Source organism: Salvelinus fontinalis, chromosome 33 (assembly GCF_029448725.1).
Source record: "Salvelinus fontinalis isolate EN_2023a chromosome 33, ASM2944872v1, whole genome shotgun sequence".
Classification (NCBI taxonomy): Eukaryota; Metazoa; Chordata; class Actinopteri; order Salmoniformes; family Salmonidae; genus Salvelinus; species Salvelinus fontinalis.
The window spans coordinates 31,573,868-31,718,046 of NC_074697.1; the positions used below are offsets into that span (position 1 = coordinate 31,573,868).

A 144,179-nucleotide genomic window follows, 5' to 3' on the forward strand; every position below is an offset into this window, starting at 1 on the left:
TGCTTATAGACAACTGCCATAACTACGCTTGTCCTATGGATAATATCATGCTTTCGAATGCTGTTGAAGATGACGAATTCCCCTCTTTACCGGTTACACCGTGCAAACCTCCACCCTCCAAAAAACCCAACATGAACTCTGACATAGTGGCTACTCTCTCCTTACTCATCAACTCCAGGTCTGACGCCATTGAGAAAATGGTTGGCGCGAACACCATGGTTATCGAAGGCTTGAAAAAGACTGTGGAGTTTGCATATGGTGAAATCAAGGATGTGAAAACGAGAGTGGCAAAAGTTGAAAAAAGTGTGGAAAATAATAACAATGTCTACCATAGACGTCTCACTGATCTGGAACAATACACAAGAAGATGGAACCTGAGACTCTACGGCTTGCTAGAGGTGGAGAATGAAGATGTGCGAGGAGAGGCCAAACGCATCTGCCAAGAAGTTATGCCTGCAGAGAAGAACAAAGTTGGTGATACCATCGACGTTGTGCATCGCCTCGGCAAGAAGCAACAGCAAAACGATTCAAGACCAAGGGGTATCATCATCCTCTTTACTGCCAGATTCTACAGGGATGCTGTCTGGAAAGCTGCTAGGAAGAACGCCTTCCTTCAGAGCCATGGTATGCGTTTCGCCGAGCATCTCTCATAGAAAGAAGGATCAAGTTGTGTCCAACGATCAAGAAAGCACGAAATGAGGGAAAGGCTGCTTACTTCGTCGGAGGACAAGGCTTCATCAACAGTTCAGAAATCCATATTCCTCCCTAAAATCTCACCAGAAGGAACAGGTTGATGATTTCAGCCATGGTATTCTCATTTTCCTTATGTTGTTTACCTAACAAGCATCAGGTGACTGTTTTTCAGGAATACTCAGTTACCTCAATTTATTAGTTTGTTCTTGTATGACCAGAAGGCCTATTTTGTTTACAGACTTACGAAGAAGATTGAAAGCTGTATTTATTTTTTATGTATACAGTAATTAAGATACTGTTTTAAAGGGAATACAGGTCTGCTCTGACTTTACACGGTTATTGTTCCATTTAGTTATTAATACTTATTTCCAAAAAAAGATCTTAGGAACGTGTATATGTAAAACATTTTTTATTCATGTCACGATCATGTGGAGGATTGACGGACCAAAACGCAGCAGTTGGAAAATAAGCCATCTTCTTTTATTTTAAAAGATGACGAAAAATAAACACGAAACACTTAATACAAACTATACAAAACAACAAACGACCGTGAAGCTAAATAACGTTGTGCACATACACACACAGGCTACAAACGTTCTACATAGACAATTACCCACAACCAATGAGAGCCTATGGCTACCCTAAATAAGGCTCCCAATCAGAGACAACCGAAATCAGCTGTCTCTAATTGGGAACTCATTCAGGCAACCATAGACTCTCCTAGACAACTAAACATACATAGACAACGCTAGACACCTGAACTCCACACAAACCCATATACTACACAACAACCCCTTTACCATAAAAAACACCCAAAACCAACAAAACAAAAACATTCCCCATGTCACACCCTGACCTAACTAAAATAATAAAGAAAACAAAGAATACTAAGGCCAGGGCGTGACATAACCCCCCCCTTAAGGTGCGAACTCCGGGCGCACCATTACACAGTCTAGGGGAGGGTCTGGGTGGGCTTCCATCCATGGTGGCGGCTCCGGCTCTGGTCGTGGTCCCCACGTCACCACAGTCCCTAACCGCCTCCTTCGCTTCCTCCAGATGACCCCCCTCCACATTAACCACACTGCATTAAGGGGCAGTTCCGGACTAAGGGGCAGTACCAGGGTAAGGGGCAGTACCAGGGTAAGGGGCAGTACCAGGGTAAGGGGCAGCACCAGGGTAAGGGGCAGCACCAGGATAAGGGGCAGCACCAGGATAAGGGGCAGCACCAGGATAAGGGGCAGCACCAGGATAAGGGGCAGCTCCGGACTGAGGAATGGCAGCTCCGGACTGAGGAATGGCAGCTCCGGACTGAGGGACTGCAGCTCCGGACTGAGGGACTGCAGCTCCGGACTGAGGGACGGCCCATGGCTGGCTGACAGATCTGGCTGCTCATGGCTGGCTAACGGATCTGGCTGCTCATGGCTGGCTGACGGATCTGGCTGCTCATGGCTGGCTGACGGATCTGGCTGCTCATGGCTAGCTGACGGATCTGGCTGCTCATGGCTGGCTGACGGATCTGGCTGCTCATGGCTAGCTGACGGATCTGGCTGCTCATGGCTAGCTGACGGATCTGGCTGCTCATGGCTAGCTGACGGATCTGGCTGCTCATGGCTAGCTGACGGATCTGGCTGCTCATGGCTGGCTGACGGATCTGGCTGCTCATGGCTAGCTGACGGATCTGGCTGCTCATGGCTGGCTGACTGATCTGGCTGCTCATGGCTGGCTGACGGATCTGGCTGCTCATGGCTGGCTGACGGATCTGGCTGCTCATGGCTGGCTGACGGATCTGGCTGCTCATGGCTAGCTGACGGATCTGGCTGCTCATGGCTAGCTGACGGATCTGGCTGCTCATGGCTAGCTGACGGATCTGGCTGCTCATGGCTAGCTGACGGATCTGGCTGCTCATGGCTAGCTGACGGATCTCGCTGCTCATGGCTGGCTGACGGATCTGGCTGCTCATGGCTGGCTGACGGATCTGGCTGCTCATGGCTGGCTGACTGATCTGGCTGCTCCTGTCTGATTGGCGGCTCTGGCAGATCCTGTCTGGTTGGCGGCTCTGGCAGATCCTGTCTGGTTGGCGGCTCTGGCAGATCCTGTCTGGTTGGCGGCTCTGGCAGATCCTGTCTGGTTGGCGGCTCTGGCAGATCCTGTCTGGTTGGCGGCTCTGGCAGATCCTGTCTGGTTGGCGGCTCTGGCAGATCCTGTCTGGTTGGCGGCTCTGGCAGATCCTGTCTGACGGACGGCTCTAGCGGCTCCTGTCTGGCTGGCGGCTCTAGCGGCTCCTGTCTGGCGGACGGCTCAGTGGGCTCATGGCAGACGGGCGGCTTTGCAGGCTCATGGCAGACGGGCAGCTTTGCAGGCTCATTGCAGACGGATGGCTCAGATGGCGCTGGGGAGACGGATGGCTCAGATGGCGCTGGGGAGACGGATGGCTCAGATGGCGCTGGGGAGACGGACGGCTCAGTCATCGCTGTGCAGACGGCAGACTCCTGCCGGCTGAGGCGCACTGTAGGCCTGGTGCGTGGTGCCGGGACTGGTAGCACCGGGCTGGGGACACGCATCTCAGGGCTAGTGCGGGGAGCAGCAACAGGATGCACAGGACTCTGGGGACACACAGGAGGCTTGGTGCGTGGTTTAGACACTGGTGGTAAAGGGCTGGAGACACGCACCATATAGCTAGTGCGTGGAGGAGGCACTGGTGGTACTGGGTTGGGGCGGGAAGGTGGCGCCGGAAATACCGGACCGTGCAGGCGTACTGGCTCCCTTGAACGCCGAGCCTGCCCAACCTTACCTGGTTGTATGCTCCCCGTCGCCTGACCAGTGCGGGGAGGTGGAATAACCCGCACCGGCCTATGTAGGCGAACCGGGGACACCATGCGTAAGGCTGGTGCCATGTACGCCGGCCCGAGGAGACGCACTGGTGACCAGATGCGTTGGGCCGGCTTCATGACATACGGCTCAACGCTCAGTCTAGCCCGGCCGATACGTGGAGCTGAAATGTACCGAACCGGGCTATGCACGCGTACAGGAGACACCGTGCGCTCTACTGCGTAACACGGTGTCTGCCCGTACTCCCGCTCTCCACGGTAAGTACAGGGAGTAGGCGCAGGTTTCCTACCTGACTTCGCCACACTCCCTTTAAGGCCCCCCCCAAGAAATTTTTGGGTTGTACTCACGGGTCTCCAGCCTTGTCTCCGTGCTGCCTCCTCATATCGCCTCCTCTCGGCTTTAGCTGCCTCCAGCTCTTCACGAGGGAGGCGATATTCTCCCGGTTGAGCCCACGGCCCCTTACCATCCAGTATCTCCTCCCATGTCCATGAATCCTGTGTAGGTAGGTCCTGTTGCCGCTTTCCATGCCGCTTGGTCCTATGGTGGGTAATTCTGTCCCGATCGTGTGGAGGATTGACGGACCAAAACGCAGCATTTGGAAAATAAGCCATCTTCTTTTATTTTAAAAGATGACGAAAAATAAACACGAAACACTTAATACAAACTATACAAAACAACAAACGACCGTGAAGCTAAATAACGTTGTGCACACACACACACACACACACACACACACACACACACACACACACACACACACACACACACACACACACACACACACACACACACACACACACACACACACACACACACACACACACACACACACACACACACACACAGGCTACAAACGTTCTACATAGACAATTACCCACAACCAATGAGAGCCTATGGCTACCCTAAATAAGGCTCCCAATCAGAGACAACCGAAATCAGCTGTCTCTAATTGGGAACTCATTCAGGCAACCATAGACTCTCCTAGACAACTAAACATACATAGACAACGCTAGACACCTGAACTCCACACAAACCCATATACTACACAACAACCCCTTTACCATAAAAAACACCCAAAACCAACAAAACAAAAACATTCCCCATGTCACACCCTGACCTAACTAAAATAATAAAGAAAACAAAGAATACTAAGGCCAGGGCGTGACAATTCAATTATTTTAGGATCAGTTTTCATATGCACTTAAAATAATAGGTACCCTTTTATTTAAATTATTATTTTGTATTTTATTTCTCAGAATAGTTCCTGATTACACTAAAGAGGGTTTTTAGTCTCTCTTACTACAAGAACCCTTGGTTTGGTCTTGAACATAATTTTCAGTTGAGCCGGATAACGTCTAGCTCAAAGTTTATGGAATAAGATATTTTCACTTTAAATTGACTTAAATGGTGCAGATCTCGGTTCCTTATCGTTTACGTTCACTGCTCCTACGTCTTTGACTCATCCTACTACAGTTTATACTTGTATATCATCTTTGCTGTTTTGTCTTTGTCTTTAGTTTCTCTTAATGCTAGGGGGTTACGAAACAATGTGAAGCGCAACGTCTTATTTTTATTTGCTAAACAATTTCGAACAGATTTTTGCTTTCTTCAAGAGTCTCACTCAATTTCGACTGATGCCAACTTTTGGAGGTCACAGTGGGGCAACGATATTTGGCTTTCCCATGGATCTGAACGGTCCGCTGGTGTCACTACAATGAAAAATACCTTTGGTGGTATTATTCTACACTCGGAATGTGACCCCTTTGGTCACTTTATTTGTCTTGTGATCAGTTACAATGACATTACACTCATTACTGTAAACTTCTACGGGTACAACACCAAACATGAGAATGATGAGTTGCTTGAATCTATAGAGAAACATATACTTCATTGGTTATCTACATTTCCCAATTCGTTATTATTGATAGGTGGGGACTTTAACATTACAATAGATAATTCAACTGATAGATGGCCCCCAGGTAGACCAACCAATCAGAATTTGGGTTTAATACTTTTTATGGAAAAGTTTGATCTTACTGATATATGGAGAGAGAGGATTCCGGCCGACAGATCATTCACTTGGAGTAACAAAACAGGTTCCAGACAATCCAGAATAGATTTTTGGCTTATATCCAAATGTATTGATAGTGAGCGTGTTACTACAAATATCTGTACTACTCCTCTCACAGACCATAGGGCCATTTACATTGATTTTAAAATATTTACCCCCGATACTAACCTTGGCAGAGCATCTTACTGGAAGCTAAATAGTTCATTATTAAATAATGATATAGTTAAATTTGAGGTTAAAGATCTGCTCTCACACTTTTGAGAAAGGGCTTGTGAATAAAAATCTTATTGCAAGAACTGGGAGCTCTTTAAATTTGAGGTGTCCAAATACCAAATAATAGAAAATATGGTAGTAATCTTGCTAAGACCAGAAGAGCTGAGGAGGAAAAGGTGATCATTAAGATAACTTCCCTTTCTTAGAGGTCCCCAGCCGGCCTCTCGGGGGAGGACAAGATGGAACTAATTGAGTTACAAAATAAACTGGATAATATATATAGATTAAAAGCAGAAGGAGCCTTTATTAGATCTAGGAAAAAATGGATTGAGGAGGGAGAACAGAATTCATCCTATTTCTTTAGACTTGAGAAATGTCCCTCTAAAAATAACACTATCCATAAATTAAACATTGATGATGTTATTACAGATGACCAAAAAATAATCGCTAAATATTGTAGCAATTTTTACAGAAAATTGTATAGCTCTACGTAATGTCAGGAATCCACAGATATGTTTTTTAACTCACTGAATAATGTTCACTCTATCATTTAAGTCATTTACATTTACATTTAAGTCATTTAGCAGACGCTCTTATCCAGAGCGACTTACAAATTGGTGCATTCACCTTATGACATCCAGTGGAACAGCCACTTTACAACAGTGCATCTAAATCTTTTAAGGGGGGGGGGGGGGGGGGTCAGAAGGATTACTTTATCCTATCCTAGGTATTCCTTAACGAGGTGGGGTTTCAGGTGTCTCCGGAAGGTGGTGATTGACTCCGCTGTCCTGGCGTCGTGAGGGAGTTTGTTCCACCAGTGGGGGGCCAGAGCAGCGAACAGTTTTGACTGGGCTGAGCGGGAACTGTACTTCCTCAGTGGTAGGGAGGCGAGCAGGCCAGAGGTGGATGAACGCAGTGCCCTTGTTTGGGTGTAGGGCCTGATCAGAGCCTGGAGGTACTGAGGTGCCGTTCCCCTCACAGCTCCGTAGACAAGCACCATGGTCTTGTAGCGGATGCGAGCTTCAACTGGAAGCCAGTGGAGAGAGCGGAGGAGCGGGGTGACGTGAGAGAACTTGGGAAGGTTGAACACCAGACGGGCTGCGGCGTTCTGGATGAGTTGTAGGGGTTTAATGGCACAGGCAGGGAGCCCAGCCAACAGCGAGTTGCAGTTATCCAGACGGGAGATGACAAGTGCCTGGATTAGGACCTGCGCCGCTTCCTGTGTGAGGCAGGGTCGTACTCTGCGGATGTTGTAGAGCATGAACCTACAGGAACGGGCCACCGCCTTGATGTTAGTTGAGAACGACAGGGTGTTGTCCAGGATCACGCCAAGGTTCTTAGCGCTCTGGGAGGAGGACACAATGGAGTTGTCAACCGTGATGGCGAGATCATGGAACGGGCAGTCCTTCCCCGGGAGGAAGAGCAGCTCCGTCTTGCCGAGGTTCAGTGATCAGTGATATAGAATCTAAACAGTGTGATGAACCCATCAAAGTTGAAGAGATTATAGAGTCTATCAAACATCTAAAGAACAATAAATCACCAGGTGTTGAAGGAATTACATCAGAATTTTACAAATTATTTTCTGAACAAATAGCTCCCTTCCTATTTGAAGTCTTTTTAGAGAGTATTAAAAACAATGTTCTCCCTTCTACAATGAGTCAGGGGTTAATAATACTGATACCTAAGCCTAAAAAAAGAAGTGCTGCTCATCGATAACTGGCGTCCAATTTGTCTTCTTAATAATGACTATAAGATATTAGCCTTACTACTTGCAAAAAGAATTAAAGAAGTCCTGGATGCAATCATTGATGAAACACAGTCTGGCTTCATGAGGAACAGACATATTTCTAACAATGTCAGACTAGTATTAGACATACTTGACTACTCAGACCTAATTACTGAGGATAGCTTCATATTATTTTTAGATTTTTATAAAGCATTTGACACAGTAGAGCATCAGTTTCTCTTCCACTCCCTTGAGAGACTTGGCTTTAGGGATTTTTTCTGTAAGGCTATTAAGACTCTCTATGCAAATAGTAACAGCTCTATCAAATTGAAATATGGCACCTCACTTAGATTTGAGTTAAAGAGAGGAATTAGGCAAGGTTGTCCTATCTCCCCGTATCTGTTTTTATTAATCACCCAACTTCTTGCAAATTCTTTAAAAAATTGTCCTGTACAAGGTATTTCCATAGCTGGTAAAGAAATTATTATAAGCCAGCTGGCTGATGATACTACACTTTTTTTGAAAGACGCTAACCAAATTCCCATATCGATCAATGTGATACAATCCTTTTCCAAAGCGTCTGGTCTATACCTTAACATTAATAAATGTGAACTCATAGTTGTCAAAGATTGTGTGACACCTTCATATTCTGGTATTCCAGTAAAATAAGAACTTACATATTTAGGCATAACCATTACAAAGGATCAGAAGTCTAGAGGCTTACTAAATTTTAACCCTCTTATTAAAAATACCCAGAAGTGTAACAGCAGCCTTCCTCCTCTTCAAGAGAAGAGAAGGTGTAGCAGGGATCGGACCAACACGCAGCGTAGCCAGTGCTCAACATGTTTAATGATGACGAATAAACGTGAACACTTAACAAATAACAAAATGTGGCAAACCGATACAGCCCTATCTGGTGCAGAGAAAACACAGAGACAGGAAACAACCACCCACAAAATCCCAACACAAAACAAGCCACCTATATATGATTCCCAATCAGAGACAACACAAAACATCTGCCTCTGATTGAGAACCATATTAGGCCAAACATAGAAACAGACAAACTAGACACACAACATAGAATGCCCACCCAGCTCACGTCCTGACCAACACTAAAACAAGCACAAACACAACAAGAACTATGGTCAGAACGTGACAAGAAGAAGCTAAATCAATGGCTACAGAGGGACTTATCTTTAAAAGGTAGTCATAATAACCAAGGCTGAAGGTATCTCTAGACTAACATATGGCGCTCTATCTTTATATTTTGACAGTAAAATAAGCAAGGAGATAGACCAGATGCTTTTCAACTTTCTTTGGAGAAACCGTACCCATTACATTAGGAAAACTGTTGTAATGAACACTTATGAGAATGGTGGACTGAATTTTCTGGACTTTACTACTTTAAATAATACTTTTAAGATCAATTGGATAAAACAATTCCTAAAAAGACCCACTTCTATCTGGAATTTTATTCCTCATCATGTTTTCTCTACTTTTGGTGGCCTTAACTTCATGTTGTTGTGCAATTATAATATTGACAAAATTCCAGTGAAACTTTCAGCTTTTCATCGGCAGGTTTTCTTGTCATGGTCCTTAATTTAGAAACACAATTTTTCTCCACACAGAGATTATATATGGAATAATCGGGATATATTGTATAAAAATACTTCTTTGTTTTTAGAATATTGGTTCCGAAATAATATCCTATTGGTGAGCCAACTGGTAAATGCAGAGGGTCTTTTACGCAGTTATAAGGAATTCTTATCTCTTTACAAGGTCCCTGTAACACCTAAAGATTTTGCAATTGTTTTAGACGCCATTCCCTCAGGTGTTGCTCTGTTATTCAGGAACGTGTCAAGACCTGACCCTCAGGGCCTACCTTCTATTGACCCTTCTATTGACCCCTTGACTCATCAGTAGGAAAGATTTGTTTCTCTTTTGGCCCATTCAACAACAGAGCGATACGAACCTTGTTTCAGCAGGATGTTGTATCTATACCTTATGTCATGCCTTATTGGAATGGATTTATTGATAAATATCTGTTGGAAAAAAGTTTGGATGTTGCCACACACATAAATACCTACTTGTTAACAAAATTAAGGAGGTTTCCTTTAAAATTATTCATAAATATTATCCTGCCAACCACTATATGAAGAAGTTTAAGGAAAACATTAACTCAAATTGCTCCTTTTTTTTGTAATGACCGCCCAGAAACAGTGTTGCATCTTTTTGGGCATTGTATACAGTGGGGGGGAAAAGTATTTAGTCGGCCACCAATTGTGCAAGTTCTCCCACTTAAAAAGATGAGAGAGGCCTGTAATTTTCATCATAGGTACACTTCAAATATGACAGACAAAATGAGAACTTTTTTTTCTCCAGAAAATCACATTGTAGGATTTTTAATGAATTTATTTGCAAATTATGGTGGAAAATAAGTACATGTAAGAAAACTGTGGCAAGACATCAGTAGATTTATAATTTAACACATTTATGAAGATTTTACACTATTGTGGAGAGATGTACTGCTTGGATTCTTTACATATGATAAAAATAAGCTGAAACATTTACAGCTAGTGTCACGAATCCCGCCGAGGATGGTGCCTCTTCCTGTTCGGGCGGCGCTCGGCGGTCGTCGTCACCGGCCTACTAGCTGCCATCGATTCCTTTCTGTTTTGTTTGTGTTAGTTTGGGCTGATTGGGTGCACCTGTTTTGAGTTTAGTTTGGTGGGTAGGCTATTTAAGGGCAGGTAGCCCGCTGGCTGTTGTGCGGGCTTGTTTTCTGTTATGTTGGTGTTGGATTGTGAAGTGGATTGTGGTATTTTCTCGGAACAGTGTAGTCCGGTGTTTTGGACTTATCTTTTTCATGCGCCCGTGTGTTTAGGGCATGATCGTTTTCCTATGTGTTGGAAAATAAATCCACGTTCGTTAAACCTGCTCTCTGCGCTTGACTCCATCCACCCATTCCTCCTAGTAGCTCTGACAGAAGCCCGCACCACATATGGAGTCAGCAGGAGCAGCGACCACCCCTCTCCCAACTATGGAGGAGCGTGTCCATCATCATACAGCTGTACTTCATCGTATCGGGTCAGCGATGGACCAGATGATGGAGAGGATGGAGCGATGGGAGAGGAGTGGTCTCCCGACGCCTCCTTCAGCTCCCCTGCAGACGACACAACCCACTCCTACAGGGTCATCGGCTGGGACCAGCACATTGCGTCTCACCCCCCCCCCCCCCCGAGGGTGTACGATGGAGCAGCGGCTGGTTGCCAGGGATTTCTGCTCCAGCTTGAGCTTTACCTGGCTACCGTGCGTCCGACTCCCTCGGGTGAAGAGAGTGTAAGCCTCCTTGTCTCCTGTTTGTCAGGGAGGGCCCTGGACTGGGCCAACGCAGTATGGAACAGCCCAGATTCGGCTCGGGACCATTACGCGGAGTTCACCCGCCGGTTTCGGGCTGTGTTCGATCACCCACCAGAGGGCCGAGCGGCGGGTGAGCGTCTGTTCCACCTCAGACAGGAGACGAGGAGCGCCCAGGAGTTCGCTTTAGAGTTCCGGACCTTGGCTGCTGGTGCGGGGTGGAATGACAGGGCCTTAATAGACCATTACCGTTGCAGCCTCCGGGAGGACGTCCGTCGGGAGCTAGCTTGTCGGGACACCACACTCTCCCTCGATGAACTGATAGACATGTCGATACGACTAGATAATTTGCTAGCTGCCCGCAGGCGTTCAGAGGGGGTCCTGTCCATTCCACCTCCCAGCCCTCCCGCTCCAACTCCGATGGAGTTGGGAGGAGCTGCATCTAGGGGGACTGGAGGAGGTGGCTCCTCTTGCACCTACTGTGGCCGGAGAGAACACACTTCGGACCGGTGCTGGAGGAGTCCATCTGGGAGTCGGGATGGCAGGCGGAATATTCCTCGGCCACCCCAGGTGAGTCGGCACAAGACTCACCCAGAGCTCCCTGTTGGTCACATGTTTTTGGTTATTTTTTTCCCTGCGTTTTCCCCCTCTCTTCAGCATAAGGCGCTAGTCGATTCAGGCGCAGCTGGGAGTTTTATGGATCGCGGACTCGCCCGTAAATTGGGTATTCCGCTGGTGCAGATAGACCCACCTTTTCCCGTGCACTCCCTAGATAGCCGACCGTTAGGGTCAGGGCTGGTCAGGGAGGCCACGATTCCACTGGACATGGTAACCCAGGGGGATCATAGGGAGCAGATCAGTTTTTACCTTATTGATTCACCTGGGTTTCCAGTGGTGTTGGGGTTCCCTGGCTAGCCATTCACAATCCCCTCATTTCCTGGCGACAGGGAGCTCTTCAGGGGTGGTCAGATAAGTGTTCAGGTAGGTGTGTGGGAGTTTCCATCGGTGCCACATCGGTGGAGAGTCCAGACCAGGTTTCCACTGTGCGCATTCCCCCAGAATATGCCGATTTGGCTATCGCTTTTAATAAGAAAGAAGCGACTAAATTACCACCTCATCGATGGTGGGATTGCGTGATAAACCTCCAGGAGAACGCTGCACTTCCCAGGAGTCACGTGTACCCATTGTCACAGGAGGAGATGTTGGCTATGGAGACATATGTCACGGAAGCTCTGGGACAAGGGTTCATTCGGCCCTCCATGTCTCCCGCCTCCTCGAGTTTCATTTTTGTGAGAAAAAAGGAGGGAGGACTGCGTCCGTGTATTGATTATCGAGGTCTAAATTCAATCACAGTGGGATTTAGTTATCCACTACCTCTCATCGCTACGGCGATGGAATCATTCCACGGAGCGCGTTTTTTTCACAAAACTGGACCTCAGGAGCGCGTATAATCTGGTGCGTATTCGAGGAGGAGACGAGTGGAAAACAGCGTTTAGTACCACATCAGGCCACTATGAGTACCTCGTCATGCCGTATGAGTTAAAGAATGCTCCAGCCGTCTTCCAATCCTTTGTAGATGAGATTCTCAGGGAATTGCAGGGGCAGGGTGTGGTAGTATATATTGATGACATCTTGATCTATTCTGCCACACGCGCCGCGCATGTCTCCCTGGTGCGCAGGGTGCTTGGGCGACTGCTGGAGCATGACCTGTACGTCAAGGCTGAGAAATGTGTGTTCTCCAAACCAGCCGTTTCCTTCCTGGGTTATCGCATTTCCACCTCGGGGGTGATGATGGAGTGTGACCGCGAAAAGCCGTGCGTAATTGGCCGACTCCAACCACGGTAAAGGAGGTGCAGCGGTTTTTAGGGTTTGCCAATTACTACCGGAGGTTTATCCGGGGTTTTGGCCAAGTGGCTGCACCCATTACCTCACTGCTGAAGGGGGGGCCGGTGCGTCTACGGTGGTCGGCCGAGGCAGATGGAGCCTTCAACCAGTTGAAGGCAAGGTTTACTGAGGCTCCCGTGTTGGCGCATCCGGACTCTTCGTTAGCGTTCATAGTGGAGGTGGATGCGTCCGAGGCTGGTGTTGGAGCCGTGCTATCATAGCGCTCGGGCACACCACTGAAGCTCCGTCCCTGTGCTTTCTTTTCTAAGAAGCTGGAGCCGGCGGAGCGGAACTATGATGTGGGGGACCGGGAGTTACTAGCTATGGTAAAAGCCCTGAAGGTGTGGAGACACTGGCTAGAGGGGGCTAAATACCCTTTTCTCATCTGGACTGACCACCGCAATCTGGAGTATATCCGAGAGGCGAAGAGACTGAATCCGCGTCAAGCTAGGTGGGCCATGTTCTTTACTCGTTTTAGATTTACGATCTCTTACCGACCAGGTTCCCTCAACACTAGGGCCGACGCGCTGTCTCGTCTCTATGACACGGATGACCGGCCCATCGATCCGACTCCCATCCTTCCAGCCTCGTGTCTGGTGGCCCCGGTGGTATGGGAGGTGGACGCGGACATCGAGCGGGCGTTGAGGGTAGAACCTGTGCCGTCCCAGTGTCCGACTGGCCTTAGGTACGTACCGCTTGGTGTTCGTGATCGATTGATTCGGTGGGCTCATACACTACCTTCTTCGGGTCATCCGGGGATTGAGAGGACAGTGCGGGGTCTTAGGGGGAAATACTGGTGGCCCACCTTGGCTAAGGACGTGAGACTCTATGTCTCTTCCTGCTCGGTATGCGCACAGAGTAAGGCTCCTAGGCACCTGCCGAGAGGGAAGTTACAACCCCTTCCGATTCCACAACGGCCATGGTCTCATTTATCGGTAGATTTCCTGACTGATCTTCCCCCTTCCCAGGGGAACACTACCGTTTTGGTCGTTGTGGATCGGTTTTCTAAGTCCTGTCGTCTCCTTCCATTGCCTGGTCTCCCTACGGCCCTACAGACTGCGGAGGCTCTATTTACCCACGTCTTCCGGCACTACGGGGTGCCGGAGGACATCGTATCTGATCGAGGTCCCCAGTTCACGTCCCGGGTATGGAGGGTGTTTATGGAGCGTCTGGGGGTCTCGGTCAGCCTTACCTCTGGGTATCACCCCGAAAGTAATGGGCAGGTGGAAAGAGTGAACCAGGAGGTGGGTAGGTTTCTGAGGTCGTATTGCCAGGACCGGCCAGGAGAGTGGGCAAGGTACGTCCCGTGGGCAGAGTTGGCCCAGAACTCACTCCGCCACTCCTCAACTAACATGTCGCCATTTGAATGCGTATTGGGGTACCAGCCGGTCCTGGCTCCGTGGCATCAGAGCCAGACCGAAGCTCCTGCGGTGGAGGAGTGGGTACAGCGCTCTAGGGAGACCTGGCGGGCAGTCCAGGCCTCTCTCAGGCAGGCCAGTGAGCGGCAGAAGAGGAGCGCTGACCGCCACCGCAGTGAGGCCCCTGTGTTCGCACCAGGGGACAGGGTCTGGCTCTCGACCCGAAACCTGCCCCTCCGCCTGCCCTGCCGGAAGCTGGGGCCGCAGTGTGTGGGGCCATTTAAAGTCCTGAGGAGAATAAACGAGGTGTGTTATAGATTGCAACTCCCTTCTTACTATCGCATTAACCCCTCGTTTCATGTGTCTCTCCTCAGGCCGGTGGTAGCTGGTCCCCTTCAGGAAGGTGAGGTACCGGAGGTCCCTCCGCCCCCTCTGGATATCGAGGGGTCCCCGGCGTACGCTGTACGAGCTATTCTGGACTCAAGACGCCGGGTGAGGGGCCTGCAGTACCTCGTTGACTGGGAGGGGTACGGTCCGGAGGAGAGGTGCTGGGTACCGGGGAGAGACATTTTAGATCCTTCCCTCTTGGCTGATTTCCACCGTCGCCACCCGGATTGTCCTGCGCCTCGCCCTCCGGGTCGTCCTCGAGGCCGGGGTCGGCGCGCTGCGGGAGCCGCGCGTCAGAGGGGCGGTACTGTCACGAATCCCGCCGAGGATGGTGCCTCTTCCTGTTCGGGCGGCGCTCGGCGGTCATCGTCACCGGCCTACTAGCTGCCATCGATTCCTTTCTGTTTTGTTTGTGTTAGTTTGGGCTGATTGGGTGCACCTGTTTTGAGTTTAGTTTGGTGGGTAGGCTATTTAAGGGCAGGTAGCCCGCTGGCTGTTGTGCGGGCTTGTTTTCTGTTATGTTGGTGTTGGATTGTGAAGTGGATTGTGGTATTTTCTCGGAACAGTTTAGTCCGGTGTTTTGGACTTATCTTTTTCATGCGCCCGTGTGTTTAGGGCATGATCGTTTTCCTATGTGTTGGAAAATAAATCCACGTTCCTAAAATCTGCTCTCTGCGCTTGACTCCATCCACCCATTACTCCTAGTAGCTCTGACAGCTAGCTAGTTCATTCTCACAAAAGTGAGAAACCTGCTCTAGATTGGAAACTTACTTTAATGAGTGTAAAGCAACGTTGGCTTTATGTAAACTATATACAATATATGGGGCAGAATATTGTTCAGTAAACAATAAAAACCTAGTTCTGCCTAGTTAGCTAAGTAGCTTGTTCATACAACGGTCAAAGCCAGATTTCTAACGTTTACTTTCATTCTTCTGAACAACAATTATCTAGCTAACGTGACAGCTAACATTATAGAAGCTATTCATGGAAGACCACATGCACAGAAGCTTTGGGACCTTTAGCTGTCGGGAAGAGGGGTCCAGAAAAGTCAGATCCACAGCCTCTGCTCGCTTTTTAAGGTTGCAATAATTACATTTAAATAGCAGAATAAAAACGATTTTAGTATTCTGATAAGATTTGTAATTGTAAAATTGGTAGGCCTATGTGTTTTTTGAAAGTTTGGGGAAGATAGAATTGGGGGAAATGTTGTTCATTATATCACAGTTTTATGTTATTTCAAATGATTTATTTCACTTGGGACATAGGCTTACAGTAGCTTACAATAATTATGGGAGGAAAGTTTCAGACAAAATATGATTTGAATGCACCATAATTGCAGATAATTGGTGCGAGTCAACTCAGCCCACCCATCCGTCTGCTTCACTGTGTCACTGGCTGGCACACTAACCAGGCACGCTCAAAACAAATCTCTTCCTAGGAACTCCATTCCCTGTTTTCCTGCGTGCCATTATTAAGCGCTATCTAGCTAACACATTGGAATAATTCGGCAAAATTTGATAACACGACAAAATAAGAAAAGGGCGAGAATACGGGTATAGGGGAAAAACGTTTTACATTACTTTGAATAGTCCGAATGTGAGACGACACCTCGCTTGGAATTATTTCATCCGCATTTATGTTTTGCATTTGAGGTGTCTTTCATCGGCGCTGCTGCATTCTGCGGACGGTTATATTTTAGGCTGGCTGGCTGGCTGTGTAGCAGTCTATTCGTGCAATGCACCGCTCAAAACGTCTCACAATTATTTATCCTACACGTGGAGGATCAAAGCTGCAAAGAGAATGCTTAAACATAGGATAGGTGTTTTATGTGGTCAGTATATATCTGCTATGATTTTGAAGATCCGAGGTCAGAGACAGACAGTGGCTGTCCTCAATCGCGTCATAGCCCACTTCTGCTGGATGCAAAGAAAGACAGACTTGAGATAGCCTTCTGACTCTTTAAATATTTAAGAAAACGGACTCAGTCTCTGTCTAACATCTTCTACGCTTGATCTTCTAAAAATACATTTTAAACAGAGAAGTCACGTTTGAGAGCCCATAACCAGGCTCCAAAATTACCCCGAACGAGGACGCAGCCTAAAAATTGATCCAATGCGAAATGGTAGGTGGTTAAAGCTTATTATTGAAATGTTGTAATTAGCCTAAATTATTTTAGAATATGAGCAATCGAAATCTGAAATAGAGCCTATGTTTCAGCTTTGTTTCTCTGTTAAACGTCCGGCAGATAGTAGCCTAGCCTATCAATGCGCACACAGTTCAATTTGATCATACTGTAGCAATTATCTACTGTTGATTTGCAGCACCAGCTTCTCCAGTTGGAATGTCGCCTACGGTATATACATACAAAAAAATGCCTTCATCAACACAAATTTACATTGAACCTTATTGCACATCGCAACAAGGAGGACTCCTGAATTTGTCCTGAATCGTTCCAAAAATACTGCAATTTGGATCCCGGACATCAACAACTTTAATGGCTTTTGTGTTAAGAAGATGGAGAGTGTTATTGGTGCTGAACGTGGTTGCGGTTGCGGGGTTCATGACACTTTGGACCAAGTGCACCCACACCCGAGTAGCAAAAACAATCGGTCAGGACGATGTGAAAAGACAATCACGATCTAACGGCACTGCTCAAGGTTTGAGCATCAGTCATGAAGTATTGCTAAAGAGACTCGGGTCGTTGGAGGACGTGGTTTACAGACAGCTTAATGGTAGGCTATGACTCTTTAGCACTCTAGCCTACCCATTTAAAAACAATGACTATGCTTCATTGGTTACTTTGTATGTCACTCAAAACCTACCACGATTGCTGTTATTTACATTGGCTGATGCTTAGGATCCTCCCAAATGGCACTCTATAATTAGTGTACTACTACTTTTGACCAGGGCCCACAGGTTAGTGCACTATATAGGGAATAGGGTGCCATTTGGGACATATATAGGATACAGCTACTGTACCTCCTTTGTTAAAAGTAAATGTTTCTCAAAACAAAGAAGCAAATGTGTTATAGCATAGTGACCTTTTCTTGACTGTGTGAATTCCAGGTCTGTCCAAGTCCCTGGGGCTGATTGAGGGTTTTGGGGGGCGAGGTAAAGGGGGTTTCCCCGCCACCCTAGCCTCAAAAGAAGAGGCTGATGCCAAAGTACTGAGGGAGAAATATGGATACAATGCTTACCTCAGCCAAAAGATATCACTGGACCGGTCCATACCAGACTTCCGGCCTAGCAAGTAAGTTTTCGGCACTCTATATTGCACTCTTTTTGGCCCATAACGGCACTCTATTCCTTATATTGTGCAGCATTACTTTTGACCAGGACCACTCTTACTATAGCTCAGCTGACAACCGTGTTTCATTAGGATAGACCCGCTACAATTTTCATGTGCTTTTATGTTTTTCCAAAGAGCAATCCAGGCTTTGACATAGGATTCAAAACATTACATTTGGGTTTGTAAGCTGCAAGTTGCAAGCATTAGTCTGTGTGTGTGTGTGCACTTTGTTTTATTTTATACCCATCTCTGGATCTCAGCCATATCTTGGGCTCATGATCTAATCAGAAGTGATAAGCATGGTAGTGTATACTTTGGTCTTTTAGTTGTTTCGCTGCTACTGGATTGTTGCCATGGTCAGAGAGTCATGATTAAAGCTATGACAGCAGATGTTAATGTTTTGGCAACACTTAGCTTTGTGTTAAAAAAATACAATATTCTTAAAACCATCTAGTATTATCTCTGTAGCCTAATCCCTCTTTCTTTGTTGTTTTTTTGCGGTCTTATTTGTGATGAAGTTGCAGTGTAATGCGACAATTGACACTTGGACGCATGTCGGAAGTGCGCGCACACACATACACATTATGTTTGTGTGTGTACACAACCCATCAGCACACAGAAACAAATATATGTTTGAACATTAGCAGTGCACCTCTTTTAGACACTTTTCTAAAGAGGCATTTCTATCTGTCCCCAATGCTGTGCTGGTTAGCAGGCAGACCCCATTTGAAAGCCCCTGATGAGAACTCCTTCGCCCCAGCTCTGCTCTACTACCAGCTGTGATACACACCCGCCGTCAGCCGCAGGGAATGGGAACACACCCACACTCACATCTACTAACACACAGACACACGCATTTGTAATTTAGTTTCTCTATTTCGAGCTCTAAGAGGACCATGATGCATGTAGAGTGTGATTTATCTTTGCATGGTAACACATTAGAATGGGAGCCTTCTTTTTTTGGTATATCTTTCCTTGTTAACAGAACAGTATCGTCTAGCTACCTCCTACAATGGAAGCCTTCTCTCTATTGGGTATCTCTCTCTATGCCCTGCAGCAGAAAGAGCTAGGATTTAGAGCCATGAAATTGACAAGCATCATCCAATCCTTTCCTTACTTACTTGGATGTACTGTATCACAATTCTTCGGATGTATCTCAGCAGTCGAAAGTGACTGCTGACTTGCTCTCAACTGTCCAATTCTTTAAGACCAGCACAGTTGAGGGAAAGGCGATAAGAGGAAGGATAGATACCGACACATTGTCGAAGAGTAAAAACTTCAAAACAAAAGCCACTTTGAACTATTAGGACATAGCCAGCCACAGATTCCTCACTTCCTCTCATTGGGGCTGGCTCTCGTTATAACAAATGCTACAGTAAAAATATACTTCCTATCGCTCTCTCCCACAGTGTACTTGCTGTGAGGCTAGGGAGAGGGGGTGTGCTGAGACTTGTGAAAAACGTGATTGTGGGGAACAGGAAGAGGCACGTGGTTCTCATTTTCAATTGCAAACCAAAATGTGTCAGCTCATCATCAACATGTACAGAAGAGACTTGGAGAAGAAGCAGCTTGCATGGTGGTGATAAACTTGGAAACCTACACTGGAATATTGGGTAGTACTTTACATGAGCCCTCTGCCATAAGGGCGGGTTACATTATATTTTAAACTGGGTGGTTAGAGCCCTGAATGCTGATTGGCTAACAGCCATGGTATATCAGACCGTATACCACGGGTATGACAAAACATTTATTTTTACTGCTCTAATTACGGTGATAACAAGTTTATAATAGCAATAAGGCACTTTGGGGGTTTGTGGTATATGGCCTATATACCACAACTAAGGGCTGTGTCCAGGCACTCCGCGATACGTCGTGCATAAGAACAATATACCCGTGGTATATTGGCCATATACCACACCCCCCCATGCCTTATTGCTTAACTATACACATATTATTATTATATAGGGATACTTAAGACAGTAGCTTTACATAGGAGTGTTAAAGTACCATGTTCCTGAATATTGAATATTGAATGATGGACTCACTGTTTGCCTTTATCTATAATGTTTAAGGATGTATTAATGTTTGATGTCATTAGTGACAATAGCTAATGATGTGTGCGTGTATGTCTCTCTCTGTGTGTGTGCATGTGTGTCTGCATATGTCTTTGTGCGTGTGTGTGTGTGGTCTCCAGGTGTAAAAAGGCCAGCTTCCCCAGGGATCTTCCAAACATCTCCCTTATCTTCATCTTTGTCAATGAGGCGTTGTCAGTAATCCTCCGCTCCGTCCACTCAGCTGTCAATCACACACCGGCTCACCTCCTCAAAGAGATCATCTTGGTGGACGACTACAGCGATGACGGTGAGGAGAAATACATATGCACATACACACACACACACACACACTGCCATACGCAGACACAGACCCACACCCACACCCACACACACACACACATACCTGAAAGTGCATGTTGGTGAAGAAATGGTATGAGAACACATACACACACATCCAATATACATTGATGCATATTCATACAATATACATTTTGTTTATGCATTTAATTTAATTATATTCTATGCTTTATAAAGACATCCTTGTCCAACATGCTGTTTTGCTGCACGGACAGGACAGTTAGATCAAGGCAAGAGAAGATGTCTGTTTGACAAAATCTATCCAAGGAGAGGGACAGTTGTGAAGCGAGTAAGCAGTGAGCAGAGAGAGAGGTGGTTAGAGAGAGGAAGAGAGACAATTATAGGCGCAGAAAGGTGGATTTAGAAAGGAAGAGGGAGAGATGTGGGTAGAGGGAGAGAGTGAAAGGGTGGAAGAGTTTAGTAGAAAGTGAGGGGCAGCGGGAAAGAGAAAAAGGAGAGAAAATCAGTTCAATTTCCCCCAATTTCCCCCACGGATGGAAGAGGGCCAGCAATCCATCATGGGGAGGGGGGGGGGGGGGGGGGGGGACATAAGATATTGCAGTGGTTGAGATGGAGAGGCATGCAAACAAATAACACACACCCTCTTACTGTCTGCATAAGTCTTCTCTCAGCCACACATGCACTGCACATCCGCTAGCATATCGAGAAGGGCGTTCCTGCATGTGGACATACCTGCATCTGCAGGAACGTCTTTTTATACTATTTGTAAATGTTTAAGCTAGGACAGGCTGGAGGCAGGGGCGCTCCAGCCTGCCGAACACATGCCCTCACCGTCGTTCGCAGAACTGTGAGGAAATAGTGCCCGACAGGTGAGGGCGATGGACACTGTCTACCAATTGACTGCCTCAGGCGGGAGGCTGGGGGAACACCATGTGCTAGCTAACTAGATCGCTTGTTAGCGACACTGTGTGCTAGCTAACTGGCAAGCTAGCACACGGTGTCGCTAACAAGCGAGCTAGTTAGCTAGCACATGGTGTCGCCCTAGCCTCCCGCCTGCTGGGGAGGCAGGGTCAATCGGTAGACAGTGTCCACTATTTCCTCGCAATTATGCTAACGACGGTGAGGGCATGTGTTCGGCAGGCGGGAGTGAATGACACTGTCTAAACTCAGATAATACTTTTATTTCCCTTTTGACCCACATTTAAAAATATCACAAGCATGAAGATGTCGTGCTCGTTCATGTAGGAGCCAATGGACTCCATTTGCATACTATTGAGCAGATCTGCCAGTGTGTGTTTGAGTGAGGGCTGTGGGGGTTCTGAGAGCGTGTCCAGGGGGAAAAAGTTCATAGCGCAGAAGCCATAGCTCAGGAAGCACCCAACTCCCCCTGGTGTTGTTGTGAGACTGTTAGAAAGCACTGCAACGCTGGGGCCCATGAAAACACACACACACACAGAGAGAGAGAAGAGATGTGTGTGTGTGTGTGTGTGTGTGTGTGTGTGTGTGTGTGTGCACATGCGCTTAAGTGTTTTTCTGAAAGTGTTTGTGGGTGTGCTTCTGTGTGTGTCTGCTTGCTTATGTTTGTCTGTGTGTGTTGCTTAGTTATATTTGGTTGTGTCCCAGAACAACTGAAAGGGCCATTGGAGGATTATGTAAACAAGCGTTACCCAGGTATGGTGAAAATCGTGAGGAACCAGAAGCGAGAGGGACTGATCCGTGCCCGCATCGAGGGCTGGAAGGCAGCCAGTAGTGAGGTGACGGGTTTCTTCGATGCCCACGTTGAGTTCACACCCTCCTGGTGAGTGTATGTGTGGGTTTCAACTTGAACTTTCAGTTGTTGGGATCGATGGTTTAATAAACTTTGACTTAAAGGGGGGGGATCAGAAGGAATACTTCAGCAGTTGGTCAAGCAGCAATGTGAGATTTTCCAGCTGAAAGAATTGCATACTACTTCTAGCCATCTAGAATATCTGCATGACCATATTTGTAATAATATTCTAAAGAACTGAATTGCCGTAAGCAATAGCCATTATTAGCCAGTATTTACCTGGCTAAAAGAGAAGGATTATAATATCTACTGTTTACAGGAAACCCATTCGACAGTTTTAGGGGCCCCGTGTGGCTCAGTTGGTAGAGCATGGCGCTTGCAACGCCAGGGTTGTGGGTTCGATTCCCACGGGGGGCTGGTACAAAAAAAAATGAATGTATGTACTTGTAAGTCGCTCTGGATAAGAGCGTCTGCTAAATGACTTAAATGTAAATGTAGATGAAGTTTTGTGGAAAAAGAACTGGGGGGGCAAAATATATTTCTCCCATGGGCAAAGAAATTCAAAAGGGGTGATGGTTTTAATTAATAATAACTTTGATCCAAATGTGCAACTTGTCCAAACAGATCCTCAAGGTAGATGGATTATTTTAAATATGTTATTGGACAATAAACATATATGGCTTATTAACCTATACGGTCCGAATAATGATGATCAAAGCTTCTTTGACAATATATATAAGAATGTATCAACTCTACAAGCAACACTAGACTCTATTATTATAGTGGGAGATTTTAATACGGTCTTAAATACCTCTATGGACCGGAAAGGAAATCACACTACAAACTATCACCCTCAGGCACTTAAGGAAATCAGGAATGTCATGGATGTATTGGAATTAGTGGATATATGGAGACTTAAATACCCTGACCTAGTGAGATATACATGGCGGAGGCTTAATCAAGCTAGTCGCCTTGACTACTTTCTTATATCATTCTCTCTGGCACCAAAAGTTAAAAAGTGTTTGATAGGGGACAGAATGCGGTCGGACCATCACATAATTGGCATATATATTACTCTTACAGAATTTCCACGTGGGCGAGGATATTGGAAATTTAATCAAAGCCTACTAGATGATAAATTGTTTAGAACTAGGACAGAAGAATTTATAACTGACTTTTTTAGACATAACATAGGTACAGCAGATCCCCATATTGTATGGGACACTTTTAAGTGTGCCTTTAGAGGCCATGCAATTCAGTACTCATCTATAAAACAAAAGCAATTTCGATCAAAAGAGTCCATATTAACAAAGGAAATTGAAGGACTAACAGTACAGTTAGATAAAAATAAAAACGGTACCATAGAGGCACAGAATAAGTTAGAGGAAAAACAAAAAGAAATGGAGGAACTTATTCAAGAATGATCCAGTGTAATATATTACAAAAATAAAGCGAACTGGATGGAATATGGGGAAAAATGCACCAAATTCTTTTTCAATCGTCAATATAGAAATGCTACCAAAAAAAACGTATTAAAACTTGTTACAAATGATGGAGTCACGCATGATTCACCAAATGATATTTTGAAAGAGGAAGTAAAGTACTTTAAGAATATATTTTCGTTTCAGGCTCCTCCATCTGAACTAACTGAAACTAATTGTATGGATCTTTTCCCTAATAATAATGTAAAATTAACATCTGTACAGAAAGACTCATGTGAAGGCCTAATTACAGAGGAGGAACTACTTGATGCAATTGGGGCCTTTAAGGATGGGAAAACTCCAGGACTGGATGGCATACCAGTGGAAGTATACAAACATTTTTTTGATATACTCAAAGGACCATTATTAGCTTGTTTTAACCACTCCTATATAAATTATAGATTATCAGACACGCAACAAGAAGGTGTGATATCATTGTTACTGAAACAGGACCCAAGTGGTATATATAAAGATCCAGTCCATTTAAAAAATTGGAGACCTCTTACACTTCAGTGTTGTGATGCAAAAATCCTAGCAAAATGCTTGGCGCATAGAATAAAAAATGTTTTGTCAGATATTATTCATCCTAATCAGACAGGTTTTTTACATGGACGATACATTGGAGATAATATAAGGCAAGTACTGGAAACAATGGAACACTATGAAATATCGGGGACACCAGGCCTGGTTTTCATAGCTGATTTTGAAAAGGCTTTTGATAAAGTACGACTGGAGTTTATATATAAATGCCTAGAATATTTCAATTTTGGGGAATCTCTTATAAAATGGGTAAAAATTATGTATAGTAACCCTAGGTGTAAAATAGTAAATAATGGCTACATCTCAGAAAGTTTTAAACTATCTAGAGGAGTAAAACAAGGTTGTCCACTATCGGCATATCTATTTATTATTGCCATCGAAATGTTAGCTGTTAAAATTAGATCAAACATTAATATTAAGGGATTAGAAATCCAGGGCCTAAAAACTAAGGTGTCATTGTACGCTGATGATTCATGTTTTCTTTTAAAACCACAACTAGAAACTCTCCACGGCCTCTTAGAGGATCTAGATACATTTGCTATCCTCTCTGGATTAAAACCAAATTATGATAAATGTACCATATTACGTATTGGATCACTAAAAAATACACATTTTACATTGCCATGTAGTTTACCAATTAAATGGTCTGACGGTGATGTGGACATACTCGGTATACAAATCCCAAAAGAAAGAAATGATCTCACTCCAATAAATTTTTATAGAAAGTTAGCAAAAATAGATAAGATCTTGCTACCATGGAAAGGAAAATACCTGTCTATTTGTGGGAAGATCACCCTGATTAACTCTTTAATCATATCACAGTTTACCTATTTGCTTATGGTTTTGCCTACACCTAGTGACCTGCTTTTTAAATTATATGAACAAAAAATATTCAATTTTATTTGGAACGGCAAGCCAGATAAAATTAAAAGGGCCTATTTATATAACGAATATGAATTCGGAGGGCAGAAATTATTAAATATTAAAGCATTAGACCTCTCACTAAAGGCATCAGTCATACAAAAGTTATACTTAAATCCAAACTGGTTCTCTTGTAGATTGGTACGAATGTCTCATCCTATGTTCAAGAAGGGCCTTTTTCCCTTTATTCAGATTACACCTGCTCACTTTCGGTTGCTTGAAAAGGAAATAATTTCCAAAATATCTTTATTTTTTAAACAAGCCTTAGAAAGTTGGTTGCAATTTCAGTTTAATCCACCTGAAAGGACGGAACAAATAGTACAACAAATCTTGTGGTTAAATTCAAATATAGTAATTGATAAAAAAAACTGTATTTATCGAAGAAATGTTTAAAAAAGGTATAATTTTTGTGAACGATATCATAAATAGGACTGGTGGAGTAATGTCACACATGCAGCTAACACAGACATATGGAAATGTCTGCTCTACCCAAAATTACAACCAATTAATTGCGGCATTACCACAAAAATGGAAGAGGCAGGTGGAAGGGGATAAAAGTAAGAAACTTGTATGTCGGCCTTATATTAAAGAACATAAATGGTTAAAGAAAAGTGTGATAAATAAAAACATATACCAATTTCATTTAAGGACCAAAAAACTTACAGCTGTGCCATATAAATTGCAAAATAGTTGGGAAGAGATTTTCGATGTACCCATTCCATGGCACATGGTTTATGAATTGATACGCAAAACAACGCCGGATTCAAAACTTCTAATTTTTCAATTTAAATTATTGTACAAAATTCTTGCAACTAATAGAATGTTATATATATGGGGGGTACAATCTTCCCAGCTCTGTAGATTCTGCTGTGAGGAGGCAGAGTCATTAGACCATTTATTTTGGTATTGTCCGCATGTAGCTCGTTTTTGGTCACAGGTCCAGGAATGGTTGAAGAATTGCAATCTTTGCGTAGAACTAACGCTACAGATAGCAATACTGGGGGATTTGAAAAGCCATAGTCAATCATTCAATAATATAATAATTATTTTAGCAAAAATGTTTATTTTTAATTTACAATCCGTGGAAGCTATGAGAATAGGAAGATTCAAATCGTTTGTGAAGCATCACAGCACAGTTGAAAAATATATGGCAAATAAAAATCCGAAATGGATGATGTTGGAAGATAGATGGGAAAGGTTGAGTGGAGCTGAAGGGTGGGACTAATAACAAGATAAACAATGTAGGGCATACGGGATCTGTGAAATGTGTATAGGTGCGGAGCTATTGTGAAATAGCACAGTTACAAGTGGAAATCAAACTGGATGGACAACAGAAATAGAGGAAGGACTAAGAACAAACAAGAGAGAACTATTATAAAGTAGACTGTGTCTGTAAAATGTGTATAAGATGTATAAATTGAAGGTAAAAACAGAAATGTTTATCAGTTTACTCCAATTGGGGGATTGGTGGTAGGGTTTGCGGGGAATAATAATAAAGGTATACTCTTTAAAAAAAGTATGTATGTCTATGTAGGTATGTGTATGTATATATGTGTATATGTATGCATACATGAATGGATATATATATTTACCCCAAAAAATATGGGGGATTGGAAATGATGCAGACAATTACATTGGAAGCAACATTCTTTCCGCAATATTAAGCTGATCCACCACCCCAAAAAAAAAGAAGAGAAAAAAAAAAAAAAAAGAATTGCCGTAAGCTTTTATCAACTGACAGTATTAAAAGTAGGCCTAGTATTCAAGTACAGTCACGATGTTGGTATGTTCCTTATGTATACACTAGAGTTGACCAGGGCCCACAAATACACAGAAAAACTACCCACTACCCAGGGAGCTGCTTCTAACTCAACTCAACTCAACTTGACTCAACTCAGAAGAACTAGGGGGACTGACTTGGAGGCTTAGGGAGGCAGAGGGGGAGAGAAGGAGACAGTAGATCTTAAGAAACCTCCGGCCCCATCTTTCTGTCTCTCTATGTCAGGGCTGAGCCGGTTCTGACCAGAATCAAAGAGGACCACAAGAGGATCATCCTGCCCTCCATCGATAACATCAAGCACGAGACTTTTGAGCTGGAGCGCTACGAGAACTCTGGCCATGGCTACAATTGGGAGCTGTGGTGCATGTACATCAACCCCCCCAAACAGTGGTGGGATGACGGGGACACCTCCGCACCCATTAGGTAGGCTACACACACACACCGGCACACATACACGGGACACAGGGGCACGCAAACGCATCCACACAACTAAATAAACACTTGAATTTAGAGAACCCAATTGCCAAAATAAGGGAAACAGAATCCCCTCTTCCCCCCTCAGAACTCCTGCAATGATTGGTTGCTCCTTTGTGGTGAACCGGGAGTACTTTGGGCACCTGGGGCTGCTGGACTCTGGCATGGACGTCTACGGAGGAGAGAACATCGAACTGGGGATCAAGGTTCGTGTGGCACCCATTTCTCTGTGAAGGCTGAGCATAAATGGGCTCTGGTCAAAAGTAGTGCACTATAAAGGGAATAGAGTGCCATTTTGGATGTAGTTATTGTATGTTAGGGTGGCGAGAGGCAGGGTGACTAGCGTGTGAATAGTGCATTCTCTATCCTGTATTTGTTGTATTTTGTCCTATTTCAGCAAGTATGTAATTGTGGTTCTTTGAGTAGAGCTAAGCATTGGGCTGTTTGTTCGTGTGTTTGTCTACTTGCTTTCTTAATTATTTGTGTTAGTCCTGCAGAACATTTGTTGTGTGTGAAGGTATGTGCTCTGTTCTCATACTATTTCTCCACCAACATGCACTACCAGGTGTGGCTGTGTGGGGGCAGTATGGAGGTGCTGCCTTGCTCCAGAGTGGCTCACATCGCCAGGATGAAGAAGCCCTACCACAGCAACATAGCCTCCAGCACGCGGCGTAATGCCCTGCGCGTGGCCGAGGTCTGGATGGACCAGTTTAAGTCCCAAGTCTACCTGGCCTGGAACATTCCAATGGAGGTTAGTTGCTCCTACATACTGATTTCAAGTCATTTTTTTTGGGGGGGGGGGCATATGAACATGTATGTTCAGATAGAACTTCAGGTCAGGGAGTTAGGTGAAGTTGAACCCTATACACTGATCTATGATCAGTTTTGCTTACATACATTACCATTCAAAAGTTTGGGGTCACTTAGAAATGTCCTTGTTTTTAAAGAAAAGCAAAAAGAAATGTCCATTAAAATAACATCAAATTGGTCAGAAATATAGTGTAGACATTGTTAAACATTAACGATGTCTACACTGTATTTCTGACCAATTTTGTTATCTTAATGGACAAAAAATTTACTTTTCTTTCAAAAACAAGGACATTTTTAAGTGACACCAAACTTTTGAACGGTAGTGTGTGTTCAGATAAAACGCCTATTCCCCTACCTAGATTTTCACTAGTCTATTTCAATTAATCTCTTCATTATCCTAACTACATAATGCAGTATATGTACACCATCCATTTCATTGCTAATGATACATATTTGTAATTGTGTGTGCATCTCAAATGGCACCCCATTCCCCATATAGTGCACTACTTTTGACCAGAGCCCTATGGTGTTAGCCTTGCGAGCCACCTGGAATTCCGTACAGCGAACCATTATTGTAAGCTTGCGAGATCAGGATGGCTCACGAGGCTACTTTGGGGTGCCATTTGGGAAACAATCTGTAATCAACCACTCCCTGTTCCAGAACCATGGGATAGACTATGGGGACATTTCTCAGAGGGTAGCCTTGAGGAAGTCTCTGCATTGTAAGAACTTTGAGTGGTACCTGGACAACGTCTATCCAGAGATGAGGAGGTACAACAACACTCTCTTTTATGGGGAGGTGAGTTTTACTGGTGACAGGGCCTATACACAACATTTTACTAAACACTCATCAAACACTCATAAGATGCTTTTAGCAGCCAAGTAGTTTTTTCCCCTCATAAAAAGTTTCCCACCCTTTCTCTCTTTGTCTTTTTCTCTTTCTCTCTCTACCCCCTCCATCCCCATCTCTCTCTCTCTCTTTCTCTCTCCCTCCCTCCCTGTAGATTCGTAGTAGCAAAGCGACCCATCTGTGTATGGACCAGGGAGAGAAGGTAAACCACACGGCCACCCTGCACCCCTGTCACGGAATGGGACCTCAGGTAACCGATTAAACTAGGTATACAGTATGTCCCAAATGGCACCTTATTCCCTACTTAGTGCACTACGTTTGACCAAAGGTATTGCACTATATAGGAAATAGGGTGCTATTTGGGATACATTCTAGGTTCACTAGAGAGGCACTGTGCCTGCAAGCTGTGAGAGCAAAATCTGCAGGGGAACTTTTTTTAAAACCAGAATGTAGTCCTTTGCCCCTGTGACATACAAATGTAGCGGATATCATGACAGGTTCTACAGTCAAAATAAAATATGCAGACAAAACGTCTCAATCATATCATGTTAATGCATTTTTTTAAGACCCACTTTGAATGAGATCGGATATAATATCATATCACAAATAATTTCAATTGATTTAAAATAAAATAGAAACAACTTGCTCTGCAGGAAACGCAATACAACAACTGCAGTCGAAACAATCTACCAGACTTCAGTGTCAGAAAATAATTTGTTAGCGTTTGTGAAATAAAAATATTTGATTACTTTTTAGCCATGTACTACTGTCTCTCTGTGTGTTCTTCCCAGTTGAGTTGAGGAGGACACACCTAGTTGTTGTTGATAGCCCTTTACCATTCACCACTTAATTTGGTCTCCCTGTGTCTCTCTCCTACCAGTTGTGTCAGTACATCAAAGAGGGACAGTTCTTCCTGGGTGCTCTGGCCAATACAGGGGAGAACACATGTAGTGTTGTTGATAACCCTTGACCAGCCATTCACAGTAGTGTATCCCTGTTCCTCCCAGTTGGGTCGGTACACCAAGGAGGGCCATTTTTTCCTCGGCGCTCTGGGCAGTACAGGGGACGAAACACGCTGTCTGATGGACGACCAGGTCTCCAATTTCCCTCAGCTCCTCAACTGTGACAAAGTCTCCAACACCAGGCTGACCACATGGCACTTCTCTCAGGTCAGACTCACTTTTACATCGTTTTTTATTTTTTACATGTTGTAATTTTTAAAACTCCTTTAATTTAAGTTTCTTATACCGTGTTACTTACTTACTTACTTACTTATTTACTCCTCTTCATTCCCTGTAGAGCATAGGGCCGCAGCGAGCCCCTGCCATGCCAGACCTCTGCAGGTTAACCCTGTGTAGTAACACTGTAATAACACCACATTGTAAGGACCTGTGAAGTCGGAAATAACAAATGATAGAAGCTGCCTGGAGGTGACTGTTGATCATAAAGCATCTAAGAGTAGGAGTGCTAATCTAGAATAATGTAAAAGGCTAAACTGATTTTAGATCAGCACTTTTAGTCTGAGAAGCTTTATGAATACTCTGAGGTCCCATGAATGTAGTAGCCTACTCAATTGAGAACATTCTATTTCCTCTGTTCTTCAGAACGAGTCAATCATCAACAGAGCTACGGGCCGCTGTCTGGAGGTGATACAGGCGAACGCTTACTTCGGACACTCACTGGTGCTTCAGACCTGCTCCGGACAGAAGTGGAACATCAAAAACACAATGAAGCAGTAGCCACAGCATGATGCAGAATTCTTCTTTGGCCAAGATAGTGTTATTGTACTGAATTGTATCAGATCTCATACTGTATTATTACAATTATTCACTTGGTGTTATCAGTTGGACTTTTCCAAGATTGTCTTCCAATAAACTGCTGGTTTGATGGTATTTAATTATTATTATTTTTTTTTTAAGTTGTGTATTCAAATACCACATGGGGTGATTAAGTTGACACAATATTAACCCATCACAGCCTACAACAGATTTATTCAACTTCAATGTTTTGATTTCTTGAAAGGGTTTAGCCCTTCCTTTTCAGCAACCTATTAAGATATTTCCAAATGGAAAAGAAACAAATATGAAAAGTGCATTAAGACCAAACTGTTTTGTGACTGATTCAGGATTCAGCACAACTATCTCTGACACACCATGCTTTGTGTTCTTCATTTTTTTATTTCACCTTTATTTAACCAGGTAGGCCAGTTGAGAACAAGTTTTTATTTACAACTGCGACCTTTGTTAGTCCTCTATTTATTTACTGTTGTTAAAATATATATATTTTCACTGTCAACGAGAGCAACCAAAATCATTTTTAATTGATTTCAAAAGAGACATACCCTTTTTTACATTCAGCTTTATCCCAGCTGGCTAGCATCAGGGAGGAAACTGCCAGCAGAGCCATGAGAATGCGGCTGAGGTATGAATGGAACAATCACATTCACTATGTACTGTGTCTGTGGTAGTAAAGGAGGAGGCAGCCATTAAAAACGAGGCAGTCGAGGCCCGTATTCATAAAACGTCTCAGAACAGGAGTGCTGACCTAGGATCATTTTAGTCTTATTTAGATCATAACGAAGATTGCATGGACAAGAGGGACTTGATCCCAGATCAGCACTTCTATTTTGAAACGCGTTATGAATACAGACCCAGGGCCTGTATTCATAAGGCCTCAGATTAGAAATGCTGATCTAGGATCAGTTCTAACTTTTAGATCATAAATAAAAATGAGGGAGCTAGCGAGCTGAAGGAGAGTGCTCTCAACTACCTATTTTATTTTGTATATTTCAAACATTTACATTTTTTTGTTTTTGTGTTATTTATTTGACACCAATTTAAACATCAACCACCCGCTTGTGCTGGCCCGACCACGGAATCATGCCAAAGCTATACCCGTTGATCCCCGGTAAGCAAGCCCGCTGTCCTCCGGCACACACACACACCCAACAAGGTTCGCACACTCATACTTCCATGTTAATGCACATACCTATTGAGGTTACAGAACAATTAGGCTTGCGCCTAGGGCCCCTCGACTCAGCGAGTGTAGTGCAACAGTAAGCTGTGTAATCAGTTCCATAACAGTTGTCTGACCTAGTAACTAGGATCAGTTTTGCCTTTTAGATTACATGGACAGGGATCGGCACTCCTACTCTGAGATGCTTTGTAAATATGGGCGCTGATGTATAATTTACAACCAGGTTTACAAGGGTCCTTATTCCTCTGACTCAGTTCATACATTTCTCAATTGTAGGTCAGCAGAAAAATCCCTGCAGAGTTTGTTTTATTATAAGTAGGATATTTAAGTGGGATATATAAGTAGGATATACTGATGTACTGGCTTATACCTCCATTTTGTGGTCTTCTAAACAACACTAGTCGTATCTGATGGAAGACAATGAGATACAGCAAATTTTACAAAAAAGAGATGTTTTATTGCATAAATGCTTTCCATTTACTTGTGTACCGATTTCAGTATTTACAGATACAATATTCAGGCTATTATTAATAATACAACTTAAATCTGGACTAAAAAGCACTTTCAATGGAGATTTTCCATTGATCTTGCTATTTAGTCCAGCACGAGGCTAAATGTGTGTCCGGGAAACTGCCCCTACATGTTTTAATGGTGTGCATGCACAGTTTACACGTGTATATCTATGTACTGTATTCCAGTGCTTAATTTGTAAATCGGGAGGTGCCGGAACAAAAAGTGAGCGTGGGGGGGGGGATGGGGGGGTGACCTGGGGAGTTCTGAGGTACCGGAACGCATGAGAAAAGAAATCACCTTTATAATGAAGCATTGCATGCATATAATCGCATTTGCGTAGTAGCATAGAGCAGTAGAGTAGAGGCACTTACAGAAGTTGCACACATGGGGAGCATTTTTAAGTTCCATGACTGGAGACTTTGGCAGAATATTTTTTAATACCGCACAAATTATCGAAATGGCAGGCTACTGACAAACTGAGAATCTGAGATCAATCAAAACGACATTGTCTTGAGTCCATCAATAGCCTAGGTCTAGGTGTGTAAGAAATTATAGTCCTAAAAATGCTTTCCAGTTTCACTGACTCACCCAATGATGCGCAGCGCGTGCCAAAAGCCTCTCTGCCTCTCGCTCTCTTTTGTAGAACAATATTTGGAAATGTATCAAATATTTTTGTAACCTACAGCATAGAGTCTTATCTTTTCTGCAGGAGCCATTTGCTTCCCAACCTGTGTTTTACCTCGATTGTATTTGACATATTACGAAAGGCCTGTTTGGTCTGCGTACTGTTTTTTCACTGACGTATTGGCGCGCGTTCCCGAATGTAGGCTGCTGCAGTTCATTCGGAACCCTTCGCGCGGCTATGCTTCTATAAGGAAATACATGATGAAGTGCAACGGAGAGATAGACGAGAGTTGCAGGCTCATGTCTATCAGAGCAGAGGGGGAGAGAGATCATACAAAGTGAATCCCATTCCAGTATGTGAGAGATAATGGCGCGCTTCTCACACAGCCACCGCCAGGCGTTGGCCTCAAACATAGGTTAGTTACAATGTTGCTCAAACCATAAACCCGGCCGGCCCAACCCAAATCAACACTTAGAATGTTAGGCAAGGGGTGAAAACCTACATTTTTAACATTACGTTTTTTTGTGAGGGTAGGAGAATTAACGAAGAAGCAACTCGAATGAACTTTCATTAGAATTTTTACATTGTACTTATTGTACATTCTCATGCCACAAGAGGTACCGGATCCGGCCAAATAGTTTCCGGAACAAAACAGTCCAAAATGTAGAGGTGTTCCGATAGGATCCGGCTCAAATTAAGCACTGTGTATATCTATGTATTTTATGTACAGTGTCCATACAGCACATACATGTGCAATTCAAACACCATGCTACTGAAGTGAGACTGTTAGTTTTCCAGTCACATTCACCATCAGTTTTAATGATCAAGACATGCACTGATTCTGTGAGAGCAGGTACAGCTCCATCCCCTGTAACAGTATACCCAGGCCAGAGCCTTTTATGTGGACTAACATGTATTTATTTATTCATCAACACAAGGTTCAGACTATACCCTGGTATTACAGTGTATTGTGGAGTTAGGGCAGGGTAGTGTCCCAAATGACACACTATTCCCTCTATAGTGCACTACTTTGACTAGAGCCCCATGGACCCTGGTCAATATTAGTGCACAACATATGTTTTAGGGTGCCATTAATGAAGCAGACAATGGTGACAGCTCAAAACAGCTAAATAAGGAACAAACTCCAGTTTGACAGAATACATTATATAATGAATGAGGTGAGAATTTGCACCTAGTACACTTAAATTGGTGGTCTTAACAATATTAAATTGCAAGATGATATTGCACACAAATCAGTGCTTTTACTTTGATGTCATAAAACAAACTTGGAAACTTCACAGAGGAGCCATATGTCCAAACATGATGTTAAAATTAATGGGGACGTTCATTGATCATACTTTAATGCAAACCTCTTCAAGGTGATAAAAAAGGAGATTTTCTGCCATGGGCAAGACATACAGAATTCCAATAAAAGACTACTATCTATGTCCCACAAACAGTGCAGTTAATCGAACCAACAATTATTTAGGTAGAACATTCATAATTTCATAAAACCTTCTATACAGATAGAATAGAGAAGAATCATAATATTATTTTCAACATTTCATGTTCTGATGATTAGACATCTCAACACAAGGCATCAATTATTCACCTGACATTTCCACATACCTTTCATGTACTATAGCTTAATTCAACCATATCCCATTTACTGTAATATTGTTTGGGCCAGTACATACAGTGCATTTGGAAAGTATTCAGACCCCTTGACTTTTTCCACATTTTGGTACTTTACAGCCTTTTCCTCATCAGTCTACACACTATACCCCATAATGACAAAGCGACAACAGGCTGAATTTTTTTTGTGCAAAAAGAAAAAAAAAAACGAATTACCTTACTTACATAAGTATTCAGACTCTTTGCTATGAGACTCGAAACAGAGCTCAGGTGCATCCTGTCTCCATTGATCATCCTTGAGATGTTTCTACAACTTGATTGGATTCCACCTGTGGTAAATTCAATTGATTGGACATGATTTGGTACACAAGGTCCCACAGTTGACAGTGCATGTCAGAGGAAAAACCAAGCAATGAGCTAAAAGCAATTATCTGTTGAGCGCCAAGACAGGATTGTGTCGAAGCACAGATCTGGGGAAGGGTACCAAAACATTTCTGTAGCATTGATGGTCCCAAGAACACAGTGGCCTCCATCATTGTTGAATGGAAGAAGTTTGGAACCACCAAGGCTCTTCCTAGAGCTGGCCGCTCGGCCAAAAGGAGCAATCAAGGGAGAAGGGCCTTGGTCAGGAAGGTGACCAAGAACCCGATGGTCACTCTGACAGAGCTCCAGAGTTCCAGCTTAGAGTTTGCCAAAAGGCACCTAAAGGACTCTCAGACAATGAGAAACAAGATTTCTCTGGTCTGATGAAACCAAGATTGAACTATTTGGCCTGAATGCCAAGTGTCATGTCTGGGGGTAACCTGGTACCATCCCTACAGTGAAGCATGGTGGTGGCAGCATCATGCTGTGGGGATGTTTTTCAGCAGCATGGACTGGGAGACTAGTCAGGATCAAGGGAAAGATGAATCGAGCAATGTGCAGAGAGATCCTTGATGAAAACCTGCTCCAGAGCGCTCAGGACCTCAGACTGGGGTGAAGGTTCACCTTCCAACAGGACAACGACCCTAAGAACATGGCCAAGACAACGCAGGAGTGGCTTGGGGACGAGTCATTGAATGTCCTTGAGTGGCCCAGCCAGAGCCCGGACTTGAACCCAATCGAACATCTCTGGAGAGACCTGAAAATAGCTGTGCATACTTATGTAAATGTTTCTAATACATTTGCAAAAATAAAAAACACATGTTTTTGCTTTGTCATTATGGGGTCGTGTGTATATTGATGAGGAAAAAACAAAACAATTTAATCCATTTTAGAATAAGGCTGTAACTTAACAAAATGTGAAAAAAGTCAAAGGGTCTGAATACTTTCCGAATGCACTGTATGCCTCCTACCTACATAAATTACTCATCATACAAATAGATTTTGCAAGACTAGCCACATCCTCTAATTATCTGACTCCATCTACACCTTTGTTTAAGAAACTCAATATCTCTTCTATTTACGACATTAATGTACGCCAATTATGCACTTTCATCTACAAATACTCATACCTCCCAGAAAGTTTACCTAAACCCTTCAATGGATTCTTCCAGGTAATTCTGAAATCCATCTATTTAACACAAGCCACTGCAGTAATAATAATTCACCCTCCTCACTGCCGCACCTCACATAGTCAATTCTCTATCAGATACAGAGGTACCATACTCTGGAATTTGTATCTTGACATTGCCAAAACCTCATCAACTTCAAGCAAAAACTGGGGGTCAGCCTGATGAACCAAACTACCCAATAATCCCCTCTAAGTAGCCTAACTCTCTCACACACACACACACACACACACACACACACACACACACACACACACACACACACACACACACACACACACACACACACACACACACACACACACACACACACACACACACACACACACACACACACACAATCAAACATGGCTTTTCTTGTATACTGAGTTGTATGCTTTGTTTAACTGATATATTTTTGTACTTATATTTGTGGTGTTGTTTTCAAATAAGCCCTTTTGGGCTTCCAACCTCACTTGCACACTGTTTTTACCAAGGTTTGCAGGCTGCATTTGGACCAGAGCTAGGAGAGCACACTGTGTTACAAAAAATATCAGAATTTTTGAGCCAAACTCTAGATGGGGCTCTTACACCAGTCTGTGATTCTACTCTCTGTTCTGCTTATGGAGATAGATGGAAATGATTGTACAGCGCAAAAGGGTGGGTGAAGGAACCCAACAACATGCACAAAGGATGGACTGTTCCTACTGAAAATACACATTTGTAACGGAAAACAACAACAACCATTTAGTGTTCTTCAGTCATTACATCTCCATTGAGTTCTATGGCTTTGGCCAGAGGGTGAGGGGAACATAGAGAGCTTTGTGTCTGTCTGTCTGTCTGCCTGCCTGCCTGTGTATTGTGATTTGGAAGGCAGCAGCCTCTGGTTTCACAGTGCTCTCTCCTTCCCTCCACCTCTAAATCTGCAGGAGTAGAGAGTACCAACAATCATGCACATACAGAGTAGAACACCTTCACCCTATACACGTAGACAACAACAACATGGGTTACATACATATTTACATATCGACGTAGACTTGATCACATGCAGTACTGTAGCTATTACAAGCAGTCTTCAGCAAAACTGTAGGTGGTTTAAATATTACCATGAGAGTCAATACAATACAGGAGTTCAGGCCTACCTACCTCAAGAGGAATTAGATCATAGGTACATTACAGCCCAGACTTTTCACAGCTATGGTCTTTCAAACACTGTTCTGTTTAGCACTGGGAATGTACACAGATACAGTAACAGTGTGGAATTTGGGCACAGGAATACCCACCGATTTCATTCCGGAACTCTGGATGAAAGCTTCTAGAAGAGCTTAAACAACAGCCTTACAGCAGACGGCACCATCATGCCTGTCGCATCCAGAGACTTACTGTATGCTCCAGTGGTGAGCTAGCTTCCACCCGCCCTCAGGAAACTAGAATAACAGGCCAATTATTGTGTGTGTGTGTGTGTGTGTGTGTGTGTGTGTGTGTGTGTGTGTGTGTGTGTGTGTGTGTGTGTGTGTGTGTGTTTGTGGAAGTACATGCGTAGATGCGTAAGAGTGTATGTGCGTAGCCAGACTGCAGCGGTGCGCCCTGTAGCTAATCAGGCTCTCTGCACTGCAGGAGGCACAGTTCCATTCTCTCTCACACAGATCCAATTGAGGGTATGTCTCAATCTACAAGGATGCTGCCTTGTACAAATACACTTAGGGCATGTCTCAATCCACCATGATTCTGCCTTCTGAGGCAAGAAGTTAAAATTGAATTCCAAGGTACCTTCATATGAAGACTCTGGGTAGGGAAGAGAGGAAGAGTACTGAACTCCTGTACTTGTGTCTTTATTGCATTAGGGAACAGAGACAGCAGAGTAAGCGAAAGTCAGCCCTTGAATGTCCCTGCCAGAGTAATGGGGTTATGAGGGGTCTCGCTGGACTCCTCATGCTGGCTTCTCAGTTTCGGTGGACGTCAGACTGTCATCCACTCAGAAAAATCTGATGGTTTATCAGTCAGTGTTTTCTGTTTTTTTGTCACCATCAGTGAGACATTTTTGAAGTCGTTTTTTTTTCTTTCTAAAGAAACAGGAAATGACCTCACCCACTTTCATCATGCACATGCAGGTTAGTTTTTCCCGCTCACAGTGGGCGTGGCTACTCCAGGCCGTTCCGCAGCATCTGATTGGCCGCGATGAGCATGACGCTGATGATGAAGGCCATGGCGAAGGCGCAGATCAGACTCTTCCTCACGCACGTCTGCCGGTTCTTATTTTTAGAATGAACTAATAGAAGAGAGAAAAGGGGGAAGAGAGAAAGAAAGATAAAGGTGCATAGAGGTTTATTACCAAAATCCATTTCAAGCTGGCACCTCACATTCTTGCCATTTGCCGTTCTCTGTTGTAAGAAAAGAAAAAAGAGAAAGCCTAATACCAAGTCATTTTCAGCAGTGTTGATGGGGTGAAATTACTATTAAACAAATTGCATCAGGCTCTCTTCTGAATCACCTGATTTAGGTGGGACCTGATTTAGGTTGGAGAAATTAGTTATTTGTGTTGGAAAGTCAATGAGTAAGTGAATGAGGGAGGGATGGAAGAAAGGAAAGGAGGGAGTGAGTGGTAGGGAGAGTGTGACTCTGGCAGAGAGAATGCAGAGGTGAGATTAATCCTATGCAGCAGCTGAGGCTCTGCTCTCTGTCACATGATGTGTTTGTGTTTGTATCCGCAGCGCAGTGGGACCCGAGATGAAAATAGAACTGACACAAATATATAGTACATATGGACAGATATGCACGCACACACACTTGAAAGCCAAGCCAACTTTAGGCCGTGATATCATTATCCGGTTCAGTCTCCCATCGGCATAGAATGGTAAGTCAGCAAGTCTCCCTCCCCCTGGCCAATCAGTGACCTGGAAACAGCGGAGCTGGGTTATGGGGCCGTGGTAACCGTGGTAATTAGGTGGCCTGGGCCAATGACCTGCAGGTACAGAGTCCTGTGTAGCCCGCCCCCGACTCCCTTTACATCTCACTCTCTCACTCTCACAAGCTATTTATAATTCTGATGTTATAAAGCACTGAAATCATCACTACTGACACAAAAGTTAACTTGTGTAATCTAAATTAGCTAAAATGTATAGATTTGCACCTAATAGAGCTCCTTACAAACCATATCCAGCCCTGCTATCTGTTGCCACTCCTACAGCATGAGAGGCCATTTTGTTTCTGCAGCATCACACAGCCTTTCCAGTTTCACAAGGAGCAGTGTGTCTCAGACTGTCACAGAAGGAGATTAAGAAGAGAATGACCTCTGAGTGGCTCTAACCTGAAAGGCTACAGAACCAACATCTTACTGGGGAAGGTGTGAGTAGTTATACTCAAAGGATATCAGGGGAAATGCTTTAATGTTTGTTTTGTTACTATTCATCTGAACTCTGGTCTCCTGCTCCTGACATTCAACAGTTGTATTATCTTCACTACAGACATAATAGGGTCGTTCCAGGGTTGTTCCACGGTGCCTTTTGAAAAGTGTAACTTAGTCCAAAAATAGTTTTGATTTCACCTAATTTTAACATTCTGTCAAAAAGAGCACATGTTCGACTTCATAAAAAACATGTTTTCCCCTCAAGAGATTACATTTAAAACTAGACTTTACAAGCATTTCGCTACACCACAAGCATTTTGCTACACCCGCAATAACATCTGCTAAATATGTGTATGTGACCAATAAAATGTTATTTGATTATAGTAAGTAAATGCCAAATGAAGTCACAAGGTTGACCGTAAAAGGTTGACGATTGCATCCTAAATCAGCCATAAATCCCATTGTGAATGGGGGAATGGAAGCTTGTGTGCAACAGGGAGTGGTAATTGAATGCAAGCTGAACCAAAACAATTAAATTGCTAAAACATTTCCAGCTTGTCTATCTATGGGTAACAGGGTTGACGTGTTATGCTCTTCCTAGAAGATTTTGGCACTTTAGCAAGCCTTTATTCATATAGAAAATCTGATTTATGGAATTCTCCATGTTGTCTATATTAAATGGCACCTCAATTAATATAGCAGGCTTTTAAAATTCAATATTGGTGCAAAATGTCTACTTAAAATATCAAAGGGACACAAAAGGCACTCTTTTTGTGGAACAACCCAATAACAAACAAAAAATAAAGATTCATATCAACCTAAACACCCTTCTCTGCTACTGCGGTATTCATAACTTCCTGAAGACACCATTTTGCAGAGCCAGGCTATGCATATTTAATCACTGCTAGCCATAGCCCAGGGGACCACATGACTTCCTACACCATAAACACCTTCAATCAATAAATCAGCAGGTGGAGTCTATGAAAGGAATGGATCCTGATAGCTGGAGTCAGATCCGTTCTGACAGGAGGATGGGCGTGCAGCACGTTCTGCTCCGCCAATGACAGCTAGCATCTCTCTCTCTCTCTCTCTCTCTCTCTCTCTCTCTCTCTCTCTCTCTCTCTCTCTCTCTCTCTCTCTCTCTCTCTCTCTCTAACATACACACCACCCTCCCTCCTTCTTTCTTTCTCCATAGACTACAGAATCTACTCTACTCACTTCCTTCAAAGTCTGCCTGACAGTGTCCCGAGTTCTCGTTGAGGCTCTCCTCCTCGTTGATGATGATGTTCTCGATGTCCTTCATGGTCAGATGGTCTCTGAAGGCGTGGAACAGGATGTGTTTCAGCTCCTCAAGGGTGATACGCTGCATGTCAAACTGTAGGGGGGAGGAAAGGGGAGGAAAGGAGTAGTGAGGTAAACGTTTTGAAGAGAGGGAAAGCGAACAACAACCTTTCCTTTGCTACATAGACACTGTGGGACTGAAATGTAGGTTCCCAAATCAATTGTACATTTGTTATTATTATTTTCAGTTTTTACAAAAGGTATAAAATAGTATTGATTACTCTACAGAGATACCATTTGTCTGATGGATGCAAATCATGCAACTATTTCTGTAACTATTTTCATACTTCAATACAGTGCCGTTTAAGATGAAAGATGATTCTTTTTTTTATGAGCATGGCCTTATTTCTATTACAGCATATTGGATGACTGTCATTCTATTCACACAGTTCAATGTAACATCGATAGGTTTAGGCTACTACATGATACTATAATTTCCCCTATACCCATCATGAGGTTGCTACAACCTAGACTATGAATACAAGTTTACAACGTAAGTGCACACAGGTCGACAGAAAAATTTGAGGCGAAAGACAGTGACATATGGACAGACAGTGACACATTCAAAACCGCCTTGCACACTCTTTCCTGCATCTAGCTGATCTAGGGTAAAATCATTAGTCCAACAATTGCAAACAAGAGTTTCTATTGGACAAATTCAGGTATGTTTATCCCCGTTTCGTTCTGTTTGCTTCCGTTTAAGAAAAGTTTTTCAACAGAATTGGTGGAATGAACACACCCCTGATCACACGTAAACACAGTTCACTTTCATAGCAACCACGTTGTATTCTTTCTCACATCTACACGCATTCCTCCTTTCACCCTTTCTCTTCGCTTGTGGACTTCAATGCACAATACATCTTCTGTCTGTGAACAGGCAAAAAAATATATCCAAGCCAAACCATTTCATAATCTCTGACCGCTACACGCGGCCTATATCGTTGTCACTCTATTAGCTAAAGTAACGTCATAGTTAACATAGCTAATAGAACTAAAGCGTTAGTAAACCCTTGTCATGACTGGCCTGTCAGGGTCAGATTACTGTGGCCCACACCCCTACAAGAGACATCTCTCACACCCGCCAGAGGGAGAGAGATCCAGAGGTATGGAGGTGGGGGATTTTATGACACCTCACGCCCATTGTAAATCTTAAGGCAGCAGACAAAATCCCTTTGTCCTCTCACTGTGGAGGAATGGAATGTATGAATGGCCTATGGAGATCCTACTTCAGAACAGTAAAATGCAATAAATGGACTTTGGAACAATATGTTTTGCCAGCCAAAATGGTAGTAATGACGATAGATGGAATATGAAAATGAATTTCATTTTTGTTATGTTATTAAAAGTTAAATGACGACGTTATAACGAAAACATTGTAACTTGAAGAGTTTTCATAATATGTACCTGTTGTTTGCATACTGTACTGTACGTTGTGTGGAAAACATCCAGATCAAAGCTAAGGTTTTTGTAAAGATGAAATGTGAAGTTAGTTGTCTAAATCTGAGTAAAATCCAGACCTTACCTTGTAACTAGTTACGCCCAGAAAACCTGCCCTAAAGTCAGAAACGCCCATTTCTGACCCGAGAATTAACATCAAGGTCTGAGTCGTCAGCAACCCCAAAACGCAACACGAAGTTGAAGAAGACAAAGGAACCTTTTAGCAATCTATGCTACTGATGAGTAGCTGTGTCTAAGAGGGTGAATTCAAGCAGGACCACCCGGTTATTCTCTCCAAGGAATCGTGTGTCTACACTGCTTTCATTCCCACGCTGGAACCACCTACAGTTGAAGTCGGAAGTTTACATACACTTAGGTGGGATCATTAAAACTTGTTTTTCAACCACTCCACAAATTTCTTGTTAACAAACTATAGTTTTGGCAAGTCGGTTAGGACATCTACTTTGTGCATGATACAAGTAATTTTTCTAACAATTGTTTACAGACAGATTATTTCACTTATAATTCACTGTATAACAATTCCAGTGGGTCAGAAGTTTACATACACTAAGTTGACTGTGGCTTTAAACAGATTGGAAAATTCCAGAAAAGGATGTCATGGCTTTAGAAGCTTCTGATAGGCTAATTGACATCATTGAGTCAATTGGAGGTGTACCTGTGGATGTATTTCAAGGCCTACCTTCAAACTCAGTGCCTGTTTGCTTGACATCATGTGAAAATCAAAAGAAATCAGCCAAGACCTCAGAAAAAAAATTGTAGACCTCCACAAGTGTAGTTCATTCTTGGGAGCAATTTCCAAATGCCTGAAGGTACCACGTTCATCTGTACAAACAATAGTACACAAGTATAAACACCATAGGACCACACAACCGCCATAGTGCTCAGGAAGGAGACGCGTTCTGTATCCTAGAGATGAACGTACGTTGGTGCGAAAAGTGCAAATCAATCCCAGAACAACAGCAAAGGACCTTGTGAAGATGCCGGAGGAAATAGGTCCAAAAGTATCTATATCCACAGTAAAACGAGTCCTATATCGACATAACCTGAAAGGCTGCTCAGCAAGGAAGAAGCCACTGCTCCAAAACCTCCATAGAAAAGCCAGACTACGGTTTGCAACTGCACATGGGGACAAAGATCGTACTTTTTGGAGAAATGTCCTCTGCTCTGATGAAACAAAAATATAACTGTTTGGCCATAATGACTATCGTTATGTTTGGAGGAAAACGGGGGATGCTTGCAAGCCGAAGAACACCACCCCAACCATGAAGCACGGGGGTGGCAGCATCATGTTGTGGGGGTGCTTTGCTGCAGGAGGGACTTTACAAAATAGATGGTATCATGAGACAGGAAAATTATGTAGATATATTGAGGCAACATCTCAAGACATCAGTCAGGAAGTTAAAGCTTGGTCGCAAATGGGTCTTCCAAATGGACAATGACCCCAAGCATACTCCCAAATATGTGGCAAAATAGCTTAAGGACAACAGAGTCAAGGTATTTGTAGTGGCCATCACAAAGCCCTGACCTCAATCCCATAGAAAATGTGTGGGCAGAACTGAAAAAGCGTGTGTGAGCAAGTAGGCCTACAAACCTGACTCAGTTACATCAGCTCTGCCAGGAGGAATGGGCCAAAATTCACCCAACTTATTGTGGGAAGCTTGTGGAAGGCTACCTGAAACGTTTGACCCAAGTTAAACAATTTAAAGGCAATGCTACCAAATACTAATTGAGTGTATGTAAACTTCTGACCCACTGGGAATGTGATGAAAGAAATAAAAGCTGAAATAAATCATGCTCTATTATTCTGACATTTCACATTCTTAAAATAAAGTGGTGATCCTAACTGACCTAAGACAGGGCATTTTTACTAGGATTAAATGTCAGGAATTGTGAAAAACTGAGTTTAAATGTATTTGGCTAAGGTGTATGTAAACGTCCGACTTCAACTGTGTTACATTTTGAGTTTGCATACCAATATTACACTTTATATACACTGAGTGTATAAAACACCTGCTCTTCCCATGACAAAGACTGACCAGGTGAATCCAGGTGAAAGCTATGATCCCTTATTGATGTCACTTGTAAAATCCTATTCAATTAGTGTAGATGAAGGGGAGACAGGCTAAAGAAGGATTTTCAAGCCTTGAGACAATTGAGACATGGATTGTGTATGTGTGACATTCAGAGGGTGAATAGGCAAGACAAATGATTTATGTGCCTTTGAACGGGGTATGGTAGTAGGTGCCAGGCGCACTGGTTTGTGTCAAGAACTGCAATGCTGCTCTTTTTTAATGTTCTGTGTGTATCAATATTTTTTTTCTTCATAATATTGATTAATTATGAAATTATAAAACATATTAATGACATTCCACCCATGAGGCTTTTAGTGGGTGATTTTGTCAAATGACTGCAGGAAAGGGCTACCACTTTAACAACAATGAACAATTCTCCAAGATGATAATGTGTCTATGAATGTTCTGCCTAATCTCTCTCTCTCTCTGTCACCTAATTACATTTTTCAATAGTGTTCTTCTGTAATGAATGAAATGGGGTGCCACACGCCAGCCAGGGCAGGTGAGAATGAACGTATAGACTCGAGATTACACTTTAGTGCTTTCTACAATTTTTATGAGACTCATATACAGTAGCATGACAAAAACATTATATTTTATGAAAGTTGAACACTGTAAAAAAAAAAAAAAAATCCATCTTAACCAATTGCTTAATCAGCGTTATTCTGTGAGTTGAGTGGACTTCAAAGGACAGGAATTTGAGCTAATGTGTTAGTTAGCTTGATTTTTCAGAATTGTTTGTTTCAATACCTGTGTTTTTGCATGTACTTTGATCAGTTGATTAACCTTATGCTACACAAACATAAATAACATACATTTTTCTAAACTAATCCAATCTGTTAGTTGTTGGACTTACTGCACCCATTGCTGAGATGGCTGTTCCAGTTGATATGATTTAGGTAGTCTCAATAATCAGTCTTCCCTTCCCTGGCAATTCTGAATGCAGGATGCCGTCCAAGAATTTTGGGAAACCAATCGTAGTGTTCCAATGGATAGCAACTGTCGACAAGTCCGACACCTCAGACAAGCTCATGTTTGAAACGTATGAAAGCCAGTGAGGACAGTAGGAAAAATTGTTACTTAATATAACTTGTTTTCTTTAAATGTGTTGGATATATTAGGAATATAACAAAATCAGCAAACAATTCGAGAGCACTTGGTACTTAGTAACTTTGGTTAGTAGCTTTGACTGCATGCACAGTGCATTCATAGCCATTCATTGACTAACCACACTACAAACATCATTTTACCAGGTTCCTGTGAAGCAATTGTAATGACAGTCCACCACAACATACTGTACCTGAGCGTTTCCTGATTAGCAAAGGGTCGTCTGTGTTTAATCTAATTTCATATTAAAAACACAGTTTGAGATCATTGAGGGGATTTCACCAGTGGTTAGAAAGGGGAATTAGGCTTGCTGGGAAAATGTTGTCCAACAGTAACCAAGAGGGGCAGGGCTTAGCGAAGGGTCAATTGTTGAATATCCTCACTCTGTCTGGATTTCAATTGGAATGACACATCACTTTTCAAGCCAGCATAATGTGACTTGCAGGCTTGATGTGGCCTGTAAACCAGGAGTTTCAGATCACTGTGTTAGGGTGTAACTATGCCCTCAAAGAATGATATAGGTAATGATATATGTTATGATATATGTAAAGTATTGTCATAAAGAGTTTCATTTTAAAGATAACATATTCACTTAGACACTCACTTGGTGAAGGCTACAGTACTGAAAACCATTGAATACAACAACCATGGCTTTGTCGCTAACAAATAGTAATGGATGGTAACTATGGTAACTATAATTCCCACGAAAGGCAATCTGGGAAATATGCAAATAAGGTAGAATCAAATTTCAAGTTGACAATGATGCAGTATACTGTAGTCTCTGTCCCAATATCCACACTTGAATCATACTACTTATAATTGAATAATTCAATCTTAGACTGATTCAATGTATTGGGCTTGCATTTCTAAGTGTGTGCTAGTACTGTATATAAAGTGAACCGATGACATTGCTGAAGTATTGGTAATATATTAGTATGAGGAGCATGCAACAGAATGAGGAGCAGGACAACGACACCTTTATAACGAAAGTGGAGCTCCCCAACCTTTAAACCACTTGACAGAAAGAGCTTGACAATTTCAAATACCTTGTTTCACATTACCGATCAGGTATGTCACACAACACGGGCAGTGTTCCAATCCACCTGGTCCAAGATACTGCATTTGGACAACATGAGTTGTATTGTAAGTCCATATTACCATTCATGAGCAGCACCAGTATCTCTCTCTCTCTCTCTCTCTGTATTTATATGCTGCCTGGCAGAGTGAGTGACCTTTAAGAGTGAGTGGTTACGGAAGGAAGGAAGGAAGAAGCAGAGGGGAGGGAAGGAGACCGGACCCTGAGTAAATTCCCAAAAGACAGGCTCTGTAGGATGTATATGACATGCTAAATACTGAACCCAGTCACAGAAGTCAGACAGTCAACCATGGTGTGCTAATGACAATCAATGTCTGCTGTAGCATCCATAGCAAATCAAATGGCATTTAATTGAGATGGTGGGAGATGGAGGGAGAGAAAGACAAAGAAAAAATATATATAGAGAGAGAGGCAGAGACAAAGAGAGACAGAGCGAGAGAGGGATGGGGATGGGGTTCTATGCACTGTGACCAGTGAAAAGATATTGGCACTCTCCGACTGAATCCACTGTCTGGAGCAGACTAACTATGTCGATGTATTCTGACCACTTTGCACATCAATCCACTTAAAGGCAATTTGTGACACATTAACCTGATTCCTCCTGCTGGTCTGAACACCACGGGTCCAATACAGCCAGACTAGACAGAGTGAAGTTCCCCCCACACCCCCATGTGTACTGCTTCTACCTTATGCAAGGCACAGGAAGAAGCATCAATGAGGCACCAGGATATAATAGGGAATATTCTCCCATTTTCTCTACCTGTCTCCTCTTTTCCCTCCATTGCAATGTTATCTCTAACCTTCAAACTGCAAGTGTTTGAGTGAGAGCAAATATGGAAGCTGTGCATTTGAATTCCTCAGCCCCTGAGTTTTTCTGTTTCTTTATTCTGCACTATCCCCAATGACGTGACCTACTGAATGTCTGAGATAATGTCATTGTAAGTGAGTCTCCACAGCTAGTGGTGCTGGCGAGGCTACGTGTTTAATTGTCTTCTTGCCGGTCCCTGTGTTCTCATGTAGCAGCAATAGCTGTATCACAGTGACTGTTCTGGTACTACCTGCATTACCCTGGTGATGGTCTCTCTCTGCTGTATATTTCTGCTGGGACACAGACACTGACAGGAATGCAAAGCAGTTACAGCTTAAATATGAGCACCTGAGAAGAGTTGGCGGCCACAACAAAGTGCATTCTCATCATCACAGGCAGCAGGATAGTGCTGCTTGGGACCCTAAGTAGGCCAACAGGAGTTTGGCAGTAGTTTAGTTAATAAAACGAACAAACATTGAATCTGTCGGCTGCGTAAATGTGTATCGTCAAATCAAATCAAATCAAACTGTATTTGTCACATGCGCCGAATACAACAAGCGTAGACCTTACCGTAAAATGCTTACTTACAAGCCCTTAACCAACAATGCAGTTCAAGAAGAGTTAAGAAAATATTTACAGAATAAACTAAAGTAAAAAATTACATTTATAAAAAGTAACACAATAAAATAACAATAGCGAGGCTATATACAGGAGGTACTGGTACCGAGTCAGAGTGCGGGGGTACAGGTTAGTTGAGGTAATTTGTACATGTAGGTAGGGATGAAGTGACTATGCATAGATAATAAACAGCGAGTAGCACAAATGGGGGGGGGGGGGGGGGGGGGGGGTCAACATAACAGTCCGGTTGCCATTTGATTAATTGTTCAGCAGTCTTATAGCTTGGGGGTAGAAGCTGTTATGAGACTTTTGGTCCTAGACTTGGATTGCAGGAATCTTGGCCCCTGTGATGTACTGGGCCATACACACTACCCTCTGTAACGCCTTACGGTCAGATGCTGAGCAGTTGCCATACCAGGCGGTGATGCAACCGGTCAGGATGCTCTCGATGGTGAGCAAAGGAAGGGATGTAAACAAAGGTTGGTGGAAACTACATATAGTCTTAAATAAGTTTGTCTTACATGTTAAAACAAAGTATAGGCAAGACTCAGCATCATAATGGGTTACACCTGAAGGCTTTAAGTAAAGTATTACCATTTAACAAGCCACTGGAAAGGCTCCCAATCCTCAGGGATCAGACTGTTTCTTATCTAATTTCCAGAACCCAATAAGCAGGGGGACACTGCATCACTGTTCCATTATCACCATGGTTACCCAACCATCTCTGTGCCATTATTACCACGGTTACCCAACCATCAGTTTGCTATTATCACCACGGTTACCCAAATATAGGAACCCTGTAAGCTGCTAATTTTCCAAAGGGTTATGATAACACCTATTTCAAAAATAACATTGTTTTACAGCTCAGTAATACATTATGTTAACATGGCCGTCGGAAGTAGTAGTTTTATTTTAGTAGTATTTTTGTATTTTATTATGATTCCCAATTAGCCGCTGCCAAAGCAACGCCTTCTCGTCCTGGGCTCCAAACAGAAAATAAAACAACAAATAAAATACACACAATACACTACCGTTCAATAGTTTGGGGTCACTTAGTAATGTCCTTTTTTTCGAAAGAAAAGCACATTTTTCTGTCCACATTTCTGTCCACATTTTTAGTTACGTGTTTTTCTTTCAAAAACAAGGCCATTTCTAAGTGACCCCAAACTTTTGAATGTACATAATATACATAAGACTACATAATACTACATAATCTCCTGCCTCTGCCTCACGCTTCAGAAACAGAAGATGTCTCCTGCCCTATGATCCGTTCCCGGCTCGCACAGGCCAAGGCTCGAACAAGGCCACCCACCTACATAATACAATAGATAATACAGTGCAAATTCCAATAAAAATATATAAAAATGTCTGTCTCTTCACAGTCCCTTTGCGCTAACAGTCCAAGTCTGTTTTTATTTATAGCTTAATTTACTTGGGGTGGCAGAGAGTTCCATGTAGTCATGGCACTATTTAATACTGTGCGTTTCCCAGCCTCTGTTCTGGACCTGGGGACTGTGAAGAGACCTTTGGTTGCATGTATTGTGTCGTACTGATGAGTGTCCGAACTGTGTACCAACTGCTTCAACAGACAGTTCGGTACCTTCAACACATCAAAACCTTGCAGTCGATCTCTCCTCAACTTTAAGCCAGGAGAGATTGACATGCATGTTGCTGACATTAGCCATCCGTGTACATCTAAGTGCAATACGTGCTGCTCTGTTCTAGCCCAACTGCAATTGACCTATGTCCCTCTTTGCTGCAGATGACCACACAACTGGGCAGTAGTCCAGCTGCGACAAAACTAGGGCCTGTAGAACCTGTCTGGTCTACTGAGATGTCAATAAAGTAGAGCAGCGCCTTATAATGGACAGACCTCTACCCATTTTAGCAACCATTGAGTCTATGTTTTAACCATGGCAGCTTGCTGTCTAGGGTTAAACCCAACAGTTTAGTCTCCTCAACTTGCTAAATTGCCACATTATTCAATAATAGATCTCGATTAAGTTTTGGGTTTATCAAGTGATTTGTCCCAAAAACAATGCCTTTAGTTTTTGAGATATTTAGCACGAGCCCCTTGCCAGTCCCCCATTCTAAAACTGACTGGAGCTCTATGTTAAGGGTGTCAGTTATTTGTTTTACTGTCATAGCCGGTGTGTATACTGTTGAGTCGTCAGCGTACATAGACACACAGGCTTTATTCAAGGTCAGTGGAAGATCATTAGTAAAAACAGAAAACAATAATTGCCAATAATTTCATTTAAGGTACTCCAGAGCTTTTAACTATCATTCTTTATATAATTTATCTTTGTTCCATAGTATAGTTTATTATTCTTTTTTTTAGTTTAGTTACGTGATTTCTCAATTTACTGTATGTTCTCCAGTCTGCTGTGTCAAACTTATTTGCTCTTGTCTAACAGCTTGCGATGGACTGAGGATGCTGATAGGAAAAGGCCTTGACAGCTTTTAGTCTGTTCATGTTAAAGAAGAGGCCTAATGAGCACTGTGTCACGTTCTGACCATAGTTCTTGTGTGTTGTGCTTGTTTTAGTGTTGGTCAGGACGTGAGCTGGGTGGGCATTCTATGTTGTGTGTCTGGTTTGTCTGTTTCTGTGTTCGGCCTAATATGGTTCTCAATCAGAGGCAGCTGTCAATCGTTGTCCCTGATTGGGAATCATACATAGGTGGCTTGTTTTGTGTTGGGGATTTGTGGGTGGTTGTTTCCTGTCTTTGTGTTTTGTCTGCACCAGAAAGGACTCAAACCAATCTTTTCATTCATTATGCAAGATTATAATCTCAACTGAATTTCTACGCTCCAACCTGAAGAAGACTCATGTTAATTAATTCTGTTCTGACAGCTTGCTATTTCTAGTCATGGGTTTATGTCCTAATTGTTGACGTGGTTGTTGCAGCTCAGCAATGGCAGCTCAGCAACAGTATCGATCTCAGCCTCTAAACAGCATATCCCCCGTAAGACCTGCGCCATCAGACGATATTTATGTCTTTATTATCACAGCTCACCGACCTGTCAATGGACAACATTTTTTAACATTAGCTTATGCTAACAACGACAACATCGCACAAGAAAATGAATTGTGACAGCTATGTCTCAACCAATCATTAGACTACAGCAGAGGGGGTTGACAGGGTGTGTGTGCGTGTCTGGTGTGTGTCCCTAAAAGTGTTGACAGCACCTAATTGGGCCATTGGCCAGATTCCATACAGGGTGTGAAACAGACATTGGGTCCATGATCCACCAGGGGCACAGAGTGTACGATGACAAGCCAATACAACATTGGACACTATTGACGGTCCAGAACGATCCATAATAGGGCTATTAGGGTAACAACTCAAATGTCAGGAAGCCTTGGTGGTCCTAGGGGTGAGTTGTAAAGAAAAGCTCATCGGTGTGCATAAGTCCCAAGTTTGAACCCAGTCGGTTACATCAGGAGGTTTGGAAATGGACAGGAATGACAGATTGCTTTAGGTGATGAGGACAGCAGGCTGTCACATTACAAAGTGCCCAGATGTATTAATAACCAGGTTGAGCCATCGCAGGCCTCCCCTCTGTGCAGATGTCCCTTTCTCTCTCTCTCTGAATATGTCAAGAAAGTTCACGCCAGTCATGTGATTTCTCTCTAAAATATTAGAGATGTTGACAAGACAGCTGACAGACAAGACCTTTATACTGTCCTATTCTCTCTGATAAACAAGCGTTTTTGTCATTCTACAACTCTCATAAAATATTCAGTTTTTGTCATCCTTACGTCTCTCATAAAATATTCAGTTTTTGTCATCCTACGACTCTTTTCTAATATTCTGTTTTTGCCATCCTATATGGGCCTCTCGAGTGGCGCAGTGGTTCGATCCCAGGCTGTATCACAACCGGCCATGATCGGGAGTCCCATAGGGCGGCGCACAATTGGCCCAGCGTAGTCCGGGTTAGGGAGGGTTTGGCCGGTGGGGCTTTACTTGGCTCATCGTGCTCTAGCGACTCCTTGTGGCGGGCTGGGTGCCTGCAGGCTGACCACAGTTGTCAATAGAACAGTGTTTCCTCTGACACATTGGTGCAGCTGGCTTCCGGGTTAAGCGAGCGGGTGTTAAGAAGCACGGTTTGGTGGCTCATGTTTTGGAGGATGCATGACTCGACCTTTGCCTCCTGAGCCCGTTGGGGAGCTGCAGCAATAAGACAAGATCAAAAAAGGGGGTAAAATACAAAAAAATAAACAATTGCCACAGTAGTTACAGTAGAATGTATTTCCTAGCTAAAAGTGTAATCTAGAGTCTAGAGTTCATTCTTAGCTGCCTTGGATAGCGTGTGCAGTGTGGTACCCCATTTCATTCATTACAGAAGAACACTAGTGAACATTTTATTAGTACCATCATACCTCACTACTTGAGCCTTTAATTTACAGTACACATAAAAAGCATCTGTAATTTATCACTCTGTTGTCATGTAGCGTCTCATCTCTTTCTATGACCACTTCAACCTGTCAACTCCCATCAATTAGCAGCTTTGTTAACAAAACAACACTGAGATCCAGGAATTTCAATTAGCCGGGCCAATAAATCTTTATGACGCATGATTAAAATTTTAAGCATGATTGGATGATTATTAGATTACCCTGAGTCTTGTTTTGGGCTCCCGAGTGGCACAGTGGTCTAAGGCACTGCATATCAGTGCTAGAGGCGTCACTGCAGACCCTAGTTCAATCCTGGGAAGTATCACAACCGGCCGTGATCGGGAGTCCCATAGGGCAGCACACAATTGGCCCAGCGTTGTCCGGGTTAGGGAGGGTTTGTCCGGGGTAGGCCGTCATTGTAAAATAAGAATTTGTTCTTAACTGACTTGCCTAGTTAAATAAAGGTTAAATAAAATAAAATAAAAGTCTGAGATAACAAAATGTTATTGATTTTAAGCTGTAATGAGAGCGAGAAAGAGAGAGAGAGAGACAGAACGCACTGTGGTTTCCTTCTCTCCCCTTGTCATAAAAAGTTTAAGAAAAATAAATATTATATCTCAAGCTGAGTGCTTTTGAGTATGTGATAGTACTGCTTCTCAGCAGGAGGCGGAAGTTCTATCAAACATTGGAACCTCTGATCTGAGCAATGAGAGAAGGAACATACAAAATACAGTACAAAATACAGTACAATACTACACACCATGTTTCCACTTCTTCAGACTGTACTCTTTCTTCACAGAAAACTGTTTTCATGTTAACTTTATAAAATATTTTTTCTGGGTGTGCGCCAGCTCATGTTTTTTATTGAACTTTATATAATAACAACAGAACTAAGTCACATCTGAAGTCAAAAAGTAAACTTTAATGAGGCAATCAGAAGGTAAATGTTGAAAGACAATGGCATCTTTTATGGCACATGTTGAGGAGTTTCTTGTGTCTGTCACAAAGGATCATTAGTTAAATGATACTCACTCAGAGTATCAGACTCACCGTTTCACACACAGTTACACATATCAACCTCTTGCAGAGCTCACACAAAGTGATTATCATTATTCAGCATCTGACTGTGTGAAATTGACTCTTCCATCAGCAGTAGCTAAAGACTTCCCACACATTCTCTACCTCATGCTAATATCTTCTTTCATGAATGAATATTACAGTCCGTTCCCTATGGCTGTCGGTGTTTCAGAAAGTTAACTGTTTAAGATCATACAGAGGTTATTGTCTGTTTTTTATTTTTTATTTTATTTTACCGTTATTTTACCAGGTAAGTTGACTGAGAACACGTTCTCATTTGCAGCAACGACCTGGGGAATAGTTACAGGGGAGAGGAGGGGGATGAATGAGCCAATTGTAAACTGGGGATGTACAATGTGCTCCAAAAAAAGTGCGAGAAAATGACAAGAGGGAATCTAGATTGCCACTTTGCCACAACCAGGGACTGTCGTAATGTCTCAGATGTGTATGTGTGTTGGTGTGTGTGTGTGTGTGCCTCTCTTTTCTCAGATGAACCGTAATGATGACAGTTAGCAGGGTGTGAAGTGATTAAGACAAACTGAGTCATTTTCACAGCAATAAAAAGCCTGTAATCCAGAATCCCGACCTTTAACACTAGCTGGAACCAAGGGATGAGAGGAGCACATTACACCACCGTTACTGAAAGTGGATTAGACTAATTTAAAGGAGGGTGATTATGGATATGGAGATAATGAGGGGTTGTGTGTGTGTGTGTGTGTGTGTGTGTGTGTGTGTGTGTGTGTGTGTGTGTGTGTGTGTGTGTGTGTGTGTGTGTGTGTGTGTGTGTGTGTGTGTGTGTGTGTGTGTGTGTGTGTGTAATCGATTAGCTGGCTATGTCTGCTGTGACGCTGTGTCTCATCCTTCATTGGTATGCAGAGACACGTCGTTTGACACGGAGGAATATTACTAATATTTTTCTCTCTTTCTTCTCTCTCCTTAGGCAGAGCATGTGGGACGCCCCCACAGTGCAGTAACATCCCTGGCGCGGCACCGGCCATGTCATTAACTGTCACAGTATGTCAGGCAGTACTGGAGAGGGAGTTAGAGAGAGGGGGGACTGTGGGGACATCAGGGACTGAATTAACAAATAGGCTTTGTTCCAAATGGCACCCTGTTCTCTGGTCAAAAGTAGTACACTATAGAGAATGTGGTACCATTAGGGACACAACCATAGTCTTAGAGTAGGAGTGTTGATATACTGTAGGATCAGCACTGTCCACTCTTTCTCTCTTTATACCCAGCATCATTGAAACCATTTATCTTTATACCCAGCATCCTTTATACTCGCTCTCGTTATACCCAACAACCTTTATACTCTCTCTCTTTATACCCAGCATCCTTTATACTCTCTCTCTTTATACCCAGCATCCTTTATACTCTCTCTCTTTATACCCAGCATCCTTTATACTCTCTCTCTTTATACCCAGCATCCTTTATACTCTCTCTCTTTATACCCAGCATCCTTTATACTCTCTCTCTTTATACCCAACAACCTTTATACTCTCTCTCTTTATACCCTGCATCCTTTATACTCTCTCTCTTTATACCCAGCATCCTTTATACTCTCTCTCTTTATACCCTGCATCCTTTATACTCTCTCTCTTTATACCCTGCATCCTTTATACTCTCTCTCTTTATACCCAGCATCCTTTATACTCTCTCTCTTTATACCCAGCATCTTTTATACTCGCTCTCGTTATACCCAACAACCTTTATACTCTCTCTCTTTATACCCAGCATCCTTTATAATCTCTCTCTTTATACCCAACAACATTTATAATCTCTCGCTTTATACCCAGCATCCTTTATACTCGCTATCGTTATACCCAGCAACCTTTATACTCTCTCTCTTTATACCCAGCATCCTTTATACTCTATCTCTTTATACCCAGCATCCTTTATACTCTCTCTCTTTATACCCAGCATCCTTTATACTCTCTCTCTTTATACCCAGCATCCTTTATACTCGCTCTCGTTATACCCAACAACCTTTATACTCTATCTCTTTATACCCAACAACCTTTATAATCTCTCTCTTTATACCCAACAACCTTTATAATCTCTCTCTTTCTACCCAGCATCCTTTATACTCTCTCTCTTTATACCCAGCATCCTTTATACTCGCTCTCGTTATACCCAACAACCTTTATACTCTATCTCTTTATACCCAACAACCTTTATAATCTCTCTCTTTATACCCAACAACCTTTATAATCTCTCTCTTTATACCCAGCATCCTTTATAATCTCTCTCTTTATACCCAACAACCTTTATAATCTCTCTCTTTATACCCAGCATCCTTTATACTCTCTCTCTTTATACCCAACAACCTTTATAATCTCTCTCTTTATACCCAACAACCTTTATACTCTCTCTCTTTATACCCAGCATCCTTTATACTCTCTCTCTTTATACCCTGCATCCTTTATACTCTCTCTCTTTATACCCAGCATCCTTTATACTCTCTCTCTTTATACCCAGCATCCGTTATACTCTCTCTCTTTATACCCTGCATCCTTTATACTCTCTCTCTTTATACCCTGCATCCTTTATACTCTCTCTCTTTATACCCAACAACCTTTATACTCTCTCTCTTTATACCCAACAACCTTTATACTCTCTCTCTTTATACCCAGCATCCTTTATACTCTCTCTCTTTATACCCTGCATCCTTTATACTCTCTCTCTTTATACCCAGCATCCTTTATACTCTCTCTCTTTATACCCAGCATCTTTTATACTCGCTCTCGTTATACCCAACAACCTTTATACTCTCTCTCTTTATACCCAGCATCCTTTATAATCTCTCTCTTTATACCCAACAACATTTATAATCTCTCGCTTTATACCCAGCATCCTTTATACTCGCTATCGTTATACCCAGCAACCTTTATACTCTCTCTCTTTATACCCAGCATCCTTTATACTCTATCTCTTTATACCCAGCATCCTTTATACTCTCTCTCTTTATACCCAGCATCCTTTATACTCTCTCTCTTTATACCCAGCATCCTTTATACTCGCTCTCGTTATACCCAACAACCTTTATACTCTATCTCTTTATACCCAACAACCTTTATAATCTCTCTCTTTATACCCAACAACCTTTATAATCTCTCTCTTTCTACCCAGCATCCTTTATACTCTCTCTCTTTATACCCAGCATCCTTTATACTCGCTCTCGTTATACCCAACAACCTTTATACTCTATCTCTTTATACCCAACAACCTTTATAATCTCTCTCTTTATACCCAACAACCTTTATAATCTCTCTCTTTATACCCAGCATCCTTTATAATCTCTCTCTTTATACCCAACAACCTTTATAATCTCTCTCTTTATACCCAGCATCCTTTATACTCTCTCTCTTTATACCCAACAACCTTTATAATCTCTCTCTTTATACCCAACAACCTTTATACTCTCTCTCTTTATACCCAGCATCCTTTATACTCTCTCTCTTTATACCCTGCATCCTTTATACTCTCTCTCTTTATACCCAGCATCCTTTATACTCTCTCTCTTTATACCCAGCATCCGTTATACTCTCTCTCTTTATACCCAGCATCCTTTATACTCTCTCTCTTTATACCCTGCATCCTTTATACTCTCTCTCTTTATACCCTCAATCCTTTATACTCTCTCTCTTTATACCCAACATCCTTTATACTCTCTCTCTTTATACCCAACAACCTTTATACTCTCTCTCTTTATACCCAACAACCTTTATACTCTCTCTCTTTATACCCAGCATCCTTTATACTCTCTCTCTTTATACCCAGCATCCTTTATACTCTCTCTCTTTATACCCAACATCCTTTATACTCTCTCTCTTTATACCCAGCATCCTTTAAACTCTATCTCTTTATACCCAGCATCCTTTATACTCTCTCTCTTTATACCCAACTGTCACGTCTACTTCCGCTCCCCCGCTCGACGTCACCGGTTTACTAACCACCAGTCTTCGCCACCATCATTACGCACACCTGGCTACCCTCATTACACACACCTGCTCCCCATCATGAGGCACACCTGGACTCCATCACTACCCTGATTACTCCCCCTTTATCTAGCACTCCCTAGCATCACTCTTCAGGCAGTATTGATTCTGTGTTCCTGTCCAGACGCTCGCTTGTTTTGTATAGCGCTATGTTCGTTATTATTAAACTCACCACCTGCACCTGCTTCCTGACTCCCAACATCATCGTTACATCAATGCTGCCGTTCTATTATACACAGATCTACTGTAATTTGATCACTGTCATCGCAGAGAATTTTCGGCGTAGCAGGAAATGCAAATTGTAGCGCATTCAAGGTTTTACGTTTGTAATTTCCACTTTAAAAATGTCAGACTTGATTTGCCCTAACAAAAAATGGATCAACCCTTTCAAAAATGTCCATTAATCATAATCCACATAATAATTCACATTTACTGTTGTTGCAGGATTTTTTTCCTGCTGTAAGAAGCATGGTCAAATTAAGATAATGCATCTGTACTATTTATTCAAGTGCTCGACCAAAACACTTATTGATATCGATTATTGTACTGCAATGTTGAAGGAGCTAGCACGTAAGCATTTCACTGCACCTTTTATACCTGCTGTAAACTGTGTATGTGACAAAAACTATTTGATTTGATTTAGTGAGTCAGTCAGTCTCTACAGAAACTTTCAATAGGAAATTAAATACTTTACAGTATTTTTTTAACCAGTAGTCTCATTTCAATTATGTAATTCTAGCCTGAGAGATCTAGAGGATGTGTTTACTGATGCACAATATCAGAGCATGTTTTGTAACTTTATCTTTGTCTTAGTTGCCCCGAGCAAATAGTTTTATGAGTCTGTCTTTCTTCCCAAAGGTTGTAGGTTATCTTTGGTACACTTATTCATGTGACGAAATAGGGAATAAATTAATGTAATATCGAAAAGGAAAACTCTGAGCCACTGATGTTCAGGTTTTCAAATTATAATCCAACTGTCACCAGAGAGAATATGTGTAACGGATTTCCTCCTCCTCTTCATCCGAAGAGGAGGAGCGGGGATTCGACCAAAACGCAGCATTGTGAAATGACATAATGATTTATTGCAAGACGAAGACAGACACGAAATACACTTGATAATTTACAAAATAACAAAACGAATGTAGACTGACCTGAACGTAAGAACTTACATGAAACGAAGAACGCACGAACCGGAAAAACAGAATACACAAAAGAACGAACGTACAAACAAACCGAGACAGTCCCGTGTGGCGTGACAAACACAAACACAGGAGACAACCACCCACAACAATCAATGTGAAAACACCTACCTTAATATGGCTCTCAATCAGAGGAAATGAAAACCACCTGCCTCTAATTGAGAGCCATATCAGGTCACCCTTAAACCAACATAGAAACACATAACATAGACTACCCACCCAAACTCACGCCCTGACCGTCAAACACATACAAAATAACAGAAAACCGGTCAGGAACGTGACAATATGGCAGACATGCAGATAGCAGATAGCTGAGGGCACTTGTAGAGTTCTTCTCATGACATGGAAATGAGAAGTCAGAAATATGTATACCATTACTGCCATTCAATTTCCTGTCCATTAGTACATTACTATCAGTGCTGTGAGAGAAGCCCGTTAAATAATGTTCCTTATGTCCTATAACAAATCATAACCCAGAGAAGCAATTATTATTAGTTAATAATTAACTCACCCAGTTAAAACGTCCACTGTGTAACTGATTATATAAAAAAAACAATTTCTGTCTCTCTTGGTTTCCCTGTCTCCTGCCTGTCGCCCTCCCTGTCTGTCTGACTCCCTCCCTGCCTATCTCCCTACCTGTCTGTCTGACTCCCTCCCTGCCTATCTCCCTGCCTGTCTCTCTGCCTGTCTGTCTGACTCCCTCCCTGCCTGTCTCCCTGCCTGTCTGTCTAACTCCCTCCCTGCCTATCTCCCTGCCTGTCTCCCTGCCTGTCTCCCTACCTGTCTGTCTGACTCCCTCCCTGCCTATCTCCTGTCTGTCTGTCTGTCTGTCTGCCTCTCTCTCTCCTCTCTCCTCTTTCTCTCTTCAGAAAGATGATTGTGGTCCATGTATAATTCATAATATTTGATATGCTTAAAAAAGAGATGCCCCTGCACAAAGGGAAAGAAAATGAAAGATTAACGGAAGTGATTTATTGATGAGAGTAAAATGTATTAGGCTTCAGACAGAGTGCCAGCTAATGCACAACACATTGCACAACACATCTTAAACTGTCTGAATATGGGATCAGAATAATAAAACCTAGCTATAGGCCTAGATTAGATACAGCCCAAGATTCTTATTTCAAGGGAAAACAGTTTGTCAAAACATCAGCAAATCTAAAAACAATGTATAGTTTCAGAATGTGTTAAAAACCATAATGGATTTGTCAGTCCTTGCATCCATAGTTCAATCATAGCTCAATTAATTGGAAAGTGGTACATTTCCCCAGTCTCATCCCTAAGCTTTATAGACATTTGGCTGCAACACAATTCACATCAATGGCTGAGGGAAAACAGTTGGTCTACATATCTGTGTGATAGTGAAACTCAATACACATGAGCACAGTTTACATGATTTGCACAGTTTACATGATTTGCACAGTTTACATGATTTGCACAGTTTACATGATTTGCACAGTTTACATGATTTGCACAGTTTACATGATTTGCACAGTTTACATGATTTGCACAGTTTACAAATCATGTAAACTGTGCTCATGTGTAGTGAGTTGCACTTACTGCCTAGTACACAAGGGTACAAAACTGTAAACCTCAATGATAAAAACAAAACTGTAAATAAACAACATTAAATAGATTTTTCTAATTAGATTTGATATTTCTTATTTAGATGATGTGAAAAGAACTAGTTGATGAGGTTCTGAGCTTGGAATTGATAGAATCATAGGATGAATCATCACAGCCAGAGACAATTAAATCAGCAGCTTGAATCTGCTGCTGAGTTCCAGAAAGCTACAAAGAATAATCTCACAACTCCCAAAGTCACATAAAAAAGGGGCATTTTGGTAATTGTTTGTGCGTTTCAGAGATTTGTATCATACAAGGGAAAAAAGAAATGCATTTACTTAGTAAGAGTTTTTAAACTTTCTGACTGTAATAATAAGCATTGATACAGACTGGTGTGGAAGAGGAAGAATAAGAAGTATGTGAGGTTGTGTGAATAATTAGAAAGGTTCAACCTCTCAAAAATGGTCTCACCGCATGCTGTGCTCTGTCAATCCTTCTCTAGGCAGGTCCTAATCAGTCATCTCACCTGGCTGTTAAGTATCTCAGCTACAGGAAAGGGTTTTGTTATGTTAGGCACAAGCGAGACCAAAAATTACATCAGTCTTTGCTCAACTTGCCTTCGGAAGAATGTAAAAAAAAAATATATATATTTTACTTCACTGTATCTGGATGTGCAGGACACAGACATTCTGTTTAACATTCAGCAGGTATGTAAGAGCACTGCTGGCTACCCCTGAGCCCATTTATTAACATCGGACAGATCAGGTAACTTGACCTGTCCCACTGGGCACAGAAACAATTCAATGTCTATTCCACGTTGGTTTAAAGTAATTTAATTTAAATTACGTGGAAACAACGTTGATTCAACCAGTGTGTGCCAGTAGGGTGCTCGTAATTATTCTAAACAGATAGGAGTTTCCAGAATAACGGAAAACTGAAGTCAAGTGCCCACATTTGTAAAGTATCTCAGAGTAGGAGTGCTGTGCCCCCTTGTCCATGTAATCTTATTCATTATGACCTAATAGACAAAACAAATCCTAGATCAGCACATCTTTTTTTAGATGGGCCCTGGAGGTGAGGTGAAAGGAGAAGTGTTAAGGTGACATTGTAGGGTAGGCTAATGTAAACTGACCTGTTCCAGGGGTAATGCATGTATCTCTTTAAGACTGAAGCATTATTGAGACTTTATGATGCCAACGTCCGTGAGGTCCTATCTAATCAGAATCTGGCTTGATCTGTATTCAAGGATTATTACCTTTTCAGAACAGCCAAACACTGGTGCAAGAGAAAGAGCAACCTTTTATATTTTTTAAAGTAATGAAATGAACTTGTGTATTCCTCTCAAACATGCTGACTCTGAATTCATCACAGTAAATATTGCTCTATTTCTCTCTCTCTCTAAGAATTCAATTGACTAACATAAATACCTGAAGTTACCCATTAAACATTGTTTTGATATTTCAGGATGTATAACAGTCCAGCAAAATGTCATGCCTAAATAATAAGCATATTTTGAGAGAGAAAGAGAGAGGGAGAGAGAGAGAGAGAGACATTGACTGACTGAGTGTGTGCTGTGAGAATAATGCAATGGTAATGTCTCTTACACAGATTCAGTTCACGGAGGCTGTATGAAAGCAGCTTTTATATACAGCTTTTAAAAGGCAGTAGCTCATACAAAGGTTTGGTGATAATGAGTAGAATGGTCTCTAGAGTTAATTAAAGTTTCACATGATATAAAGCCCAGAGAGAAAGGCCAGAATTTGAGATCATTAAAGAGACTGCATATTGTGCATATGTAGCAGATGGGGATCTGTAAAGGTCCAGAGTTTGATTGTCGGAATGAGATGGATTGGGGGGAAAGAGATACAGCTGGTTGAATGCAGAGGGGAGATGATGTAGTTTATTTGCGTTTCTGTCTTGCTTCGGTGTACTGGGGTGATGTCGATGTAAATGTGTCACCATATGAGGTGTTGGCAGCTGCATAGGCTATTCTCGTTGAGCGTGGCACCATACTGTTGACATTTTATCTACAACTCTCAGTCCATCGACGTTGTAATCTACTGGGAAGCCAAAATGTTCCCAAACTGGAGATTTAAACAGTGATGGAGGATTCTCCAATTCTGGTTTATTGACCCCACCACTTGCCATCGCAGGGCCTACAGAACTAGTTTCCAGCTGCGCCTCACAAAAGGACATTTTAAAATGTGCCAATTAGGATGATAATTTTGATCACATCTTGCGCATAGGCTGTAGTTGTTTTAACGGAATAGCCTGAAATGTTTTTCAGTTCAGATTTACAACGCAACGTAGGCATAGAAACAATGTTGGCACTGCATCCCTTCAGAGAATAGATTTATCCAATAACAGAGTATGAGAGACTGGTGAGAGACCAGAGGCTGCTGTGTTGAATCACAATCATTTCCTGTCACGAACTCAAATACCTCACATCAAATCAAATCAAATTGTATTTGTCACATACACATGTTGAGCAGATGTTATTGCGGGTGTAGAGAAATGCTTGTGTTTCTAGCTCCAACATTGCAGTAATATCTAACAATTCATACACACAATACACACAACCTAAAAGTCAAATAATGGAATTAAGGAATATATAAATATTAGGATGAGCAATGTTGGAGTGGCATAGACTAAAATACAGTAGAATAGAATACAGTATATACATAGATGAGTAAAGCAAAAAATATGTAAACATTATTAAAGTGACTAGTGTTCCATAATCAAAGTGGCCAGTGATTTCAAGTCTATGTGTATGGGGCAGCAGCCTCTAAGATGCAGGGTTACGTAACCGGGTGGATGCCTTCTGCACCTCCACCTGTTATTTGGCCTATTGTTTATGAAGTTTTTCTTTTGTTTTCTTTTTCTTTTGATTATAAGTGTTTGTGTCAACACCTGCTACCAACTAGCCAGCTAGCTATCTATGTTGCAATGGAACCCGCTTCTCCTGGAATAGCTAAGGAACGTTTCCAGCACTGTAGAAACAGTGTATATTACACTTTGTCCACGACAATATTGACATTCTGGAGTTCCGATGTGGCAGTTGTTTGCTTGTGGAGGATTACAGGAATGAGGTGGCTATCCATAGCAAGCATATTTCTGTTCTGCATGAACTTATGGGGAAAACGCACATTCGAACTTTCTCATTCTCAACTCCTGTCGCCGCTCGGGCCTGATGTATACTGCTAAGTGGACTGGAGTGTCTGCGAGAGGTTCGGAGCAGACTGACATAAGGAATAGCTTCACTGCACTCAACGACATCGTTGTGGAGTTCGGCTCCTTTCCCTGTCTCTGGATCTGACGGGGCACTGCCTGCTGCGGGAGGTCTGGACCTATCACCGGGAGCAGCTGGCGTATGCTATCCTGCTTCTTGTGGGCCTCAACTAAATCTTGTAATAAATCATGTGGAAATTGAGCACGTTGAGGTGACTAAACTGCTTGGAGTAACCCTGGATTGTAAACTGTCATGGTCAAAACAAATTGATACAGCAGTAGCAAAGACGGAGAAGTCCATAATAAAGCACAGCTCTGCATTTTTTACAAGACTATCAGATCCTACAGGCTCTAGTTTTGTCGCACCTGAACTACTGTTCAGACGTGTGGTCAGGTGCCACAAAGAGGGACATCGGAATGTAAATGTATACTGAGAGCTAACATTAATAATATGCATGTAAATCTCTCATGGCTCAAAGTGGAGGAGAGATTGACTTCATCACTACTTGTATTTGTAAGACGTGTTGAAAGCTGAATGCACTGAGTTGTCTGTTTAAACTACTAGCACACAGCTCTGACACTCATACATACCCCCACAAGCCATGCCACCAGAGGTCTGTTTAAACTACTAGCACACAGCTCAGACACTCATACATACCCCACAAGACATGCCACCAGAGGTCTGTTTAAACTACTAGCACACAGCTCAGACACTCATACATACCCCACAAGACATGCCACCAGAGGTCTGTCTAAACTACTAACACACAGCTCAGACACTCATACATACCCCCACAAGACATGCCACCAGAGGTCTCTTCACAATCCCAAAGTCAAGAACAGACTATGGGAGGCACACAGTACTACATAGAGACATGGCTACATGGAACTTTATTCCACATCAGGTAACTGATGCAAGCAGTAGAATCAGATTTAAGAAAAAGATAACAACACACCTTATGGAATAGCAAGAACTGTGAAGAGACACACACAGGCACATACACATGACAAGACACGCACTCTACACACGTATACATGAATGTTGTATTGTAAATATGTGATAGTGGAGTAGTGGCCTGAGGGAACACACTGTATTGGGTAGTGTTATGAAATGTAATGTCATGTAGAATGTGTAATTGTATATAACTGCCTTAAAGTTTCTGGACCCCAGGAAGAGTAGGAAGAGTAGTAATGGGGATCCTTAATAAATACAAATACAAAATAGCCTATAGGCCTTGTGTTTTCATTTAGTATTTTATTTTATTTTAATGTAACTGTACACACGTGAAATAGTCTACACGCCAATCGCCAAATACAGAGGTAAAAAGGAGAATGCTTAATTAGTTAATATTAAGGCTGTATGAGAGGTTCTAGACCTACAGTCAGTGTCCAGATTTCAGTTTCTATTTAACCCATCTGAACAGTTGGCTACAGTTCCCTTGACCTGTCATAGGCCTATTTGAAGTCCCTGTCTTGTGATTGTTGAATTTATATAGTGCCTCACAATCACTGCACATAACTGCTATCATCCTCTTTTACCATTTTGTAACGGCAGTCTAGCTCTACCTCCTCCTCAGACGAGGAGAGGCGAGAAGGATCTGAGGACCAATGTGCAGCGTGGTAATTTTCCATGATGAATTTAATTAAACAAGACGAACACTGACACGAAATACACTTGAATAACTACAAAATGACGTAGACAGACCTGAACATGTGAACTTACAATATAACATGAAGAACGCACGAACAGGAACAGACTAAACAAACGAAACAGTCCCGTGTGGTGCGACAGACACAGGAACAATCACCCACAAACAAACAGTGAGAACAGGCTACCTTAATATGGTTCTCAATCAGAGGAAACGTCAAACACCTGCCTCTAATTGAGAACCATATCAGGCAACACATTTAACCCAACATAGAAACACATAACATAGAATGCCCACCCCAACTCACGCCCTGACCAACTAAACACATACAAAAACAACAGCAAACAGGTCAGGAACGTGACACATTTCAACAAATCTTCCACAAACATTACTTTTCTGGTCCTCCCTTCTCTTTATTTTTAACTCTCCAATTCACAGATTCTCTCTTATTGAATCAAACTCCGACATTGTCCTTCATGTCTCTGTGGATCAACCTTAACTTTTCTGTTGTTCCCAAAAGCATTTGGCGATTAGCGTGTAAGCTTTTTAGTGTGGATACAGTTAGGCCCTAAAGCTTACAAACACACTAATGCCCGTTAGCCTAAAATAATTAAAGAAACACTTCAATGTAGCCTATGTAGCCTTTATTCAGCCTGCCCTCCACCCACAAGCCCATCATCCACACAATATTTAATGACCCTAAACCCGCCTGCAGGGACAGCGTGTTATGAGTCAACCCGGACATCGCTATTCTGTTGACAGTCTTTTGTATTCTGCAGTACTAATAAGAAACAAAGTAAAGGAGTGACACATTAAAGCTCTCATTACGCAAGTTTACTTTGTATCCTTGCTATATTTGTGTGCTGGTCAGAGGCAGGGAGATGAAGATGGAGAGGGAGAGGGAGAGGGAGAGGGAGAGGGAGAGGGAGAGGGAGAAGGAGAGGGAGAGTAATGCCTTTTATGCTCTCAGGAATACTTAAAAGATGGAGACTCTTACTTAAAGTATAGAATATCAAAGCAATGACACTCAAGCCCCACACCACATGAAAAGCTGATGAGGCGTGACTGTAATTGTGGTATCATTAGAGAAACCCTGTGAATGCGAGAGACAGATGAATAACATTAACATCAACATGAACGTGAGACGTTTGCTGTTGTCTAACTACATGCACATATTCACCCCAATGGGATAATTTGGTACATTAAGAACTTCTACAAGAGCAGAGATGAGTGAGTAGGTAGGTGAGAGCCATGACAGAATGTTTCTTAAATAAATAATTTCTTACTGAACCAACCAACCTCTACAACTGGGAAGGATGTGAGTGTGACATCACCACCCTAACATTAGTAGATTGTCTTGTTCTACCCAGCAAATCATAAACTTGAACTTACTCCATTGACCTTAATGTATGACTAAGTTAAAATTCGACTTGAGGAAGTTAGTATTCGCTTAGATTGGATGACACAATATGTCATAGGGTTTTGTAGTCAACTGCAAAAAATAAAGTTGACTGTTTAGCTTTCAGATAACAGAAAAACAGGAACCTGGGCTTAAGAACTCCTCTGCTGAGGCACCAGTTGCAGAACCCCTGAAGACCTCTAAAGTCTGAAGTGTCTTAAATAAGTTAGCTGCCTTGTGCCTTCTTCAGCCTGCTTCTTAGAGTGACTGAGCTGAAGAGCCTTGTGCTTGGTGACACGCACACGCACGCACGCACGCACGCACGCACGCACGCACGCACGCACGCACGCACGCACACACACACACACACACACACACACACACACACACACACACACACACACACACACACACACACACACACACACACACACACACACAAACACCAGCCTTGTGTCTCTCAGAGAGACTGAGCCGAGAAGTACTGCGCCTGTTTGGTGACACACATAGCCCCTGATGGAGAAAGACCCTGAAGCAACATGCCACAGAGAATAAATACTTTAAAGCACCGTCCTCATCCTCCATCCTCCCCTCCGAAGCATCAGAGATTTATGAAACGCCAGCAGAAGCATTGACAACCAGAACTTTCATAAGGTTACTCTCCTCGTCTCCCGGCTAATGCTTTCAGTGTCACAGAATTGTTGTGCGTCTGCCCCGTCATCCTGATTCATGTTTTATGGAACAGGTTGGCTATTCAAATGTATTCAGATTTCACCTAGGATGTGTTCTGCCAAGAGGCACAGTCATAACGCTGTGATGTGAAAGCTTTGCCAGTCTTGTTTGCTGATGGCGTTTATATCACTTTGTTACTTTGTTCTTGTTCATCATAGCCTCTGTCTAGTTTTCTTTCCATCAATCAATCAAATAAAGGTATTTTATAAAGCTCTTTTTACCTCAACAGTGCTTGACAGATATACTAAATTCCCACTCTGCACACACTGGTTGAATCAACGTTGTTTCCAAGTCATTTCAACAACAAAAAATGTATGTGATTACGTTGAATGAACATGGAAAACAGATTGGATTTGCAAAAGTCAACAACATAAAGGACTTTTGGGAATGTATGTATCTTTTTCATCCAACTTTTAACCTAAATCCAATAACATGTTTCAAATATTTGTTGATTTCACATTAGTTATAAAAATAAAGAGAGTCGCACACTCTCTATGTAAACTCCCAGTAATTTATTGGGTAAATCACCAATGTTTCGGCATCACTGGCACTGTGTATATATATATATATACACTGCTCAAAAAAATAAAGGGAACACTTAAACAACACAATGTAACTCCAAGTCAATCATACTTCTGTGAAATCAAACTGTCCACTTAGGAAGCAACACTGATTGACAATACATTTTACATGCTGTTGTGCAAATGGAATAGACAAAAGGTGGAAATTATAGGCAATTAGCAAGACACCCCCAATAAAGGACTGCTTCTGCAGGTGGTGACCACAGACCACTTCTCAGTTCCTATGCTTCCTGGCTGATGTTTTGGTCACTTTTGAATGCTGGCGGTGCTTTCACTCTTGTGGTAGCATGAGACGGAGTCTACAACCCACACAAGTGGCTCAGGTAGTGCAGCTCATCCAGGATGGCACATCAGCTGTGGCAAGAAGGTTTGCTGTGTCTGTCAGCGTAGTGTCCAGAGCATGGAGGCGCTACCAGGAGACAGGCCAGTACATCAGGAGACGTGGAGGAGGCCATAGGAGGGCAACAACCCAGCAGCAGGACCACTACCTCCGCCTTTGTGCAAGGAGGAGCACTGCCAGAGCCCTGCAAAATGACTTCTAGCAGGCCACAAATGTGCATGTCTGCTCAAACGGTCAGAAACAGACTCCATGAGGGTGGTATGAGGGCCCGACGTCCACAGGTGGGGGTTGGCTTACAGCCCAACACCGTGCAGGACGTTTGGCATTTGCCAGAGAACACCAAGATTGGCAAATTCGCCACTGGCGCCCTGTGCTCTTCACAGATGAAAGCAGGTTCACACTGAGCACATGAGCACATGTGACAGACGTGACAGAGTCTGGAGACGCCGTGGAGAACGTTCTGCTGCCTGCAACATCCTCCAGCATGACCGGTTTGGCGGTGGGTCAGTCATGGTGTGGGGTGGCCTTTCTTTGTGGGGCCGTACAGCCCTCCATGTGCTCGCCAGAGGTAGCCTGACTGCCATTACGTACCGAGATGAGATCCTCAGAGCCCTTGTGAGACCATATGCTGACACATGCACATTTGTGGCCTGCTGGAGGTCATTTTGCAGGACTCAGGCAGTGCTCCACCTTGCACAAAGGCGGAGGTAGCGGTCCTGCTGCTGGGTTGTTGCCCTCCTACAGCCTCCTCCACGTCTCCTGATGTACTGGCCTGTCTCCTGGTAGCGCCTCCATGCTCTGGACACTACGCTGACAGACACAGCAAACCTTCTTGCCACAGCTCGCATTGATGTGCCATCCTGGATGAGCTGCACTACCTGAGCCACTTGTGTGGGTTGTAGACTCCGTCTCATGCTACCACTAGAGTGAGAGCACCGCCAGCATTCAAAAGTGACCAAAACATCAGCCAGGAAGCATAGGAACTGAGAAGTGGTCTGTGATCACCACCTGCAGAATCAGTCCTTTATTGGGGGTGTCTTGCTAATTGCCTATAATTTCCACCTTTTGTCTATTCCATTTGCACAACAGCATGTGAAATTTATTGTCAATCAGTGTTGCTTCCTAAGTGGACAGTTTGATTTCACAGAAGTGTGATTGACTTGGAGTTACATTGTGTTGTTTAAGTGTTCCCTTTATTTTTTTGAGCAGTGTATATATATATATATATATATATATATTTATATATATATATAGAGAGAGAGAGAGAGAGAGAGAGAGAGAGAGAGAGAGAGAGAGAGAGAGAGAGAGAGAGAGAGAGAGAGAGAGAGAGAGAGAGAGAGAGAGAGAGAGAGAGAGAGAGAGAGAGAGAGAGAGAGAGTATACGACTGTCTTTATTTCTATAGCTTATAGTTTATTCGCCTTTAGTCAGCACCTCTACATAAAACAATTTTCTCTGGTTGTGCGTCAGCTCATGTTTTTTATTCAAATTCACATAGGTTGACAACTCAATCAAATATAAATCAAAACTGGATGTTGAAATTACATCTGTGTCCAGCAGGTGTATAGTACTATGTTCATTAAGGTTAAGTGTTTGCACTCTATTTATTGTAACTGAAACACATCAATATGGAATGGAAGTTGGGCTAGTGCCCATTTGGTTATTGTTTGCATTTACCAAGAACGATAAGCTGCACTTTTACTCTTTGATTGGCAAAGAACAACATTGTCGGTTGTTTTTTATGCAGTCTTAACTTAGCTTAGGTACCAGTCTCTTTAGCTAAGCCACTCCCTGTACTCCATGTCATGTGCCAAAGAGACTGGCCTTTCTGCCATTTTCAAATATGTACGTTCTATCATTAATGAGCTTGAGAAGAGCAGAGGATTTTAATTTGTTACTAATGCTATTTGAGGCTCCACATGTTTTCATGCCATGGAAAATATTGATGTTATTTGAAGCAATGAGCAACTCCGTGATAAATTCAGCGCATATTGAACATTGAGATTGGATGTTTAGAACGGTACAAAGTTTTTGTCAAATTAACGTAAAAAGTTGACATTTTTAGCATTTTAGCTAACCCTAACCCTCTTCCTATCCTTAACCTAATTATCCTAACTTGATACATTATTATCCTAACCTGCTACGTAAGTTCTCTTAACCTGCCACGAAAAGTAAAATCTGACGTTAATTTGGCAAAGGCTGGATCCCATCTAGCCAAGACCTTTGGTAATGACAAGTAGTGGGAAGGAGTGGAATGTTAGCTAAAGAGACTGGTAGTCAGACTAGTTTTAACTACAGGACATGCTGGTTCAGCGTTATTCTCTCTAACTCTCTCTTCTCTCTAACTACTTCATTGGATAATTCCTCTGAAGAGGAGATTTTTTTGGGCCTTGTTGCTTCTCTATAATATCTGCTTAGTGGTCTGGTTAGGAAAACACTTGGGTGAAAATACAGAGTGCTGCAAGTTCAAATCCCAAAGCGTTCCAAAGGGTACTTCTGTATTTACACCCGCAACAAACCCCTTAATGTCAATGGTAAAGATGTAGATGAAGTGAATTAAATTAACCATTTAAATCACTGTGAAGCAAAGAAAATAGAATGTCTGTTTTTTGTTAGACTTGCATGCAGAGATATTGAAGTAAAAAAATTGAAAAATTATTCTGTCAAACTCATTCAGAGCTCAGGGAGCTCAATTCAGAAAGAGACCAACTACTACACACAAAAGGTTTCTGACTCAGAGAGACAAGGTATTGTACTGTAAACAGGAAATTGGGAAAGGGAACCATTGAGCAACAAAAACAGGTGTTACACACACACACACGTTCATGCCAGTTACCTCAGGAAACTGGGCATTAAAATGTAAAACTGTAGGTTACAATACATCGACCATGGAGAATGAGGCGGGATTATCAGGATGGAATCACATTAAGATATTATTTTCTGAATAGCAAACAGAGATACTGTATACTGTGTATCATCACAAACAAGATTAGATTAGCAAGATTAGCAACCAAGCGCCTCTGGATATTCATTTATCAAACAATGAAGATAGTGAGTATGAATATGAGGGAACCAATTCCTTGAAAGACACAAAACCAACTCCAACCCCCCTCTTTGGAGGACAACTATAGACACAGGAGTAGCTAGAAATCATCTGAGCAACTCCAATTCCCTGATTTCCTCCCACTTCTCAGAAAGATACAACAATTCCAGACAGCCAGCCGCTCTGGTCTCCATCCTCCCGCCTCATATCAGAAAGGCAAGGTCAGAGCAGCTCATCTCAGCCAAACAGGGTTGGCACGGAGACCACAGTGTCTGCACCTGCAGCACCAGAGAGCATGTCCTCACAGTGAAAACCAAGAGCTCCTGCTCCCCAGAGACAGACTGGGTCACAGCCATGATAGCATCAGAGAGAGAACCCTGCCAAGTGTGCTCCACAGAGCCAAATGTCCCTCTCTTTCTCTCTCTCTCCCTCCTGGACTGTTCTCTCTCTCTCCCTCTCTCTCTCTCCCTGAGTGGGGTTCTTTCTCTCTCTCTAAGTGTTGTTCTTTCACTCACTCTCGTTGTCTTTCTCTCCCTTACACTCTTTCACTCTTTGATTAATTCGCTTTCACCTCCTACTTCTGTTACTCACTCGAATCTTCTCACCCGGTCACTTCCACTCACTACTCTGACTCTGACTCCCTCTCTAGCTATCATCCTCTCCCCCTCCATTTCAGTGCAGGAACATCTGGCCAAACGGCGCATGGATTATGTCCTGCCACCATCTCCAAGGCAGGAGGCACTGCCACCAGACAAGACAACATCTGGCCATCAGGTGACTGACACACTACACTCTGCCTCTACACACTACACACTGACACACTACACTCTGCCTCTACACACTGACACACTACACTCTGCCTCTACACACTACACACTGACACACTACACTCTGCCTCTACACACTACACACTGACACACAATACTCTGCCTCTACACACTACACTCTGCCTCTACACACTACACACTGCCTCTACACACTACACACTGACACACTACACTCTGCCTCTACACACTACACACTGAAATACTACACTCTACCCCTTTCACACTACACACTGAAATACTACACTCTGCCTCTTTCACACTACACACTGAAACACTACACTCTGCCTCTGCACACTACACACTGACACACTACACTCTGCCTCTACACACTACACACTGACACACAACACTCTGCCTCTACACACTACACACTGACACAATACACTCTGCCGCTACACACTGACACACAACACTCTGCCTCTACACACTACACACTGACACACAACACTCTGCCTCTGCACACTACACACTGAAACACTACACTCTGCCTCTACACACTACACACTGACACACTACACTCTGCCTCTACACACTACACACTGACACACAACACTCTGCCTCTACACACTACACACTGAAATACTACACTCTACCCCTTTCACACTACACACTGAAACACTACACTCTGCCTCTACACACTACACTCTGCCTCTACACACTACACTCTGCCTCTACACACTACACACTGACACACTACACTCTGCCTCTACACACTACACATTGACACACTACACTCTGCCTCTACACACTACACACTGACACACAACACTCTGCCTCTACACACAACACTCTGCCTCTACACACGACACACTGACACACTACACTCTGCCTCTACACACTACACACTGAAATACTACACTCTACCCCTTTCACACTACACACTGAAATAGTACACTCTGCCTCTTTCACACTACACACTGACACACTACACTCTGCCTCTACACACTACACACTGACACACAACACTCTGCCTCTACACACTACACACTGACACACTACACTCTGCCTCTACACACTACACACTGACACACACCACTCTGCCTCTACACACTACACACTGACACACAACACTCTGCCTCTACACACTACACACTGACACACAACACTCTACCTCTACACACTACACACTGGCACACAATACTCTGCCTCTACACACTACACACTGACACACTACACTCTGCCTCTGCACACTACACACTGACAAACTACACTCTGCCTCTACACACTACACACTGGCACACAACACTCTGCCTCTACACACTACACACTGACACACAACACTCTGCCTCTACACACTACACTCTGCCTCTACACACTACACTCTGCCTCTGCACACTACACACTGACCCACTACACTCTGCCTCTACACACTACACACTGACACACTACACACTGACCCACTACACTCTGCCTCTACACACTACACACTGACACACTACACACTGACACACTACACTCTGCCTCTGCACACTACACACTGACCCACTACACTCTGCCTCTACACACTACACACTGACACACTACACACTGACACACTACACTCTGCCTCTGCACACTACACACTGACACACAACACTCTGCCTCTACACACTACACACTGAAACACTACACTCTGCCTCTACACACTACACACTGACACACTACACTCTTCCTCTACACACTACACTCTGCCTCTACACACTACACACTGACACACTACACTCTGCCTCTACACACTACACACTGACACACAACACTCTGCCTCTACACACTACACACTGACACACAACACTCTGCCTCTGCACACTACACACTGAAACACTACACTCTGCCTCTACACACTACACACTGACACACTACACTCTGCCTCTACACACTACACTCTGCCTCTACACACTACACACTGACACACTACACTCTGCCTCTACACACTACACACTGACACACAACACTCTGCCTCTACACACTACACACTGACACACAACACTCTGCCTCTGCACACTACACACTGAAACACTACACTCTGCCTCTACACACTACACACTGACACACTACACTCTGCCTCTACACACTACACACTGACACACAACACTCTGCCTCTACACACTACACACTGACACACAACACTCTGCCTCTACACACTACACACTGACACACTACACTCTGCACACTCCACACTGACACACTACACTCTGCCTCTGCACACTACACACTGGCACACAACACTCTGCCTCTACGCACTACACACTGACACACTACACTCTGCCTCTACACACTACACACTGACACACTACACACTGACACACTACACTCTGCCTCTGCACACTGACACACAACACTCTGCCTCTGCACACTACACACTGACACACTACACTCTGCCTCTACACACTACACACTGACACACAACACTCTGCCTCTGCACACTACACACTTACACACTACACTCTGCCTCTACACACTACACACTGACACACTACACACTGACACACTACACTCTGCCTCTGCACACTGACACACAACACTGCCTCTAAACACTGACACACTGACACACTACACACTGACACACTACACTCTGCCTCTGCACACTGACACACAACACTCTGCCTCTACACACTACACACTGACACACAACACTCTGCCTCTGCACACTACACTCTACCCCTTTCACACTACACACTGACACACTACACTCTGCCTCTTTCACACTACACACTGACACACTACACTCTGCCTCTACACACTACATACTGACACACTACACTCTACCCCTTTCACACTACACACTGACACACTACACTCTGCCTCTTTCACACTACACACTGACACACTACACTCTGCCTCTACACACTACACACTGACACACTACACTCTACCCCTTTCACACTACACACTGACACACTACACTCTGCCTCTACACACTACACACTGACACACTACACTCTACCCCTTTCACACTACACACTGACACACTACACTTTACCCCTTTCACACTACACACTGAAACACTACACTCTGCCTCTTTGGTTTCATTGCCAGCTATTGCACAGCCTGGCCATGACTGCAGCTATTGCAGGACAGTGCTTGGTAAAGGAAAAGTGATAGAAGATAGAGGTTAAAAGAGAGAAGTCCTTACCTGCCAGAATATACTGTCTATTGTGCTCCCCAGGAAGCCCTCCCTGGTTTCAGACGACAGGAGCTTGGGTCCCAGGATCGTCATGAACTCATCGAAGTCTACCTGCCCGTCTCCTAGACACACAGTATGACATGTTTAATCCCAAAGTTTAATTGCAAATCAGTAAGAAGGACAAAAACTTTGTTAATTTGAGTCTGTGTTCTTTCCATTCTATACCTCTTCTCTCTCCTCCCTCCTCTTCCTCATTTCCCTGCAGAAGAGGTTGTGTGCTACCTATGCAGGGTAACTCAATCTGCCCCTTCACTCTTCCTCTCCTCCCTCTCCCCTGACAGGGGTGACCTCCTTAAGGCACGCTGGCACTGTCACATTTGATGCCATCGATTGTCCCTCTCTGTGCCCATGCATTTTCAGAGTGGCTGACTGTCCCGCATCCTGCCTCATAACTGGGGACAGTCAGCCAGTGTAGCGAGTGCAGTCAGGGCCCCTGAGCTATCGTGATGGATGAATGTGATTTAAACCAAAAACACTTCCTAACAAAAGCAGCTGATGACAGGCTTCATGTATTACGAACATTACACCACTATAAAAAGCAAATGGAGCAATTGCAATGCTGAGATCTCGAACAAAGACCACAAGCTCCTAAGCAATCGACCAAGGGCATTCTGCTGAGCTGGATAACAATCTGAGGGATCATTCTGAAAGTAGAACACATTATCAGATCAACTCAATGAGTCAATCCATATTTTATAGTGATCAGCTGGACTTTTGCAGCTGCTGCTCAGAGAGAAAGAATCAATGGCCATCCGTGAATGTGTCACGTGTCTCTAATTCACACAGCTGCTAGCTTGGCAAAGACAAAATAAACACCCTCAAATCCCATTTATCTGGCAATGTTCTTGGCTATGGACGCCTCCTCCGTTTGATCACCCTGGTCTTTTGTGTTGTGTCTACAAACATGAAAATGAGATGAGATTGAAGCAAATTGCTTTGAACAGAACACAAATGTACGTTTTTAAAACATCTCTCACTGTAATAATAGAGACTTAATAGCAACAACAATCCAGCCAACCCTTCGTATCTTAGCTAGCGAGTTTATCTCCTTCTGAAGGAATGTCTTCACTCAGTCACAGCCAACCCTTCGTATCTTAGCTAGCGAGTTTATCTCCTTCTGAAGGAATGTCTTCACTCAGTCACAGCCAACCCTTCGTATCTTAGCTAGCGAGTTTATCTCCTTCTGAAGGAATGTCTTCACTCAGTCACAGCCAACCCTTCGTATCTTAGCTAGCGAGTTTATCTCCTTCTGAAGGAATGTCTTCACTCAGTCACAGCCAACCCTTCGTATCTTAGCTAGCGAGTTTATCTCCTTCTGAAGGAATGTCTTCACTCAGTCACAGCCAACCCTTCGTATCTTAGCTAGCGAGTTTATCTCCTTCTGAAGGAATGTCTTCACTCAGTCACAGCCAACCCTTCGTATCTTAGCTAGCGAGTTTATCTCCTTCTGAAGGAATGTCTTCACTCAGTCACAGCCAACCCTTCGTATCTTAGCTAGCGAGTTTATCTCCTTCTGAAGGAATGTCTTCACTCAGTCACAGCCAACCCTTCGTATCTTAGCTAGCGAGTTTATCTCCTTCTGAAGGAATGTCTTCACTCAGTCACAGCGAGTGAAATCAACTGACATCGCAAAGGCATCGCAGATGAGAAATGGTCCTCCAGTTCTCCCCCTCTACCAAACCAACAGGGACTCATACATTGATTGCTGTAACACCTCAGAATGTACAAGCAATATCTATAACAAATATGACAGAGAGGTGCTCCTAGATATTCTAACTTGCCATAGCAGGAGATGAAAGCAGCATTTCAAACAAACCTTTAACAGGAGGAGAAATTGTTTTGCTATTCATTCTTATTTCAAGTGGAGAGGCAATAGGAAGCAGTCCACATCTTTGAGCATTCAGTTATCACCTTTCTATCTTTCTCTGCACCATTCCAACACACTACAGTTTTTATTGCAATTCTGCCAAACAAAACAGAACAAACAAACAAAAAACATTTGAGTGGAAAATGCAAGTTTAAAAAAAGACTAATGGGTGAAAAACTTGAATATTTTTCAATTATGTAGTGTTTTGAAACATAAGGCCAGCAAATGCCATATGTTACATAATGTGTATGGCTATTACAGTGGACACATCTAATGTTTCCACAGAAGGTGATGGCTTCCGATTGAAGAGTTTATTTCCAAAATGCTATAGCCACCAATTCTTTACGTGTTTTTTCATCAGAAGTGATTGCTTATGGGTACCTTCATGTGTACCCATGTGTGAAAATGAAAATGTGTTTTTTGCATAACGCTAGCTTATTTCCATTGTTTAGCTGGAATGGAATGGTCGTATCCTGTATATTTGACAGTGATATGTGGTTGTCTCACCCAGCTATCTTAAGATGAATGCATTAATACTGTAATTCACTCTGGATAAGAGCATCTGCTAAATGACAAAAATGTCAAATGTAAATGTTTTACTTACAGATCTCATATTACTATAATGAAAACATTTGTAAAATGTTTTGTTAAATATGAATGTCACAAATATAGCATTCGTACAGTTCTTTATAAAAAGTAGTTATTTGTTACATTTGACTGTGTAAATCTTAGCAGTACTACTTATTTCTCTGAGACTGAAGCGGATATGTAGCATTTAGCAAAAAAACATGATTATTTGTCTATCTGAAATGAAACCATCAAGTGATAGATTTTAAACAAACACATGTATGTCATTGAACAACCCCATGCCATGATTAGATAGTGAAAAAACACACTCTTTCATAAGACCTTTAAACAATTAGAGCTAATTTACCAACATTTTTGAAAATGTAGAGTGGCTTTCGGAAAGTATTCAGACGCCTTGACTTTTTCCACATTTTGTTATGTTACAGCCTTATTCTAAAATGGATTAGATTGTTATTTTAACCTCATCAATCTACACACAATAGCCCATAATGGAGAAAAAAATAGAAATATCACATTTACATAAGTATTGAGACCCTTTGCTCAGTACTTTGTTGAAGCACCTTGTCAGCGATTATTCTTCATGGGTATGAAACGCTACAAACTTGGCACACCTTTATTAGGGGAGTTTCTCCCATCCTTCTCTGCAGATCCTCTCAAGCTCTTTCAGGTTGGATGGGGAGCGTTGCTGCACAGTTATTTTCAGTTCTCTCCAGAGATATTCGATCGGGTTCAAGTCCAGGCTCTGGCTGACTCACTCAAGGACATTCAGTGATGCTGCCACCACCGTGCTTCACCGTAGGGATGGTGCCAGGTTTCCTCCAGATGTGACACTTGGCATTCAGGCCAAAGAGTTCAGTCTTGGTTACATAAGACCAGAGAATCTTGTTTCTCATGGTCTGAGAGTCTTTATGTTCCTTTTGGAAAACTCCAAGCGGACTGTCATGTGCCTCGACACAATCCTGTCTTGAAGCTCCACGGACAATTATTTTGACCTCATTGCTTAGATTTAGCTCTGACATGCTCTGTCAACTGTGGGACCTTATATAGAGAGGTGTGTGCCTTTCCAAATCCAATCAATTGAATTTACCACCGGTGGACTCCAATCAAGTTGTAGAAACATCTCAAGAATGATAAATGGATACAGGATGCACCTGAGCTCAATTTTGAGTTTTGTAGCAAAGGGTCTGAAAACTTATATAAATAAGGTATTTCTGTTTTTTGTTTTTAATACATTTGGAAAAATTTCTAAAAACCTGTTTTTGCTTTGTCATTATGTGGTATTGTATGTCGTTTGCTGAGGATTTTATTTATTTAATCCATTTTAGAATATGGCTGTAACGTAACAAAATGTGGATAAAGTCAATGGGTGTGAATACTTCCTGAAGGCACTGTAAATCTTCTCTGTCAGGTAGGGACTGGCTTCAGTACAGAAACCACAGGCACCCTGTGTGACCTACTGTAATCACATGTGTTGTGTGTGTGCGTGCATGGCGCGTGCGTGTTTGTGCGTGAATGTGTTAGCATAAATATGTGCAATTCGGTGTTTAAGATGAAGTGGAGCAAGGGACCACAGCCAACATGTTACACATCTACAGCTTAGAGATAGATATTGCTACAGTGGGACTATAGGATGTGTTAAGTGCTCCTCCGGTGTGTGTTTGGATAGTAGGATCCTTCATGCTTATTTAAAGTGTAAAAGTCATGATTTGAATGTATGGTGCGAATGAGTGCACATTTCTGTGTGCATATAATGTACTGCATGTACATTAAAATGTGTGTGCATAATGGTGAATGAGTACTCATGTAAATGTATTGATTATGCTTGTGATTATGTAGTCATAGGTAGGCCCATGTGTATGAATGTGTAAAAAAGGAAGAACGGAATCTATTTATGTATATGTGTGTGTGTGTGATAGTGTGTCTATGACCCTGTCCCTGTCTTTGTGTGTGCGTGATCATGGTGTGAAAACAGGAAGGAAGGGATCTGTTTATGTTTAAATATGTGTGTGTGCAAGTAACATAGTAGGTCCCGTTCCTGTCTCTCACTGGACTCGAACATGGGACCTTCTGTTACATGTGCAACTGCATGTGTCTGTGTACTGTAAATGTGTGAAATGTGCACTGAAGGTGACTCACCATCCATGTCTAGTCTCTGCATGATGATGGCCAGCTCCACCTCACTGGGCATGTATCCCAGAGACCTCATGGCCATGCCCAGCTCCTGCTTGGAGATGAACCCGTTCCCATCCCGGTCCAGCACTCTGAATGCCTCCCGGATCTCTGTCAACACAAACACACACAAGGAGAAGGGAGAGGAGAGGGAGCATCCACCATGGTTAGGGATTCTTTTAGCTCTGTGCCTTAGCTCAAGAACAATGCAAATGACATCTGCAATAACCGGTAGGCAACTTTTATGGTGGTGTCAAATAAGCTTGCCCTGTGTGTACGACAAGCCGATGTACTGTGTCTGTGTTACTCCTTCCCTTCAGTTTTTAACATACCCGTCAGCGCTGAGCCTAAAAGTAATCAGGCTCCGCTGTGCTTTTATGAATTCATATTTTATTAGTGTGTCTACAGAGAGGAGAGGTCTTATGACTGGGAGGCAGTAAGCAGGAATAAAGAGACAGAGAGAGAGAGAGAACTAGAGAGAGACAGAGAGAACGAGAGAGAGGGTTAGAGAGAAAGAGAGAGAGGGGAAAGAGAGAGATGCAGAGAGATTGAAAGAGAGAAAGGCAGCCACTGGTATTTTTAATTAAAGGTACAATTTCAGATCTCTAAAGAACACTATGTTTGCATGGTATGCTTCAGCACACTACTGAATAGTGAATAATTTGAGGATGGGTACTACTGGAATACATGGCTTTAACTCACCAGGACCAGGGAGAGAAAGAGGGAGTCACCCAAGACCCAGTCTAACTCAAACATGAATCAAGTCCAAACGTGTTCCAGATATGGGATGCAATGTCATACACTTTTTGAGAACACAGGTGCTAACAATAACATGAATATTACGGGTCCAGTCTTGAAAAGACCATGCGATTAACAAAACATAGTGGTGGTAGAGTTCTTGGCTGAAACCATGAGAAAGAGCAAACAACAGGTTAACTTACACTTATAGTAGTCCAAAGATAACCCAAGCATGAAGTAAAGTTTCATCCTAGAGGTGACCTGCCCATGCGGCCAATCTTTAGCCTATCCTTGGTCAATCATCTGTCAATCATCTACTGAGAAGCTGTCATTCCTTCATAGCCAGTCAGGGGAGTAGGAATGATGTGGTGCTCTGAGCTGCAAGGAGGACAATGGTGTGTAAATGTAATGGTTTTTCTCTGTATTTAAATCACCTCGTAAAATGAGAAACTATTTTTGGGGTCATTAAAAGCACTCAGATGTTACTGAGGGCTCAGGTTAGTCATTCTACCAGCCTCTGAACAGTCTTTTGTTATTCCCTGCTTCCCAAAACATCTGGCCCGAGCAAACACACTTAGCCATTATCCTTCATAACGCAGTACAAAAGCTAGTTCCAACCAGACGCTTGTTTTAGAGAACACACACACACACACACATACACAGCATAACACAACAAACAGAGAACAACACAAGCACAATAAAGGTGTATGGATTTATTTTGGTACACTGAAATGAGCGTCTCATGAATAAGCCCATCAGGAGGAGCAGATCAGAACAGAGCAGTGAGTGACTCAGGTCTTTGTAGAGTAGGTTCCTGTGTCTGAGGACTCAGGCCTTTGTAGAGTAGGTTCCTGTGTCTGAGGACTCAGGCCTTTGTAGAGTAGGTTTCTGTGTCTGAGGACTCAGGCCTTTGTAGAGTAGGTTCCTGTGTCTGAGGACTCGGGCCTTTGTAGAGTAGGTTTCTGTGTCTGAGGACTCAGGCCTTTGTAGAGTAGGTTCCTGTGTCTGAGGACTCGGGCCCATTTGAACACAACAACAACATTCAGACCACGTGTCATATATTCATTCAGATCTCTTCCGCTATTTTGCTATTTCACGCACCACTGCTCCTATATCCATTAGGGCCCTCTTCTGATGCTCTGAAAACCAAAGCTTTACCGCAGAGAACGATGACAAAGAATGGATGACAAAGTACTACCAAAGGAACAGGAATACCTAAGGAACATTTCAGACAGAGAAATAAATCAGAGTAAAAAAATATTTTAAGAGCCACTTCAACAGCACCCTGCTTTGCAATCTAGGCCGAGTGCATCAGCACGCTCATGTTCAGTAGGGCACACCGTAGTAAAACTTTTTACGATGTAAAACTTAAATATTTGTTCTAATTGGACAACTTCAAGTAGTAGCTCCTGGATTGAAAACATTTTCCCCCTACTAAACACTACTTATCCCTACTTTTCCAGTGTTTATACTGAGTGATATTTGCTATGTGATATAAAGTTAGTGCTGTCAGTGCTGTATGTCTCTGTAAACTATAATCTCATACACACATCTTGCCTGACCTTTCAGACACAGCATCAGAAGCAGTAGCAGCACAGATCGACAAAGGCAAGACTACCTGGTACACAAAGATCTCTACCCAGACCAACATCTATTCTACATGCTGCAGCGCTCAGAGCACTACACACACACACACATACCAACCACACACAAATCAGACAGTCCACATCACGCTAGCAGAACAAGACACAAGGGGAAACTACATCCCCTCTCCAACAGGTTGAGAGTTTAATAATGTGTAGCTGTACTAAAGCTGACTGACGACAACGTGCTGTATGTGGTGAGTCAGATAGTTCAACTCAGTGCAGTTACACTGTATCACTTTAATGGCCATAGATAAAGACACTTACAGGTAGGAACACCAAATTGCCTCAGTAAATATCCCCATGGTGGAAATGGTGAACATGTTAAATGGTAGCTTTGTGTAAGCTATTATGGATAAACTAATAAGCCAAGGAGATGATTGCTGATCATTACTGTAGTGTAGTGTGTATATATGATCAATAACTTTGTCTTTATTTCTGCTGACAGAGGTGCAGTGTATGCGTATTTGTCCATTACATTGATTGACCTTATGAGGACCTCCCAATAAGAACTATATACATTACCCAATTCATTACATTTACCCAATACATTACCGCTGTCCCAAAACAACTTAACAAATCAAACAAGAGAAGGCCATGCAGTGCAAACTGCCAATATTGCTGTAGCATAATAACGCCACTCCGACTTTGACAGAGTAGGTGGCTATTAGCCATTTACGGGGCACTCTACATCCAATTTGCCATAGACACCTTAAAGGAAAACTTTCAAAATACAGAAATCATCATTGTATGATACATTCTGCATCATGCAAAATGCATCATAAGGTGATGATTTCTGTATTTTCAAAGTTACATATCTTGAAAACCTGATTGCTGACAAGCAAAACATTTTGGAACTATGTCAACAATGGACTACTGAAACAAATACCAAAATATAGTTTTATGGTGGAAGTTTCCTTTAATGAGACATCATTGGATGAATACAGTATTTGTGGTTGAAGCATCTAGTGTAGTTATTCCCCCCTCCACTATGAGCACTGTGATGATGTTGTTTTTTCCAGCAGAGGATTGGATAATATCGATCAGGCCTGGGCTCCACCTCCGGCCTGGCCAGTGGGGTGATTAGTCTCAGAACGACGTACAGAACACACACAAGACAAACACAGACTCATAAACACAGACTCGGCTACTACCTCTAATTAATGTCAAAAACAGAGAGAGCAAAAGCCCATGAATCGAATTCTACTGGTGTGATAAGTGATGTTAAGAAAATGTAGTCATAGTTAAGGAGGTTCATAAGACAACGTTTTGTTGGCTCCAGCGACAGGAGCAACTGGTGTTTGTCAATAAATGTTTTGACTGGTCCAACCTCACTGATTCATGTCAAAACTGTGCTTAGGCTCAGAATACTGTCTTACTACTTATCCCATTACTATCTCTAGCCTACTGTTTATCCTGCCCATATCAAACACCCAAACCCCAGCCTTCCTCAAAGTCCCTCTATGCCCCTCTCCAGCCAAATCCACAGTCCCAGTCCTAATCTCTATCCCCTCTCACCCAAACCAACCAACCAACCAAGCCCAACCCAACCCAACCCAACGTAACCCAACCAAGCCCAAACCAACCTAGCCCCAGTAGTACCAGCCCAAGCCCTGAGGGAACTCACCATTTAGCTCCTCCACAGAGATGCTGGCCAGCTGGTCACAGTCGTTGTCCTCAGACAGAGAGTGACTCAGATAGTTCCCCTTGTACAGCAGCCCTGCCGTCACATGGTGGAACGGCATCTTGTCCCTAAAGGGAGAAAAAGGGTGGGGGGATTAGTTTAAGAACAGTTATATCAGAACACGAGAGAGAGAGAGAGAGAGAGAGAGAGAGAGAGAGAGAGAGAGAGAGAGAGAGAGAGAGAGAGAGAGAGAGAGAGAGGAGAGAGAGAGGGAGAGAGGGAGAGAGGAGAGAGAGAGAGGAGAGAGGGGAGAGAGAGAGAGAGGGGAGAGAGAGAGAGAGAGAGAGAGAGAGAGAGAGAGGGAGAGAGGAGAGAGGAGAGAGGGAGAGAGAGAGAGGGAGAGAGAGAGAGAGAGGGAGAGAGAGAGAGAGAGGGAGAGAGAGAGAGAGGGGAGAGAGAGAGAGAGGGGAGAGAGAGAGAGAGGGGAGAGAGAGGAGAGAGAGGAGAGAGGGAGAGAGGGAGAGAGAGCGAGAGAGCGAGAGAGCGAGAGAGAGAGAGAGAGAGAGAGAGAGAGAGAGAGAGAGAGAGAGAGAGAGAGAGCGAGAGAGCGAGAGAGCGAGAGAGCGAGAGAGCGAGAGAGAGAGAGAGAGAGAGAGAGAGAGAGAGAGAGAGAGAGAGCGAGAGAGCGAGAGCGAGAGAGAGAGAGAGAGAGAGAGAGAGAGAGAGAGAGAGAGAGAGAGAGAGAGGAGAGAGAGAGAGAGAGAGAGAGAGAGAGAGAGAGAGAGAGAGAAATCTAATGTTATGTGTCACATGCTTCATTAAACAACAGGTGTAGACCAACAGTGAAATGCTTACTTACGGGCCCCTCCCAACAATGCAGAGAGAAAAATAGATAGTAGAAAAATAATAACACAAGGAATAAATACAGAATGAGTAAAGGTAACTTGGGTAACTGAGATAGATATGTACATATAGGTAGGGATAAAGTGACTAGGCAACAGGATAGATGATAAACAGAAGCAGCAGTGTATGTGATGAGTCAAAAGAGTTAGTGCAAAAAAGGGTCAATGCAGATTTCAAAGATTTTATTGAGTTACAGTTCATAAGGAAATCAGTCAATTGAAATAAATTCATTCGGCCCTAATCTATGGATTTCACGACTGTGAATACAGATATGCATCTGTTGGTCACAGACACCTTAAAAAAAGGTAGGGGTGTGGATCTGAAAACCAGTCAGTATCTGGTGTGACCACCATTTGCCTCATGCAGCGCGACACATCCCCTTCGCATATAGTTGATCAGGCTGTTGATTGTGGCCTGTGGAATGTTGTCCCACTTTTCTTCAATGACTGTGTGAAGTTGCTGGATATTGGTGGGAACTGGAACGCGCTGTCATACACGTCAATCCAGGGCATACCAAACATGCTCAACGGGTGACATGTCTGGTGAGTATGCAGGCCATGGAAGAACTGGGACATTTTCAGCTTCCATTATTTGTGTACAGATCCTAGTGACATAGGGATGTGCACTATCATGCTGAAACGTGAGGTGATGGCGACGGTAGAATGGTACGACAATGTGCCTCAGGATCTTGTCACGTATCTCTGTGCATTCAAATTGCCATAGATAAATTGCAATTGTATTCGTAGTCCGTATCTTATGCCTGCTCATACCATAACCCCAATGCCACGATGGAGCACTCTGTTCACAATGTTGACATCAGCAAACCACTCACCCATAAAATGCCCTATACATGGTCTGAGGTTGTAAGGCCTTTTGGACGTACTGACAATTGAACGCTCCCTCAAACTTGAGACATCTGTGGCATTGTGTTGTGTGACAAAACTGCACATTTTAGAGTGGCCTTTTATTGTCCCCAGCAAAAGGTGCACCTGTGTAATGATCCTGCTGATTAATCAGCTTCTTGATACGCTACAACTGTCAGGTAGATGGATTATCTTTGCAAAAGAGAAATGCTCATTAACAGGGATGTTAACACATTTGTGCACAACATTTTAGAGAAATAAGCTTTTTGTGCGTATGAAAACTTTCTGGGATCTTTTATTTCATCAAACCAACACTTTACATGTGCGTTTATAGTTTTGTTCAGTATATTTAACTAACTATATAGCAGTTTTATGGCTTGAGGTATAAGCTGTTCAGGGTCCTGTTGGTTTCAGGGCCTTCCTCTGACACCGCCTGGCATAGAGCTCATGGATGGCAGGGAGCTTGGCCCCTGTGATGTACTGGGTCGTAAGTACTACCCTCTGTAACGCTTTGCAGTCTGATGCCAAGCAGTTGCCATACCAAAGGGTGATGCAGCCAGTCAAGATCTTCTCAATGGTGCAGCTGTAGAATGTTCTGAGTATTTTGAGGGCCCATGCCAAATATTTTCAGCCTCCTGAAGGGCTTGTTGTGCCTTCTTCACGACTGTGTTGGTGTGTGTGGACTTAACTTGATAATTCCTTAGTAATGTGGTCACCTAGGAACTTGAAGCTCTAGACCCGCACCACTACAGCACCATCGATATGGATGGGGGTGTGCTCGGCCCTCCGTTTCCTGTAGTTCACGATAAGCTCCTTTGTCTTGCTGAAGTAAGTATGTGGACACGTCTTCAAATGAGTGGATTTGGCTATTTCAGCCACACCCATTGCTGACAGGTGTAAAAAGCACACAGCCATGCAATCTCCATAGACAAGCATTTGCAATAGAATATAGCTGCCCCGGTACACTGTAAGTGCTGTTATTGTGAAGCGGAAACGACTAGGGGCAACAATGGCTCAGCCGTGAAGTGGTAGGCTACACAATCTCAGTGGAAACACATTCTCTGAAGTGATGAGTCACGCTTTACCATATGGCAGTCCAACGGACAAATCTGGGTTTGGCGGATGCCGGGAGAATGCTTCAATGAATAGTGCCAAATGTAGAGTTTGGTGGAGAAGGAATGGGGCTGGGGCTGTTTTTCATGGTTTGAGCTAGGCCCCTTAGTTCCGTTGAAGGAAAATCTTAACGCTACAGCATACAATGACATTATAGACAATTCTGTGGCAATAGTTTGGGGAAGACCCTTTTCTGTTTCAACATGACAATGCCATTGTGCACAAAGCGAGGTCTATACAGAAACAGTTTGTCGAGATCTGTGTGGAAGAACTTGACTGGCCTGCACAGAGCCCTGACCTCAACCCCATCAAAAACCTTTGAGATTAATTGGAACACCGACTATGAGCCAGACCTAATCGCCCAATATCGGTGCCTGACCTCAGTAATGCTCTTGTGGCTGAATGGAAGCAAGTCCCTGCAGCAATGTTCCAACACCTAGTGGAAAACCTTCCCTGGAGAGTGGAGGCTGTTATACTGTAGCAGCAAAGGGGGGACCAAGTCCATATTAATGCCCATAAATTTTTATGAGATGTTTGACTACAAGGTGTCCACATACTTGGTCATGTAGTGTATATGGCAATTACAAATCAAAACTGGAGGGTTTTCACAGACAAAAATGTATATACTGTAGTATGTATAAGCTGGAAGTAGAAGCCTAAGTGTTGTTGTCCATTAGTTTACTCCAATTAGGGGAGGGGTGGTAGGGTTAGGGGAAAATAATAAATAACGAAAATATATTTAATAATAAAAATATACAGTATATTAAAAATAATATATATTTACAAAAATATATACAGTGCATTCGGAACGTATTCAGACCTCTTCACTTTTTCCCATTTTGTAACGTTACAGACTTATTAAATGTCACGTTCCTGACCTGTTTTCTGTTGTTTGGTATGTGTTTAATTGGTCAGGGCGTGAGTTTGGGTGGGTAGTCTATGTTATGTGTTTTCTATGTTGGGTTAATGGGTTGCCTGGCATGGCTCTCAATTAGAGGCAGATGTTTGGCGTTTCCTCTGATTGAGAGTCATATTAAGGTAGGTTGTTCTCACTGTTTGTTTGTGGGTGATTGTTTCTTGTCTCTGTGATTGTCTGCACCAGATAGGTCTGTGTCGGTTTTTGCACATTTGTTATTTAGTATTGTTGTTTGTAGTGTTTTACTTGTTCTTTATTAAACATGTTTAACACTAGCCGCGCTGCACTTTGTTCCTCTCCTTCACCCCTGGAAGAAAACCATTACATTAAAAAAATGTATTAAATTATATTTTCTCCTCATCAATCTATACACAATACCCCGGAATGACAAAGCGTAAAACAGGTTTTTAGAAATTTTCCAAAGGTTTAGAAACATTATTCACATAAGTATTCAGACCCTTTGCTATTAGACTCAAAATTGAGCTCAGGTGCATCGTGTTTTCATTGTTCATCCTTGAGATGTTTCTACAACTTGATTGGAGTCCACCTGTGGTAAATTCAATTGATTGGACATGATTTGGAAAGGCACACACCTGTCTATATAAGGTCCCACAGTTAACCGTGCATGTCAGAGCAAAAACCAAGCCATGAGGTCGAAGGAATTGTCCGTAGAGCTCCGAGACAGGATTGTGTCGATGCACAGATCTGGGGAAGGGTACCAAAACATTTTCAGCAGTATTGAAGGTCCCCAAAAACACAGTGGCCTCCATCATTCTTAAATCACAGACGCTTGGAACCACCAAGACTCTTCCTAGAGCTGGCTGTCCATCCAAAATGAGCAATCGGGAGAGAAGGGCCTTGGTCAAGGAGGTTACCAAGAACCTGATGGTCACTATGGCAGAGCTCCAGAGTTCTTCTGTGGAGATGGGAGATCCACCCAAAAGGACAACCATCTCTGCAGCACTCCACCAATCAGGCCTTTATGGTAGAGTGGCCAGGCGGAAGCCACTCCTCAGTAAAAAGCACATGATAGCCTGCTTGGAATTTACCAAAAGGCACTTAAAGGACTCACAGAAACAAGACCATTAGAAACAAGATTCTCTGGTCTGATGAAACCAAGATTGAACTCTTTTGCCTTAATGCCAACAGTCACGTCTCAAGGAAATCTGGTCAATCCCTAAGGTAAAGCATGGTGATGGCAGCATCATACTGGGGGGGGTGTTATTCAGCGGCAGGGACTGGGAGACTGGTCAGCTCCGAGGGAAAGATGAACGGAGCAAAGTATAGAGAGATCCTTGATGAAAAACTGCTCCAGAGCGCTCAGGACCTCAGACTAGGGCGAAGGTTCACCTTCCAACAGGACAATGACCCTAAGCACAGAGCCAAGACAACGCAGGAGTGGCTTCGGGACAAGTCTCTGAATGTCCTTGAGTGACTCAGCCAGAGCCAATCGAACATCTCTGGAGACCTGAAAATAGCTGTGCAGAGACACTCCAAATCCAACCTTACAGAGCTTGAGAGGATCTGCAAGGAAGAATGGGAGAAACTCCCCAAATACAGGTGTGCCAAGCTTGTAGCGTCATGCCCAAGAAGACTCGAAGCTGTAATCGCTGCCAATGGGTGGATGCCTCTTGAAATTAAATTTTTTAGATAATTTTTTTTCACCTTTATTTAACCAAGTAGGCCAGTTTAGAACAAGTTCTCATTTACAACTGCGACCTGGCCAAGATAAAGCAAAGCAGTGCGACACAAACAACAACACAGAGTTACACATGGAATAAACAAACGTACAGTCAATAACACAATAGGAAAACGTCTATATACAGTGTGTGCAAATTAGGTAAGATTAGGGAGGTAAGGCAATAAATAGTCCCTAGCGGCAAAGTAATTACAATTTAGCAATTAACTTCTTTGGGATAGGGGGGCGCTATTTTCACTTTGGGAAAAAATCGTGCCCAATTTAAACAGCCTCGTACTCTATTTTAGATTGTACAATATGCATATTATTATTACTATCAGATAGAAAACACTCTCAAGTTTCTAAAACCGTTTGAATTATATCTGTGAGTTAAACAGAACTCATTTTGCAGCAAACTTCCTGTCAGGAAGTGAAAAATCTGAAATCGAGGCTCTGTTCCAGGGCCTTCCTATTCATTTGCTTGAAATCTATGGATATACATGCACTTCATACGCCTTCCACTAGATGTCAACAGGCAGTGAGAGGTGGAATGGGGTGTCTAGCTTGATCTGAGGTCGAACAAGAGCTCTTGGAATGACGTGACCCTAAATTTCCTTTGTTCAGCAAGGCGCGGGAAGGAACCCTGGATTGCCTTCTGAAAAGCTTTCGGTATAGACGGCTAATATCTCTGGCTTTGATTTTATTTGATACATGTGATAATATCATCGTAAAGTATGTTTTTTCAATATAGTTTTATCAGATTATTGAACGTTTATCGGGAGTTTTGGCGTTTTCCGTTCTCTGCGTTTGGTGAAGATGGACAACTTCGCGCCACTTGGCTAGCTTTGGTTGCTAATTCGACAGGAGAAGAGGACATTCTAACACCAAACAACGATTATTCTGGACAAAGGACATCTTGTACAACATTCTGATGGAAGCTCAGCAAAAGTAGGAACCATTTATGATGTTATTTCGTATTTATGTGGAAAATGTTTAGTACTATTTTCCGCCCTCATTGCAGGCGCTGTCTCGCTATAACGTAAGCTGTATGTCGTACTAAAGTTATTTTTAGAAATCTAACACGGCGATTGCATTAAGAACTAGTGTATCTTTCATTTGCTGTACACCATGTATTTTTCATAAATGTTTTATGAGTATTTAGGTATTTCACGTTGCTCTCTGTAGTTATTCTTGCTGCTTCGGTGCTATTTGTGATTGTAGCTGCAATGTAAAACTATGATTTATACCTGAAATATGCACATTTTTCGAACAAAACATAGATTTATTGTATAACATGTTATAAGACTGTCATCTGATGAAGTTGTTTCTTGGTTAGTGACTAATTCTATCTCTATTTGGGGGTTTTGTGCAAGCTACCTGTGCTGTGAAAGAAATGTCTGTGCTTTTTTGTATTTGGTGGTGAGCTAACATAAATATACGTGGTGTTTTCGCTGTAAAACATTTAAAAAATCGGACATGTTGGCTGGATTCACAAGATGTTCATCTTTCATTTGCTGTATTGGACTTGTTAATGTGTGAAAGCTAAATATTTCAAAAAAATATTTTTTGAATTTCGTGCGCTGCCTTTTCAGTGGAATGTGGGGGGGCTAGACAGGTTAAACACTGGAGTGATAGATGTGCAGAAGATGAATGTGCAAGTAGAGATACTGGGGTGAAAAGGAGCAAAAAAAACAACAATATGGGGATGAGGTAGTTGGATGGGCTATTTACAGATGAGCTATGTACAGGTGCAGTGATCTGTGAGCTGCTCTGACAGCTGATGCTTAAAGTTAGTGAGGGAGCCTCCAGCTTCAGTGATTTTTGAAATTCATTCGAATGAGGAGTTGAAAGATAGAAAGAGGCTATGTGTGATATATATATATTTTAAAATCTCATAGGCCAACGGGTAAGGTAGTGTACACATTCTCAACTGATCACTCCCCCAACCACCACTCTCAAGGGATATTTGTCAAGCTTTGACTTGCAACCTCTCTCCAACTTTTGGGGAACTCATTTCAGGATTCAGAGATGCATCACAAAAACTAATTTGTGAAGGAAGTTGCGCAGCATATCATTAACCAGGGCCTGGAAAATGGAACATTAGTAAGTCCAAACGGCATGACCCGGTACTCATAATGTCCATTAGGAGTGTTGAACGCTGTCTTCCACTCATCTCCCTGTCTGATGCGCACCAGATTGTACGCGTTCTGTAAATCTAATTTAGAGAAAACCGTAGCTCCCTGGAGTCTCTCAAAAGCTGATGACAAAAGAGGAAGGGAGTAACGGTTCTTGATGGTAATGTTCTTGATGGTAATCCCCCATCCTTCTTCCCAACAAAGAAAAAACCCGCTCCTGCAGGTGAAGTGGACGGCCGAATAACATCAGCCGCCAGCGCCTCCTCAATGTAACTGTTCATGGTTGCAGTATCTGGACCTAAGAGAGAACACAGCCCTCCTCTCAGAGGAGTGGTACCAGACAGGAGGTCGATGGCACAATCGTAGGGCCTGTGAGGAGGTAGTTTGCCCTTTGTTTGCTGAAGACCTGACCCAAATCCCAGTAATCCCGAGGTACGCGGGAAAGGTCAGGCTTGTCAAACCCAGCCAGAGGAACAGGAGGATCGGAAGACTCCAGACGAGCAGGACCGGAAAGGTGTGGAGAGAGTTGCTGGCAGGTGAACTGGCATGATGGATTCCATCCCAGAACTCTTCCCGAAGGCCAGTCAATTTGAGGATTATGGGTGGAAAGCCACGGATGTCCAAGAACCAGAAGAAGTTCAGGAGAGTCCACCAGATAAAACTGGATAAGCTCCACATGGTCATCCAGAACTCATAGCTGAATAGGCATGGTCAGTTGCTTCACCTTCCAGACCCTAGGTGTTGACCATCCAGCGCAGTGACCGACAACGGAGTGTCCAGCTCAGTGAGTGGCAGCCTCTGGTGAGCTAATGTGCGATCCAGAAAACAGCCAGTAGCCCCAGACTCTATGAAAGCAGGAATGTCCAACTGTCCATTGTCCCAACGCAGGTTGGCCGGAATGTCCCCCGGACGACGGAGAAATCTCTGCTGGGTCCATTTTGAGGCTCAGGTCTACTGTGAGATTAGTGCTAGTATGAACTCGGACCCAGGCGCAGAGAAACACAACAGATAGAGGTAAGGGTAAGTCCAGAATATTTACTTAAGGACTTCATAGCAAAACAACAAAGCAAGGGCACACGAGAACACTGAACAAACATGAGACCTGAGAAACTGGCCCAGTCCACAGAGGAACCTAAATAGTCATCCAGCAGGTGATCCCGATAAGCCCAATCAGGGTCACCTGGATACTAGAAGTAACCCAAGGGTACACACAAGGGAGAAAACCTGACCTGTGACAGCTTGTCAGTTAACGGGAATTGCTACTGTCCAAGAGATCGCTTTTTGTGAGATTTTAAGATTGATTAATTAAGAAACAAAGAAAGCGAATTGGAACAATCAAAGAATAAAAAACAGTACTCTGTCACTGCTAATACAGTCTTGTCTATTTTCCTGTAATTCTATAACTAGGCTAACTCATCTGTCTTGTGGCATTATTTGTCTGTGAATGTAAAATACTACTGGGCTCTGATCTCTGAAATACTGATGCACCACATATGAACACTATTCATAAAATTATTGAAATGTTTTACTTATCTTAGGGCCACATTGTGTGCTAGTTTTAATTTATCTTGGGTGTTTAATATCAATCAATGGCATCCCCTTGTGCAAAGAAATATAATTAGCTCAATTTGGTGTTTATATACAGTATATTGTAACTCTATGGTCCTACTATACATTAGGATTTGTCTCACGTTTCTGACACTTTAAGAGCTACTCTGTTTAAAAGGCTTGTGTAACCCAGAGCTTTGCAGCAGACATGGAGTAGAATACAGAGCAGGGAGAGGGTAACCAGAGAGGTCATTCCTACTTTTGGGGTCTCCTCCAGACCCAGGGGTAGGTTAGTGATTCTCTTCCCACAGCCCCTATATCTCTGTGGGTGTAGCACTGTGAGTCTGGCAAGTGAGAGTATAGGTTAGTAAATCTATGACCATGGATAAAATGACCATGGATAAAACAGAACTACATGTAACTGAAACAAGATGTGTGTATGAGTCCAGAGAGACTGCACAGTGTTGGGCCAACTAAACCATCCGCTACTGTATTGTATGCATTGTTCCAACAGCAGGACAGTGTTGAACAAACATAAGTGGGAAACAGTGTACTCGCTCGCACGTGCACACACACACACACACAGAGAGTTGTGCTGCAGACACTGCAGTAGATCGACCAGAAGTGGCAACAAAACCCACTACTTATTTTATTTGTTTATGATTCAAATGCATAATGTTACCCCCTTTAGTTACTATATAGGCGTACAATAGAGAAAGCAGAGGTGGTCTGGCTTTCACTCTAAGATTTACAGCCTAATAAACCAGGCAGCAGAAATGCCTCATATTTAGATATAATCATTAGATCAAGCATCAATATTTCAGAGTGTTGTAGGCTAGACTTCAGTATGCAAACTTTTGTCTCTAACGCTGGAAGCAAGACTGTATATTCTCTATGGCAGGGGTCTTTTTTACAGATGTCTTCAAAAGATGTATCATATTTAAGTTGCATTAGTAATAGACCGTAAAACAAAGACTCTGGCAGCCAGTCTGTAATGTAAACCAATCCATCATAGCCCAAACAGAGATCTAGATTTATATTTAGCTAGACTGTTAAATTGGGAGAGAAATCAGGACAGTGTACAGCACTAGCTGTAGTCAACCGTGCATAGCGACAATTCCTTTTACAGCAGCCAAAACAAGACCTAATTGAAATGGTTCTGTGAGACTGAACACAGTGTACTGTATATAACGATTTGTTATTTGTCATATACCCATTACTAATGGCAAACTCATTACTAATGGTGTGCTTTGAAACCAACCTGTGAGAGGCAGAGAGAGCGAGAAGCTACATTCCTCCAGATTGGAATATTATGCATCAGGGCCCACTGATTCACTAGACCACAAATGATACTGTATATTCTGGCTTGCCCTCAAGGAGTGGGTCAGAAGGCTATGCATATGCATATGTCCTGGAGGAGAGAGGGGAGGAAAGGTATGACCACTAGCCTGCCACCTACAGGGGGACCTAACCTCAGACCCAAGGGAGTGCTGGAAAGCATAACTAATTAACCTGTTGTCTCATTTAGGTTTGTGCCTGTGTCCAGAGGCTATTCATAACTAATTAACCTGTTGTCTCATTTAGGATTGTGCCTGTGTCCAGAGGCTATTCATAACTAATCAACCTGTTGTCTCATTTAGGTTTGTGCCTGTGTCCAGAGGCTATTCATAACTAATCAACCTGTTGTCTCATTTAGGTTTGTGCCTGTGTCCAGAGGCTATTCACAACTAATTAACCTGTTGTCTCATTTAGGTTTGTGCCTGTGTCCAGAGGCTATTCATAACTAATTAACCTGTTGTCTCATTTAGGATTGTGCCTGTGTCCAGAGGCTATTCATAACTAATTAACCTGTTGTCTCATTTAGGTTTGTGCCTGTGTCCAGAGGCTATTCATAACTAATTAACCTGTTGTCTCATTTAGGTTTGTGCCTGTGTCCAGAGGCTATTCATAACTAATTAACCTGTTGTCTCATTTAGGTTTGTGCCTGTGTCCAGAGGCTATTCATAACTAATCAACCTGTTGTCTCATTCAGGTTTGTGCCTGTGTCCAGAGGCTATTCATGACTAATCAACCTGTTACTTCTCCCAAAACCACACTAATGTCTTGAGGCATATAGAGGGGAGCAAGGCATGACCAATCAACCTGCTGTGTCAGTGAAGACCACAACTGTGTTTGTGTGTGTGTCCTGTCCTACGGGAAGGCATGACTAATCAAACTCCAGCCTTACTACAGGCAGCAGCAGTGTTATGCATTAGCCTTCTGTGTGATGCCCGGGGATACCTGATGACCATTCCTCACTTCCAACCCCACAGCACGCACACACACAAAGTCAATTATATGATGGAGTTGGACATGGTATGGTATGATGTTGAGAATACTCAGAATTGGATCAGACCAACACAAAATGATCATAGGGTCACACTAAACAAAATTCCCATCAAACTTCTGAAAGATGCAATTCATGTGTAAATATGATCAAACTTAAGTTGATTCTCACATACTGTACTGTAAGTTACAGTGCAGCAACAGCTGTACAGCACAATGCAAGACAGCCTATAGCCAAGGTCGTAACTGTTATATAGTTAAAGACGTATGGTGCTGAATATTCATCATGTAGTTTATATTGATAGTTCCTTCTGCTCATGAGAGCTCAAAAGACAAACCCTCAACACATTGATTTAAAACATCTCTAGTTATGACCACCCTTGACCGGTGTGTATACAGTATATATAGCCCCCCCCCCCCCCAAAAAAAAATATGTTTTTGTTGATCGATCCTACACATACTGTACAGTAAGCAATGATAGATGAGGTATCAATGAAAGCTGAAGCTTTACATTAAGGTTGTGGCTTGACACTGGCCAATGTGGCCATGCCTGATAGTAAATCTAAGGTCATAACCTGTCCATACTTGACGACACAATTTAGTCCTTCAGAAGTCTCTATTGACGAGCCATGTCAACACTTAACTAAAGTTTCAAGTTTTAATGTCATGTGCACAAGTACAGTGAAATGTCTTTCTTGCAAGCTCCAAACCTAACAATGCAGTAATTAATATCAATGTAGCACTAAAAATAACATAAGTTAGAACAAAAACACACGAGAAATAAAAATAAGAACATTAGAAAGTAAGAAGCTATATACAGGGTCAGTTCCAATACAATATTTACAATGTGCAGGGATGCTGGAGTGATAGAGGTGGACATGTATAGGGGTATGATGACTAGGCATCAGGATGTATGATGAACAGAGTAACTAAACCCAGAGCCAACATGATGCCTCCTTCACCATGACTAGTCTGGTGTAAATAAATACAGTATACAGTAGAACGCCTTTAGCCAACTACTGAAGGTAAGGTGCAGCGGGGTGACAACAGTAGTACCTCTGCTGCATTTCCTCCAGTGGAGAAGTCTAAATGGCACAATGACATGATACATTTCCTCATGACACCTTATGTGAAATGTAGTCTGGTTGGGTCGTTCCACCTCAAAAAGCACTAGAAAATAGGAGGTCAACACTCACCATCTCAAATTGTTCTGAAATCGTATCTATTGTTAGAAATAGATAAGATTAGCATTCCTGCAACATTATTTTGTTGAAAAAGAATTTGATCTCTGACACATTAAGCTAATTGATTGCAGTCAAACTGCCAATTTTAATTTTTAAGATTTATATAATATTAAATAAATATAGTACTTAACATCGGATTTGGACAACCCTTTTTTCTAACAATGAGTTAGACAAGAAGATCCAAAGAAATGGTCTGAAGCCACCCACGGATGTCTGTAGTGAAGCCTCTATCACTGAGATGCAGTGCCTTAGACCGCTGCGCCACTCGGGGGCCCAGAGTGAGATGGTTTGGGATGAGTTGGACCACAGAGTGAAGGAAAAGCAGCCACCAAGTGATCAACCTTATGTGGGAACTCATTCAAGACTGTTGGAAAAGCATTCCAGGTGAAGCTGGTTGAGAGAATGCCAAGAGTGTGCAAAGCTGACATCAAGGCAAAGGGTGGCTACTTTGAGGAATCTCTAATATAAAATATATTTTGATTTGTTTAACACTTTTTTTGTTGCTACATGATTCCATATGTGTTATTTCATAGGTTTGATGTCTTAACTATTATTCTACAATGTAGAAAATAGTAAAAAAAGAAAGAAAAACCCTGGAATGAGTAGGTGTGTCCAAACCTTTGACTGGTACTGTAGGTACCATTGACTTGCATTGGATTTGTACCACAAATGATAAAAAGTTTACATTTGAAACAGTGGCCAGGTAAACTAAACCAAAGCATGGGTTGCTGTCATACCTGGTCCATAGACGGCTTAAAGGGTAAGAAAAGCAATATGTCCATTTGTAAATTTGGATGAACGATCCCTTTAACATCCTTAAAAAAGAATCACGTAATAGCAGAAACAGCACCATCTAGTGGTCTGAAATTGGTAATATCAGGATGTTGGATGGGACATAAACCCAACAACTTCAATGACTAATTTCTCTGAATGGGGTAAAAAACAATAACCAAATTCACTGAGAATACATTAAATAGGATGAAAAAACAATACTCAGAGCCGCAGCTCCATACTACTTGTCAGACAGAGATGTGATACTATATAATGGGGTGGGATTGGAGTGGGTGATTTTTTACCATTTCTTTGGATCCTCATGTCTTACTCATTGTTAGAAACAAGTTTGGTCCAAAGCTGATGTTAGGTACTATAATTGTTGAATATTATATGAATAGTATAAATAAAAATGGCCAATTTGGGTGCAATCAATTAGCTTAATTTCTCAGAGATCAAATGATATTTCAACAAAATAATGTTTCCGGAATACTTATGTTATCGTCATTTTATCTACAGATTTTTTTTTTAACAATATGAGATGGTGAGTGTCATGGCTTGCTGAAATGGAACGACCTCTGAGTAATCGTCTGCTATGAGCTCTACAGTTTTAATCTGAACTCTAAAAACTCATCAATAATGCCATTAAACACTAGCCACAGAAGGACAGACACTAAACTATGATTGAAGACAACTGATGTTAAAGTATGCCACCAATATTGACTACAACTCTGTTACAGTCAAGTGACAAAGGAAAGTAAAAAAAGAGCGAAGATAACAAACATATATTCTGGTCCCACATGGCAAGTGAAGTAATACTTCCTAAAATGAGAGTAATACGCATCCCACAGCCATCCTAACTGCCAGCCCAGTCCACTACACAGGCTATACGTGTATATGAGCAGAAGGTTGTTAGAGATTCCAGTCTCCCAGTCCCTGATGTTCTGTTGCTTACCCATACTGATCCCCATACTCTGTGGTGGGGTACAGATGCAGCACAACAGGCTCCTTCACCGGGCTCTCCATCATGTCCCTGGGAGTAGGGGTTCCTGAACCCGGTAACTCTCCCTCTCCTTCTCCTCCTACCTCAGGTACAGGTTCCTCTGTCCGACTCTGAGGCTCCTGCTCCGTCACCTCCATCAGACGTCTCTGCAGGCAAACTCCTAGTCCTAAATACAGCTGCAGCAGCAGGCTGCCTGTCCCCGGACAACTGAGCCCGACTGCTGCCTCACGAATTTGGGCTTCTCCCAAAGCAGCAGCATCAGTATCCGGAAATCCGTTGATAATATTTGAGCCGTGGAAGAGGCAGTATAGTGGCTCTCTCTCTCCCTCACTCACTCACTCTCCCACTCACTGACTCTCTCTCCCTCACCCATTCTCTTTCTCTGTCTCTCTCTCTTTTACTCACTCACTCAAACACTCCCAAACATTCCTCCACGTGTGGAAACAAGGTTGAAGACTCATTAGTGAGTCCTGACTCCCAATGACTGCAAGAGCCTTTAGTCTGCGGCTGCGCTCCCGCTCATACCTAGCAGGGTGTATTCACAGTTCGTCGCGGCATCCTGCACGACAACAAATGTCGCAAAAGTCTACCTGGTGCGCGACATGTGTAAAAAATAAAATAAAATAAAAAAAGTGACATGCAATGATAAGCCCGCGTAAAAAGCGGGCGTCACGGAAGACTCAGCGGTGACACAGGCAGAGGAGCACCCATAGCGCCTCACAGCCCCGCGGGAGGGACACCCAGCTCGCTGTTCTAATGAGATGTGTGAACATAGAAATTCACACCTCCAGAACAACACAGCTATCCAGAAGAATTTCTGGTAAATTGTTAACCACACACTCATCATCAGTATGATAGACGGTCAGTGTTGACATGGAATGATCTGATAATCATAATGCATTGGGATCAATTATCCATCTTCATCAGTCACTGAAATGTCATGGCATTTTGCTGGGTCTTTTCGTATTTACATTGAAATGTGCAGTGTCTTGTGAAAATAACTCGCCAATTCATGCCATGGTAGGCCTGCCCTACAAGATCGAAACGATGATGCAGTTCTGTGATTAGTCTACAGTTTTTTTCTTTATCTACTCCACAATATCAAAATAATATTTTTATTTATCGATTTTAGAATCAAGACTATTCTCTATCATAATAACACCAATGGAAAATGTAATTATGATGATCTGATGAAGACTGTTCTATTAAGCCTACTCTGAAATAGAGGATAAATTCGATTACATTTGAAGGATATAGCACACATTTAAGCGATTTGAAAATTCAAACATCATACTGAAACTGTCAATCCATTCAAAATGATCGTCACTCCATCAAATAATGGTCAATCATGCTACAGAGGAACGTAGGCTATTACATAACAACAGGTGTATATGAACCACTAAACACCAAGGCAGTCAGAAACAGGCTATTTCCAATGGGTACAGATAAGTTCAAATGTTACTGAATATGATTAAAATGTTATCTTGAATTCCAGATTTACCTTTCAGGGGAGCAGTGGGTTGTCTTTGAAAGCGATTAATCAAATCCGTAGTCGATAGGATCCCAGAATTAGACGAACTGGGATCCAGTTTAAATACCTCGCCTGAATGCTCATAAATGATGGTTGTTTTTTTATTGTTGCAATAAGCTACAATGTGGATTTTTTCCCCCACCACAACTAAAGGATGCGTTGGTTGACCGTCTTTCTATTGACAAGTCCATGCGTAGCTTACTGGGAACATTCACTGCCCCAGTTCCAGCCGGCGCAATCAAACAGTTGCACTTTTGGACCAAGTCCCATCAATTAACAGCCCCTATCCGTCCACACCATATCCATATGCTACAGTGATATAGGTGCTCACCGCTCATAAAATGTTGTCTAAGTAACCCAAGCCGTTTGTTTCGTGTAACTGTCCTATAGCTTGTCCTATAGCTGGCAGATTTATTGGTGCCAAACGCCTGGAGAGATTGATGATAGAGCCTTCGGCGGCGTTCAAGGCGAAGGTCCTACACAATCAATTTCTCAGGACGCTTTAGAGTTCGGTGTTGAACGGTCGTTTGCCTCTCCAATCCAAATTTCGGTGTCAATTCTAGGTTTTTCTACGGAAAAACAGGTCTTATCCTTGCGAAAACGGTTCAATCATAATTTCTTCTTCCACAGGCTGTTGTTAACCAATGTGCCGCCCGCGCTCAACAAGGACATACTGACCAGCGGAGAGTCAATACTCTGGTTTAGCACGGCTTACTTACTATCCTTTAGGTCTGCGCGCCTTATTGAAATGTGGGCTCATTTGCATCCCAATCTGCAACCATTAGGGAACTTAAATATTCATTAAAAAAAAATATGCATAGCCTACGCCCTTTTGGGGTTACAAAGGTCTAACATGGCCTATCAATTCTCATCCATACATTTGAGTCAATTTATATGATATGGTCGTTGGTCACCTAAATCCAGCTCATTCATGTTCTTCAATACTTCGTTTAATCTTCCCTTTGGCTGTTTTAGACTTTCAGGCTATTCATTTTCAGAATATTAAATTCACGGTATAATAACATTCCAGAGACTCCTGTTGCAACATTATAGCCTGCATAAATAAAGACTGCTATGGATTTCACAGTCACCAACAGAATAATTTTCATCTTCCCCACTAAACTGAACCGTATCTCCAGAAATTCTCTAGACAGCCACTACTCCCTGGTTAACAGGGGCAGACTGGGACCAAAAAATTGTCTCTGGCATTTCTGACACACCAGGCAATTATTTTCCGTTAGGCCCCACACGGCCAATTTCTTTCCTAGAGGCCCCCACAAAGGCCCATTTTTCTTGCCAGATAATGATAATTTGGTGCTAAAACCCCATGTTAGACAGGCCCCCTGAGCAATTTTTTTTTACCCAGTTAACATCACATTGTCACGCCCTGACCTGAGATATCTGTTTTTTTAATTTTTTGGTTAGGTCAGGGTGTGACTAGGGTGGATACGCTAGTTTTTGTATTGTCTAGGGGTTTTGTATTGTCTAGTGGTTTTGTATTGTCTAGGGGTTTTGTATTGTCTAGGGGTTTTGTATGTCTTGGGTTTTGTAGGTCTAGGTATTTGTATGTTTATGGTGGTCTGATATGGTTCCCAATCAGAGGCAGCTGTTTGTCGTTGTCTGATTGGGGATCATATTTAGGTAGCCATTTCCCTTTGGTGTTTGTGGGTTCTTATTCTATGTTTAGTTGCCTGTCTGCACTTTTTCATATAGCCCCACGTTTCGTTTGTTTTGTTGTTTTGTTAGTTTGTTCAGTGTTCTTTCTTTAATAAAGAAGAATGTACGCATACCACGCTGCACCTTGGTCTGATTCATATGACGAACGTGACAGAAGAACCCACCATAAATGGACCAAGCAGCATGTTCAGGAGGAATGGACCTGGGACGAGATTTTGGATGGAGCAGGACCCTGGACGCAGGCTGGGGAGTATCGCCTTCCGAAGGAGGAAATAGAGGCAGCGAAAGCGGAACGGCGATATTACGAGGAGTATACCAACGAGGTAGGCCACAGAAACCCCAATAAAAAAAATGGGGGGGCACATGGAGTCAGTCAGGGAGTCGCCTAGGAGCAAGAGAGGACAGCAACGACGTCGGGGAGGTAGGCCACAGAAACCCCAATAACATTTTTTTGGGGGTGGCACAAGGAGCAGTCGGCGAAGTTGAGGGGTGAGTCAGAGACTGTTGAGGAGTTATTGGACAGATTGGAGGAGAGTGAACGGAGGGGAGAGTATGAAACCTTCGAGGAGTTGTTGATTAAATTGGAGGAGAGTGAAGAGAGAGAGCTGTTGGTTTGGCGTAGTATGCACGGCATTCGCCCTGAGGAGCTTGTTAGCTGTCCGATGCCACCTGTGTCAGTTCCTCGTACTCATCCTGAAACGTGTGTTAAAGTTCTGGAACAATTGATGCTGGCTATACACACCAGGTCTCCAGTGTACCTTCACAACCCGGTGTGTCCTGTTCCTGCTCCTCGCACTCTTCCTCAAGTGCGCTTCCACAGTCCAGTACGTCCTGTGCCTCTTCCTCTTCCTCGCCCTGAGGTGCGTGTCCCCAGCCCGGTACCACCACTGCCGGCACCACGCATTAGACCTCCAGGGCGCCTCCACAGTCCAGTACATCCTGTGTCTCCTCTCCGCACTCGCCCTGAGATGTGTGTCCTCAGCCCGGTACCACCAGTTCTGGCACCACGCATCAGGCTTCCAGTGCGCTTTCACAGCCCAGAGCTTCCGGCGACAGTACCCAGTCCGGGGCCTCCGGCAACGGTCCCTAGTCCGGGGCCTCCGGCGACGATTCCCAATCCTCGGTCCGGTATTGTCTATGGGTTTTGTATGTCCATGGTGGCCTGATATGGTTCCCAATCAGAGGCAGCTGTTTGTCGTTGTCTCTGATTGGGGATCATATTTAGGTAGCCATTTCCCTTTGGTGTTTGTGGGTTCTTATTCTATGTTTAGTTGCCTGTCTGCACTATTTCATATAGCTTCACGTTTTGTTTGTTTTGTTGTTTTGTTAGTTTGTTCAGTGTTCTTTCTTTAATAAAGAAGAATGTACGCATACCATGCTGCACCTTGGTCCGATTCATATGACGAACGTGACACACATTCCCTATGGCTCTATAGCTGAGTGGTCCCACTATCAGTAATAAGTTGGTTTCTATTAATATTTAATAAAAATATATCCCAGGGATTCGTGTAGCTTCATAATAAAGATTACATTAAATGTGCGGCTAAATCCCATGTGTCTGGATTGGGAGAGAGAAGTTGCTTATGTCATAATAAAAGTCAGTTTTGATTTGGAACTTGTGAGAGGCCTGTAGTATAGAGGCAGCCAGCTTTAAGTTTGACATACTTATCACATTTTTCATTTCATGGTAATTTAGATGGTTAAATTAGAAAGCATCTCTTTCCTCTTCAAGTTCCACATAATTGTTGACTCCTGAGTGACTGAGAAAGACTCTTCATGAGTCTGCTGTGGACATTGCAATGTTAAGCTACAGTGGGGAATTGTAAAACAAATTTTTAACACCCACAAAGCTTTTGTATCCACACTTATTAGTTTCATGAATACCTTTACTTACAGTCTTTCATCACTGTAGGTGTTACAGAGACAATGTGGATCCAGACAAAATGTGGCAAAATTACCAGATAGAATTGTGAATTCTTTCTGGCTGATGTGTTGTCTGTGCTGTGGGAATATTTGCAGTAAGCAACTGAACCAATTGATAGCTCATTATTCAAGCAAATTAAGCATACAGCAAAGCTAATTAAGTATAATATTCAAGTACAGTGGAGATTGTTTTCCTTTTCAAGATTTTGTTAATTCACTCCTCATTATAACCTTTTCCTCTCTCTCTCACACACACACACGCGCGCGCGCGAGCGTGCGTAAATGAGAATCCCCCACACTTCTCACACCTTTCATTAGTTCTATGCTCAATCTCTCCACCAGCTGCCTCAGAAGGCTCATCTCATGTGAGCTGAGAGAGTGTGTGTGTGTGTGTGCATGTGAATAATGTTTCTTTCTACAGAAACAATTTTAGAACAATCTGAGATGGTTGGCGTCATGGCTTGCTGAAATAACAGTGACCCCTGTGTGTGCATAATAATTATTATATACTTGGTAGGTATTTATATGTGTCCTGTTTCAATAATACAAGTGTGTGTTATACACGTGTGATTTGGAAATATGTTTTTTGGATATCCCAACTCCCATTGAGATAACATTGGAGAGTAGGGTCACAGCCAAGGTTAGCCAATATCATGTGAAGGAGGCTGGATCTGGAGCCTATGGAAGCTGTGGATTAGCTGACTTGAAATATCAAATCTGGCCCAAAACACCTGACAACAGCTAAGGAGATGTGTTGGCATCTCTAAACCATCTTTGTAACAACATAGGATCTTCCTGCCAATCCAACGGCACCATGAGACATTGGCCATTGGACATGGTGCCAGGCAGGCTGCATCATCAGGTCTGCTGCTAACCCTGTTGAAATAGGTCGTTCGGCCAATCAGTGAAAGCCAAGATTACCTGCAAAGACATTTCAATTGGGTTTAGTCATAGCATCAAGGGACAGAGTAAATGTATGGATTCTGAGAGGGAAGCTATAGTGTCAAGGGACAGAGTAAATGTATGGATTATGTCCTGAGAAATCCTCCATACAGTTTAGGAGTTAAGAAAATGGTCCCCTTTAGGATTTACATTATTGTGGTGCAGATGTGAAGGTTGACTATAAACCGAGTTGACATGCTACGGGTGTTTTTAAAGTGAGGGAGCATCCCTGTACATGTTTAGTGCATTACCACTCCCACTCTAATCAACCCATGTCTGGGCATTTGGAGATAGGCCTCCTGTCCCTCAAAAGCTCCCAATACCCCAGGGACTTACAACACAGACACATTCATCAGCATTTGTGCCATGTTCCATGCACTGATGTAATAGCCTACCTCAATTTTCACTCTGTGGAAGAAAGTCAAAAACATTTTCTTTTAAATTTATGCCAGGTTAAAGTAGGCGTTATTGGGAGCTTGTGTGTGCTGCACTGTTTATATTTGCAGGATTACTATATTGAGGGTACAGCAGATGATACAGTCTTATACTAAGCTGGCCCCTCCCCGGATTTTGTGTTAAATGCTCTACAACAAAGCTTTCTTAGTGTCCAACAAGCTTTCTCTACCCTTAACCTTGCTCTGAACACCTCCAAAACAAAGGTCATGTTGTTTGGTAAGAAGAATGCCCCTCTCCCCACAGGTGTGATTACTACCTCTGAGGGTTTAGAGCTTGAGGTAGTCACCTCATACAAGTACTTGGGAGTATAGCTAGAAGGACACTGTCCTTCTTTCAGCACATATCAAAGCTGCAGGCTAAAGTTAAATCTAGACTTGGTTTCCTCTATCGTAATCGCTACCCATGCTAGATTACGGAGACATCATTTATAGATTGGCAGGTAAGGGTGCTCTCGAGCGGCTAGATGTTCTTTACCATTCGGCCAACAGATTTGCCACCAATGCTCCTTATAGGACACATCACTGCACTCTATACCCCTCTGTAAACTGGTCATCTCTGTAAACCTGTCGCAAGACCCACTGGTTGATGCTTATTTATAAAACCCTCTTAGGCCTCACTCCCCCCTATCTGAGATACCTACTGCAGCCCTCATCCTCCACATACAACACCCGTTCTGTCAGTCACATTCTGTTAAAGGTCCCCGAAGCACACACATCCCTGGGTCGCTCCTCCTTTCAGTTCGCTGCAGCTCGTGACTGGAACGAGCTGCAACAAACACTCAAACTGGACAGTTTTATCTCAATCTCTTCATTCAAAGACTCAATCATGGACACTCTTACTGTCAGTTGTGGCTACTTTGTGTGATGTATTGTTGTTTCTACCTTCTTGACCTTTGAGCTGTTGACTGTGCCCAATAATGTTTGTACCATGTTTTGTGCTGCTACTGTGTTGTGTTTTTACCATGTTGTCGTTATGTTGTGTTGCTACCATGCTGTGCTGTCATGTGTTGCTGCCTTGCTATGTTGTTGTCTTAGGTCTCTCTTTATGTCTCTCTTGTTGTGATGTGTGTTTTGTCCTATATTTTTATTGTATTTATTGTATTTTTTTAATCCCATGCCCCCGTCCTCGCAGGAGGCCTTTTGCCTTTTGGTAGGCCGTCATTGTATAAGAATTTGTTCTTAACTGACTTGCCTAGTTAAATAAAGGTTAAATAAAATAAAAATAAAAATATCAGGCACTGATCATGGCCAATATAACCATGGCTAGATAGGGCTGATGGTTCTGATAGCTACCTAATAGCTAAAATGGAAAGCACATAAGTGGATTATTTTACTTTCTTAGTGGCAACATTTTTACACTCATGTTTACAGTTATAGCCTCAAATATCCACCATACCTAAAATGACTGAAGTGTCTAAAAATACCTGCGTTTCTGAGGTTTGTGTCGGTTTCAGTGACTGAAAAATAGGAAAATTATTTCCATTAGCTGGGCAGAGGGAGGTAACTGAGTGGAAATGTAAAACATGGCCTATTTCCACCACCAGGTGACAGAAAGACGGGACCTACTTGATATGGGACTGTGCTTACTACGACACAGTCCAGTGACCATGGCTTTTGCACAGCTAGAGATGCTTCTGAGATGAGGATTTGAGGTAAGGAGAAGGCAAAGTGGCATACAATGCAACTCCCACCAACACCTAGTTATTAAACCAGGGAGCTATATATTAAACCAGGGAGCTATTTACTGAATGTTTTTCCTTCACAATAATTTAACTCCGAAATGAACAAAGCAATTGTAAAAAATGTCAAATTAAAACGTGTCAAAACATTTGTCAAAAAGAAAGATGAAAACATCTCAACAGTCTCTCTTATCTCTATCATCTCTCATCTCAACAGTCTCTCTTATCTCTATTATCTCTATTATCTCTCTTATCTCAACAGATGAAAGGAGCCGTGATGTCAATTGACACACTTTGCTAGAGCAGTATCTTACGTCACACCATTACCATCAATTAGCTTGGTTTTGTGACCAGAACCTAGCTGTTGCTGCAACAGCTGATGACCCACCTGACTGCATTGCACTTTAACCCAACACAATTAGCCAACAGATGAGACAACTAGATAAAATAGAAGTACATCCAACAATACATTCAGGCTGAATTGTTAGATTAACAACTTGGTGCACCAAGGTGGAAAGAATGTGCTGTTCTGTACAGCTCACACAGGTTGACAGCAAAAACATCTCACAGGCTGATTGGCACAGCAGCAACAGAGTTGACGTAGGGAACCAGTCCTTGGCCACTCAGACTGACTGTTACTGTAGATATGGTAGACACAGCAGCGAAAATGGACAACAAATAGATGCCGTTAAAAATGACTCGTGCTCCTTTGTGTGTGACACTTAACCGTTATGATCATTAAAAGTAAATAAAAGATGTGTTCTCCTCACCCTGCCGTCTCGGGAGGTTCCCTGATAGCTGCTGTAGGAGCTGTGTATCAACACATTAACAAGAGGCTATATCTTTGTTAAAGCAGGAGGCATCTCAGGCCAGTCTTACTGCCCTGATGATGTGTTGTTACTGGCCTCAGGAACTGGAATTGAACTATTTACATTGACAGTTTAGTCATTTAGCAGACAGTCTTGTCCAGCTTCTCCTCTAATTCCTCGCCTTCATTTTATTATATTTGAGATATGTTAACATTTTATTGTAAAGATACACTGTATGTAAATCTGCCAACTTACGAGATGCCACAGGTGTGCCTTGACCATGTCTAAGGGGGACAAGGAAATCTATGACATGTTATTCATATGACAGACATAACCAATGCCCAAAGAATATTTTCTCATAACCCCTCAGTAGAGTCCACGTATGCATTCAAATCCATTTATGGCAGAGCATAGTTCAACCCGCTCTGAGTGAGAGGTCATGAAGTTTGACTGAGACTAGAGGCAGTTAAGCATTTAACGTACAAAGCACCCAATTCCCACCTTCACATCCCCATCACCCACCATGTCTTACTAGACACTCAAATGCATACCAATTCTGCAACCTTGCATAACTTGTAATTGTGATGCTTCTGATGCAATAGTAGCTCAGTGTGAAAACTCCTGCGGTTCTACTGTTGAGAGCCTATTTGCTTAGATCACTGTGTCCTGGACACTGACAGATCTGTTGGTTCTGGAAGCTGAGAACACTGTGACCTGGACATTGACAGGTATGTTGGTTCTGGAATCTGAGAACACTGTGACCTGGACATTGACAGTTCTGTTGGTTCTAGAAGCTGAGAACAACATGGGGATGCAAAGTTGGCACCCAAACCCATCTCTCACTGTATCATCAGAAACCCATCTCTCACTGTGGCATCAGAAACCCATCTCTCACTGTGGCATCAGAAACCCATCTCTCACTGTGGCATCAGAAACCCACGTGTCATGTGTGCTCCCTCTCCGGCCTCCAGGTCACCAGGCTGCTCGTTATGGCACACACCTGTCACCAGCATTACGCGCATCTGCGCATAATGACACTCACCTGAACTCCATCACCTCCTTGATTACCTGCCCTTTATATGTCACTCCCTTTGGTTTCTTCCACAGTCGTCATTGTTCCTGTTTCATGTCGGTGCGCTGTTTGTGTTTCTTGTTTTGTTCATTTATTTATTCAATGTATTCACTCCCTGAACTTGCTTCCCGACTCTCAGTGTACATCGTTAGAGAATGACGACTCAACAAAGGGAAGCATCAGGGAGTGTTTTTTTTTTGTGTTGGGAGGGATTTCGGGTCCGGGTGTTGGAGCCGTAGCTACCTGGGAGGCCTCAGCCGGTTTGTAGGCTCCCATGCCTCAGCGGGATCAATAGGCTCCCATGCCTAAGCTGGGTGAACAGGTTCACGTGCCTCAACCGAGGCAACCAGGGAGGTCTCAGCCGGCTCATCAGGCTCTCACTCCTCAGCCTGTTTGTCAGGTTTCTGAGGCGACCGGTCCGCTCTGGATCCCTGGGATCGTCCCTGTGGTTGCCTGCGGCTGGAGCCGAACTCGCCAGGGAGGGGGTACTGTCACGTGTACTGTCACGTATGCTCTCTCTCCAGCGCTCTAGGTCGTCATGCTCCTGCGCCTCAGCCGGATCGACAGGTTCCCGCACCTTAACAGCCAGCCGCAGGACGGGAGGGGATACTGTCATGTGTGCTCCCTCTCCGGCCTCCAGGTCACCAGGCTGCTCGTTATGGCACACACCTGTCACCAGCGTTACGCGCATCTGCGCATAATGACACTCACCTGGACTCCATCACCTCCTTGATTACCTGCCTTCTATATGTCACTCCCTTTGGTTTCTTCCCCAGTCGTCATTGTTCCTGTTACGGTGACCTGTTTGTGTTTCTTGTTTTGTTAATTTATTAATTAAATGTATTCACTCCCTGAACTTGCTTCCCGACTCTCAGTGTACATCGTTACACCACCTGCCACTGTGGCATCAGAAACCCACCTCTCACTGTGGCATCAGAAACCCACCTCTCACTGTGGCATCAGAAACCCACCTCTCACCGTGGCATCAGAAACCCACCTCTCACTGTGGCATCAGAAACCCACCTCTCACTGTGGCATCAGAAACCCACCTCTCATAGTGGCATCAGAAACCCACCTCTCACCGTGGCATCAGAAACCCACCTCTCACCGTGGCATCAGAAACCCACCTCTCACTGTGGCATCAGAAACCCACCTCTCACCGTGACATCAGAAATCCACCTCTCACTGTGGCATCAGAAACCCACCTCTCACCGTGGCATCAGAAACCCACCTCTCACTGTGGCATCAGAAACCCACCTCTCACTGTGACATCAGAAACCCACCTCTCACCGTGACATCAGAAACCCACCTCTCACTGTGACATCAGAAACCAGACCTTTATTTTTACATTAGTGTGATGTGTCTTAATCAGTGGTGTGATTCAGCCTAGGAAGCTACTGGCTCCTTGCCTGAAAACACGTCTGTAGGAAACATAATACCATAACACATACTAAATCTGCACACTCACAAACACATGTGTACCAGAGGAGGCTGGTGGGAGGAGCTATAGGAGGACAGGCTCATTGTAAGGCCTTGCATGGAAAAAATGAAACAGAGTGGTTTCCATATGTTTGATGTGTTTGATAGCGTTCCATTTATTCCAGTCCAGCTATTACAATTAGCCCGTCCTCCTATAGCTCCACCCACCACTCTCCTCTGATCAAATCAAATCAAATTGTATTGGTCGCATACACATGTTTAAGAGATGTTACTGCGGGTGTAGCGAAATGCTTGTGTTCTAGCTCCGACAGTACAGTAATATCTAACAATACACACAAATCTAAAAGTAAACTAATAATATTAAGAAATGTAGAAATATTAGGACGAGTAATATCGGAGTCCGGAGTATAAATACACTATATATACAAAAGTATAGAAACCGGATGTGTACGTAATTGTTGCAAACGGATTGTCCTTTGGGGACAATAAACATTTATAGATCACACACATGCAATCATCATGCATTAAAAGACAGAACATAGGTCACCCCTGACTGGTTCACACTCCCACATATGACTGACAGAAACCAAGAACACACAACACACAATTATCACATCTGTACTAATGAGTATGGCATCCCGCATTCTTCTGCTTACTATTGAGACGGATTATATATTTATCAGTGATTCATTGTGATTCACTGCAAGTCATTAGCCTGTTGAGTTAATTATGCTGCTAAAATGCAAATACTCTGTTCAGAAAAACAGTGATATGCCACAGAGACAAAGATGTTTGACGCCTTGTTCAAACGGCGGTCATTTGGTTAATTGACTGCTCTCAGTTAACAAGAGGATTAGCCTGAAGGCCAATCAAGGTCGTCCCCTGAGTGTGTGTATTGCCACCATGTGAAGCTTGTGATCCCAGTCAAAACACTACACTGCTCGCTGAACGTGCAGGGTCAAAACTGAGCCAATGACGACTACAGCCTGCCAGATGCTTAGTGTCAACAATGGATGAGCAGAGTCAAAGAACTAGGCTCTCAATATATGTCTCGAAGTATCTTTAAAACTTCTTCAGGGTTGGTGGGTCCCCTGTGGGACGGTTGAGCTAACGTAGGCTAATGCGATTAGCATGAGGTTGCACGTAACAAGAATATTTCCCAGGACAGAGACATATCTGATATTGGCAGAAAGCTTAAATTCTTGTTAATCTAACTGCACTGTCCGATTTACAGTAGCTATTGCAGTGAAATAATACCATGCTATTGTTTGAGGAGAGTGCACCGTTTTGAACATGAGAGAGAGAGAGAGAGAGAGAGAGAGAGAGAGAGAGAGAGAGAGAGAGAGAGAGAGAGAGAGAGAGAGAGAGAGAGAGAGAGAGAGAGAGAGAGAGAGAGAGAGAGAGAGAGAGAGAGAGAGAGAGAGAGAGAGAGAGAGAGAGAGAGAGAGAGAGAGTTTTAAATAATCTTTATTGGGTCTGGGAGCCCACCACACAATAAAAACTCATACAAAACCACAGTTACACATCAATTAAAAACACAACTACAACTCCTCCTCCACAGTAACAAAACACAACAGCCTCTGAATACCCCATATACTCAAAAACAGATCAATATTGTTGACAAGTTTATAATAGGCAAACTCAACCCTTAGTCTCGCTGCCAACATTCCCTCCAGCATTCCCACCACATCCACAGACCATTGTCCCCGAATACTGTTCTTTCGGGTCTTCCATATCGCTAATTTTGCTGCCCCTAACACAAAATTAAGCAACACAACGACACCCTTTTGACTGAACCTGTACTTTGGCCCAAATATATACAGTTGGGAAGAGAAAACCTCTCCCAACGTTGAGAACCAGTCAGTGATCAGGTCAATCATCCCGACCTTCCTGGGACACAGTAAAAACAGGTGTGCCAGAGTTTCAGACTCTGCACAGAATGGACACCCTTCCCCAACAGTAGGGTCCAGGTGTACCAGATGCATGTTGGTGGCTATAGCTCCATGTATTATCCTCCATTGGAGGTCAGCTGTCCTCTTATCAATCGGCAGTTTGTATAATGACCGCCAACAGCCTTTTGGGGAAGCACCTGGACCAAGCACACCTGCCCACCTCGTCGATTTTACCCCTTCCAGGGAAGAGGAATGGGACACCTTTACACATATTCTGTACATGGCCTTCTTTCCCACCTCCATGAACTCCCCCAGCTCCGGGGTATCGAAGGAAAGCAGCATCCCCACGTCCTCCTCGAAAGCCCCCACCGCAGCACTAACAATCAGTGCAGGGAACACATAATCCAGACCCTCCTTCCACCAATCAGAATTGGAAGTGTCAGTCACATACTGACGATGAAGCACTGGCAAGGAGTCACAGACCTCAGCGACGACCTTCCTCAGTAGGCGAGATGATCGGATCCCCGCTCTTTCTCCCAGCTCCTCCAACGATCTGCTCCTGCTCTACATCAGATGACCCAGCTTGGTGCACCCCACACCTAACAGGCATGAACGTAGGCTGGCTGAACCCAGAGCACTGGACTGGATGGCAGTGTTATAAAAAAGAGGCTCTTCAAAAAGCCACATCCCTGGTAGCGTGCCGGCCTTACGGGACTTGACAAAAACCCTCCAAGCCTGCATAACAGACTCATAAAATGGAGTCAGGCCAGGCAACTCACCCCCCTCCAGCTTTAAGAGGAAAGGGTGCTTGTCTAAGCCCAAGCATCACGCTCTCCTCATCAATGTGTAGGCTGTGTCGACCCAGCTAGAACCGTTACTGTACAACAGTCTCTGGGCTGCTTGAAGCCGGAAAGCCATGATCCTAGAGGAAATGTCCACCAGGTCTTGCCCCCCCCTCGTGCAGTGGCAGGTACAGGGCTGCAGCTTTGATCCAGTGTTGTCCAGACCAGAAGAAATTGACAAGGGTCCTCTGAAGCTCTTGTATCAGACCCTTTGGTGGCTGCAAAATCATTAGTCTGTGCCACAGGGTAGAGGCAGCAAGATTATTAATTACCAGTACCCTTCCCCTATAAGACAACTGGGGTAGCACCCATTTCCATCTTGACAGTCTGGCACACACTTTCTCCACTACACCCTCCCAGTTATTTTTCTGAAAGACATCAGAGCCTAGAAAATCACCCAAAGTCTTCATCCCATCTCTGCCCCACTGAAGCCCCCCTGGTAACCGTGGAGCGGACCCTGTCTGAAGCTGACCTGCCCACAGCGCTTCAGTCTTTCCCCAATTGACTCTAGCGGAGGAGGCCCCCTCATACGCCTTTAAAGCGTTTGAGAGAACCTTAACATCCTCAACCCCTGTAATAAAAACTGTCACGTCATCTGCATACGCAGACAGTGCTATCGTGGGACCCTTCATTACACCTGGCACAGAGAAACCAGTAAGCTTCGCTCTTAAAAAACAAAGCATTGGTTCAATCGCCAGACTATATAACTGCCCTGAAATTGGGCATCCCAGGCAGGTTGCCCCTTTGGACAGGGATGGGGCAACTCAAACCACCCCCCACCTTCACCATACACAAGGCCCCAGCATACAGTAAATTCATCCAAGACAAAAAAACATCCCCAAACCCAAAGGCTTTCATCGTTTTAAACAAGTACTGGTGGTCCACGCGGTCAAAAGCCTTCGCCTGATCCAAAGAAAGTAAACCCACATTTACATCAGACAGTTTACAAATGTCTAAAACATCTCTTATCAGAAACAAGTTGTCAACAATTGAGCGATCAGGTACACAGTAGGACTGGTCCTTGTGGACCAACAATCCCAGATACTCTTTCAACCTGTTTGAGAGACATTTAGAAACTATTTTGTATTCTGCGCACTGCAAAGCAACAGGTCTCCAATTTTTTATGAGAGTCAAATCCCCCTTTTTTGGCAACAGTGACAGCACCGCACGTTGACAGGATACAGGAAGAGAACCCTCATGAAAAGATTCACACACCACTTCATAAAAATCCTCCCCAATAGAACCCCAAAAGTTCTTATAGAACTCAGATGGTAAACCATCAATGCCAGGGGCTCGGCCTGATGAGAGCTGCATAACTGCTGTGGACAGCTCTTGCAGTGTAATGTCAGAGTCCAATGCGACTCTGTTCAGGTCCCAATTGAGGAAGACCATGTAACAACTGTTCAGTACACAGAGAGTCACAATCCGCCGCCTTATAGAGGGCAGAGTAGAAATCCACGGCATGTTGACGCATTTCACCGTCTTCCGTGGTCACCTTCCCATCAGGGAGACGAAGGCAGACCATCTGTTTACGTTGTAATGTCGACTGTCCAAGGTTAAAAAAAAAGCACTAGGAGCATCCATATCCTTGAGGGAAGCGAAACGAGACCTAATCAAGGCACCTTTCACTCTTTCATGCAGAAACGACCTCAGTTCATGTCTCTTGTCCTGTAAGTTCATGACTAGTCCAGGGTCGTTCTGAGTGAGCAGCTTCAATTCAATAGATTTGATGTCCTGTTCAAGGGCCTTGATAGTCTCTTTAACTTCAATTTGAGACAGAGCAGTATACTGTTGACAAAATAATCGTATTTGGGCCTTCCCAACATCCCACCATTGTCTCAAGGACTCAAAATTCCCTTTTTTAACCCTCCATTTTTCCCAAAACAACAAAAACCTTTCACAAAACTTGACATCATGTAACAATTTAACATTAAAATACCAGTAAGGTGATGACCTTCGTGGACAGGACAAGTGAATATCAACAGTAACAAGATGATGATCAGAGAAACCCCTAATGGCACATCTTCTAACCCTACTACAGTATTGATCAGATACGTACAACCTGTCTAACCTTGCTGCACTGACACGACCTTCATTAATTTTTAGCCATGTGTACTGCCTAACTTTTGCATTCCTTACTCTCCACACATCAGAAAGCTCAAACTCAGTTAATAGGCCAGACAGGAAAGTGGCTGACTGCAGGTGAGGTTCTTCAGCAGTGCGATCAACAGTAAAATCCACAGTACAGTTCCAGTCCCCCCCTAAAACCATACACCCCTCTTGGTCACACTGTCTTAAGGTTTCCTTTATTTGATCAAACATAACAAGACGCTCTGTACCCTCATTAGGAGCATAGACATTCAAAAAAAAAAAAAAAAAAAACATAACATCCATCTTGACCAATAAAACCCGACCCTTGACAATCTCTGTTATCTCTGTTATGCTAGATATCACAGTCACCCCTAAACCTGAGGAAAACAAGATGGCCACCCCAGCACTGAAATTAGTACCATGACTGAGTATATGCTGCCCCTCCCACCACATTCCCCAGTCAACCTCATTTTCCTCATCACTATGTGTCTCCTGTAGGAAAACTACATTAAGCCTTTTCTGTTTTATTACTTCTAATACCCAAGCCCTCTTATTCCTGTCCCTTCCCCCATTAATATTGAGAGAGCCCACCCTTAGTACCTCCATATAGAAAAGAGAAAGGAAAAGCAGAAGATACCACAGAGAAACCAAAGAGAAAAAAGACACCCTATGAAGCATGATCATCATCATTATTTAAATCTTTTCTTATTAACCTGACCAGGTTTCCCACCACCTTTTGCTGCTGTAACAGCAGTAACAAATTTCCTCAAGAGAAACCGCTTCTTCTCACTCAACTGGTCTAACCCCACCGTCTTCTGTAAAATCACAGCTGACCTCACAAACTTATCAACATCAAAATATTCTGCCAATTTGACAGATTTCCCAAAAGTCTGATCCAGAAAACCATTTACCTCCTCTAGATCATAAATTGAGTCCTCACCAGCTGCTATCATATCAAAAGAGATATCCATTTCCTTCTCCTGATCCTCCTCAGCTGAGGCCACAGACCACTGACTCCCCTCTACCACATCCCTTTCAACACTCCCCACTTGCACCCCATCACTCGTACCAGGCATCTCCTCCACTACCTGGGAGACTAGCCCCACCTGAACCCCATTACTCGTGGTTGGCATCTCTTCCACTACCCGAGAGCCTAGCCCCACATGAACCCCCTCCTGTACCCCATTACTCGTAGTGGGCATCTCCTCCACCACCTGGGAGCCTAGCTCCACATGAACCCCCTCCCGTACTCCATTACTCGTAGTGGGCATCTCCTCCACTACCTGGGAGCCTAGCCCCACATGAACCCCCTCCTGTACTCCATTACTCGTAGTGGGCATCTCCTCCACTACCTGGGAGCTTAGCTCCACATGAACCCCCTCCTGTGCCCCAGTACTCGTACTGGGCACCTCCTCACCAGTCTGAGGAACTGGCTCTTCAGATCCATCCTTACCTTCTACAACAATATTTTTCTGCTGCATAACATTTCCCTCTAATACAAGTTGCAAACTCGTGGCCTCAACACGGATAACTTGTTCCTCAGAAACCGGTGCTTGTGGCTGCTCAACCACTGTCGGCCCACCTCTCCCTACATCAGTGGGCCCAGGCGTTACGAGGAGCACCTGCGCCCCTCCCTCTGCCTTCTCCCTTTTGGGCAAGCATGTCGCTTATGGCCAACATCCCCACACTCAAAACACCGTTGACTACCCGTACTAGCAAAAGCCATATACAGTCTATTGTCATACTTAACTTTAAAAGATAACTCTAAAGTCTGCTCCGGTGAGTCCAAAAACATAAACACCTGTCGCCGAAACGACATAACCTGTTTCAACGCTGGATGTTTGCAACCCAACGGGATAATGAACTTGCAAACTTCCCAAAGCGCAATAACTCGCGCTCCAATAGCTCATTTGGAATAAACGGTGGTACATTTGAAATCGTTACCCTTGTTGACGGAGAAAAAAGCGGCGTAACTTGAAAAAACATTCCTTTAAGAAGTACGCCATGCTCAACCATACGATCTACCAGGCGCTCTTCTTTAAGAAAGACCACCACCGCTTTATTCATCCGTGACGCATAAGCAACATTCTCATATCCTACCTTCTCTCCTACGGCGACCAGAAACTCCTCCACAGTGACAGTAGCTTCAGTAACACACCTAAAGCTAAGCCGAAGTGACAGGGACGGCATCCCCATTCGGGCTGCCATCCCCGCAAAAATCAAGGTAATGTCGATACGAAAAAAACAAAATACTTAATTCTACCACACAAAATGTTTTATAATAATCTTAATCATGCACAGAAGAAAACAAAGAATGCCACCAAGAAAGAGAAAACCGAAAGAAAGTTCTGAATATCTAACTCTACACAACACACGCACTCCCTCGATCATACAATTCCCATCATGCACCAAACACTCCCAGCATGCAGAGAGAGAGAGAGAGAGAATACTTAAATTCACACAGGACACTGGATAAGACAGGAGAAATTCTCCAGATATAACAGACTGACCCTAGAGGGTCAGGAGGGGTCGGGAGACACTGTGGCCCCATCTGACGATACCCCTGGACAGGGCCTAACAGGCAGGATATAACCCCACCCACTTTGCCAAAGCACAGCCCCCACACCGCAAGAGGGATATCTTCAACCACCAACTTACTACGCTGAGACAAGGCCATGTATAGCCCACGAAGATCTCCCCCACGGCACGAACCCAAGGGGGGGGGGCGCCAACCCGGACAGGAAGATCATGTCAGTGACTCAACCCACTCAAGTGTCGCACTCCTCCTAGGAATGGAAGAGCACCAGCAAGCCAGTGACTCAGCCCCTGTAATATGGTTTGAGGCAGAGAATCCCAGTGGAGAGAGGGGAACCGGCTAGGCAGAGACAGCAAGGGCGGTTCGTTGCTCCAGTGCCTTTCCCGTTCACCTTCACACTCCTGGGCCAGATTACACTCAATCATAGGACCTACTGAAGAGATGAGTTTTCAATAAAGACCTAAAGGTCGAAACCGAGTCTGCGTCTCTCACATGGATAGGCAGACCATTCCATAAAAATGGAGCTCTATAGGAGAAAGAACTGCCTCCAGCTGTTTGCTTAGAAATTCTAGGGACAGTAAGGAGGACTGCGTCTTGTGACCGTAGCGAACTTGTAGGTATGTACGGCAGGACCAAATAGGAAAGATAGGTTGGAGCAAGCCCATGTAAAGATGGCACCATCCCTAAGATGATGGTAAATAATTTTGCAGTATCACCCGCGGTCATTATTAGAGCATCAGATTATCATTTGAGTGTTAGATGATGTGATTTTTAAGCTTTGGGTTCAGAAAGAAAATTAATAAAAGATTGACTGACTGAAAGTCAAGTGTCCCCAACTCCACCACTCCCACACACAGACACCAAGTGGCACTGCATTCTGTTAGGGTCTCCATTGGTGTCAGTGTTCTAATGCGTTTTGGGCTGTTGCTGTCATCTCCAACAATTTCCTCTTTGGCAGAGGGCAGCTTTCAATTTGGCTCCCGTTCCCTCAAATCTGTTTGCTTGACTGAGAGCCCAGAGTTCTTCCCCTCTGATGCAAATTTACACACACACACACACACACACACACACACACACACACACACACACACACACACACACACACACACACACACACACACACACACACACACACACACACACACACACACACACACACACACACGTATGTATGTATATTGTGCACACACACTCATGCACAATCATGAACTCGCACAAGCTATTCTATTCAAAGACAAGAATGGTGTTATTTGCAATGAGAGGGTAAAAAAAAGTAATTTGCTAATCAGCCCCTCTGTTGACAAAGTAAAAAGGGGTTAGTGTATCCTCTTATCAAATGTAATTGACACAAGCATCAAAGACCTGGCTTCAGAACAGGTTGCTGAGCCCACACGCATTAGACAGTGTGTCATAACACACATACGCAAGCATGCATGCATGCGTGCACACACAGGCATTAGACAGTGTGTTGTCAGCACAGGCCCGATGGAGGGGTGCAGAATGTACTCTGGTACTGTCTCAACACCCCTCTCCCAATGAGTCTGCTCAGAAACAGGACACACACACACACACACACTAGTAGTAGTCCCTCCATCTCAGGCTGAGTATTCACTTGTGTGCCACAATGGCAGCCTGAAAATTTATGAGGATTTCACCTTGCCAAATGCATGTTGTGCAGTTATACAGTAACTATGAATCTGCTGAGTAACAAAATCAACCCATGGGAATAATACATGAACTGGTTCCCATATTTTGAATGCCAAAAATACCTTATTCATAAAAGAGCCAGCATTATGGCTACAAATTTAGATCTCCTCTCCAAACTCCAAACTCTCCTTAATCGTCCCCCAAATGGCAACTGGGCTACAAAACGGTTTGAACAAACCCAAGCACATTTACTTTCCATCTGTCCTTATGAGGTCCTGGCCAAGCAGCCATTTTGATTGTCCCCCATATGTTTTCAGTTGTTGGATAATAAAGGAAGGGAAGGGTTGGGTCTGGATGGAACTCTGTGATGTTCTGTGATGAGGGTACAAAACATTCTGAAGATGGGTTCTGATTTTGAAGCCAGGGCAGGAATGGATGTAACAATGTTGGCATCACAAGGCTCATTCTGCCATCCTGCCTGCTGTCCTATCCAGTCCTGTATCTCTCTATGCCTGGCTGGCTGAAGTCACAGAGACACACAATGTCCACACTAGCATTCTACCGAGAATAACGCAATGTATTTGGCATGTATTCAAAGTTGTATACTTGTATGGATATTGTAGAGTAGCCTAGCTGGCCTAAGAATATACCTGATTACAATACATTTTTTCGGAACCAAACCTAAGCCTGCCTAGAGTGGACCATATGTTTTCTCAAAGTTGGGTGGGTTTCCAAGTCACACTGTTGTTGTTGACTAATTGAAATATAAACCATGGCGCAGCAGGTTTTCTAAAGGCAGTGTGTGGGAGGGTGCCAGTTTAAAGCTAAATCTGTCTTTAAAAATGTATGGTAAACAAACTACACAACTCAGAGGAGAGTGGGACTGCATTTTAATCAGAGATAAAAACATGACTAGTGTGTGTGTACCATAACACACACAAAGATGAACTAACTGAGGATTCTGGTCTCTCTCTGGTCATACCCTCTCCTTGAACTCTATGGGCTAACTTTAGAATCTACAAATTGCTTCTGAGGACTTAAGGATGGTGAGGAAGCTGGCTATAGGCTCCACATTACTATGGAGACAACTTAGATGAATGAACACATACACGCCGCACACAAACACACTGTTATCGGTTGTTAAAGGCCTGAGTAAACTTTATTAAAAACAATATATAAACAGATATCAACACACTTAGGATTTCTTCATAAACCATGATAGTGCTAGTCCATCATAATTATTATTATTATTATCAGTTTCAAAAAATTGTTCCATATGCTAAATAGCAGTGCATTGCTAAAATGAGTTCAGGGATGACACATCACATAATTCACTTAGAGAAATTAAGTGAACCAACCACAACACCATTCCAATCTCACCAGTGTTAATGCGTGCCTCTGGTAATCTGAATAGAAGTAACCATTAATCCTAGCCCACCCTCTCCATCTCGCTAAGAGATGCACACCCACGCTCACGCTAACGAACATGCACATACGCACGCATACACACACGCACACACACACACACGGATTAACAAACATGCTCACAGGCATGTGCACACACAAAACAACCAAAGAAATCACTTACCTTAATGCACACTTTTGTAGATATTCTAAACTTAATTGCTCTTGTTCAGACCTTGTGGGTGGTCCCCACGAAATTTCAGTACGCCATTGTTTGTGAGTGCTTGCTCAAAAGCTGCCTACAGTAATTAGTAATGGCTGGATTCAGAACAGTTTTGTCTGGCTGATAAAGGGTGAACAATAAAAAAGGCTGTTTCTATCCTGTGGAGGACATTATGTCTAAGCCTCCACATCTCTCTACACCGCATCCTCTAAGAAAACACACACACACCCCTTCTCTTTAGAGCAATTCTCCTTCTTCTCCGCTCCACTTCAGGGCATTGGTTAAACAGTAGCAGTAGTATCGTATTTCCTTGAGGAGGCCTAATATAACGACACACAGTGGCCTATGTATCTGTAAGGCTTACAGTAACACATCCACTCTAATGGTTTCATTTATCCAGGGGGCCTGAGGGGGCTAACACCTCCACCAGCCCACATACCTGTATATACACACAGCTGTAAAATACCCTCACTCAGGGACACATTACTACATTACACACACCAGAACACACACAGAAACACACACACGACTGGACTAGTGTTCAAATCAAATCAGATTTTATTTGTCACATGCGCCGAACACAACAGGTGTAGACCTTACTGTGAAATGCTTACTTACAAGCCCTTAACCAACAATGCAGTTTTAAGAAAATAGACTTAAAAGAATATTTACTAAATAAACTAAAGTAAAAAATAACAAACCTGAGTCAATGTGCAGGGGTCCAGGTTAGTCAAGGTAATTTGTACATGTAGGTAGGGGTAAAGTGACTATGCATAGATAATAAACAGCAAGTAGCATCAGTGTAATAACAAATAGGGGGGGGGGGGGGGGGGGGGGGGTAAATGCAAATAGTCCAGATGGCCATTTGATTAATTGTTAAGGAGTTTTATGGCTTGGGGGTAGAAGCTGCTAAGGAGCCTTTTGGACCTAGACTTGGTGCTCTGATACCGCTTACCATGCAGTAGCAGAGAGAACAGTCTATGATTTGGGTGACTGGAGTCTTTGACATTTTTTGGGGCCTTCCCCTGACACTGCTTAGTATATATGTCCTGGATGGCAGGAAGCTTGGCCCAAGTGATGTACTGGGCTATACGCACTACCCTCTGTAGCGCCTTAAGCAGGTTCTATACCAGGCGGTGATGCTTTCGATGGTGCAGATGTAAAACTTTCTGAGGATCTGAAGACACATGCCTAATCTTTTCAGTCTCCTGAGGGGGAAAAGGCGTTGTCGTCCCCTCTTCACAACTTTCTTGGTGTGTTTGGACCATGATAGTTTGTTGGTGATGTGGACACCAAAGAACTTGAAACTCACGACCCGCTCAACTACAGCCCCGTCGATGTAAATGGGGGCGTGTTCGGCCCTCCCTTTCCTGTAGTCCACGATCAGCTCCTTTTTCTTGCTGACGTTGAGGGAGAGGTTGTTGTCCACCACACTGCCAGGTCTCTGACCTCCTCCCTATAGGCTGTCTCATTGTTTTCGGTGATCAGGCCTACCACTGTTGTGTCGTCAGCAAACTTAATGATGGTGCTAGAGCTGTGCTTGGCCACGCAGTCGTTGGTGAACAGGGAGTACAGGAGAGGGACTAAGCACGCACCCCTGAGGGGCCCCCATGTTGAGGATCAGCGTGGCAGATGTGTTGTTGCCTACCCTTACCACCTGGGGTGGCCCATCAGGAAGTCCAGGATCCAGTTGCAGAGGGAGATGTTCAGTCCCAGGATCCTTAGCTTAGTGATGAGCTTCGTGGGCACTATGGGGTTGAACGCTGAGCTGTAATCAATGAACAGCATTTTCAGATAGGTGTTCCTTTTGTCTACGTGGGAAAGGACCAGCAAAACAGTCCTGTAGCATAGCATCCGCTTCATCTGTTCACTTCTGTATTGAGTGAGTCACTGGTACTTCCTGCTTTAGTTTTTGCTTGTAAGCAGGAATCAGGGGGATAGAATTATGGTCAGGTTTTCCAAATGGTGGGTGAGCTTTGAACGCGTCTCTGTGTGTCGCGTAAAGGTGGTCCAGATTTAAGTTTGCCTGCATTAAAGTCTCCGGCCACTAGGATGCCACTTCTGGATGAGCATTTTCTTGTTTGCTTATGGCCTTATAAAGCTCGTTGACTGCGGTCTTAGTGCAGGCGTCGTTGTGCGTGTGCCAGCGTTGGTTTGACACACTGAGTTAAGTACAGTATGGATTGATAGAACCATAGGTTACTTTGTGGTCAAGTGTATTCAATCTGTCCCATTCACTACAGAATAATCTGTTCTGACATTTCTTGATTTTAGTTTTTTTTAATTATTTGTGTACTTAAATCAACATTTTACTGCACTGTTAGGAGCAAGTAACACAAGCATTGTGTTACATTGTGTTACTTCCATCGTTTCAGGCCAGGGGCACAATGTATAAATGTATAGTTGGTTCAGAATCGCCATTATAATCATTGGCCAGTATGGAGAATTAGTCCAAGTCCCTCTCTTCATCCATGGCTAATTTAGGAAAGGGCCAATTTTAGCCAGCTAGCCACCGGAAGACAACACAATGAGATGCAACAATACAAGTTTTTTCTGTGAATGACGTTTGGCTTTGGGGGTGAAGTAATTGTTCTGAAGCCAATCGGCTAACATTTACACTTTTTTTTGGTGTGCCAGGACAATTCATAGTTAAGCTCACTCAGTTTAGCTCAACGCTGATTGGCAATTATTTTTTATTATCAAGGGAGGCCAAATGCTCGCTGGCTTCCTCTGTATTCAATGCTACGAGCGGCAACAATATCTAATTATTTTTGACCAGACAGCATCAGATAGATGGGCATCGCATACAGAGACAAAGGGGCGCTGTTTCACTCGCTCGGATGCTTTCTCCGCTCTTGCGAATTGAATGAAAATTATGAAGCACAGAGAGAAAAGATAAATGATGTTTTTTTTCTTTGTACATTTTTGGGGGAAGCCTGGCTTCCCTTGGCCTCCATGAAAGCAGCCAGAGTCCCCTGGGATAGACCTGTAGCCCTCCTGGCTTACACTCAGAGCACGTTCCAGTTCCGCTGGCTAGTTGTCACAAGAATTATGTTCTCAATGTTCATAAACCCAATTCAATGAACTACTCAGTCTGAAACCCAGAATTTGTAAGAAACTGGTAGAAATGAATCAGACGGAGGCCCAGCTACGATAGTCAGAACGTTTATTTACGAGTGCTGGTTAGTTGTACAAAACCATTAATTTTATACTAGCTCCTTACGCACATACTCTTGCACACAAACAGAACTCATGTGCACATACATTTGCACACAAATAGTAGGTATCTTACGCACACACTGTCCCACTACCCAGCCGACAAAGATTATGGACCGTGAGAATCACTCCCTGTCCTTTCCCAAATCTCTGTGGCCCCTAGCCAAGGTCGGTACCGAATCTTGCTCAGACAGTCTGTGTTTAAGACACTTTAGAGACATATTGTACAGTTTATATTGTTTACCCTAATTCTAACTAAAACTACACACCTCATTAATGATACTTTTACTGACTAAACCTAAACAAACCCATTAGTGTTACGGCCGTGAGAGGAGGTTAAAGGAGTGGACCAAGGCGCAGCGTTTTGAGCGTACATACTTATTTACCGATGTCGCCAACAAAAACAATAAATATCACACCGACACGTGACGCCAACGTAGTGCATCCAGGCAACTAACAAGGACAACTACCCACAAAACCAACTTGGAAAATGGCAACCTAAATAGGCTCCCCAATCAGAGACAACGATAAACAGCTGTCTCTAATTGGGAACCCATCCAGGCCACCATCAACCTAATTACCCCTAGACAATACAAAATCCCCATAGATAACAAAAACCCTAGACAAGACAAAAACCCTAGAGAAGACAAAACCCCATAGACAATACAAAACTAAACAAACCACCCTTGTCACACCCTGACCTAACGAAATAATAAAGAAACCAAATATAACTAAAGTCAGGGCGTGACAATTAGTTAATAAATGTATGATTCTAATCAATTTCATACAGTTATAAGGTTTTAGAGCGGGAATTATTTCGTCATTATCTTTCAACATTTAAATTACTTTAACACTAGTACAGTCAGTATGATCAGCAATCCAGAGGACAGTACATAGAACATAAAGCTGTTAGGAAGAAGGAGATGAGGAACCGATGTCTCAATTTAAATACTGCAATCCTCCATAACCACTGCCAGCATAGCTATAAAAATCAAATGAGTGACATTTATAATAATGGCCACATAAAAAAGGAGGGAAATATTGAATATCTATACATACAAGTGTAGAAAGGGGGTAGTAAAGGAAAAGGTGGAGGAGGGAAGAATGTGAGTAAGAAGTCGAGGAATTGATCCTAGCTGGTTTGAGCTGCTCTTTTGAGGTTAAGCCAATAGATACAAGCTATAAACAGGATAAAGTCTGAGAGAGTTCATTGGAAAATAGTCCCAAGAGAAGTCGCAAAACATAAATTAATTAAAATGGATTGTGAAGGTAAATGTAAAAGTTCATGTGCAAGATAGGCCCCAGCATTTTGGGGGCCATAGGTGTAGACAAAATGCTGCAGTTTCAAAGGAACTTTGTTTTTTGTGACCAACTTTGATTTAGTTTTGTCTATTATTTAATTTTGGGGGGGATGTTACAGGTACAAAAAAAATATCAAAAAAATGCATACAAAGATAACCCCAACCCATTCCCTCCTCAGTCCTCACCCATCCACCCGCCCACATCCTCTCTCCCTGACCCGAAGAAAGCATGCCTCCCACCCCTTCCCATCCCGCCCATCAGTCCCCCTCACACCCATCCACCCCCCGACCCCCCCCCCCTCCCCGCCCTCCCACACAACGACCAGAGACCCCCCATACCACCCCTTCCCCGTAGGCCTGAAAGCAAAGAAAGTAACAAAAGTCTCAACCAATATTTGTAATTGGTTTGTATGTGTGGGATTTTAGCTGAGATTGTTTTTTACAGAGTCAAGTATATTTTTCCAGACCTAATTGTTCCTTGACTAGCACTCTTCATTCTCGCTGTCAATAATTCTAATGTTATAACTTCTATTAATAACTGTATCCACTGGTTAAATGGGAGAAACTGAGGTGGTAGCCATCTTAGAGACAATTTTTTTTTTCAGCAGTGCTGCCTGCCAGCAGACATCTTCTCTGATTGATTGAGAGATTCAAGGGGCTATCATCGTTAAATATAGTCTGTGAACAAACTGAAAATGTAGAAATTTATGCTTCGGATTACGGGATGCCAAGGTAATATTTTGCCATATTCTGTTTCAGTTAAAAAGTTGTTCTGATTCAATTAGATCTGTGGACCATCATTTTTATGAGCTGTCCTTTAGGGAACCGGGATCATTGATGACAACATCACTGGATGGTTTGGTAGTTGGGTTTCCCAATGGACTCCAGAGGCCAGCATAGCTGAACTAAGTTGTATATATAGAAAAATATGAGTTACCTGGTAATGTGTATGTGTCTTTAAAATCTTGGAATGTTCTTAAACCATTACTGTCCATGATATGTCTCTCGTTTCAGGAAACTAGGCAAATGTCACAGGTCACTACTTCACAGGAGAGCCATTTGAATGTACACTTTTTTTAATCAAAATGCATTTTTTGGCAGAAATACCTTCTGGAACATGTGAACTTTCATGTGCCTTAATAACAAACTTGTGTGCCATCTGTAAATATGAATAAAACTGTTAAATTACGAGCCTAGTTGTTTTAGCCACAGAAAAAGTAAGGAACCTTACTGCTAGCAATGATTGGCTGAGATAATGAGTGGGCTGGACATGTCGAGAGATGAGTTCGAATTGGTCTACCATATAGCACGCTTCTGTCTGTTTGAACTGGTCAGTATGTGTAGGTAATCCTGTCTAAAGTAGCTTTAAAAAAAATATATATTGTGTAGTAGAACTGCATAAGTGTTGCTCTCCACTTTCTGGAGGAAAGAGTTTTGAAATCAGGAGAATTACAGTATGATAGCTAAGGAGATGGAGAAAAAATACTGTCTCTGGATTACATCTCCAAACTAAGGGCAACCATGGCATCTGTGACAGGGAGAAGCTTCCATCCATGATGTATACGGGTAAAATAGTCTAACAAGCTACATTTTCAGATATTATACATTTCTAAAGTTGCTTTCATTTCAAGTTAAAGTGTACTGTTAGCTAGCTAGCTAGCTAATATTAGCTGGCTGGCTCGCTAGCTAAAGTTACATGTATTATCTTATTATTCGTATCTCAGAGCCATTTGCTTTGCTAGTTATAGCCTAATGTTAGCTAGCTAAAAAATGGTGATCCTAACTGACCTAAGACAGGGATTTTTTAATTTGATTAAATGTCAGGAATTGTGAAAAACTGAGTTTAAATGTGTTTGGCTAAGGTGTATGTAAACTTCCGACTTCAACTGTACATATGAGATGAGTAATGCAAAATATGTAAACATTATTAAAGGGACTAGCATTCCATTATTAAAATGGCCAGTGTATTCAAGTCTATGTATGTCGGGCAGCAGCTAGTGATGGCTATTTAACAGTGTGATGGCCTTTTTCAGTCTCTTGGTCTCAGCTTTGATGTACCTGTACTGACCTCGCCTTCTGGATGATAGCGGAGGTAACAGGCAGTGGCTCAGGTGGTTGTTGTCCTTGATGATCTTTTTGGCCTTCCTGTGACGTCAGGTGCTGTAGTTGTCCTGGAGAGCAGGTAATTTGCCCCGGTGATGCATTGGGCAGACCGTACCACCCTCTGGAAAGCCCTGCGGTTGTGGGAGGTGCAGTTGCCGTACCAGGCAGTGATACAGCCCGACAGGATAGTCTCAATTGTGCATTATTTTTAAAGTGTGCTTGGTTCTTAGCCATTAGTGTTTATTTAGGTGCATAAACAATATATAAATGAGCAGGAAGTAAACACTGGGAACTCCCTGCTGTTAGCAGAGGAGTTTTAGTGCTAACTATTAGCGTGTTAGCCATTAGCTGTGCTGTCATTGTCTAAACCAATAGAGGAGAGCTAACCTCTAACTACTACTTATTAGCATGTTAGCCATTAGCTGTAATGTTTTGCTCTCACTGTCTAGTGGCTGTCTATAGGACAGCTGCTCGCTTTGTTGCTATGCTAATGAAGCCTTTAAGAGAAATGGGAAAATAACTGACTGGGCGCTAATGTTTGTGCTAATGAGGAGTGAGACCATTTGTAGGGCCAAAGCACCAGAGCAAGAAACATAGAGAAATAGAGATAGAAAAAAAACCATGTCAATTGTAGAAGTATGCACCATTTGTAGATGTATGCACTCTCTAACCATTCAATTCCTGAAGTGTTCAAATAAGTCTTAAAACAGTATAATCCTCCCCAGGATTTAAACCTCTCAATCAGGTGTATTTAAAAATTCCTTCCCAATGCTCAGGCAGGCTACATAAATAACTGTTAAAACAGGAAAACTGATGTCCATAAATCTTGGAGCTACAGCACAATGACCAGAATACTGCTTGGTCTTGTTTAAGGTGGATAAAAAAAAGCTTGTAGACAGCATCAGAGAAAAAGCACTCAATTATGAAGATGAAGTTACACTGGCAGTGTACCTGAAAAGGTGTACATTAAATGAACAGGAGTCTAAACTGGTGTCTTGGATAATAATGTCACGCCCTGGCCTTAGTATTATTTGTTTTATTTATTATTTTAGTTAGGTCAGGGTGTGACATGGGGTATGTGTGTATTTTGGGGTATTATATGGTAGAGGGGGTGTTGGGTGTAGTTTATGGTTTTGTGTTGAGTGTATGTGTCTAGCTGTGTCTATGTTGGGTGTAGTTGTCTAGGAAAGTCTATGGTGGCCGGAATGGGTTCTCAATTAGAGACAGCTGATTTCTGTTGTCTCTAATTGGGAGCCATATTTAAGGCTGCCATAGGCTTTAGCTCTTTGTGGGTCATTGTATATGTATATGTTGACGTAAGTAGTTTGTGTGTGCACTTGCGTTTGAAGTTTCACGATCGTTTTTTGTTAGTGTGTATAAGTGTTACGTGTTCATCTTCGTTGTTATAATTAAAGAAGATGTATTCAAGTCATGTTGCGCCTTGGTCCTCTCATTCATGTCAACACGATCGTGACAGATAAAGAAAGAAAGAAAGAAAGAAAGAGAAAGAGAGAGAGAGAGAAGAGGGAGGGAGAGGAGGGAGGGAGGGAGAGAGGAATGGGAATGGAGAAAATGGAGGGAGGGAGGGTGGAAATCTATGCAGTGAAATATTGACTGTGGCCTTGTGAGAAATGGAGATGAATTAAAGGAACAATTGGCTTTTTTGCACCTTTTGCATGTCAGTGACCTGCAACGTGCCCACCTACTCAGTCCCGCTGGAGGGACATTGTCATAAAGGAGATGGATGTGTCACCTGCCTTCCGAGTCGAGAACTTTTCTTTATCACCATCATCACTCAGGGTCTCGTAAGTGAGCACTTTGACAGGCACCAGGAAGGGAGAGAGGCCAACTTGAGAGGTGAGCATTATTTGAGTGTTTGTGCGTGTGTGCGTGCTTGCGTCCGTGAATAGGTGTGTGTTAGGGAAAAACCTCTCCCACTTCGTTTCCCTAGTATTTAGCAATGAGCAGTATAATTAGCAGTGTGCAGTGTGTGTTTCGGCATAACTGTGTGTTAGCAAATCTCCCACCTCTGTCCTTTTCCCATGGGTTTATTCTAATTAGCGAGGTGAGACCACCTCAGACCACTGGAAAAGCAGGTGCCTCCAGGCAGGTGACCAACCTGCCCACTCATTGGTGGAGGTGGTTGTCAATCACAGCTCAGGATGCCTGATGCATACAGAGTGTTCAAAGAGTTAACTTTGTGACAGAGCTAATTTTACAATCACCTGTTATGAGAGAAGGATAGAGCTGCCCATCTCTCTGTCATAGTATTATCTTTGTTATGCCTTGTTGATCATATCATCTTTGTTGTTTCTGTGGTGACTTCCTAGAAGACTCAGTGGGGAACAATACGGATCAGAAAGGCACTTTTCTCACTAATACCCCACAGTGACTAAACACAGAAACAGAGACTGAATTAAGATCAAATCAAAGGCTGTGCCCGCCCTTGTCATCTAGCTCTCCCTCTCCCTCACACAGACAGCAGGGAACCAGGAAAGGCTGACTGAGGAATGAGAGAGGCAAATAAAGTTGATATTCAGATAATGAATAATAATTAGCCAACATCAAATAAAAGCGGGTAAAGAACACTGAGATTTGGGGAGAAATAAAAATGGTTATAAGTCGGAGTTTGCGTGAAGACAGCACTTTTGTGCATAATAAATAGACGACAAAGAGCATCATTTTTGATGAGTAAACAACTTTCTGGGGAGGTCGAGGGGGCTGTTTCTGTGCTGTCGAGGAGAAAAGAGATCGTGATTAATCATAATTAATTAATTATTAATGGGAAATTGGCTCTGCATCACTAGCTTGCTGTCTGTTGTAGCAGGGCCAGGACATAGCCAAAACTCACAGGTTTTCTTCGATAGTTGACATCATTAAAGTAGAAGATAGGAAAAAGTAATGAGAAAAGACAGCAGAAAGCAACAACGAAGCCAAACGCCCTTGAAGAAGTATGCACCATTTGTAGATGTATGCACTCTCTAACGGTCATTACTTATTTCTTCCTCTCTGGCTGGAAAAGTAGTCCATGAGGAAAAGATGCATACTCTACATGTGTCTGAGACTTAACCTAATGTGTCCTTCCGTCGCCCTGACCACCATTTTAAACATTGTGTGTTTGAGATACAGACTTCTGGGTTGTACCATTGAATTCCTCTACTTCTGCAACTATTAGTCTGTGTTTGTGAGACAAGGGCAGATCCCAAAGGAGCCGGGTATTTTTTACAAAATCGTCTGTAGAGTCAGAATGGTTTGCTCTATGACGCTCACAAGCGACACAATAGTCATTAGAAGGTAAGGGGTTCTTCTACATAGAAGATCATAGGAAATCCCAGGACATGATGTCTATAATACTATAATAAGTTTACAGAGTTGCGGTCACAAACTCCACACAGTTGTCACTGGCTAGTTGGACATTAATTTCCCACTGAACAAACCAATTCTGCATTTACAGCACTTTTACTTTGTCAGACCTTATTTTTTTAATTTGACATTTGTCAATAAAACTCATGAAGGCAGCTGTTTATGACAAAATAACCACTTGTAGCCCTGGTTGTCCTGAAAATAAAGTGGTAAAACACTTCATTGTGAGGCTAAATATAAGGGCTGGACATGCAGATAAATGAAAGTCAGATAAATGAAAAGCAGATTTTGTCTAGGGTCTCAGGACTGATAGCGTTTAGAGGGAATTGAGGTATATATATGAATCGTATTTGTTGATTGCAGGTGGCTCGTGTAGCGAGGTATAACAATACATAAAAAGCCATTAGGCATGGACATGGAGCAAAATAAATACATGTCATTATTGTCAGGGGATGACGTGTGTATGTGTGTTTGTGTGTGTGTGTAGACGTGTTGAGGCGTGTTAAACACATACACCTTCAGACAGGGTGTTCAGGGAAAATGCACAGAAGAAGGTATAGATTTACTGAGGATAAGGAGTAAAGCGTGACCAGTCCTATAACACAAAGAGAGAGAGGAAGAGACAGGGGAAGAGAGAGAGAGAGAAACAGACCTGTATAGAGAAAAGTGAAGTTGGGTGGGAAGGAGGGGGGGAACCAGAACAGTGGGAACTCAAAGGGCGACATTTTAGTGAATCCGCAAAATCCACAACACTGTATGAAAGTAAAAGAAGATAAATCACATCACAGGAAAGCAGCTAACTCACTTGGCTCTGAGTTCTGGTTGTAACTGTTGCTGTTTAACTTCTCAGCGGTAAGCCTACATATTTAATCAATTAATGATGAATGAATTAGTTAAATGAATGAATTAATTAATTATTGTACGAACAAATGAATGAAGTTACCCGTTAATGGTTTAATTAACAAGTAATAAGGTCACACAGTTGGTGGTGCGGTGTGTAGTGTATTACCTTGGTGTGTACGATGTGAAGACAATTACAGTGCTCATGTTTACAGGCGATCTGGTAATTAGGGAACATGTCGGCCAGCTTCTTGACAAAATGGATGACCTCCTCATGCCACGGCACGTTGGCCATGGTCAGGCTAGCTCTCCCCACAGTATGTCACTCCCTGGAGAGAGAGAGGGACAGGGAGGGAGGGAGAAAGAGGAGAGGGGGGTTGATATTTAGAAATATCTTCATCGTAACTACAATCTCAGAAAATTCAACAAACAACAAGACATGCATTACCGGTATGTATATTTGGTTTAACAAATTGAAGTTCAACAGAGAGGAGGAGAAACACTAATTAACCAGAGAGAAAGAGATGAGAAGAGGGTGAATAGAAAGAGAGAGAGGGAGGAGTAGAGAGAAAGTGATGGATAAACAGACAAAATGTGCATCTCCAGCTGCGTTTCAAACACATAAAAGACACACCCTCCTCCACTTACCCTCACCTTATGTCCTTAGGGGAATCCCTGCGGCCATTTTGCCGTCGGTCCAAACAATTAGCCAAGCAAGGGAAGTTGGCAACGTAAACCCCTCAGCCCTCGTTTGTGATTGAGTTTGCGAGTGTACAATTCTGTTCATTCCGGGGCCTGAAACACCCCTTAAATCAATTTCCGATGATTGTACATCCGCTAAGAAAAGTCAGACAAAAATGGAAACCAACATCAATATGGAGAAGTCAACATACAACTGTAAGTAAAAACAAATGTGAATAAGTTAGAAATTGTGCTACTAATGCACATGATGGCACAAACACATATCGTAAAAGTAATGTTGTTATGGCTGCTCCGGCTCTCCCTCTCTGGCGCTCGAGGGCGTCAGGCTGCCCTTCATTACGCACACCTGTCACCATCCTTACGCGCATCTGCACAATTTTGGACTCACCTGAACTGCATTACTTTGTTGATTACCCCCTCTATATCTGTCTGCTCCTCACTTTATTCCCTGTGTCAGCATCGATGTCTTTATTTTTCCCCTGTCCAGACACTGTTCCTGTTCTGTTTCATGTCTGTGTTTCATTAAATGTTCACTCCCTGTACCTGCTTCTCGTCTCCAGCGTCGATTCTCACAGATCTTTTTGTTTGGTTAGCTTTTGGAAACGTTCGCTAGCGCATACAACTTTCCCTGACATCACACCTATACATTGTAATTTGATTTACCTGTAACGATCGTCGTAATCCTCCTCCTCGGACGAGGAGGAGAGGCGAGAAGGATCAGACCAATATGCAGAGTGGTTAGTTCATATTTAATGAAAATAGACTGAACACTTCAACATACAAAACAACAAACATGACAAACCGCAAACAGTCCCGTGTGGTACTAACACAGACACGTGATACAACCACCCACAAAAACCACGTGAATCACCGGCTGCCTAAGTATGATTCTCAATCAGGGACAACGATTGACAGCTGTCTCTGATTGAGAATCATACCCGGCCGAACACAAACATCCCAACATAGAACAAACACATCGACAACCCACCTCAACTCACGCCCTGACCAACTAAAATAATACAAGAGAATGGAAAAAGAGGTCAGGAACGTGACATTACCTGATATCGTCAGATGGCTAGCATTCGATGTCTGCGGATGCATTGTCTTCTAGCCAAGATATGAAATGCAATCATAATTGACTGTAGTGAATATAAATCACACACAACAGCTACCGGTGGTTCCATGATGACTGAAAACACAACTGTGGGATGAATGAGTGACACATTTCTGGGCAAGGACGGTCCATTTAAATTCATTAATTCTTCCCTGGTCCCTTGCCCTGCAAGTGTCAACTCATCATACGTCATGATACGTCATCAGAAGTGTCTGATGACGTATCAATTTGAGGGCTGTGTCTTTTACGTGTTTGGAATGCAGCCTCCATCTTGCAGAGCTCTCTGAAGCGTGTCATAGACTACTGGGCTAAGAGAAAGAGAGGAGAGAGATCAAAAGAGGAGAGAGAGAGAAGAAAGAGGAGTTGTGTGCTTAGACTCAGAATGAGAGGGGTAATGTGGACCGTAGGAGGCCTCTCTCTCTTCACTGTTCCTTCTGCCTGGGATGTTGCATGCTGCACTAGGCTACTTACTGTTCATATATTCTACTGTACTGAGAGACACTGACACACTCATTACTGCTAAAAACCCACACACAACCAAACACACTGAAAATAGACCCACTCACATTGCACACAAAACAACTCAAACTGTGTCCTTAAATAACACACACATTTCATAACGCAAATGCATGCTCACACTTGCACATACAGTACATGTTTTGGTTACATTTTAAAAAATTACATTGAGTTATTTAGCAGATGCTCTTATCCAGAGCGAGTTACAGGAGCAATTAGGTGTAAGTGCCTTGCTCAAGTGGACATCAACAGATTTTTTGGCTAGTTGGCTAAGGGATTCGAACCAGCACCCTTTCAGTTACTGGCCCAACACTCTTTAACCTCTAGGCTACCTGATTGAGTTCCAGCCTAATGCGGAATTTAACAATAGCAAGTATTGTAAATTTCAAAAGGCACTCACACATCTGAGCAATCTTTTTTGCAGGTGCATGGTAACAGTTGAACAACAATAGAAAGATTTAAACTCAAGCTTAAGAAATCAATCACATTGGAGCCTGAACAGCCTTAGCATTTAACAATCAATAAAGGCCAAGTGTTGTTGTGGTTTTGGTGGTGCGCCGGAGAGCAACAGTGACACTGTCTTCGTCACAAATGGCGCCTTATCCTCATAGTGCACTACTTTTGAACAGGGCCCATACTGTAGGTCTCTAGTCAAAAGTAGTGCACTATCTAGGGAATAGGGTGCCATTTGGGACACACAAACTGAGTCTCAGAAGTCCTCAAGGGCTGCAAGGACAATACCAACCAGCCACCCAGACAGCCAGTCATGCTGCTGCTCTGACCCTTAACATAGAACACAAGTACAGAACAAAGAACACACAATCTCCCAAGGCTAGCACTATATAGGGGGAGAGAAGAAATACAAAACATAGAAGGAGAGAGAAAGAAAAGGGAGGAGAGCGAGAGAAGGAAAAGGGAGGAGAGAGAAGGAAAAGGAAAGACAGGGAGGGAATCAGGGGAGTAACTATGATTTAGAGTGTGATTAGCACACACACACACACACCTGTGGTGGGTCCAACACAAGTCTAAGTATGACACTAAATAAAGAGGACTGGAAAAGTATTATAATTTAGAACTACACGGTGCAGAAACCTTTGATGTTTCATAAGGAACTGCTACTAAACCAGTTCAAAAGGTCGTTAAATAAATGAACACTGATGTGCTCTTCTGCAGGACAAAACATGATGCAACACTCAGCAACTATCACATTTATCTTCCTATACAGTAGACCTACTGTTTGTTAAAAATCCAATCTCACACAGACATTATCTAGTGTTAAGAACTATCACCTGATCCCTCCCTTGTTGGCCAGTTCATGGATTGTAATATCAATCTTTCTGCTCCCAATACAAGACATCATCCCTCCCCACAGTGGTCCCAGATCTAGAACTAGCTCCATCATCCCAACCTGCTGAAACTGCTCATCCATTTCACATCCACAGAGAGGGATAAACATCTTTAATTTTGTCCTCACCCGGCCGGGATCAAGAAGGCGCGGTGGACAGTAGCATTTGGCAGCTAAAGAAAGGATGGTGGAAGGAATAGAGATTTCAAAAGAGCTTGCCTTGGCCTCCACCCTCCACCCCCAACCTCTCCACCCTCCAACCTCCACCTCCAACCTCTCCAACCTCTCCACTTTTCCACGCTCCAACCTCTCCACGCTCCAACCTCTCCACGCTCCCTCCACACCACCTCTCTGTCTGCCCTGAGAATTGATGAGGAACCCAGTCCGTTATCAGCACGGCCTGTAGGCCTGTTATAATGATTACCTACATTGGCTGGAGTATAAACTACACCAGGACTAGAGAGAGAGAGCAGAGGGGGGGAAGAGAGAGAGCGAGAGCTCCTCTCACAAATATTACAGCTCCTTACGCCTGTAATAGAATTGATATATTCTGCATTCTCAAAGCCCCAGAGTGTGCGTGCACGTTGTGTGTGTGCGTGTGTAGGTGGGTGTGTGTGTGGGCAGTATTTATCTCTGTAGGTTAAAACCAGGCTCCAATCCTATTCCTATAGAGAAAGAAGTGGATTACACACAGTCAAAACAGGCAGACAAAAAATCCAAATTGCATCCGTAAAGTTCATAGAAACATGTCAAACAATGTTTATATTCAATCCTCAGGTTGTTTTTAGCCTAAATAATCGATAATATTTCAACCGGACAATAATGTCGTCAATATAAAAGGTAAACAAGAAAGACACTCTCGGTCGCGTGCATGAAAAAGCTCTGTGACACTTTAGGGTCCACTCATTCAGACTGCTCTTACTTCCTCATTTTTCAGAATACAAGCCTGAAATAATTTCTAAAGACTGTTGACATCTAGTGGAAGGCATTGGAACTGCAATTTTAGTCCATGGATACTGTAATGGCATTGAATAGAAAACTACAAAAAAAAAAACTACTTCCCGAATGGATTTTTCTCAGGTTTTCGCCTGCTAAATCAGTTCGGTTATACTCACAGACACTATTTTAACAGTTTTGGAAACTTTAGAGTGTTTTGTATGCATATCATATCTTCTGGGCCCGAGAAGCAGGCAGTTTAATTTGGGCATGCTTTTCATCCAAAATTCCAAATGCTGCCCCCTACCCTAGAGAAGTTAAAGTACTGATGGACTGTCGATTCTGTTGGCTTATTTGAGCTGTACTGTCCATGATATGGACTTGGTCTTTTGACAAATAGGGCTATCTTCTGTATCCCACTGCTACCTTGTCACAACACAACTGATTGGCTCAAACGCATTAAGAAGGAAATAAATTCCACAAATTAACTTTTAACAAGGCACACTTAATTGAAAGGCATTCCAAGTCACTACCTCATGAAGCTGGTTGAGAGAATGCCGAGTGTGCAAAGCTGTCATCAAGGCAAAGGGTGGCTACTTTGAATAATCTCAAATATAAAGTATATTTTGATTTGTTTAACACTTTTTTGGTTACTACATGATTCTATATGTGTTATTGCATAGTGTTGATGTCTTCACTATTATTGTACAATGTAGAAAATAGTATAAATAAAGAAAAACCTTGGAATGAGTAGGTGTGTCCAAACGTTTGACTGGTACTGTATATGTAGCGTTGTGTGATGAATATTACACAGCAAGCCATCCACCCTTGATGTGTGGAAGGTGGAGTGCATTGCCCCGCAGGGAGTGTGATAAGCTAATAAGTTATGTTTCAGCAATGAAGCCCCTGCCTCCTGCAGCCACACACACACGCACAAAAAGTACACACACAAAAGCATACACACACAAAATACAAAAACCATTGCAAATATGGTGCACAAACACACACAGAGAAAGAGAGAGACAGAGAAAGAAGCACTAAAATGTATAACACCCCTAAAGTAAGATACCATTATGTTCCCCAACCCCCACCCACACACCTTCACTGAAATTGATCCCGCCCCTGCAGTGAGCTGTGCAGTCATGAATCAGTGAACGGGGGTAATTTGAGTCCAGGGCTGGTGTGTTCTATCATGATGTCAGCTCCAATCCTCCTGTGACATACTAATTGCTGGGCTATAATGCTGAAGTCGATACTTGCCCAGAGCAAAGGCTGCCCTGGGCTTTAGAGTGGCACTGATTGACATGGAGAGAGAGCAAGAAAGAGAGAGAGCGAGAGAGAGACCACCAGAAAAGAATGATCTTTAAATGATCTTGTCTTTTTGTCCATGTACACAATGGTGAACTTGGCATTTGAACTAGGCCTCGTGGCTTTTCAAGATAAAATGAAGCACATCAGAAACCATACAGCAGAACTCCGTCCACTGAATGACAAGCAGAATACACAGGGTCACTGAAAGACATAAAACACCTCTTCATCTCACTGACAATAGATTGCATGGATGTACAATACCGTGTAGGGCTTGAGATTAAGATGGCTGCAATCTTCAAGTTCTAATGAAGTGCCATGTAGCGATCAATAGCAGCTCATTCAACAGAATTTTAATAAAAAACCTAGCTAGGTCTCTGAGGAGGCCAAGGACTCATAGGGAGAACAGAGGGTGTTGTTGATGAAGTCCAACTGTGCTTAGCAACCCCCAAAAATTATGCATTTACACCATGCACATTTTTAAAATGGTGTGTGTGTTTGTGAGTTTATCTTTGTCTCTCTCTCTCGATCTCTGTGTGTGTATGTGTAAACTGCATATGCGTGTGTAAATCCTAAACCCAGGACACAGTGGTGGATCAAAGTGGGCGACAAACAGTTGTTGCTAAGCAACCAAATGTAACCTATCAGCCGAAGCATGCTCCTGGTTTTGAAATGAGAGGGGTGTGTTTTTTTTTAAAGAGGGGAATGAGGGCTCCCAGTTGGTACAGGAAGGTGCAGTATGAATTCTGACAGCCTTGTTTAGAGTTTACAGGATATATATTTCCTCCTCTCCTTCAGGGGAGGTGAGTCTAATGGAGGAGATAAGATAAAGAACTGGAGAAAGGGGCCATCGTATTGTACCTCTAGCATAAGACAATTACTGTACTGCCAAATAGACGATGATAGACCAGAAATGATGCTTCAATGTTGGTGATATAAATGTCTTATTGCACATTGGAGAGAAAATTACCTGTGCTTTTCTTTGACTTGAAAATGTTTAATTTTGGGGTGTGAAACCTAACTGCACTGGACAGCTTAGCTGTGAGATTTAACCTGCTCAACAGTTTACCGCCAAGTCCCTGAGTCTATTGAACTAAGCTGTCTCATGCATCACGGATATTGCAGGGTGAATTGGGGAGCAGTCAGGTGTATGATGTTGTTAGGCATCCCATTCAAGGAATGAATGGAAACGTCCAACTGAAAAACAAACTGAAAAAGGCATCAAGAAAACTGTCATTCATACAAACCAACTATCCATAACACATTTTTTATTTATTTTATTATTTCCCCTTTATTTAACCAGGTAGGCTAGATGAGAACAGGTTCTCATTTAGAACTGCGACCTGGCCAAGAATAAAGCAAAGCAGTTCGACACATACAACAACATAGAGTTACACATGGAATAAACAAACATACAGTCAATAATACAGTAGAAAAAAAGTCTATATACAGTGTGTGCAAATGAGGTATGATAAGGGAGGTAAGACAATAAATAGGCCATAGCGGCGAAGTAATTACAATATACCAATTAAACACTGGAGTGATTGATGTTCAGAAGATGAATGTGCAAGTAGAGATACTGGGATGTAAAGGAGCAAGATAAATAAATAAATAAATACAGCACGTGGATGAGGTAGTTGGATGTGCTATTTTACAGATGGGCAATGTAAAGGTGCAGTGATCTGTGAGCTGCTCTGACAGCTGGTGCTTAAAGCTAGTGAGGGAGATATGATTCTCCAGCTGCAGTGATTTTTGCAGTTCGTTCCAGTCATTGGCAGCAGAGAACTGGAAGGAAAGGCGGCAAAAGGAGGAATTGGCTTTAGGGGTGACTAGTGAGATATACCTGCTGGAGCGCGTGTTACGGGTGGGTGCTGCTATGGTGACCAGTGAAGTGAGATAAGACGGGGCTTTACCTAGCAAAGACGTATAGATGACCTGGAGCCAGTGGGTTTGGCGACGAGTATGAAGCGAGGTCCAGCCAACGAGAGCGTACAGGTCACAATGGTGGGTAGTATATGGGGCTTTGGTGACAAAACGGATGGCACTGTCATAGACTGCATCCAATTTGTTGAGTAGAGTGTTGGAAGCTATTTTGTAAATGACATCGCCAAAGTCGAGGATCGGTAGGATGGTCAGTTTTACGAGGGTATGTTTGGCAGCATGAGTGAAGGATGCTTTGATGCGAAATAGGAAGCTGATTCTTGATTTAATTTAGGATTGGAGATGCTTAATGTGAGTCTGGAAGGAGAGTTTACAGTCTAACCAGACACCTAGGTATTTGTAGTTGTCCACATATTCTAAGTCAGAACCGTCCAGAGTAGTGATGCTGGACGGTCGGGCAGGTGCGGGCAGCGATCGGTTGAAGAGCATGCATTTAGTTTTACTTGCATTTAAGAGCAGTTGGAGGCAATGGAAGTAGAGTTGTATGGCATTGAAACTCGTCTAGAGGTTAGTTAACACAGTGTTCAAAGAAGGGACAGATGTATACAGAATGGTGTCGTCTGCGTAGAGGTGGATCAAAGAATCACCAGCAGCAAGAGCGACATCATTGATGTATACAGAGAAGAGAGTCGGCCCGAGAATTGAACCCTGTGGTACCCCCATAGAGACTGCCAGAGGTCCGGACAACAGGCCCTCCGATTTGACACACTGAACTCTATCAGAGAAGAAGTTGGTTAACCAGGTGAGGCAGTTATTTGCGAAACCAAGGCTGTCGAGTCTGCCAATAAGAATGTGGTGATTGACAGAGTCGAAAGCCTTTGCCAGGTCGATGAATACGGCTGCACATGTCTCACCCATGACCAGCTCTGAAACGATTGCATAGCGGAGAAGGTACGGTGGGATTCAAAGTGGTCGGTAATCTGTTTGTTAACTTCGCTTTCGAAGACCTTAGAAAGGCAGAGTAGGATAGATATAGGTCTGTAGCAGTTTGGGTCTAGAGTGTCTCCCCCTTTGAAGAGTGGGATGATCGCGGCAGCTTTCCAAACTTTGGGAATCTCAGATGATACGAAAGAGAGGTTGAACAGGCTAGTAATAAGGGTTGCAACAATTTCGGCAGATAATTTTAGAAAGAGAGGGTCCAGATCGTCTAGCCCGGCTGATTTGTAGGGGTCCAGATTTTGCAGCTCTTTCAGAACATCAACTATCTGGATTTGGGTGAAGGAGAAATGGAGGAGGCTTGGACGAGTTGCTGTGGGGGGTGCCGGGCAGTTGACCGGGGTAGGGGTAGCCAGGTGGAAAGCATGGCCAGCCATGCTGGCCAGACAAGGCATTTCAAGAGTCTGGGTCCTTTCATGGTTTCTTTTTTAGTTTACTTCAAATCAAGGCGACCGTTGTCTTGCCTTTCATAGTCTTTTCAAGTCTCTACACGTAGGTCACTGAGACAACGCCAATCTCCACAGCACTACAAAGAATAAAGCTTAAAGCTGCAATATGTAACTTTTTGGGAGACCTGACAAACTGTACATAGCAATGTGAGTTATAGATCTGTGATTCTCATTGAAAGCAAGTCTAAGAAGCGGTAGATCTGTTGTATGTGCGCTATTTCTATGCTTCCCATTCTTAAGTTCCGTTTTTGCATCTTTTACTTTCGGTTTTGTAGACCAGCTTAAAACAGCTGAAAATACAATACTTTTTATTTTTGAAAGGATATTTTACAGCAGTTTTGATGGTACAATGATTCTCTACACTGCTTGTTTTGTCACATAAACTGAAATTAGGCAAACTATTAGAATTTTAACAACCAGGAAATGGTGGAGAGATCTCTGCATATTACACCTTTAACAGCATTGAATTAAATAACTGCAGGGGCCAACGGCCAGCATGTTCCACTATGACACCTGCAGATAGATCAAATGATGATGGCAGTTCTACAAGGGAACGGCTCAGCCTTCCTCCTCCCATCCCATTAATACTTTATCAGCCTAATTACTACGCCAGGGTCAATGTACTGTACTGTCCTGTAGTGAGTCTCCCTGCCAGTCAGATGAATTACACACACACTGTATGTGTCCCAATTAGAACCCTATTCCCTATATAATGCACTACGGGTACAAAAGTATTAGGCCCTACAATATAAAGGTAGAGTGCCATTTGGGACACAGCCACTATCTGAGTGGTGGGAGATCACTCAACAATGACTAATTGTACAGGGCATAAATCTAAAGAACATATCGATTAAACAGCAGGGCAGAGCTAAGTGTCAGCGTTTGGCGTGCGGCGAGATGACTCTGGGATGTCACAAAAAAGCCATCCGATCGGACTCAGTCGTTCAGATAATTCAATTTTTATATTATACATCAGCCATTTTCTCTTAGTACTTTAGTTCTTATGAAGGGCACATCAAAACAGGACCAGCTGACCGTTGTTAGAGAAGGATAAATATTAGAGTTTGAATGGGATAATGTTGGGAAACTGTGATCCATTCCCCATCTGCTATTGTAAAAGTCAGTAAATTGAGTTGGAAGAAAACGTGCAGCTAAAGATGCAGATGATTGGGTATGACATGCTCAGACTTCATTAAAACTGTATTCAACTGGGAGTTCCGCCATTAAATTGTCATGTTAGGTTATTTATTGTCATACCGCAGGGAATATAAGGGGGGTGAGCTGTATAGTATTTCTGAGGATTTTACCACATTTTGTGTGCTTTCAAAACACATGACCGTTTCAGTGTTCACAAATAGTTTCAGTTGTGGATCAAGACTTCAATAAATACCTCGCAAATGAGTTAATTTGCAGTAGAGTCAGTCAGTGTGCCAGAGATGTTGGTTGGTTTGCTTTCACACAAACATTGTAATGAGGAGAGCTAATGAAAGTCTGGTCATTAAGTTGCTCTACTCCCTATATACACACATGACAACACAGCACTGTCAGAGAGAGAGAGGAAGAGCGTGAAAAGAGAGAAGATGGGGAGAGAGACAGACAGAAACAAGCAAGTGAGGTGAGTGAGGGGGTGGATAGAGGCCCTACCAAAGGACAAGAGGATTTTCCAAGAAATTACTTTACAACTGTATAACTTGAGACTCAAATGTAAATTGTTCGGTGGCGATTTTTATGAATTGTTCAGCAGCCTAATGGCTTGGGGGTAGAAGCTGTTGAGGATCCTTTTGGTCCTGGACTTGGCGCTCCAGTACCACTTGCCGTGTGGTAGCAGGTAAAACGGTCTGTAACTTGGGTGACTGGAGTCTCTGACAATTGTATGGGCTTTCCTCTGAGACTTTATTATACACAGTTGAAGTCGGAAGTTTACATACACTTAGGTTAGAGTCATTAGGTTAGAGTTATTAAAACTTGTTTTTAACCACTCCACAAAATTCTTGTTAACAAACTATAGTTTTGGCAAGTCAGTTAGGACATCTACTTTGTGCATGACACAAGTCATTTTTCCAACAATTGTTTACAGACAGATTATTTCACTTACAACTCACTGTATCACAATTCCAGTGGGTCAGAAGTTTACATACAGTAAGTTGACTGTGCCTTTAAACAGCTTGGAAAATTCCAGAAAATGATGTCATGGCTTTAGAAGCTTCTGATAGGCTAATTGACATCATTTGAGTCAATTGGAGGTGTACCTGTGGATGTATTTCAAGGCCTACCTTCAAACTCAGTGCCTCTTTGCTTGACATAATGGGAAAATCAAAAGAAATCAGTCAAGACCTCAGAAAAAAAGAATTGTAGACCTCCACAAGTCTGGTTCATCCTTGGGAGCAATTTCCAAATGCCTGGAGGTACCGCGTTCATCTGTACAAACAATAGTACGCAAGTATAAACACCATGGGACCACGCAGCCGCCATACCGCTCAGGAAGGAGACGCATTCTGTCTCCTAGAGATGAACGTACTTTGGTGCAAAAGGTGCAAATCAATCCCAGAACAACAGTGAAGATGCTGGAGGAAACCGGTACAAAAATATCTATATCCACAGTAAAACGTGGATAAATCGACATAACCTGAAAGGCCGCTCAGCAAGGAAGAAGCCACTGCTCCAAACCGCCATAAAAAAGCCAGACTACAGTTTGCAACTGCACATGGGGACAAAGATCGTACTTTTTGGAGAAATGTCCTCTGGTCTGATGAGGCTGATGAAACAAAAATAGAGCTGTTTGGCCATAATGACCATCGTTGTGTTTGGAGGAAAAAGGGGGATGCTTGCAAGCCGAAGAACACCATCCCAACCGTGAAGTACGTGGGTGGCAGCATCATGTTGTGGAGGTGCTTTGCTGCAAGAGGGACTGGTGCACTTCACAAAATAGATAACATCATGAGGTAGGAAAATGATGTGGATATATTGAAGCAACATCTCAAGACATCAGTCAGGAAGTTAAAGCTTGGTCGCAAATGGGTCTTCCAAATGGACAATGACCCAAAGCATACTTCCAAAGATGTGGCAAAATGGCTTAATTAAGGACAACAAAGTCAAAGTATTGGATTGGCCATCACAAAGCCCTGACCTCAATCCTATAGAAAATCTGTGGGCAGAACTGCAAAAGCGTGTGAGAGCAAGGAGGCCTACAAATTTGTCTCAGATACACCAGCTCTGTCAAGAGAAATGGGCCGAAATTCACCCAACTTATTGTGGGAAGCTTGTGGAAGGCAACCCGAAACATTTGACCCAAGTTAGACATTTTAAAGGCAATGCTACCACATACTAATTGAGTGTATGTAAACTTCTGACCCACTGGGAATGTGATTAAAGAAATAAAAGCTGAAATAAACCACTCTCTCTCCTATTATTCTGACATTTCACATTCTTAAAATAAAGTGGTGATCCTAACTGACCTAAAACAGGGAATGTTAACTAGGATTAAATGTCAGGAATTGTGAAAAACTAAGTTTAAATGTATTTGGCTAAGGTGTATGCAAACTTCCGACTTCAACTGTAGGTCCTGGATGGCAGGAAGCTTGACCCCAGTGATGTACTGGGCCGTTCGCACTACCCTCTGTAGCGCCTTATAGTGAGATGCCAAGCAGTTGCCATACCAGGCAGTCGTGCAACCAGTCAGGATGCTCTCG

At 43.0% G+C, this 144,179-nt stretch overlaps 2 protein-coding genes and 1 non-coding gene across 6 annotated transcripts; 2 read left to right on the forward strand and 1 right to left on the reverse strand.

The window, feature by feature from the left end:
- Window positions 1-15,910: 15,910 nt before the first annotated feature.
- Window positions 15,911-30,695, forward strand: LOC129832027 (polypeptide N-acetylgalactosaminyltransferase 17-like). Of its 3 annotated transcripts, XM_055895741.1 has the most exons (12): window positions 15,912-16,640; window positions 16,840-17,250; window positions 17,585-17,768; window positions 20,002-20,168; window positions 21,782-21,977; window positions 26,895-27,092; window positions 27,232-27,349; window positions 27,709-27,894; window positions 28,615-28,752; window positions 28,958-29,053; window positions 29,811-29,972; window positions 30,408-30,695. In XM_055895741.1, the coding sequence occupies exons 2-12, from the start codon at window positions 17,013-17,015 to the stop codon at window positions 30,540-30,542; spliced, it is 1,818 nt and encodes a 605-aa protein (XP_055751716.1). In that variant the 5' UTR covers window positions 15,912-16,640; window positions 16,840-17,012; the 3' UTR covers window positions 30,543-30,695. The 3 variants fall into 3 exon arrangements, with proteins under 3 accessions (XP_055751718.1, XP_055751716.1, XP_055751717.1); XM_055895743.1 differs by lacking the exon at window positions 16,840-17,250 and having other exon boundaries at window positions 15,911-16,640; XM_055895742.1 differs by having other exon boundaries at window positions 15,913-17,250; window positions 21,803-21,977.
- Window positions 22,291-22,364, forward strand: trnaa-ugc (transfer RNA alanine (anticodon UGC)). Its single transcript has one exon. It is a non-coding gene; the product is annotated as a tRNA-Ala (tRNA).
- Window positions 30,696-30,703: 8 nt separating the features above from the next.
- LOC129832028 (calcium-binding protein 8-like) lies at window positions 30,704-100,652 on the reverse strand. 2 transcript variants are annotated; one of them, XM_055895745.1, is made up of 6 exons: window positions 99,759-100,652; window positions 83,762-83,886; window positions 79,721-79,864; window positions 75,079-75,191; window positions 40,646-40,802; window positions 30,704-38,350 (listed from the first exon to the last, which is right to left on the reverse strand). In XM_055895745.1, exons 2-6 carry the CDS (start codon window positions 83,877-83,879, stop codon window positions 38,223-38,225), a joined length of 660 nt encoding a protein of 219 aa, XP_055751720.1. In that variant the 5' UTR covers window positions 83,880-83,886; window positions 99,759-100,652; the 3' UTR covers window positions 30,704-38,222. The 2 variants fall into 2 exon arrangements, with proteins under 2 accessions (XP_055751720.1, XP_055751719.1); XM_055895744.1 differs by lacking the exon at window positions 99,759-100,652 and adding an exon at window positions 98,210-98,917.
- Between the last annotated feature and the right edge of the window lie 43,527 nt (window positions 100,653-144,179).

Excerpts from the sequence above, each read along its gene's own strand:
- LOC129832028 (XM_055895744.1), bottom strand. The coding sequence starts at position 98,394 with ATGGAGGTGACGGAGCAGGAGCCTCAGAGTCGGACAGAGGAACCTGTA. Across the intron at positions 79,865-83,761 it reads CTCTGTGGAGGAGCTAAATG|AGATCCGGGAGGCATTCAGA; the intron begins GTGAGTTCCCTC and ends TTGTGTTGACAG. Across the intron at positions 75,192-79,720 it reads GCAGAGACTAGACATGGATG|GAGACGGGCAGGTAGACTTC; the intron begins GTGAGTCACCTT and ends CTGTGTGTCTAG.
- LOC129832027 (XM_055895741.1), top strand. The coding sequence starts at position 17,013 with ATGGCTTTTGTGTTAAGAAGATGGAGAGTGTTATTGGTGCTGAACGTG. Across the intron at positions 21,978-26,894 it reads GTTGAGTTCACACCCTCCTG|GGCTGAGCCGGTTCTGACCA; the intron begins GTGAGTGTATGT and ends TCTCTATGTCAG. Across the intron at positions 27,895-28,614 it reads CCTGGAACATTCCAATGGAG|AACCATGGGATAGACTATGG; the intron begins GTTAGTTGCTCC and ends TCCCTGTTCCAG.